The sequence below is a fragment of the Lissotriton vulgaris genome, unplaced genomic scaffold, assembly GCF_964263255.1.
Source record: "Lissotriton vulgaris unplaced genomic scaffold, aLisVul1.2 SCAFFOLD_1467, whole genome shotgun sequence".
Classification (NCBI taxonomy): Eukaryota; Metazoa; Chordata; class Amphibia; order Caudata; family Salamandridae; genus Lissotriton; species Lissotriton vulgaris.
In genome coordinates this window covers 463,316-607,494 of record NW_028242631.1, presented here as the reverse complement: position 1 = coordinate 607,494, position 144,179 = coordinate 463,316, and the positions used below count along the sequence as shown (strand labels likewise).

The 144,179-nt window shown below is 47.6% G+C and overlaps 1 long non-coding RNA gene across 1 annotated transcript; it reads left to right on the top strand.

Moving 5' to 3' along the window:
* The first annotated feature begins 24,610 nt into the window (after positions 1-24,610).
* LOC147668886 (uncharacterized) lies at positions 24,611-100,951 on the top strand. Its single transcript, XR_015303790.1, has 2 exons — positions 24,611-25,006; positions 99,868-100,951. It is a non-coding gene; the product is annotated as an uncharacterized LOC147668886 (long non-coding RNA).
* Positions 100,952-144,179: the final 43,228 nt, after the last annotated feature.

Here is a 144,179-nt window from a genome sequence, read left to right as displayed (position 1 = left end):
TAGCAGGGCCTGATGGGTGGATCAGAGCTCTCTACCCGGCGTATAGGGCTTGATGGCGGAGCAGATGAACTCCGGGGCGGTGCCCATTTTGGCCTGAAAGGTGGTACAGCCAAGCTTGAACAAGGCTCGCTCTTTCACCGGCAGCCAGTGCAGTGCCTGCAGTAAGGGAGTAGCTCGGTGGAATTTGGGCAGGCTGTGAATCAGGCGGGCGGCCTGGTTCTGCACTAGCTGCAGACGGTGAATGGCGTAGGCTGGGGCGCCGTTATAAATGATGTTGCCATAGTCAAGGCGCGAGAGCACCATAGCCATCACTATGATCTTTAGGGCAGGTAGAGAGAAGAAGCGAGAGATCTTCCTGATAGTTCTGAGGGAAAAAAAGCAGGAGGAAACAACCGAGTTGACCTGTGAATGAACGGAAAGTGAAGAGTGAAAGTGAAGTGAAAGAGTTGAGGAAAATACCAAGGGTTTTGACCTTGGGGACAGGGAGTGGGGGGACACCAAGTGAAGGAGGCCAGTGGGAAGGGGACCAGGGACTGCAACCACCTCCGGTCAAGACTAACTCCGTCTTGTCCGGGTTGAGTTTGTGTGAGCTTTGTGTGCATGGATGAAGAGCTTGAAGGATATCCTCTTATTGACGGGGAGCCAGTGCAGGTTTCTTAAGTGGGGGTTGGTGAAGCCGTGTTGTGGTACATCGAGGATCAGTCGTGCTGAGGCGTTTTGGATGCGTTGTAGTCATTTAATACGCTTGGTCAGGGCTCCCACGTAGAGGGCATTTCTGTAGTCGAGTCTGCTGCTGACGAGGGCCTGGGTGACTGTCTTTCTTGTATCTGCCGGGATCCAACTGTAGATCTTGCGGAGCATGCGGAGGGTGTTGAAGCGGGAGGAGGAGATGGGGTTGACTTGCTTGGTCCTTGAGAGTGTTGAGTCGAGGATGATTCCCAGGTTGTGTGCATAGTCGGTGGGTGTCGGGGCAGCCCCCAGTGCCGTCAGCCACCAGGAGTCGCCCCAAGCTGAAGAGTTTGAGCTGAAGATGAGGACCTCCTTCTTATCCGAGTTCAGCTTCAGGTGGCTGATCTTTATCCAGTCGGCAACGGCCTTCATTCCTTCGTGGAGGTTGGCTTTGGCGGTGATGGGGACCTCGGTGAGGGAGAGGATCAGTTGAGTGTCGTCGGTGTAGGAGATTATGTTGAGTTCGTGCTGTCAGGCGACGTGTACGAGCGGGGCCATGTAAATGTTGAACAGTGACGGGCTGAGGGAGGATCCCTGGGGTACGCCGCAGATGATCTTGGAGGCTTTGGACCCGAATAGGGGGAGGCGGACGCTCTGGGTTCTACCTGAGAGGAAGGAGGTGGTCCATTCCAGAGCCTTGTCTTGGATCCCTGTGGCGTGGAGGCGTGACCGTTGAGTGTGGTGGCAGACGGTGTTGAAGGCGGCAGAGAGGTCTAGGAGGATGAGTGCTGCAGTCTCACCATTGTCCAGTAGGGTCCTGATGTCAACGGTGGCAGCAATGAGGGCAGTCTCGGTGCTGTGGTTGCTGCGGAACTCTGACTGGAAAGGGTCCAGGATTCTGTTTTCTTTGAGGTATTGGGTTAGCTGTCTGTTGACGATTTTCTTGATGACCTTGCCCGGGAAGGGGAGCAGAGAGATTGGCCGGAAGTTCTTGAGGTCTCTTGGGTCTGCCTTAGGTATTTTGAGTAGGGCATTGATCTCGACGTGTTTGCAGCTCTCTGGGAAGGTTGCGGTCTTGAGGGAGAGATTGATGACATTGTGCAGGTGGGGTGCAATGGATTTACTTGCTTTTTTGAAGACGTGGTGCAGGAATGGGTCTGGTGGAGAGCCGGAGTGGATTGTGCTCATGTTCTTGATGGTGTCATCAACGCTCATGCTGGCCCAGGCTAGCAGGGGGTCGTGGTCGATGGTGTGCAGAGGGTCTGTTGTGTACTTGTCTGTTGGGGCTGTCTGGGTGATGAAGCTGTTGTGGATGTCTGCTATCTTGCGGTGGAAGAAGGTGGCGAGGGAGTCGCACAGGGCTTGTGACGGCGGGATGCCGTTGGTGTTGGAGCTGGGGTTGGAGAGTTCCTTCACGATGTTGAAGATCTCCTTGCTATTGTGTGTGTTGTTGTCGAGGCGGTCTTTGAAGGAAGTCTTCTTGGGCGCCCTGATGAGGTGGTGGTGGTTGTGGATGGCGTCCTTGTGTGCTGCGTGGCTGTCTGGAATTTGTTCACTGTGCCACTCCTTTTCTAGTTTCCAGCAGGCTTGCTTGGAGGCAAGGAGTTCTGGGGTGAACTAGCTGGCCCTCTTGCTGGTGTCTCTGTTGGGGGGTTTCTTCAGCAGGGCGAGGGCATTGGTGCAGTCCTCAATCCAGCGTTTGAAGCTGTGGGCAGCGTCGTCAGGGTTGGAGGATTCGGTGGGTGCTTTGAGGGCTAGGTTTACATGTTGTTGGTCTTCGGTGATTTTGCTCAAGCAGCGGCGGGGGATATGTTGGGTGCGGTGGTGTGTGGTGGGTTTCTGGAAGGCAAAGTGGATGCAGCGGTGGTCAGTCAGAGGAGTTCGGTGGTGTGGCTGATGGAGACTTGCGGGCTTGAGGAGAAGATGGGGTCGAACGTGTGGCCAGCGGAGTGGGTGGGCGTTGTGACGAGTTGCTTCAGTCCGAGGTTGGCGAGGGTATATATCAGGGTTGTAGAGTTGTTGTCGTTGTTGTTCTCAAGGTGAAAGTTCAGGTCTCCGAGGAGGATGTAGTCGGTGGAGGTCAGGGCATGCATGCTGATGAAGTCGGCGATGGAGTCGCTGAACTGAGGACGGGGTCCGGGGGGTCGATAGACGAGGGTGCCTCTGAGGGTGGAGTTAGGGTCCCTGTGGCTCTGGAAGTGCATGTGTTTGGCAGTGCTGAGCACGTTGTCGGTGCTAGTCGAGACCCTGATGCTGTTCTTGTGGATGTTGTGGATGGTGGTGATTCCTCCTCCGACTCTATTGGTGCGGTCTCTGTGGGTGATCTTGTAGCCATCTGGGATGGCTATGGCGATGTCGGGTGCAGAGGAGTCATTCAACCAGGTCTCTGTCAGGAAGGCGACGTCCGGGGATGTTGTGTTGAGCAGGTCCCAGAGCTCGACGGCGTGTTTGCGAACCGAGCGGGTGTTCAGTAGTATGTATCAGAGGTGGTTGAGGTCTTTCTTGGCAGGTGGTTCATTGGCTCTGAGGCTGGTGTAGCTGCAGTTCCGGCAGGTGAAGGGACCGTGTGTGCATTTCGGGGCGGCCTTGAAGCAGGTGTGGGTCTGTCCGGAGGTGAGAGCGTGCAGAGTGCTGGCGTCGTAGTGGCGGTGGTCGTCATGGCGGGTCCGGGGTCTTGAGGTTCTGGCACTGGGCGCAGTCCGGGCACGGACGGGCGCAGATGGGCACAGACGGGCTAGCCTTAGACATGCCTTTGGCAAGCCAACTGCGCGGTCACATAGTGGCCGGCTTATATGTGGAGGTGGGAGGGAGGAGCCGCTGGAAGGCGGGAGGCGGGAGCTGGGGGCAGTGAGTGGGCAGTTAGGGGGGCGGGGTGCAGGGGATGCAGCGGTCGGCATATATGGGGAGGTGGGAGGGAGGAGCAGCTGGGAGGCAGAAGGCGTGTGTAGCTAGTAGGCAGTTAGGGGGTGGGGGCACAGGAGACGCAGCGGCTGGGGCAGCGAGGGACAATGAAGGGAACAGAAGGCAAAAGGGCACAAAAAATGAGGGGAAATGAGTGTCACAGAAGGCAAGAGAGCACAGAAATACAGGGAAAAAATGAGTGGCACAGAAGGCAAAAAAAGGGCACAGAAATACAGGAAAAATGAGCGTCACAAAAGGCAAGAGGGCACAGAAATACAGGGAAAAACGCGTGGCAGAGAAGGCAAAAAGGGCACAAGTATACAGGAGCAGCTGAGAAACAGAAGGCAAAAACGGGCAGAGAGGCACGGGGGCAGCGAGGGGAACAGAAGGGAAAACCGGGCTGAGAGACACGGGGGCAGCGAGGGGTACAGAAAGAAAAACTGGATAGAGACATGGGGCCAGCGAGGGGTAGAGAAGGAAAACTGGGCAGAGACACAGGGGCAGCGGGGGGTACAGAAGGAAAAACCGGGCTGAGAGACACGGGGACAGGGAGGGGAACAGAGGGAGGAAAACGGTCACGGACCACGAACAGGCAGCGGGGGGAGACAGAAAAACAGCAGTCACAGACACAACAATGAAATACAGGCAATACAGTAAAACAATAAAGCGGAAGATTAACAAACCTATGACCTACCACTGGCCACCAGGGATGATGCACAGGTGGTAGCCTGCGGGTGGTGGAGGGCCTCGAACTTCCTCAGCAGCCGCAGCTGGGGCAGGGAGACACAGGCGGTGCTGTGCGGAGGGGGAGCGGCCTACCTTTTGGGGTCAAGGGTCGCTGGGGGGATTGAGACCCCCAAACATTTATTTTACAGCCTCGGGGAGGGGGCGGTCCCAGGGGCTGTGGGGGGCTTCAGTGCCCCCCGCATACAATAAAATAAGCCCCAGGGAGTTGGTGGTCCCGGGGCTGCTGGGGCCTCCGCTAATTAATTTGTCAGTGCCACTGGGTCCTGGCCCACCCTGGGGCATTTTCAAAATAAAGCGCGGGAGACAGCACTTTGTTTTTTTTTATTTCAGTGGGATTCGCGACCCCCAACGTGATATCTGCTGAAATTCATTTTTAAAAGCTTTTTGGGGCCCTGGGGGACCTTGTGTGACCCCCTGAGCAGGCCTAGGTGATCAGGGTGTTTCTACCCTGACCCCTTTTCTTGTGTTTTAACCTTTTTCTCACTGTTTTCTTGTGACTCGGTTTTGTGTGTGTGTGTGTGTGTATATTACCTACTGGCAGTCGCCAGTAGGTAGTTAAAATTAGGACCTTGTTTCTATTCAAAAAGCGTTTTTTCTTTTGCCCACATCTTTGTTGACATTTGATGAATCTTTGAGAAATTTTCGAAATTAATGGCCCACTCGCTTCAGCTGGTGTGTTCGAAATTTTGGGGTGATTCATCAAGCAGGGGCGGAGAAAAAAAGGGGGTCCCAAAACATGTTTTATCCATGTTAATTTACATAGGAAACGTTACACAGGGCTACAGCCCAAACTGCTGAATGGAATTACATCAAATTTGGCAAAAAGGTCATTCAGAAAGCACTCTTTTTGTTAAAAGGTGTAAATCCATTTAGTATTTCCTGAGAAATTTTAACATTTCTCAGATATACAACTGGTGCTGAGGTGGATTCGCCAACCCTCCCGATCTCGTGCCTGCAATCTGATTGGCTGCCAACACTTCAAACCAGGAAGTGTTGGCAGCCATCTTGTGATTCGGTTGAACTGAGTCACAAGAAAAAAGGTCAAAAAACATTTTAAAAAACATGAAAAAGGAGCAAGGTAGAAACACTCTGACCCCCTAGGCCTTCTCAGGGGGTCCTACAAGGACCACAGGACCCTGTTACTTGCAGCACAGAAAATCAGCTCATGGAGACGTTTTTCGGCTCTGCTAGCCTTTCTCAATTCAATTAGCAGCCATTTTTGTTTACTCCACTTATATACAATTGTGTTGAATGTAGAAGAAATACTTTCTCCAATGTTTTTATTGCAACTCAGCTCAAGCCTGTAATAGGTAATTATAAAACAGGTATTGTAAAATTACAACACGCTAAATATTTGTGTTAATCACAACAATTGAAGTAAGTTCATTGCTATAATAGTTTACAGTTCATTTCAAAACCTTTTAATTGTTAGCAAACGAAACGGCTTGATATTAAAACCAGTCTGTGCGGCTCACATACTGAATAGTTTAAAATCACCTTCAAATTGTTGCGGTCCAATCTGCAAAAATAGAAGTGTCCAGCCCCCACTGCTTGGCTGATGCCAGGCGTATCGCCCTGCTCCTGGCATTGGCAAATTTCAAGGGTGAATATATATGTGTAATTTATATATATGTGGAGTTATATACAGTAAAGCTTTACTTACCCATAGAAAATTACCTACACAATATTCTTCTCCCCGATATTTTTGACAAGATATTCTGTCCCACGATATTTTGTTCAAATACCGTGAGTTGAGTGGACACCAACTTGACAAGAAACAAGCAGAGATCTGAAATCCAGATGCAGGGAGAGCTCAGGATCAGCATCACTTTCAAGTATTTAGGGGTAAAAGAAAAAAGAGATCAGGTGGAAAGGAGAGCGGATAGAGGAGCTCGGATTAGACTTTTGAAGAATTGAAAGCACATTGGCTTGCTTCCCAGAAGGATCCGCAGGTAAACTGAAATACGTAGTCTGTAATGTGGAAGGCATGAATAATAATAATATTAAGAAAAAGAAGAAAAAGAAGAAGAAGTAAGAGAAGGAGAGGAACAACAACAACAACAACAAGGAGAAGGAGGAGAAGAAGGAGAAGAAGGAGAAGAAGAAGGAAGAGAAGGAGAAGAAGAAGAAGAAGAAGAAGAAGAAGAAGAAGAAGAAGAAGAAGAAGAAGAAGAAGAAGAAGAAGAAGAAGAAGAAGAAGAAGAAGAAGAAGAAGAAGAAGAAGAAGAAGAAGAAGAAGAAGAAGAAGAAGAAGAAGAAGAAGAAGAAGAAGAAGAAGAAGAAGAAGAAGAAGAAGAAGAAGAAGAAGTAAGAGAAGGAGAGGAACAACAACAACAACAACAAGGAGAAGGAGGAGAAGAAGGAGAAGAAGAAGAAGAAGAAGGAAGAGAAGGAGAAGAAGAAGAAGAAGAAGAAGGAAGAGAAGGAGAAGAAGAAGAAGAAGAAGAAGGAAGAGAAGGAGAGGAACAACAACAACAACAACAAGGAGAAGGAGGAGAAGAAGGAGAAGAAGAAGAAGAAGAAGGAAGAGAAGGAGAAGAAGAAGAAGAAGAAGAAGGAAGAGAAGGAGAAGAAGAAGAAGAAGAAGAAGGAAGAGAAGGAGAAGAACAAGAACAACAATAACAACAACAACAACAAGGAGAAGGAGGAGAAGAAGGAGAAGAAGAAGAAGGAGAAGAAGAAGGAGGAGGAGGAGGAGAAGGAGAAGAAGAACTATTAATGAAGCAATAAAGGAATGGGTCACCAACAGGGGAAAGGGATGGAAGAAAATAGGCAGAGGGGTTAACTGAGGCCTTAAAAATTCCAGTGAGTAGGGATCCTATTGAATCAATTTAGTCATAAAAATGTTTAGATAATTAATTGCTGGAGGCTGTGAAGTGGTCACGGATGACTGTGCAGGCATGCATGGAAAGGCCTCTAATTATGCTGAGTGAGACGTCGGCGTGGCAGCCGCAGATATCTGTGGTTGATAGTACTAAGTGCCGACTAGTCTAATTGCAGCCTTATATAATTAAGAAGAGACAATTACTTTGAACTTGGCAGCCTCAGCATCAGCGTTATGCTACAGGCATCTGGCCTTCTGCAAGACAAAAAATGAGTCGATTACCAAGTAGGCCAGTGAGAAATGTTTGTCGCACGGCGTCATCTTGGGTACTTCCTGAATCTCACCTTACTTAAATGTGGAGTCATCTATTTTAGCATGACTATCAAAATACCTGCACTGCAGTTGTGCATTGCTGGGATCCCACCATGAGGTAGATCTCCCCACAACCGAGGACCCTCTGCACTCATGCAGAGACTCTTTGTGAATCGGGGCCTAAGAATCTTGCACTCTACAGGATTGTGGTGCTAATAAGGACTTTTCTCCATTTGAAGCACCAGCAACTCTTTGATCCTGTGAAATGTGTTAAACCCACAAGCTCCGCATTCTGCAGGAGAGAAGTTGGCCTATTGGCTAGGGCGGTCGACCTTGAAATCTGGGGAACTGAGTTTGAGTATCGGCAATGGCGCTGAACACCCTGTGATTCTGGGCAAATCACTTCATCTCCCAGTGCCTAAAAGAAATGCATGTGTCCTCATGTAATGCAACTGGTGCTATGTAAGGCACTCTGATATTCGGTTCGGGTCAATTTTTTGCTATATAAAACTCTGTAAAAAAAAAAACATTTTGATGTTTACGAGGAATACATCAAAGGAATTACATGAATCCTCTGGGAGTTTATTGAAACCATACATCAGTCTTACTGTGCACATAATTCAAGACACTATAAAGCAAGCTAATATTGTAATAGCACCCTCACCCCAACGGCTCCATACTCAAATTAGAGAAGTCTCTTCCTGACAGCCTACTGTTGGGTGCTCTAACGCCGTTGGACGATAAGCACACTATATAAAATGTTGTAAACAAACTCAACGTGCCCTGTAGAGGAAGCCAACTAGATTATGAAAATTTTTTATCTTTACATCTCTCCAAACAATAGAAAATCAGCTATGAATGGTCTAATATTTCTCACCACAATCCCAGAAATAAAAAAGTTGGTTTATGAATTTACATCCTCAAGGGAAGAGGGTCATGGTGTTGTGACAGATTGCATTTTTCAGCAAAATATAGATGAATAGGGTGTCATTATGTCTGTAGTCTAAGGTTATAACAGGTATGAAAAACCGGATTAACCCACTTACTGGGTCTCGGCGGCGGGGGAACCTCCCAAGCCTTCCATACCCTTCATACATAGTAAAAGGAGACACAGGAGCCTTCGTCTGCAGGAGGAACACAGATTTATTCATATAGCCCGGGCTATGGAACAGAGGGGCATATTATCAAGGGATTTATCTCTGCTTTTTTGGCTTTAAAAGCCCAGAAAGCGGAGATAAAATTATTTCCCTATCAGCAACAGGGTGCTAACACGCAAATTCGTATGTTAGCACTCTTTTTCTCTACGCTTCCCAAAGGGGGCGTTCCAGAGAAAAATAATAGGAGAAATGTTGTTAAGCGACATTTCTCCTATTATCAAGGATATCGCTAACCCTGTTAGTGATAACAAAAAAAGCAGCGCTAACCGCGGTTAGCGCTGCTTTTTTTACACCTGGTATTTTCCTGACTTAGCCATGATATCCTATGGAAGGTGGATATCCTGGCTAAGTTTGTGAGCCCCTATCATCAAGCTAACGCCAAACTTCGAGAGATTATCGTTGGTTTTCCAGCGATAATTACTCATTTGGCAGTTAGCGTGAAGATTTGTATCACTTCTGAGATAAGCGTTGCTAATAGTACGCTATCTCAGTGATAACAATCCACGCTACCCAGCGATAATTATCCTAGGGCTAAGTGCACTTAGCGATAATTATCGCTGGGGTTTGATAATATGTCCCAGAGTCCCAAGCTCATCAGAAACAAGATAGAGGAGGCTGATGCTTCACTCTGCGGCTTACAAGCCTTTTATACTTTTTCATCTCAGTCTTTTGGCTGTTAGTTCATTGTTCAATAAGGGAAGTGTTTGCAGTTGATAACCAGATCCAGACGACGTTTATAGATGGTGACCTGGTCAAGGCTTGGTACACAAATCATTGTTCACTCGGCTTGATCAAGGCTCAGTCTTTCAGGTCATTGTTTAATCACCTTGATCAAAGCCTGGTCTTTCAGGTCATTGTTTAATCACCCTGATCAAGGCCCAGCAGTCAGACCATTGTCCAGATAACCTGATCACTGTGTCATATATGTTTACCAGGCTGGGAGCAGAAGATGGAAAACAAATCATTTACACAGGGTGTGAGTGTCTCGTGGCTTTCTGTGGAACTGCAAGAACAGGGGGGTTGGGTATGCGACAGTTCCTGGGCAGAAATGCAGGCAGCAAGATGGCTGTTGTTGTGTTAGTTTGATTTTCCTCAGGCATCAGCAGAAACGACCAGGTGGGTCGTGTGGAAGTGTTTGACATGAGATGGCAATGAAAAAGCAATCGAGTCTTGGTACAAATGATGCCGATCAGAAGAACACTTTGAGGTTCCGTGACAATTGTAAGAGGTGTTTTCGACTCGCACAAATATGGTCGAGTCTGGTATCTATGAACCGCAAATGACGAATTTAGTAAGTGTGCGCAGTTTCGCTGTGCTAACTTAAACCGTTCGTTTGTTATGTGGGTTTCTCATCTGTACCCACGGGTTCCATCTTAGATACGGCATCCATTTTGTCTCTTGCCCTCAAGTAGCCAGCGAACGGACGTTGTCCGCTTCGCGACCCTGGGACTCCCAAGGTATTTGCGGAAGACACATGTTCTTTGTGAGTGTCTTTATGACGAGGGGGATGCTACTGTAAGGCAGATGGCGCCGCTTGAGGCTCATCTTGCCGCACGGACTTATTGTCTCAGCCGTGCATCTCATTAGGCACGTCCCTTTGATGCCTGTATCTCGTGTTTCCTGATACCTCCCCTTTTACACCCTTTCCGATCTCCCCACTGTCTCCGTCTTCCTCTACACCTGTCCTTGTTCCTATTTCGATCTGTTTTACTGCTGATTGGAATTTGCTAATGGTGGGAAGATGGGTTTTTACAGTTGGGAACCGCCAAATGTTTCCGCACTTATGTTCCGGACCTCATGTGTTTCAAAGTGACCAAAGCGACCCCTCTGGGGGATGATGGTGGGAACCGGGTTGTAAACTTTTGTGTTCAATGTTATCCTATGGGTAAAAACTGTATAAAAGGAGCGATCCACAGAACCAATTTGAAGCAGTCTCCCCAAGTGGCACGCTGTGTACTTGTCGTGATCTCTGTGTTCCCTGCAGCAAAATAAACCTTGAATCTTTGACGTCGAAGGAAGTGTCCCGTGTCTCTGTGATTCGTACGCCGGAGCAGGTTACCCACGAAGGTTTCAGGTGTTGTGCCCTGGCACCGCTGGGTCTTAAAGAACCCAGTCCTTCAGTTGGCGCCCAACATGGGGCTGCATCAGTGGTACCGGTCCAAGCCCGACGATCGTGAGGAACTTCGTGTGAAATCTCCGAGGGAAGGTGCACTCCGCTTCATCGATCCTGTTGTCGAAATAAGTGGCCCGAAGACTTTTCCCGCGAAGATTCCCGCCTCCGGACGGCTGCGACGGACTGCTGCCCTGACTGTAGACCTGTTTTGGCGCCTGGCGTAGACCTTGGTATAGCGAGACGATTGACGGGCCTTCCTGGTGACGCCATCGATCTTTGAGTTAAGTATTTGTGGGTCGCTCCCAGAGTTCTTGGTTGTTGACACTTTAGCGAGTGTTTTTGTGGTTAGCGCTGTGTGAGTGTTTTTGTCGGTGACACTTTGCTAGCGTACTTTGTTGTGTTGTTTGACGACTGCAGCCGCCAAAAACCGAGGGTTTTGTTCTTTGCTGGGACTTGGTAAATCCCGTAACCCTTGAAGTTTGTGAAACTCGGCTAGTGTGCAAGATGCCTGGTCGCAGTACTTTGTTTAGTTGTTTCAGACCTTGTGGTATGGATTCCCGACTGGAGGACTCGTGTCCGATACCTCCGGTTGGAACTCCCACGTATGAGCTCTACAGTAAACACGGGCTAGGCCCAATTACCTTTAACGATTACTGGATTAAATACACAAAGAAGGACGGCGACCTTCGTTGGCCACCTCATGGTAGCTTCGAGGCCCCGATTTTAGATAATCTAGAGACTAAATTGTTCGAAAGAAAGTCAAGGCCGGCCATGTTTGATGCCTTTCGGTTGTGGCATAAAGAAGCCCGACAGAAAGAAATCAGACAGACTAAACGTACTCAGCGAGATAATGTTGCTACCATAGTGAAGAAAGCAGAGCAATTTCAGCGAGATAAGGAGGTTAAGGATAAGGAAGTGTTTGATAGACTACAGCGTATGACCGTAGATAAATGTTATCCTGCTTTGCCTACGGAGTCGGAAAAGAAGGAAGAGCCAGTTGAGGATCCCTTAATGTCTTATCTTATGAAGTCGCCACCTCCGTACGTACAGGGTACCGCAGTTCCTGTGGTCCCTGCCGTACCTATTCTTCCGCCTATTCCTCCGCCTGTTCCTCAACCTGCACCCGTTCTTCCAACTGTTCCTGCTCCTTTGTCTGTTTCTATTCCTACTGCTCCTCCGCTTCCACATACTCCTGTTCCCGCTACTGCTCCTGCTGCTGCTCCTGTTTTGTTAACTCCTGCTGTTGCTACTGTTTCTACTCCTTCTCTTGTTAGCCCTGTGTCTTATTCTTCTCCCTCTACTCGTAGTCGCAATTCTCCTCTTGCGACTAGCTTCTTTCATTCGCTCGGACCTGTTCATGGGTCCGCTGGTTCTGATGGTCCTCAGCGACGTAGTCAGCTCCCTGGAAACAGAGAACGCGTTGCGCTATATAATATGGCGATGGGTTGGATGGTAAATCCTGTTAGATGCCCACCTCGTGTTGTCCTCGAAACATTTTGTCAATTCAATATACCAACCCAGAGATATGTGTTTAACGAAATGTGTAAGTTCCTTTATGATCAAATAGCGGCTGATGCGCCTGACGAGGTGCTCACCGCTCTGTCTGATCTCCAGCTTCAGTTCGCAAATGGACTGATAGTGGATACTAATGTTCGACGTGCTGTTGAACGATTGCTATCTCTTCGTCCCGCTCCGATACCTCATGCATTGTTTGTTGAGGATATTGAAAAACAACCAGACGAGTCTGGCCAATACCCTATGCGGGAAGTTCCACCAGTGTGGATGCCAGGCGATGCTACTGCTATTCCTATTATTCCGCCGCATTTCCAGAGAGTATGGATACATCTCCCATGGAAAAGATCGGAAGTGTTACAGGTGAAGCAATCTTTGCCTGACCCTCGCAAAAATCCTGCAGGGTATTACAAGGAATTATCGCAGCTCGTAGACGCTACGATAATGAATCTTGCCGATATCGATATGTTGTTTGGCAATGTCGTACCGCAACCGGTATGGGCTAAGATTCGTCAGGAAAATCACGCAAATGAATTAGGTGGTGATTGGGCGGCCATTGTAGCGGCAGATGGGTTGCAAGTCGGTGGTGCTAAGCCTGAACAGTTGATTGCTGCTCTCCCTCAAAGAATAATAACATTAATGAAAACTCTTATGCCAGCTATGAGAGTGAATTGGGACAAATTGTCAGCCTGTAAGCAGAAAAAAGATGAGAGTGTTTCCGACTTCTTTACGAGGTTCGAGGAAGCATTCATTGACCATAGTGGACAGGATATGGGTACCGAGGGTGGTCAGAGATTGTTTGTGGATAAATTTGTTTCGAATTTATTGCCCGACTTGAGCAATAAATTGAGAAATTCGGAAAGTGCATGGTCCGTTTCTACTTCGGCTCAGATATTGGCTACGGCACAATATTATGAGAATAGAGAGAAAGAAGAGAACGACCGCGCTGACAAAAAGACGAAGGAATTGAAAACTAAAGTGTTGCTTCAGCAAGCGTATCCTCCACGTTCGAATCAGAATAATTCACAACAGAATAGATCGCAGCCGCAATCGAACAGATCCCAAACTCGTAATGATTCCTCCTCCCAAAGATCCTCGTTAGGGTACAATCAATGTGCTTATTGTAGACAGGAGGGACACATTAAATTCAATTGCCCTGTTTTGAATGAACGTAATAGTGGTAACTCATCTAGAGGAGGTCGTGGTGGTTCGCAGCAAACGTCACGTGGTAGAGGTCGTGGTGCCCAGAATGATCGCTCAGATAACTCATCCAATTCTAATAATTGTTTCGATCAACGTGGATCGTCGCAAGGACGATCTGCGCAGTACAATGTAGACGATTATTACGTCGATCAGGGAACTGACGACAGTAATTACTAGGACAGCCAAAGACAAGGAGAGGGAGTGGTATCAGTTCCGGTTGATCAGAGAGGGCCTTACGTCGCAGTTGCTACATCGGGCGTCGTTGAGCCTTTTCTGTTGGACACTGGTGCAGCGAAAAGTTCTATCATGCATTCGAAACTCCCTGGCGCACCTTTGTCTGGCTTAACAAATGTTTCCATTGGATTCTCTGGCGCCCCTGTTAGCAATCCAGTTTCACGCCCTTTGCCCCTTAAAATTGGGCCACGTGAGCTAGAAGCTCCGTTGATTTTAACTACGGGTTGTGGTGAAAATCTTTTGGGCCTGGATTTGCTTAAACGTTTGTACGCGACTTTGTATTGTTCTCCTGCGGGTGTAAAGCTTACGTTAGGAGAAAGGGTTGTCTCTCCTATGTATTTATCCCTCGATAAGCTCCCACCGGAATTGAGTTCTCTTCCTGCGTCTTTGTGGGCAACGGGTCCAAATGACGTGGGCCTACTTGATATCTCCCCTTATGTTGTTCAGTTGAAATCTAATGTGCGGCTGCCACGTATTCCCCAATATCGTATCTCCCTTGATGGTGAACGAGCATTGTTGGCGATCATCTATGATTTGATCGAGAAAGATGTTATTGAAGAGACTCGGGGAAACGTGTGCAACAGCCCTGTGCTGCCCATTCTTAAACGTACTGATCCTTCAAAACCGCCTGTTTATCGCTTTGTTATCGATTTACGGGAGGTAAATAAAATTGTAGTTCCTCAATTCCCTGTTGTGCCTGACATCACGGCGCTACTGACTCTGATTCCAGCTTCTGCATCATGGTTTTCGGTGATTGACTTGAAAAATGCGTTTTTCAGCATCCCGATTGCCGAGGAGAGCAGGGACCTTTTCGGTTTCTCTCTCGGTGGACGCAGCTTCCGGTTCAAACGCGCTCCTCAGGGCTACTGTGAAAGTCCATCTATTTACAGCCAAGCCTTGAAGGGTCAACTGGATGCATTTAGGTTGCCGGTTGGTGCGGCCTTGATCCAATACGTCGACGACTTATTGGTGGCTGCTGATACTCAGGACATTTGCAAAATTGCTACGGTGTCGTTGCTGCAACATCTCTGTGAGTTAAATCATAAGGTGTCACCTTCTAAACTCCAATATTGTTGTCAAGAAGTAACCTATCTAGGTCACTTATTGTCAAAGGAGGGAAGGAGATTGACCCCAGAGAGAATTGCAGCGATTGCGCGAATGGCTGTGCCAAAAACCTAAAGAGATGTTCGTGCCTTTCTAGGTATCACGTCGTACTGCAGGCAATGGATTCCTAATTTCTCGTTGCTAGCGAAACCATTGGTGGCTCTTACGTGCAAGGATGTTTCAACTCCTTTACCATGGACGGAAGAATGTCAGAAAAGTTTTTCTGAACTGCGTGATTCATTGTGTTCGGCTCCTGTGTTAGGTACTCCTGACTACAGTAAGCCGTTTACGTTATATGTTCACGAGAGGGAAGGTTGTGCGTTGAGTGTCTTAACGCAACCTTTTGGTGGTAAGCAACGTCCATGTGCATATTTTTCCTCGACTTTGGACCCAGTAGCTAGAGCATTGCCGAGTTGTTTACGAGCAACAGCGGCAGCTGCGGTCTCCATCCGACAATCAGCAGGATTGGTCATGGATAATATGCTTACGGTGATGGTTCCGCATGCAGTCGATACTCTTTTGAACCGAACGAAAACTCAGCACTTGACGAGTGCGAGGTTGTCTGGGTACGAGTTGACGCTCTTGGCAAGCCACATTCAGATAAAACGTTGTAACGTTCTAAATCCGGCAACTTTGTTACCAATTAGCGCAGAGTCAGATGAGGTAGCAGAACATGACTGCTACTTGAGGACTGAAGAGGAAACAAAAGGTCGAGTGGACCTTAAAAACACCCCATTGGAAGATCCGGATGGTACTTTGTATGTGGATGGGTCATGTTTTAAATTGCCGAATGGCGATGTGACTACTGCTTATGCTGTTGTAACATTGAATACTGTTGTTGAGACTGCAAGGTTGAACCAGAATTCTGCCCAAGCTGCAGAATTGATTGCTCTTACTAGAGCGTGTGTGTTAGCGAAAGGGAAACGTGTGAATGTGTTTACTGATAGTCAATATGCGTTTGGTGTTGCACATAGCTTCGGACGATTGTGGAGAGAGAGAGGTTTCTTGACGTCGCACGGTACGAAGATACAGCATGGCCAGCTTGTGAATGATCTTTTGGATGCATTGACTTTGCCTACGCAAGTTGCGATTGTTAAATGTAGTGCGCATCGTAAGGTGACGGATGATGTTGGTCGTGGTAATGCGTTTGCGGATGAGATTGCTAAGGAGACTGCCCGGAACCTTAGCACTCGAATGTATGTGACGAGTTCGGTTAGGTGGCCTACAGAATCGAGTATGTGTGAAGACACTATTGAGAGTGTGAAAGCAATTCAGAATGAGGCCACCGAGACTGAAAAGACGAAGTGGAAAGAAAGTACGGGAAAGGTGGATGCGAATGGTTGTTGGATTGATTTGTCTGATCAGAAAAGATGGTTGTTGCCTGATGCGTATGTGCTGGCCGTTGTGACAATGGCGCATGGGTTAGCACATATTAGCGCGAAAGGTATTTGTAAGTTGCTTTCTCCTGTGTGGAAGAATGATGGCATTACGAAGTGTGCTAAACGTCTGGTGAAGAATTGTATGGTGTGTATAATGTACAATCCTGGCAAAGGAACCCCAACTCCTCCTGGCAGTTTTGCTCCCCCTTCGTATCCCTTTGAGGTGATTCAATTGGACTTCATCCATATGGAGCGATGCAATAACCTAAAATACGTTTTAGTTGTGGTTTGCGCATTCTCTCGATGGATTGAGCCCTACCCCCTCAAAGACAATACTGCTTTGTCAACTGCGAAAATCCTACTGAAGGAATACTTTCCTCGGTATGGAATGCCTAGAGTCGTGTGGTCAGATAACGGAAGTGAGTTTGTTGGAAGTGTGATGAAGAGTGTGTGTAAGGGCCTTGGAATTAATCAGAAATTCCATAGCGCCAATCATCCCCAGTCAGCTGGATTGGTTGAAGGGTACAACGGCACCCTTAAACTAAAGTTAGCGAAGATTCAGGCTACGACTGGTCTTTCGTGGCCTGACGCTTTACCTTTAGCATTACTGTCAACTAGGGCGACTGTACACTCCCGAGTAGGGCTTAGTCCCTATGAAATAGTGTTCGGCCGTCCTGCGAATGTGTGGGGGGTTCCTAGGCCAGGAATGTTTTCTGATCTTGAGTACCCAATGTTGATCGATTATCTACATGACTTGACTGCTAAACTGAGGTTAATTCACCAACAGGTTTACGACGCATTGCCGACGCAGACAGAGGGTCCAGGCCACCAGCTCCAGCCCGGAGACTGGGTGGTGACAAGGAACTTTTCACGCAAAAATAACCTGGACCCGAGGTTCACCGGACCCTATCAAGTGCTCCTGGCCACGAGGACTGCCGTTCGTCTTGAGGGACGTAAGAATTGGGTGCATGCCACGCACACCAAACGAGTCCCCATCCCTTTGCCGGCAGACCCGTGGGTAAGGAGAGGCATTGCGTCATCTGAAACAGAAACATTGCCGGCGTTTGTGCCTTTTAGCGACGCACAGCTTGTTGAATAATCCTCAGCGCAGCAGAAAGACACTGTTGAACAATTAGCATCAAAAGACTCAAGACCAGAACACTCAACTGATCAGCAGGACGCTGTCCCTTCAACGGATCCTTTGTTCGACGAGCAGACACGTCCTGGGAAAACCCGATACTTTTTCCGATCACGCACTAAGGACAAATAAAAAAATCTTGCTTTGCTGAATTGATAACTGCATTATCCCGTTTTCCGTGATCAGTTTTGAACTTTCATATTACGGCAATTATTCCTGTATATATTTTGAGCTTCATTCCTTGTGCTTTTTGCTTCCACAGCTGAGAGACTATTGTTTTTGCATACATACATATTGTGCATTAAAGGCCGTAGGGCCGCGCGCGTACTTCCTTCTGGATAGTAGGTCTTGACGCTAGGTTAAAGGCCGTCGGTTCCTGGGAACTCCTAGGGATTGACTATTGCTACACAGAACGAAGTGCGTCAAGAAACGTTGCGGACGGTCGTAGGGAATGGCATTCTCGAAGCTGAATGATTTGGAGGGAGCTCAAGTCCATAGATTCAAGCTGCAGCAACTCAGTCGTACCAAATGTTTTATATTCCAACTGTTTGTATTGTTTTTGACTGCTTCTGCATTATTGGCGGGTGGGGTGTATTACACGATGTCTTACTTCTTACCTGCTACACCTACTCCTACTCCTTACCCTAATTTTACCTCTACTGCTTCTCCCCATTCCTTTCATATGTTACCGGAACACGAGCAGGCTAGACGTGTAGAATTCCGCAACAATTCCTTTATTCAGCTCCTTCATCAGCATCAGTTAGTGGTTAACACTACTAATTGTTGGGTGTGTGGGTTGATGCCACATACTACGGATAAGGGAATTCCATATCTGGTGTTACCGTATAGTTCCCAAGGGTCAGCTCGAGCATTTCAAACAATGTTTCGAAGCGCACTGGGTTTCCACCCCATTCGAGAACCACGTTCCCCCTACTCTGGTCCTACCTCGTATCAAAAACCTTTGTCGATAGCAATAGAGGATTTAGATAGTGATATCTATGATCCCTCGCTTATTCCCGAAGAAGAGATACAAGCCTATAGAGTCCTAAGTAGAGGTGAATATAGTGCGTTCACTAGCGAAAAGCAGCTTAAAAGCTCGCCTCCGATATGGGTCGTACCCCACACTGGTAATTTTTGTCTCATGGGTCGTGGTCGAAGATCACAAGCCCGACTTGGAGCAAGTGCTTGCACTGAAAATTACATTCTGCCGATGGTCTCGTCCCCTGTGTTTCTGGCTGCCAAGGGTACGTACTTTATCTGTTATGATCGTGCATACACATGGTTGCCCGCTGACTTCATGGGCTCATGTTTCATTGCAAATCTGTTGCCTCCGACGTTCACTGTAGATGCCGATTATCATAAGACTAGAGTTGTACGAGGCGTAATTAGCGAAGAGGATACTGCCGGTCAAGAGGCAGGAGACTTTTTCAAGGGTTTCCTCCCGTTTTGGGGACCTATGGTCAACAGTAGGAACCTGAGACAGTTGACTCGAGTGGTAGAATCGACAGCTAATATTACTGCCAGTGCCCTTGGTAATATCACCACAGAACTTCAGGCGGAGAGACTTATGACGTTACAAAACCGTATGGTTTTAGATGTCATCTTAGCAGATCGAGGTGGGGTATGTAAGGTGATCCATTCGAGCTGCTGCATTTTCATTCCAGATAATGCTCCTACTGTCTATCAAGCCATCTCGAGGTTGCATAAGATCTCCGAATCCATACACGTGGATGTAGGGGATTGGACGCTGCTTGGATGGTTTTGGGGCCTGATGTCGACTTGGGGTTGGAAGATTCTGATGATCATCGGAGTCGTTGTAGTGTTCCTGTTCACGTGTTGCCTTTGTGTGCAGTGTGGTCCTGCCTTATGTGGCCTCTGTGCTACAACGTGTATAAGACAACCATCTGTTACCAAGGGGACCCGGTTGGACAGAGCTATGCTACAGCAACACCTCGATGGTCTGATGAATATCGAATATGATTCCGACTAGTGCTTGCCTACATGAGGGCAAAAGGAGCGTCTGAGGTTCCGTGACGATTGCAAGAGATGTTTTCGACTCGCACGAATATGGTCGAGTCTGGTATCTATGAACCGCAAATGACGAGTTTAGTAAGTGTGCGCAGTTTCGCTGTGCTAACTTAAACCGTTCGTTTGTTATGTGGGTTTCTCATCTGTACCCACGGGTTCCATCTTAGATACGGCATCCATTTTGTCTCTTGCCCTCAAGTAGCCAGCGAACGGACGTTGTCCGCTTCGCGACCCTGGGACTCCCAAGGTATTTGCGGAAGACACATGTTCTTTGTGAGTGTCTTTATGACGAGGGGGATGCTACTGTAAGGCAGATGGCGCCGCTTGAGGCTCATCTTGCCGCACGGACTTATTGTCTCAGCCGTGCATCTCATTAGGCACGTCCCTTTGATGCCTGTATCTCGTGTTTCCTGATACCTCCCCTTTTACACCCTTTCCGATCTCCCCACTGTCTCCGTCTTCCTCTACACCTGTCCTTGTTCCTATTTCGATCTGTTTTACTGCTGATTGGAATTTGCTAATGGTGGGAAGATGGGTTTTTACAGTTGGGAACCGCCAAATGTTTCCGCACTTATGTTCCGGACCTTATGTGTTTCAAAGTGACCAAAGCGACCCCTCTGGGGGATGATGGTGGGAACCGGGTTGTAAACTTTTGTGTTCAATGTTATCCTATGGGTAAAAACTGTATAAAAGGAGCGATCCACAGAACCAATTTGAAGCAGTCTCCCCAAGTGGCACGCTGTGTACTTGTCGTGATCTCTGTGTTCCCTGCAGCAAAATAAACCTTGAATCTTTGACGTCGAAGGAAGTGTCCCGTGTCTCTGTGATTCGTACGCCGGAGCAGGTTACCCACGAAGGTTTCAGGTGTTGTGCCCTGGCACCGCTGGGTCTTAAAGAACCCAGTCCTTCAACTTTTCCTCAGGTACTTGGGGCCACACATATTATTTACAGCTAGCATAATACTGGTCACAATATGCATCCAGTATGTGCTATTTTGGGGTCAGTAAGTAATTTTCTAAACTGGCCTAAGGCCAAATCGGTCAGTTCACCAGATTCTGATTCTGAGTGGGTTGCAATCGGCCGACCTCATTAATATTCATGCTGTAGGTTACAAATCGTGACTCACTCTGATTGAAGGCCATCACAAGGGTGGTGACCTACTGGGGGTAAGCAGACCATCATGTCTGTGATTGCCTTTCAATAAAGAAAGCTTTTTTTTACTGCAGTCTACTCTTAAAGGAAACAGGACTGTGTTTAGAAAAATAAAATTTCAATTTAAAAAAAAGTTTATTTGACAGTAGCCAGTGCTCCCTTGGACCACTGGCTACTGCAAACAAACTTTTGTTTAAATTCACAAAATCGAAAGTGGTCCCAAGCAGACCCCTTCCATTTTGCAAGGGGTTACCACCCCGACTTAAGGGTCAGTAACTTTTCAATGGATTAACACTGCTACTTCTGTCCTAAATCATGAATACATGCTTTACACAACGCTGCTTCCAAATAAGAATTCCACATCTATTTGTAAACTCATTTTAGTAGTCAGAAAAAAAGATACGTACTCCAAAATGAGTTTAGTTTACTGCAAGCATCATTTGTGTGGTTTCAAACCTGACTGCAAAAATGTTTGGGACATTCGGCCCTAAAATTTTGATTTCACTAACTGCATTTAAAAGGAGTTTTCACCTCATGCCATAAAACTACTATAGCCCCAACTGGGTGCAGTTGGTTAAAATATGTCCATGTATCTGCTTAAACTTTACAGATTTTATATCTGCAGCAGAAAGAATTCCTTAAGCCCAATCTGATATTACATTATTGTTGTATAATGTGGTGATCCTGCGTTCATTAAGCTCTAAATGCACATCTGAACAAGGGTAATATTTATATGTTTTTAAAGGATGTTAGCACTACGTTTATTCTAGTGGTCTGAGTTCTACGCTTGAAAAAATAGTAGGAATGTGGACTATCATCTTTGATATTAAATCCAGTAGTCAGACTCCATGTGGAGAGGGGTATCTGTATTGGCAAGGGGTGGAATTATAAATACCCAAAACAAACATTGGCAAAGCTGCGTACTCACCTCTGTACTCTTTCCTCCATATGTACAAGATATTCCAAAACATATACTTCATCACCAAAACTTGCGGGAGTTGATTCACCAAAATACCAGGGATAGCGTATTGTCGGGGAGCGAGCCGCGATCTCCATGTGATTTAGCTTAATGAATTCAGATACTTTCTGCTCTGAATCCCTACTGAGCCGGGTTGAAATACTGTACCTGTCCTTAGAATAGGCACATAAATTATGACCTGTGCCGTCTTCTTTCTTCTTCTTTTCTTTTTCGATCCTTTGGATGCGTTCTGGATGAGGTTGCCATGATATATTCCTATTTAGAAAAATACCACAGCAATATACAAATTCAGGAAAGAAATATACCTGTCCTGATGAAGACCTTAGAATAACATAGGTCGAAACACCGTTGAAGCCTACTCTTGGCTTACAGCTATAAGGAAGCATTGACTGCCATTTTCTGCTCCTGTTATTTGTTGAACTGTTTGTTTAAAATGTGGGTTTCCTTTCTGCCATTGTTTTTCTCTTACACAGTACATTTTTTTTAGGAATTATGTTTTTTGTGTTATTATGTGAACACCATGGTTTTGTAATTGTATTTTTATATCTTGTTATTGCAGTAAAGAATATATTTTTGTGATCATTTTTTTGTGTTGGGTACCCCTTTTAAAGTCTTTGTTTGTCCTTATATGTTTGCTTTGATGTTCTTCGTTTAACTAATTTACTTGTATTGTTGAGTGTAAACGTATTTTTCTTGTCAAATATTTTTCTCAAACCACTGTAGCTTTATTTTTAGGGATAGCGGAAGTGACATCACATATCCACCCTTCGATCCAATGGCATCATAGGAAGCAACGTTATATGATGTTTGACAGTAAGTGATGTCATGTGACCTCCATCCATATGACACAATATATTCGACATTACTGAAGTTAAAAGCATCTTTAACGCACAATTATATCGTTACACACCAGTCCTTAACAACGATAAATATCAATTTTATATACTAACTACATTTAAATAGTGTGCTGACATGATAGAAACATTGGACACTTCTCTTTTTTATTGAAAATTATCCTGAGCACCACTGTCCAAATTATAAATGTTCACAAAAGTTGATGTAGTTGTATCCTCCACTTTATTTTCCATCTTCATATGTGTCCAATAAATCCAACATAAACATGTAGCCAACACGTGTTTCTCCTATGGTGGACACAGCACGGACTTCATCAGGGCCATTGTGACTATCAAAGTCAACCTCAAGTGCAGCGTCCAGTATTCATTGCTGGTGCCACCTTGTATTCCTGTCTTTCCCTGTGGCTGCCACCCGTACATCCGGCAACTCTTCAGATTAAAAATGTGTTTATTCTTCGGTAATATGTTAGAGCTGCTGGCCTTCAGAAAACTTCTCAAGACCTGGCTTTTTGAGCAGTAGCAGCATTCCCCACCCCAGCGCCTTGAGACCCTCACGGGTGAGTAGTGCGCTCTACAAATGATATGATTGTTTGATTGATAGCGCTTTGAGAATGACACACTGGTAATGAATATTGGACGCTGTACCAGTGGTGGCTGCCTCTGTACGGGGATGGAGGGGTGGGTGGGAAGAGGGGAGGAATTAAAAAAATTAAAAATATTCTTATCTTCTTTGCCGCCACCGCACGTCTGTCCTCCATCCTCGCTGTCTACCGCCGGAAGCACCCAGGCTCCCGGACTCTCCCAGCCAATCACAACACTGCAGGAGGACTCTCCCAGCCAATCACAACACTGCAGGAGCAGCGTCGTGATAGATCTGAGCGGCCTGTTTGGCCACTCAGGCAGTACCTTGGAGGCTGTACATGTTCTTCGCCGGGCTGGAGAACATGCCAAGTGTGCATGACTGTTTGTCCGGCCACAGAGGGCCCGCCAAGCCTTAACCCTTTCGCTGCGGCGGCTATTCCGCCGCAGCGCTAAGTGGGCGGGGCGGCCGCATGCTGGTGACAGAACCGCTCCGTCACCAGCCGCGGTTGAGCTGTGCTGGTGACGGAGCGGTTCCGTCATGACCCGCCCCGCTCATTAAAATTGCCGCGCAGGCGCGAAATTAGCGCCGTTCAGGCGCGGCGGCCTGGCCATGACGGAACCGCTCCGTCATCAGCACAGTCCAACCGTAGCTGATGACGGAGCGGTTCCGTCATCAGCAGGGGAGGGGTTAATGCGCCCATAGGGAGGGACTGCAAACCACTTCTGCTCCCTCTGACGGCGGCGAGCCCAGCCCCGCCCCGCCCGACCTGGCTGGAGTCCTGCAAACATTTGTTTTACTTATAATAACTTCTGGGTATTCTCTTTTAATCTGATTTTGACCTGCTCAACCAGCAGTGGGGCGACGCTCCTCTGCCTGAGCGGTACTCGAGATTGAAAATGAAGCGGAGTTTACAACTACAGCAACTTTTGTGGTCACTTGCAGTTCGGACATTGGGGCTCGGAATCACTTTGGATGTGATTAGAGGGCGGGTGGTCTTCTGCTGGAAGCGGGGAGTGGCGGCTTTGTATCCTTTGAGACCCATTTGAATCTCAATGTTGTGTCATATTTGATACCAACCTGCGCAGAATGTACCCGGCCATGTCTGTGTTGTAATCTCTTTTTTGTATTGCATTAAAATGTATGGTATATTTAAATTAAAGCACGGATGGAAGCCATGTTTGTGAACAGACATTGCAGGACCAGTCAGTACAAATACATAATCCTGGCACTGCCAACATATGTTGTATACTCTTTTAAAGCATTCTAAATGTTTAACATTTTGTTTTCTGCTGTGCTCGATGCCAACCTATAAGTTGATTAAAAAGCATGTTTTGTCATTTTTCAATGGTGTACATGCAAGTCTGACTTTTGAGTCACTTCCTGAGAAGAGATTACATCAAGGTGCGACATTAAACCTGATTTGTCTGATGTTAAATTGACAAAAGAAAGCTGCGCTTGTGTTTCAAACGAGCTGTTTTGAATGGCTGAGGTCCTGCCTGTGGGGAGGTAAGGAGCTCTTTCTGGCTGAGAGGCCAAACAAACCCCTTCATCGCCCCACTGGCCTGTCATCTTTCAGACTTCGAAGCAACCCTCCAATCCGGCTGCAGTATACTCCGAGCGTTAGGAATCAGCAGCCAATCCCAGCATCGGGGGCGGGGCCTCCGTGTCTGCTTGGGTCAAGTTCACCTGCTGTCAAAGCAACAGGTGAGCAAGATGGACCCAGAAATGGGACCGTCCCAGGGAGGGGGGAGCTCGGGCTGAAGACGCACCCAAGAGTGAGGCGCTGGGGGGGGGGGAGGGGGAGGGGGGGCCAGCACATGTATGTTTGACTGGGTGCCCTGGTCTGACTCAGCCCTGTATGGGAGCGGGAATGGAAATGGATGACTGTCAAGGGTGCCAGTCTGACCTCCCCCTAGAGATCCGGAATGGAACGCGCCAGTAAGGCGAGGCGGCTGACTCCGCCCCGGGGCGTGGCCGCCTGGAGGCCCCACCCCTCGGGCCGGTGCACCTGTCGCAGGTGTCTCGGTGTCTAATACTCACTGCGCACCCACCCCGACAGCAGCGGCGACGGCAGGGGCGGCCCGGGACTGGAGGCCCCGGAGGGGCGAGTGGCACAGGTGAGGGGGGCACAGGGCGAGGGATGGGAGAATGGATCACAGGTGAGGGGGGCACAGGGCGAGGGATGGGAGAATAGATCACAGGTGAGGGGGGCACGGGGCGAGGGATGGGAGAATAGATCACAGGTGAGGGGGCACAGGGGAAGGGCCAAAGATGGGAGAATGGATCACAGGTGAGGGGGGCACAGGGCGAGGGATGGGAGAATGGATCACAGGTGAGGGGGGCACAGGGCGAGGGATGGGAGAATGGATCACAGGTGAGGTGGGCACAGGGGAAGGACCAAGGATGGGAGAATGGATCACAGGTGAGGGGGCACAGGGCGAGGGATGGGAGAATAGATCACAGGTGAGGGGGGCACTGGGCGAGGGATGGGAGAATAGATCACAGGTGAGGGGGGCACAGGGCGAGGGATTGGAGAATGGATCACAGGTGAGGGGGGCACAGGGCGAGGGATGGGAGAATAGATCACAGGTGAGGGGGGCACAGGGCGAGGGATGGGAGAATAGATCACAGGTGAGGGGGGCACAGGGCGAGGGATTGGAGAATGGATCACAGGTGAGGGGGGGCACAGGGGAAGGAGGAGGGAAACCACGGGAGAAGAAACACAGGTGAAAGAGGAGTGGAGCCAGCCAAGGGGCAAGCTGGCACAGGTGAGAGGGTACAAGGAGGAGGAAAGGGGCATGCTATGGGAGAGTGAAGCACAGGTGAAAGAGGAGTGCAGTCAGCCGAGGGCCAGGTTGGCACAGGTGAGGAGGGCACAGGGGGAAGGGCCTCCCAGGGGAGAATGAAGTACAGGTGAGGAGGGCAAGTGGAAGGAGGAGGGACAGGGCGAGGGACGGGAGAGTGAAACACAGGTGAGCGAGGAGTGGAGGCAGCCGGAGGGGCAAGCTGGCACAGGTGAGAGGGGCACGGGGAAGGAGGAGGGATCAGGCAGAGAGGGTAAAAGTGAGGGGGCGAAGAGATGGAGAAGGGTAAACAGGTGCAGCAGGTGACCTGAGAGGGATCAGGGGTGGTGGGCCAGGTGAGGGGTGGGCATGGTAAACAGATGCAGCAGGTGAACCAGGACTGATCGGGGGGGGGGGGGCAGATGGGAGGGGGGCAGAGTAAAGAGAAGGAGCAGGTGAACCAGGGGTGATGTGGGGGTAGTGGGCACAGGTGAGGGGGGCAAAGAGATGGAGCAGGTGAGGCAGGAGTGATGGATGGGGACTGAAGTGGGCACTGGTGAGGGGGGGCAGGGTAAAGAGCTGGAGCAGCTGAACCAGGAGTGATGGGTGGGGGGCTAGGGTGACCATCCGTCCGTGAATTTACCATAATGTCCGTTGTCCGTGACGGAAGCTTCGACAGGCTGCATTTGTCCGTAATTTTATCCTTGGTGCTAAAGGACAGGTATTCAGAAGTTGGGATGGCTCAGCAGAAGGGAGGGGGGTCTCCTGCGAGGTGATTCCGAGGGAGGGGCAGCCGGGGGCGGGGCAACTTCAAAGACATCGAAATGCGGGCAAGTAGGTAATCTGCGCGTGCAAAGGCTGCTTGGAATGCGAAATGGGTGTCAATTTCTGGAGTTTATGTTTCGCTGCCTGAAGTGAGAGATTTCTTCTTTCTGCTGCTGTAGCTGCACATGTGGGAGTTTATCTCCAAATGTTTGCTGTCTTGGCTCACTGCCCCTGCCCCCCCCCCCCCCCCACCCCTTTATTGATCTCTCTGACATGCTTCTCGTGGCTATCTCGAGTTTCTCGGTTTGGCTGTCCTACTTTAAAGGAGGCGATGCACTCACATGTTGTGAATGTAAGAAGGCATGCCAGCTCACATGTTTCATGCTGTGAATGTAAGAAGGCATGCCAGCTCACATGTTTTATACTAAAACAAGCAAAATAAAATCTCCACTGTTTGGAAAGCAAGTCACACGCATAACAGATTAGGACACATACACAATGTTGAAACCTCTGAGTTGCTGTCGGTTTGCAGAAGGGCGGCTTTCTTTACATATTTAGTTCTGCATCTAAAAGGTCCTGCAAAAAATGTTTCACCATCAAGTGCCATTACTCTACCTGATGATCCAATACATGTGTCTGCCCTGTCAGCTGCATATGCATGTTATAGTGTCCGCGCCATTTCACAGTTACATGTAAAACTGACAACTTTCGCTTCTTGCATAAATCTTTGCCAAGTTGTCCTATCACTGAAAGTTTCAGCAAACCCCACTGGCCAAAATAGCTTCACGGTCAAGGTCGTGTAGCAACGCGGTTATCGGCGCAAGTAGGATGAAAGAGGCAAACAAACGGTCTAGATTTGCTGGAGCACTCTAGGTGGAATTCCTTGGGGAAATAATGCAAGTTCGGTTGTAAGAAGATGTTTGTAAAAGTTTAATTGCAAAATATTGAGGAGCCTGCTTTTAACAATGGTTTTATTTGTTATAACCGCTGTTGCCTAATAGTGCTAGCTTTGCTGTTACCTAGAGCTTCAACATTCTTATATCCTATGAAATGCCACAAAAAGAGGAGTACAGTTGCTTAAAGCTGCGCGCAGAGCGAAAAACGTGAAGTGCGCAGTGTCTCAGCCGAATATAGACTTATTGTGACTTGTACTTATGTCGGCTGCCTATGTACCTGTATACTATTGCGCGACCTCCTCGGATGTGTCTTTAAAACGTACCTTTTATTGCCAATTTTTGTCCTGAATTTTGACCCTTCGTCCTGAATTTTTAAACCCACCATCCTGAATTTGCACCCATGCCACTTGGTCACCCTGTGGGGGGCACGGGTGAGGGGGGCAGGGTAAAGAGATGGTGAAGGGTAAACGGCTGGAGCAGGTGTGGGATTGAGGCCAGAATGAGGGTGCAGAGGTGAAGTGGGCACGGCGCGGGCACCAGTGGCACAGGTTATATGATGCAGGGCACGAGCTTGGGTTAAAGTGGGACAAGAAAGTGCGCCCAGGTAAGGGGTGAGTGGCGATCCAGAATATGAGGGGGCAACCGAAGAGAAAAGTAGGTGAGAAAAGGGGCAGGTGAGGGCAAGTTGGACCGGCAAGGGGCATAGATAAGCGAGGGGGCATGGTTTAGGTGACAAGGGCTGGGGGGCACACACTTAAGGTAGAAATGAGGTGCACTGAAGGGGGCATGGATTGTGCGATCAGGGGTTTGGGGTGAAGTGGGCTCAGGGGCACACAAGGGAGGGGTGAGGCCCACAGAGGGGCTAGCTGGGGTTTTGGGACCAGGGATTCGGGCAACTCACACATAGGTGAGGGGCGAGACACATAGAGGGGCAGCTGGGTTGGGTGGCCTGGGGTAGGGGTAGGGGTCAAAGACATAAGGAAGTAATAAGGTACGCGGAGAAGTAGGTGAGAGGAAAAGATGGCAGCCAGGGCTCTAAGTGGGATGAAAAAACTGTGGGTTTGGGCTCTCAAAGGGGCGTGGCCGATGTAATTAAGGGCGGGGCTTAAAACTAAACTAAAATCTGTGCTTAGCATAGTGTGCTGCTCGACTGGTATTGTGCTCCCCCCCCCCCCCCCCCTCCTCCCTCCACACTGGTCGCCCTGCACTCTAGGTCTCCCTTAGCTGCTGTATGCATCCACGGTCGACCTGCAGCCTGATTGGCCGTGAGCTGCTGGGCACCCCCATTGGGTGGTCTGCGGGGTTAGGATGCTCAAGAGATGGAGAGTTGAAGGTTAATATCCCCTTGGGTGGCTGGCAGCCTGGGGTGACAACGAGACTGCACGCGTGCCCTCTGTGCTTAACTTGTACTCACTGGTTGGTACTGAGTTGCCACACACGTCTCTCTCGGGTGCCCTGGATTCTGGCTGTTCACGGGTTGGTGTTTGCAGGCCCTGGGGGTGATCTGTGAGCTCAGTGCTGGCATGCATTGGGGTCAATATGCCCTTGGGTGGTTCGCAGGCCTGGGGTTGCACGCTGTCCTCTATGCTTGACCCATGCCCGCAGGCCGCTGTCTCTTTCATGCGTGACATTGCAGTTTAGTCATTAATCTGCTGACACCCCTCTCGTCCAATCAGAGGCTTCCATCCTAGGTGGGGAAGTAGGTGAACCCCAGAATTCGTGCTTTTCTAGAGCGGTTCCCTCATGACATGCGTTGCTTGCTGAAATGCTTGGTGTCCACAGATACTCTTGGTGCAGACGTCACTTCCGGGATCAACACGTTGCCATGCTCGCCTCCACACTTCTCTCGACTCGCAGGCACTGTGCGCAGCAGTGATTGGTTATTGGGGTGATTCTACTGAGCGTCATCACATGCATTCGGGGGCCATTGGGGCAGGTACATTCCTGTCCATGGTTTAGAGGTCAGCGTTGAGCTGTTGTGTAGCTGACCTTCGACCCTGGCACCATTATCAGTTGGCATACGTAAGTCCCGGGTGGGTCCACCTCTGAACTGGTTGAGCGTGCTCATTTCACTCCCTGGCCTGCTGGCATGCGTCGTCGTCAGCAGATATCTGGGCCTGGCATTCGCCCGCTGCCAGAGAGCCCCGGGTGGCATGTCTTCTGGGTGGGTGCCACGGTTCAAAGGGGCAGAGATCTCCGCCTGTCATTCGCACTTCACCCCTTGGCACGCATCTCTGAATTGGTTTGACTTCGCCCTCTCCTCGTTAATCAGTAGGTGCCCTCTATGACTGGCACGCATGTCGTCAGTGGGTGATAAGCTTCCATTTACATCGTCCGTGATTAACCGGTTCAAGTTCTCAGGAAGATACCTCGGTGGGTTGAGCCGCCGCTGCCAAGATCTGTGTATAAAGTGCCGATTCGAATTCTGCCAGATTGGCATGGGCCATGGGTGGTGATGACCCTCGTCTTTAAGCTGCACGCCGTCGTGCGGTCCACGTGCAAGGGGCGTGTGTTGGACACACCCCCTCTCTCGTTCGCCTACGTCACCCTCGTGCCTCAGCAGGGCGCCGCTCCTCTAGTGCTTCTGTTTGATGCTTCCTCTCAGTCCGTATCCGACCTGCAGTCCGTTTATTGCTCGTCATGTCCATAACGCGGCCCCCAGTGTGCAGGATCCTCCCGTGTATGGTCACTCAGTGTGCAGGAACCTCCCGGGCATGGTCACTCAGTGTGCAGGAACCTCCCGGGCATGGTCACCCAGTGTGCAGGAACCTCCCGGGCATGGTCACTCAGTGTGCAGGAACCTCCCGGGCATGGTCACTCAGTGTGCAGGAACCTCCCGTGCACGGTCACTCAGTGTGCAGGAACCTCCCGGGCACGGTCACTCAGTGTGCAGGAACCTCCCGTGCATGGTCACTCAGTGTGCAGGAACCTCCCGCGCATGGTCACCCAGTGTGCAGGAACCTCCCGCGCATGGTCACCCAGTGTGCAGGAACCTCCCGTGCACGGTCACCCAGTGTGCAGGAACCTCCCGTGCATGGTCACTCAGTGTGCAGGAACCTCCCGTGCACGGTCAACCAGTGTGCACGGTCACCCAGTGTGCAGGAACCTCCCGTGCACGGTCACTCAGTGTGCAGGAACCTCCCGTGCATGGTCACCCAGTGTGCAGGAACCTCCCGCGCATGGTCACCCAGTGTGCAGGAACCTCCCGTGCACGGTCACCCAGTGTGCAGGAACCTCCCGTGCATGGTCACTCAGTGTGCAGGAACCTCCCGTGCACGGTCACCCAGTGTGCACGGTCACCCAGTGTGCAGAAACCTCCCGTGCACGGTCACTCAGTGTGCAGGAACCTCCCGTGCATGGTCACCCAGTGTGCAGGAACCTCCCGCGCATGGTCACCCAGTGTGCAGGAACCTCCCGTGCACGGTCACCCAGTGTGCAGGAACCTCCTGTGCATGGTCACTCAGTGTGCAGGAACCTCCCGGGCACGGTCACCCAGTGTGCAGGAACCTCCCGTGCACGGTCACCCAGTGTGCAGGAACCTCCCGTGCATGGTCACCCAGTGTGCAGGAACCTCCCGTGCATGGTCACCCAGTGTGCAGGAACCGCATGGTCACCCAGTGTGCAGGAACCTCCCGGGCATGGTCACTCAGTGTGCAGGAACCTCCCGGGCATGGTCACTCAGTGTGCAGGAACCTCCCGGGCATGGTCACTCAGTGACCAGGAACCTCCCGGGCATGGTCACTCAGTGTGCAGGATCCTCCCGTGCACGGTCACTCAGTGTGCAGGAACCTCCCGTGCATGGTCACTCAGTGTGCAGGAACCTCCCGGGCATGGTCACTCAGTGACCAGGAACCTCCCGTGCATGGTCACTCAGTGTGCAGGAACCTCCTGGGCATGGTCACTCAGTGTGCAGGAACCTCCCGGGCATGGTCACTCAGTGTGCAGGAACCTCCCGTGCACGGTCACTCAGTGTGCAGGAACCTCCCGTGCACGGTCACTCAGTGTGCAGGAACCTCCCGGGCATGGTCACTCAGTGTGCAGGAACCTCCCGTGCATGGTCACTCAGTGTGCAGGAACCTCCCGCGCATGGTCACCCAGTGTGCAGGAACCTCCCGTGCACGGTCACCCAGTGTGCAGGAACCTCCCGGGCACGGTCACTCAGTGTGCAGGAACCTCCCGGGCATGGTCACTCAGTGTGCAGGAACCTCCCGTGCACGGTCACTCAGTGTGCAGGAACCTCCCGGGCACGGTCACTCAGTGTGCAGGAACCTCCCGTGCATGGTCACTCAGTGTGCAGGAACCTCCCGTGCATGGTCACCCAGTGTGCAGGAACCTCCCGCGCATGGTCACCCAGTGTGCAGGAACCTCCCGTGCACGGTCACTCAGTGTGCAGGAACCTCCCGTGCACGGTCACCCAGCGTGCACGGTCACTCAGTGTGCAGGAACCTCCCGTGCACGGTCACCCAGTGTGCAGGAACCTCCCGTGCACGGTCACTCAGTGTGCAGGAACCTCCCGTGCACGGTCACCCAGCGTGCACGGTCACTCAGTGTGCAGGAACCTCCCGTGTATGGTCACTCAGTGTGCAGGAACCTCCCGTGCATGGTCACCCAGTGTGCAGGAACCCCCCGTGCATGGTGACCCAGTGTGCAGGAACCTCCCGTGCATGGTCACCCAGTGTGCAGGAACCCCCCGTGCATGGTCACCCAGTGTGCAGGAACCTCCTGTGCATGGTCACTCAGTGTGCAGGAACCTCCCGTGCATGGTCACTCAGTGTGCAGGAACCTCCCGTGCATGGTCACTCAGTGTGCAGGAACCTCCCGTGCATGGACCTCCCGTGCATGGTCACTCAGTGTGCAGGAACCTCCCGTGCATGGTCACCCAGTGTGCAGGAACCCCCCGTGCATGGTCACCCAGTGTGCAGGAACCCCCCGTGCATGGTCACCCAGTGTGCAGGAACCTCCTGTGCATGGTCACCCAGTGCCCCATCCAGGTGAGGTGTCATTGGTGCAGCCCCCCCCCCCCCTCTTTCTTTATTGGTGGGCCCTCGTGCGTTGGGGTGTCTCCTCGTGAAAACACGACTGAAGGAGAGGAGAAGGGTATGACACACACGTCCCTTCACTTACTGGAAATAAACACAAACAACTAGGCGGTGGCAGTTATTTAGACAAATTAAGCAGTGCACTTAGTGCTTCAAGATGTTTGGCTCAGTACACGTCACAGATTGAGGGAAGACGAGCCCCAGTCTCCCATCCGTGGAAGGTCATTCTTCGTGGGAGAGGAAGCCTCACACACCTCTTGGTGCCCTGCTTCATCACCGGAGTCTTCTCTCCACCCCGGGTGGGCAATGCCAGCAGGCGGCCTCGACCTCCTCGAAGACTGGACGGGTACGAGCGAGTCCGTACAGGAATCCTACAGGACAACACCGGCGGAAGCGGGGACCAGGAGGGAAGCGTAAACATACCCCCGTGCTCCTAGGTTAAAACCTTTATTGTGTAGGACACGAGGTATGACTACAAATCAAAGCTGAAAGTGTAGCGTAAATATTCCGGTCGAGGGGTGAATTAACCAAGCGCGGAGGTCATTTTTTCACTTATTTCCTTGTAGATGTTGTTAAAGACCCGCAGAGCTGCAGGCGTCCCCCATTGCTCCATTCCATGGAAGCAGCTGTCATGCCGGAGTGTCTGGCCTATATCTGATGTGTTAGACTCTCATAAATGTTTAGTTTCTCAGACACCAACTGTGGGAAATCCGCCATCTCTGCATGGTACCCACAGATTTTTCACCTTTTGATGGGCCATATTTTATTGCTCGTTTTTGGACCCTGCCTGCTGGGGGACTTCTGTTGAGTGCTGAGAGTATGAGATCTGACTCTTAAAACATGGAGACATTGTCTTATTCCTGATTTGTGTATTTAACTTTCCTATAAGGCCGTAGTATACGGTTTGGAAATGCACCTGTGGCATGAGAAGTTAACTGAGACCTTTGGACGGTAGCACTTATTGTCTAATCCACTTGTGTGGCAAGGAAAGCATGGCTTCAGGCCTACCTTTAAAGCCGGGCATCTGCAGTTTAAACCGGGACTGTATCCTGTTTTAAATAACCCTGTTTGATGGGTAAAAACCTACCTTGTAAAAATGTGTAAGTCACCCCTTTGTAGACCTTGTAGCCCACAAGGCAGGGGGCATGGTATTTAAAAGTGGCACATGTAGAAAGATAATGTAATGATGCCCTTACAGTCACTATTTGCATAAGTCTCCACCTGTACTCAGGTCTGGAGTAAGTCTGACTTGAGTATAGCGGACTACTGTGAGCTCAACAGAGTATGCAAGGTGAATGTTGCGGACTTCCTTCAGACAGCACAGCCTCAAGTCCTGCTAGACAGGCCTGTTGAGCCACATGTAACATCTAGAGTATACTTGAAGGAGAGAGAACAACATGCCAAGAAAAGTCTTGTGTACCACTCTCTGGTTGTTGATGGGGCCTGCCTTTGTCCTACCAGACTTCTGTCTTTGGGTTGTTTGTGGGTACCATGCCTGCTTCAAACTAGATTATAGTTTTAGATGTGGGAGCACATCTGGTTGGAGTATCCGACCCGTGCTCCACATCGGTCTGTTTCAAAATGCACCTAAGTTCCTGCCTACTGCAACAATGGCGATCTTTGGCGGTTTGTGCTTTTTGTCTCCATTTTTACTTATAACTTTAACAGTTCATGGCTCTATTATCTTTATTGGATTGTTGTCATTTTGTCTATTAAAATCTACCTTTTCTAATTCAGTTTGGGATTTTTATTGTTTTGCATCTTCACTTTAATACTGTTTTTGTACTGCAATAATACATTACACATTGCCTTAAGTTAAGCCTGTCTGCTCAGTGTCATAGGTATCAGGAGGTTGACCTCAGGTTAACTTAGTGACTTTAAGGGTTCTGTGTTCGGCTGGCATCATCCGTCTTGTGTTGTCATATTTCACTGGTTCATGTGTGAAATGACTGATGTGTTAGCATGCTCCTCCCTGCTGATCATGTATCTGTGACCGGTCATACTCTGGTATGTACCCCTGACATGTCTTATACGTTGACATGTATGTGAGAATTGGTGTCGCGGTTTCTACTACTGAGCATATTCTGCATGATGCAAGCATGAGCATGCTTCATATGATGCTGGCATCTCTGCGTGGTTCATGTTTGTGTTTGATGGGACCCCGGTTATGATTGACACTTGTGTTGCCTGACATCACCGGCACATCTCATGATCTGCACCAGTGGTACCAGCCGGTGCATGGTTACTGTGTTGGCTGACATCACCGGTGCATGGTTCCTGTGTTGGCTGACATCACCGGTGCATGGTTCCTGTGTTGGCTGACATCACCGGCACATCTCATGATCTGCACCAGTGGTGCCAGCCGGTGCATGGTTCCTGTGTTGGCTGACATCACCGGTGCATGGTTCCTGTGTTGGCTGACATCACCGGTGCATGGTTCCTGTGTTGGCTGACATCACCGGCACGTCTCATGATCTGCACCAGCGGTGCCAGCCGGTGCATGGTTCCTGTGTTGGCTGACATCACTGGTGCATGGTTCCTGTGATGGCTGACATCACCAGCACGTCTCATGATCTGCACCAGTGGTGCCAGCCGGTGCATGGTTCCTGTGTTGGCTGACATCACCGGCACATCTCATGATCTGCACCAGTTGTGCCAGCCGGTGCATGGTTCCTGTGTTGGCTGACATTGCCGGTGCATGGTTCCTGTGTTGGCTGACATCACCGGTGCATGGTTCCTGTGTTGGCTGACATCACCGGTGCATGGTTCCTGTGTTGGCTGACATCACCGGTGCATGGTTCCTGTGTTGGCTGACATCACCGGTGCATGGTTCCTGTGTTGGCTGACATCACCGGCACGTCTCATGATCTGCACCAGTGGTGCCAGCCGGTGCATGGTTCCTTTGTTGGCTGACATCACCGGTGCATGGTTCCTGTGTTGGCTGACATCACCGGTGCATGGTTCCTGTGTTGGCTGACATCACCGGTGCATGGTTCCTGTGTTGGCTGACATCACCGGCACGTCTCATGATCTGCACCAGTGGTGCCAGCCGGTGCATGGTTCCTGTGTTGGCTGACATCACCGGTGCATGGTTCCTGTGTTGGCTGACATCACCGGCACGTCTCATGATCTGCACCAGTGGTGCCAGTCGGTGCACAGATCCTGTGTTTGCTGACATCACCGGCACATCTCATGATCTACACCAGTGGGGCCAGCCGGTGCATGGTTCCTGTGTTGGCTGACATCACCGGCATATCTCATGATCTGCACCAGTGGTGCCAGCTGGTGCATGGTTCCTGTGTTGGCTGACATCACCGGTGCATGGTTCCTGTGTTGGCTGACATCACCGGTGCATGGTTCCTGTGTTGGCTGACATCACCCGCATGTCTCATGATCTGCACTAGTGGTGCCAGCTGGTGCATGGTTCCTGTGTTGGCTGACATCACCGGTGCATGGTTCCTGTGTTGGCTGACATCACCGGTGCATGGTTCCTGTGTTGGCTGACATCACTGGTGCATGGTTCCTGTGTTGGCTGACATCACTGGTGCATGGTTCCTGTGATGGCTGACATCACTGGCACGTCTCATGATCTGCACCAGTGGTACCTGCCGGTGCATGGTTCCTGTGTTGGCTGACATCACTGGCACGTCTCATGATCTGCACCAGTGGTACCTGCTGGTGCATGGTTCCTGTGTTGGCTGACATCACCGGTGCATGGTTCCTGTGTTGGCTGACATCACAGAACATCTCATGATCTGCACCAGTGGTGCCAGCTGGTGCATGGTTCCTGTGATGGCTGACATCACTGAACATCTCATGATCTGCACCAGTGGTGCCAGCCGGTGCATGGTTCCTGTGTTGGCTGACATCACCGGCACATCTCATGATCTGCACCAGTGGTGCCAGCCGGTGCATGGTTCCTGTGTTGGCTGACATCACTGGCACGTCTCATGATCTGCACCAGTGGTACCTGCCGGTGCATGGTTCCTGTGTTGGCTGACATCACTGGCACGTCTCATGATCTGCACCAGTGGTACCTGCTGGTGCATGGTTCCTGTGTTGGCTGACATCACAGAACATCTCATGATCTGCACCAGTGGTGCCAGCCGGTGCATGGTTCCTGTGTTGGCTGACATCACCGGCACATCTCATGATCTGCACCAGTGGTGCCAGCCGGTGCATGGGTCCTGTGTTGGCTGACATCACCGGCACGTCTCATGATCTGCACCAGTGGTGCCAGCCGGTGCATGGTTCCTGTGTTGGCTGACATCACCGGCACATCTCATGATCTGCACCAGTGGTGCCAGCCGGTGCATGGTTCCTGTGTTGGCTGACATCACCGGCACATCTCATGATCTGCACCAGTGGTGCCAGCCGGTGCATGGTTCCTGTGTTGGCTGACATCACCGGCACATCTCATGATCTGCACCAGTGGTGCCAGCCGGTGCATGGTTCCTGTGTTGGCTGACATCACCGGCACATCTCATGATCTGTACCAGTGGTGCCAGCCGGCGCACAGTTCCAGGGATGGCCTGCACCCACCACGACTGATAGGTTGGCCGGGCACCTGGTACGGTTGGTTTCTCAGCTGGCTACTGTCCATTGACTGCTGACGGAAGCTGAGAGTGCAAACAATACGTGGTAGGCCCTGTCTAAGCCAACCATGCTGCACTGAGCACCGCATGCGATGTGAAAGAGGGGGACCTACGTCAGGAGACACCACGGCCCCTCTGCTGAGAGTGCCCCTGAGCGAGCCCGTGTTGAAAGGCATGACTGCTTCCAGCAGACTCACATGCCACCCGCCCATCGAGGCTGCCCGCTCACCTCTCACTGTCACCATGTGTGAGAGAAGCTTGCGCCCTGTGTAGGGCATGGAGCAGCCCTCTGCCGAGACAAGGGCCATTGACTTCTCAAGAGGTCCCATTCCTGCCTGACCCTTACGGGCACAGCAGAAACACATGAGAAACACGTGGACTTGATTATGACAAGCATTTGCAATGCAATAGGTCTCGCATTTGTGAGTTTAAGCTATTGGCATTGTAAATGACAATGCATTTGATCTGTTTTGATAATTAACACATAAATAAAAGGCATTGCCATTTACAATGCCAATAGCTCAAAGTCTTGTAAATGCGAGACCTATTTTATTTCAGAGAAGCAGCTGCCATTGTCCCGTGCTGCTTGGAAAGTGAAAGCGGGCATAGTGCACTGAATGTTGCATGTCGTGCCTGCAGTAGGAGAAAATCATTAAATACAATAGTGCTTACAGACTAAATAAGACATACCGTGGAGCAATAGATGTAAAAGGGCCAGTAATCATGGGAGGCTACAAATTAAGACAAGGCGGTACTAAGGAGGGATTAACAAGCCTATTAACAAATCAGAAGCCAGCTTTTTCAAAGGACAATGACACAAGCCAATGAAAAATATAGGCGGAGAATGGGCGGAGCTTTAAGTCCATACTCCAATACAGAATGCCTCGCAGAGCAGCGCATGTGCTGCTGTGGGGTCGACCTAAATGTATATGTATCCGCAGGTGTTTTAAGAGCATAAAAAGTGTTTTGTGCACTCCAGTGAGCGCAAAAAGAGCCGTGTTCATTCTCTTTAGATAGAGCGAAGCTCAGACCAGCGTTTGGTATTTTGACAGATTAAGTGCCTCGGAGTCGCGGCGCTACCCAGAGTGTTAAAAAACTCATCTTTAGCTTCCTGTTGTTACAAGTCTGCTCCAGACACAGCCGGAACAAGTTGTCTTTCTCTAAATGTGTATGTTGAGCTCTCTAAATGTGTATGTTGAGCGGTATGAAAGGTTTGCCCTTTGGTTTGTTGCGATCTCTCAGGTTGTTCGTCTGAGACGTTTGTTGCAGCATTACCACGGAGGCTGACAAAAAAAAAAGGTATCCCAAAGTGACCCTCCACAGCCGTGAGTGATTCTGCCTTTTGGTAATTTCTGCAGCTCTGTCTGCTGTCTTTTTTTAATTTATTTAATGCAGTTTTATACAGCGCAAACGTTACCCAATGGTGTCAGAGCACTTTACAAAAGAACCAGGGAACTAACAAAAGGTACACAAGATAGACTATGCAAAAGAAACAATTGATGGACCGAATGCTGGACAATGCAAACATTCACCCCCAGTCACAAGGATCTGGGTTTATTTCATCATTCTTTTGCTCACCACACAACTGACCTGGCAGTTCGGGCTGGACTGTTCCCATTGGGCACTGGGTCAAGACTAATTTGCATATGGCTGGGTTCAAACTGGAATGGCATGAGGAGCAAAAAAAACAATGGATTTAGGCCCAGATCTCTGTACTGGGGTGAAATTATGACATTGTTCTGCATTCTGTCCAACGGCTGTTATTTTTGCATTTGTCACCCCGAGTGGGACGGGTATGCCCAGACTGGGGTCCGGTGCTCTCCACTCCACTGGATTCAAGCTATACTGGCTGGTGAGGGGTGAAAACCCAAAACCGTTCCTTGGATGCTTGTTTCCAGTCCAGGGATGACCTGGCCTGGCAGTTCGGGCTGGACTGTTCCCATTGGGCGCAGGCTCAAGACTGATTTGCATATGGCTGGGTCCAAACTGGAATAGCATGGTGAGCAAAAAAACATTGGATTTAGGCCCAGAGCTCTGTACTGGGGTGAATGTATGATATTGTTCCGCATTCTGTCCATCAACTGTTATTTTTGCACAAGATAGACTAAACACGCAAACAAGTTACATGTATACAGGTACACAAGATAGGCTGATCAGCTAAAAAGTTACATATATACAGTTACAATGTTAACAAGTTGCATATTTATATTGTAAAAAATATAAAAGGTGTCAGCGTTGGGTTAGAACCGCAGTAAAATGTTGTTTTTGTCCTGGCGATCCAGAGTCATTTGTTGTATGACACCCCTGCTCAGACGGGGTTTCACTTCCAGCCAGAGGGTGGGGCATAATGGGCGGTGGTCCCGAGTGGTAAAGTGTATCCCTGGCACTTTGACACCAGGGTTCATGGCCTCACTGACTCAGGCGCCCCTTCTGCCATGGAGGTTGATGCACCGGCTGCCTGGGGAGCGGAAGTGACATCACGCAACCCTTGACACTTGTGTGGCATTCCAGCCTCTGCTGCTAACAGCCTTCTATTTGCTGCTCAGAGTCTGGGACACAGAGGTAACAACAACAGGAAAAGGGCTCCTAAACCCCTGGTGCAGCCCCTAGTGCCAGGCACGGCAAAGTTGGGGGGCTGCCAAAGAGACTGGGCCCGCGCCTGGTACAACGTAATCACCCAGGCTAAGAACAATGAATGAAGTTCATCCAGGCTCTTTCGTGATCTATTAAAAATCTTCTTTTTTCCCCTGGAGACGCGTCTCCTGCAGCTGCGGGAGCTTGAGAGGGGACCAGAGAGCACATCTGGGGCGCCGCTGAGATTTAGGTCAGAGTGAGCCAGGGGGGTGGGGGGCAGCTCGGCTCTGAGACGCTCCAAAAGGCATGTCCAATCCACACACACACACAAGGCGAGGTACCCTGCGCAGTGCCGGCTTAAGGGCCTGCGACAGGTGACGTCAGACCAGGCGCCAAGGTGAAGGGGCGCCCTCTGCATGACAGGCTGAGCTGAGATAAGAGCGGCCTGCAGAGGTGTCTGTGTGTGTGTCTGTCTGTCTGTCATTCTTCCAGGGATATTACAACAGCATGATCACTCCGGTGGCTGGTGCGATGTGTCTAGTCACAGTTCTGACTTGTGATATAGTAGCGCAGAGGGTTAATGCTCCTGCTGCCTAGCACAAGGCGTGGCGTGCAGATCACAGACTAGTGTGTTATGTTGATAGCTCAGTGGGTATTGCTTTGTCACACAGATCCTTTTGTTACTTGATGTTCGTCAGTAACAATCCTAATATAGCGCTTTGAGCAACACGCTGGCGTCAAAGCGCTGCATGCTACATGAAAGGTTTAGACCTGCATTGTTTCCAAGGTTGCTAAAAGGGTTCCTTTGGGTAGTAATACATTTGTATAAATATGGGACCCCCAATCGTGTTAGTTTCATGAAGTGGATTTACTATCCCCACCTGTTTTGGATCATAAAAATGATGCTATCCTGGTGCAAAGTGTTATTTTGAGGGATACCTTCCATTTCACTTCCTTCTTTGATATTCTGGAGCCGCTCCCCAGTGCGAAGACTGGTGCTCGGGGTTCATAGGACTGGGCTTGGATATTGGAAAGAAACCCCCTTCTGTAAGTTGTAAATCTTGGACTTTTGGGGCAATAACTGCAAGCACCTGCCCCTTGGATCCCAGTGAGTCCGGATATGGTTCACCGCTGGTATCGGGTGAAATTAAGCCCAAGGTGCCGCCGCTGTGGAGGCTGCTAACAGACCCATATGCTCAACCGTCCTGTGGTTGTAGCGAGGAGTGTGTCAATATCGTCCACTTGAGTATTGATCCGGGTCCGATGAAGTTCTTGATCTGAGAGGGAACCAGCGGTGACTCCTGGAGATCTAACAGCAAGCCCAGTTTCTGAAGAACATACGTCACAGTGGCCACATCCTCCTGACCCTTTAAAATAGAAGGTGCCGATAGCACCCAGCTATTAATATATGGAACAAATCTACAATGTCTTTTCACAGTAACACAGCCACAAGCAGAGCCAATGCTCGAGCAAATGCTCGAGGAGAAGTTACGAGGCCAAATGGAAGAGCTTAAATTGAAAATGTTTATCTGTTTCCGTAAATCTCAGAAACAGCCAACTCTCGACATGTAATGAGACATGAACATAAGCTTTCTGGAGATTCAATGCGACCCAAAAAATGGTTCCCGATTAATGGGATGATGGTTTGTAGGGAAATTCTTCTGAACGGTTCAACCAACAGAAACCAGTTTAATGACTTAAGTCCAGAACTGGACGACATCTTCCATCTGACTTCGGAACTAGGAAGCAAATTGAATAACAAACGGTACCCTTATGTCCCTATGGAGACGGCACCATTGCTTTCTTCATGAGCGGGGCTTGAAATCCTGAACTCAGTGGCTGACTTTTATACTCGTCTTTTGGTGATGGCATACGCTTGAAGTACATGAGCAGAGGAGGACTCGTGAACTTTCTTATTACCGTGGTCCACTATAGAAAAGACCCAAGAGACTTATCATTTGAATCCACTGCAAAAAAACAAGTGTTTCAGTCTTCCTCCAGTGGCCAATGTGGTTGTTGATGGTCTTGATTGGTCGGGTCTGTTTATAGAATCCCCCCTCCCCTGACCTCGGCCCGTCCTTGAAAGGGGCGTTTGTCTTGAGTATTGAAAACAGGACGCTTAGAAATAAATTACTTTTTATTCATGAACAGCTTAAACGGCTTCAGGATACTTTTCTCTTCAACTGCCTTCTGAACTATTCCATCAAAGTTCTGCAGGAAATCAAATTTTTCCCCAGAAAAGGTAATTTATGAATGAGAGATCTTTGAATTGGTTCCAATTTTCAAGATTTCAATTACAATGTCCTACGGCCATCCACTGATGCCGTTAAGAAGGAGCTGTGTTGTGTGGGCCCTGTAGGTGTTGGCTCTACTGGATTCAACCTTGTTGTCCACAGAATATGGCAACCTCGAGTCCTCGGATGCTTATGGAGATGAGAAAACCTTAGAAGCCGAAACTGTTCACTTTTGAAGTCTGGGGGAAGCTTTCCTCACGGTTTCCAATGATATACCTCTAGTTCAAAAACTTGGAATGCAGCCTTATCTACCTCCTTCCACTCCTCTAGTACAGGCTTCTCCAAAGTCGGTCCTGGAGGGCCGGCTCCATGCCAGATTTTTAAGATAACTACATTTATCTAAAATGAGGTCTGCTAAAAATCTGGTATGGATCCGGCCCTCCAGGACTGACTTTGGAGAACCCCGCTCTAGTGTCAAAGACTATATGACATCCCGAAGGGGTCAATTATCAGTATCTGTAGTATAAACTCCCTCTTCATCATAATGTGTTTCCTCCGAACCAAGCACCTCTCTCATATGTTTTCAACACTTCTGAAACCGAGGTGCTTGGATGCATGTGCCTCGAGGAGCTCCATCTTGATCCTCCTCGTCATCTGCCCTCTTCTCTTGGCTCGGGGCTCTGCCGTAGCGTCACATACGGCCCCCTTTGTCAAGGCTTGGAGGTCCGCTCTAGTGACGTTGCTCCTCTTGTTCAGGGGTCTGCACATTTTTTTCTGCTTTTAGGACCCTTTCCTTACTTCCATGGTTATCAGGAGACTGGAACGCGTAACGTTGTAGCAGTATTCGATTTCCTGTTTTATGGAGTTACCTGGCCACCAAATCTTATCACGTGAGATATGAGTAACAAACAAATCACCAGTGCTTAATTTGTAAAATAAAAAGTGCCAGGGCCCTCGTCAGGAGCTCAGCATAGGTTTCAGCACCCATTGCCACGGCCAGGACTGCCAATGACAGTACCTACACACCTACCACCACCACACGGCTACAAGGGTGACATTTCAGACTGTTTGAGGCCCCCAAAGCTATAAGAATGGCTGAGGCAGCTGGTATTAGTTGTTTTTAATGTATATTGAATTAATAAACAGCTGTTGTTCTGCTCACATTTTAATTGCACAAACCCCGCCCCCATGTGGCAGCTATTAAAAGTTCCGATGTTGACAATTAAGTTCCGGTGCCGAACACCAGAAACCACTGGCTCAAATTAAGCACTGCTGCTGCCTCCTCTGTTTGACGTGCACCTGTAGCAAGCGCCCCGGACCCCGGGGATTAACTTGCTCCAGAATGACCCAACATCAAACATGATGCAACTGTCCCCGCCCAGCTCATCATATGGGCGAGGAACATGTTCATGGTCAGTGTGTTTAACAAAACACCGGCTGAACAAAGCAGCAAGCCTCAATCCATTACAGCTATATGAAGCATGTGTTTACTTATTACATTCTTCAAAAAACCATGGTAAAGCCAGTTAGTAAGTGAAGAGTGGACTTACTGCATCGCGACTCACTTTAAGACAGGAAGAACAGGAGGGGAAGTGGGGGGAGGACTGCATATGCAGTGTATTGACCAGACATAAGGAAAGTACATGTATGGCCAATTTTCTAAAAATGGGACCATCTTAGCCTGGGGCAGCTGTCTGGGAGACGAGCCACTTCGTAACCTTTAGACTGGGATCAGGAGGACTCCATGAGGGGGTAATGGAAGTCTTTTAACCCGGTCTTTCCTACCCCACTGCTCCCACCCCACAATGAACTGGTCCTGAATAAATCAGAATTTATACTCTGTGGGTGGCCATCCTCTTCGGCTGCACCTAGGGGAGGGGTGTTTGTAAGATGATGGTGCGAGCACTCATGGCCGGGATACAAAGTTGGCAGGACACTCAGCTTGCTTTTGGCTCTTGAGTACTAAGGAACCTCTGGCCAGCCTCGAGCCGGACATCTAGTGGCATCCCAGGTCTCACAAAAGATAGCATCGCACAACCGTGGCATGGGTAGATCCAAGATGGCGCTGGCCAGGATGGATAAACACTTCCGCTTGCCGCGGTACCAGGGTACAGCACTGTGCTGGGCAGGTACTTAGGGCTGGGGCGATGTCACCCGTGAAACCCGTGGCCACCTGATGCCAACCCCACGGAATATTCCTCTCTAAGAGAGGTCCTTCCATTGGGCAGATCCTCTGCGATCTGCTTGGATCCTGCAATTTCACAGATCGAGTTGATTTTGCCATTTGTAAACCACTGATGGAAAAGACATAATCTCAAGGTTTTACACTAAAAATAGTGCAGAGGTCGAAGTGGGCGGGGTCACAGGGGCACGACAAGCCCGCACTTTTTTAATTTGTGAAAAGACATCCATCCAGGATGGTTAATTCTGATAGTTTAAATGCTTCAGCTGAAGTGTCATTCAAGGAGACTCCGGTGCTGTGAACCTGAAGGCGGGCAGACAGGCAACAACGAACAGGCCTTCTTGCCAGGGTGCATGATTACCTGAAAGAAATGCAAGTGTGCACAACTGGTTAATCTGCAAATGTAAAGGATGTTTGGGAGCCGATCCTGGCTTTAATTGATGGAATCACTTAGGCCCACATGCATCAAGCACTTTTTCATTCGCAAACGGTGCGATTCCTTAAAATCGGCCGTTTGCGAATGCAAAAGTGCTTTTTGGGATGCATGAAGCAATTTTAGAATTCGCAACATTGTTGCGAGTTCTAAAATTGCGGGTGCTTTTAAGAAGTCGCAGATGTGCGACTTCTTAAAAGCAATGCATCATTACTTTTAGAAGTGGAAATTCGCAATTAGGGTTCCAAATTTACCGAGTGGTTGAACCACTCGGTAAATTTGGAAAAAGTGTTTAAAATGTTGAAAATGCTTTTTTTTCAACATTCATGTTACGGACACACATGTCCTTAGGACATGTGTGTGTGCAACATGATGCGAAAAATACATTTCAGGGGTGCATGGGGGGGTCCTTTGGACCCCCCCCCCTGCACCCATGAAATTTTCTAAGTGCCACTCGCAATTTGCATTGACTCCTATGGGCCTTTTGGCCCATAGGAATCAATGGGAATTGCGAAAATTAACTTAAGAATTCGGTATTTCTTTGGGATTCGGTAAAAATTGCGATTTTTACCGAATCACAAAGAAATACCGAAAAAAATGATGCATAGCATTTTGCACTTCTTAATTTGCGATTCCTTATTTTTCGCAAATTAAGAAATGCAAAATGACACAATGATGCATGTGGGCCTTAAAGCTTTGTGATGACAAAGATTTATTCTTTTTGAGCGGTAGTGCACAGGAGTTAAAAGCTGAGCTGTGCGCTTTTAAGGGACAGTTTATCAGAGAAATTGCATTACGTACAGTCTGGACATTACTAAAATATATAATTCGGAAGCACCATTTTATCTTCAACATTTTTGCATATTTTGTAGCAGTCTGTCTTATACTATGTGTAATGCAAGTTTAAAATAATGACTTACATATTCACAGTGCTTTCTGTCACAGTTGGGGACTTTTTTGCGCTAATAATACCAAAGTCACATTCTCCGCTTCACCAACCATGGATTAGGTGTGTGGCAGTCTGGACACACACAGACCTCTGCGGAGGTTTCATAAGGCACTATAGTGCGTTTCCTACTGCTTAACGTAACTTTTAAATTTCATTTCCATTGAAGATGCATGTTATTTTGAATATAGCTATTTGAAGGTGAAAGGCCCAAAAAAGTACAGAACATTTTGGGTTTTTTAGCTACTCATGTGACTCCGCCCCCATTGCATGCAGCATCACAGTTCCCATAATTTATTTTATGCACTTCCACCGCTGCGCATAGCACTTTACATTGGAAATGAGACCTTAATTATGCCTTTAGGAAGCGAGAACACTGGTTCTGGAACTTCTGGGCCTACTCTGACAATATTTAATGTAGAAATCGAACTTTAAGACAATCTGGTGAATGTTTTCGTTCAGCCGTGTTTGTCACACCGAGCTCTGCATCGCCTGAGGGGCCAGTGAAGGGCGGGGCATGGCTCGGCTGCTCGCCCAGTACGGTAGCCGTCTCTCAAGGCCCTGACAGGGGTTTGGACTCGTTCCTGACAATTAATTCTCTTTACTGTAAACGCCCGCGGGCGCTTCATTTCCTGGGAGTACTCCGTGAACCCGACAGACGTGTGTCCTTGCTGTCTGTCTGTCCTCGTCACGGCTCCTTGGTGCGACAACAGACACGTCAGGTGACACACGACAATGAGCTTGAATGTGCCTGCGTAATCCCGGCGCTCGGCCTCTCGGAGGCGTCAATGTGTGCTCTTCGACTTATGTCGACTCTGCTGACGTCAGACGCTCGTGTTACTGCCCCCGCACCTCGTGGTGCCAAGTCAAGTGACCCCCGTCTCCTGTGACGCGCCTGTTGTATAAGAGGCAACAACAAGGCGCCTTCTGTGGCAGCGGGGCCTGCAGGCGAGCAGTCTCTCTTTTATTTTCAAGTGGGGGGATATTACGTAGGCAGGCGAAGGGGGCAGTTTTAATATAGCATGTGTAGGTCAGCCTCGGGCCTGTGTTGGTTTTCAAGACGTCCCATATTACTTTGCGGATTTTTGTAGCGCAGTAAAGGCTCCGAAAAGAGTCAAGGCGCTGTACGAGGAGGCGCAGCAAGCGTGGAGCCAGACCGCGTCATTTCTATGCGGCGCTATTGCTTCTGTCCTATGATCCACTAACAACAAAAAGGCAAATGTGCTCGCGGACAATCCGGATGAAAGGGTTCGTCCCGTTCAGCAAAGCGTGCGAAGTCTCTCTCAAACGTTGCACAAGGAGCTAGCCATTACATGTCCCGACTCCTGCGCCCCGAAACTGCGGACGCCGACGGCAGCCTCGCAGCAAAGAGGCCCCTTGTGGCTGAGTATTCAAGAAGTGTCATTCCTCTGGCACCAGACGCTTCCGGTGTACCCCAAAACTAGAGTGACCAGATCTTTCAAGCCAAAAACCGGGACATCTCACCAAAGTAGAGTACTACAATGTTACTTTAACTGAGCGCACGGACTGACAGCGCCCGTCAGCATAGAATTACAGAAGAGGCAAAAAGACATATTAAAATACAATTTTTAAAGCCAGTGTCATGTCTGTTAATTTTTTTTTTTCAGTTTAATAAAGTTTTATTTTGTTCAAGAAAGAGTACAGCATAATATAACAGTATACAAAAAATCAGAACCAATGTGAAAAGACAAGGAGAAGGAGATGAAGAGAAGAAGAGGTTCAGATACTGTGAGAAAAAGAAGAGAGGGGAAGAAGAAAGTAGGAGGAGAAAAGAAAAGAAAAAGAAAGGGAGAGAGAGAGAGAAAAGAAGGAAAGGTTAGGAAGGGGAGGGGCAGATAAGAAGTTAGAAAAAGGAAGCCAGGTAAGATCGGATTTGATTTTTAAGGTGACAGAGGAAGAAGAAGCAATTGCAATTCTATGCTCATCACATATGAAATTCCACCATGTATGCACAGACAATTTAGTATTATCCTTCCAACAGGACAAAATTACTTTAAAAGCAATTGCAATGAAAAGATCAAATAGTTTAGCATTATATGAATGTAAGTCTAAAATATCAGATTGGGAGCCTAAAAAAACGTGTAGCGATGAGAATGGGACAGAAAAATGAAAAATACGCATGCAAAAATCCCAAACTGAGTTCCAAAAAGCAAGAACAGAGGGGCAATCAAACAGTAGGTGTTTGAGCGTGCCGGGGTGAGAGGAACAGGACCAACAGAGGGGGGAGGACGAGGAGGAGAATTTTGTTATGCTAACAGGGGTAATAAGAGCTCTATGGTATATAAAAAAAAGTGACTGAGTAAGACGAGCTGAAATCGATGTCTTAAACATTTTGCACCATAAATGATCCCAAACATCGACAGATAATGAGATAGAAAGATCAGTTTACCAAGCAGATTCAGTAATTGTTTTAGGTCTAAGCACAAAATTATCTAACAAAAGCTTATAAACTAGAGCAGTTTTGGGGATCTGTTAATTTAACCGCTTTCTTCTAACAGCTGGCAACTAACCCTGCTTTGTGAAACCTAAAGAGGCACCTGCCACCGTTTTCAGTCGATTGTCTCTAGAAACTGGGATATTACCTAAATTTACCGATTTCTGCCTGGACAGCGGGTGAAAACCAGGGCCTGTCCCGGAAAATCCGGGACACGTGGTCAAACCTCCCGAAACACACAAAAACACAAAAAGGTGACCTTGGTGCCTTTGCCCCCTTTCTAGCGCAGTGTTTGGTTCCACATGACACCAGTTCTGACGTCAGTGCTTGACTGCACTTGTGCCAATGATGTTGGAATAACTTAAGGAAGGACTTGTGGGGGATGCCATGCCCCGGATTTGTAAACACATCGGGCGGCAAATGTAAGTACCCCCCCACTACAGACACTGATTTTAGATGAATCCCCCGCCCCAGTGACTCCCCTGGCACTAGAGCCAAGCGCTGCTTCACTAGTGACAAGGAGACGACCTTGGCAAATACACCGACTGTGTGTCGCTGAGGCGCTCGTAGACGGGGTGACACCCTAGTGATAACACGTGGTGGATTATGGAGGTTTATAAGGAGTCCCGGATTTACTCAGATGTTACATACTCCATATATTGTAAATGTCTCTGGCGTTTAAAGATCTGCTGTGTCTACGCGATCGACTCTTAGCTTCAATTTTTTAAAAAAATTTGTGTGACCCTCATTAGTAAAAAGTACAAAGTTCCAGCCTCCTTTAGCGGGTACAGTCTACCAGTAACTCTTGTGTTTCGTTGACATGCGTCAGTATAAGGGTACTAACTGGAGCCTCCTTCAGCGGGTACAGTCTACCAGTAACTCTTGTGTTTCGTTGACATACGTCAGTATAAGGGTACTAACTCGAGCCTCTTTCAGCGGGTAAAGTCTACCAGTAACTCTTGTGTTTCGTTGACATGCGTCAGTATAAGGGTACTAACTCGAGCCTCCTTCAGCGGGTACAGTCTACCAGTAACTCTTGTGTTTCGTTGACATGCGTCAGTATAAGGGTACTAACTCGAGCCTCTTTCAGCGGGTACAGTCTACCAGTAACTCTTGTGTTTCGTTGACATGCGTCAGTATAAGGGTACAAACTCGAGCCTCTTTCAGCGGGTACAGTCTACCAGTAACTCTTGTGTTTCGTTGACATGCGTCAGTATAAGGGTACTAACTCGAGCCTCTTTCAGCGGGTAAAGTCTACCAGTAACTCTTGTGTTTCGTTGACATGCGTCAGTATAAGGGTACTAACTCGAGCCTCCTTCAGCGGGTACAGTCTACCAGTAACTCTTGTGTTTCGTTGACATGCGTCAGTATAAGGGTACTAACTCGAGCCTCTTTCAGCGGGTACAGTCTACCAGTAACTCTTGTGTTTCGTTGACATGCGTCAGTATAAGGGTACAAACTCGAGCCTCCTTCAGCGGGTACAGTCTACCAGTAACTCTTGTGTTTCGTTGACATACGTCAGTATAAGGGTACTAACTCGAGCCTCTTTCAGCGGGTAAAGTCTACCAGTAACTCTTGTGTTTCGTTGACATGCGTCAGTATAAGGGTACTAACTGGAGCCTCCTTCAGCGGGTACAGTCTACCAGTAACTCTTGTGTTTCGTTGACATGCGTCAGTATAAGGGTACTAACTCGAGCCTCTTTCAGCGGGTACAGTCTACCAGTAACTCTTGTGTTTCGTTGACATGCGTCAGTATAAGGGTACAAACTCGAGCCTCTTTCAGCGGGTACAGTCTACCAGTAACTCTTGTGTTTCGTTGACATGCGTCAGTATAAGGGTACTAACTCGAGCCTCCTTCAGCGGGTACAGTCTACCAGTAACTCTTGTGTTTCGTTGACATGCGTCAGTATAAGGGTACTAACTCGAGCCTCTTTCAGCGGGTACAGTCTACCAGTAACTCTTGTGTTTCGTTGACATGCGTCAGTATAAGGGTACTAACTCGAGCCTCTTTCAGCGGGTACAGTCTACCAGTAACTCTTGTGTTTCGTTGAAATGCGTCAGTATAAGGGTACTAACTCGAGCCTCTTTCAGCGGGTACAGTCTACCAGTAACTCTTGTGTTTCGTTGACCAGTTGACAAGCATTAGTAAAAGGTACCTAGTTCCAGCCTCCTTCAGCGGGTACAGTCTACCAGTAACTCTTGTTTCGTTGACCAGTTGACAAGCGTTAGTAAAAGGTATCTAGCTCCAGCCTCCTTTAGCGGGTACAGTCTACCAGTAACTGTTGTGTTTCGTTGACATGCGTCAGTATAAGGGTACTAACTCGAGCCTCTTTCAGCGGGTACAGTCTACCAGTAACTCTTGTGTTTCGTTGACATGCGTCAGTATAAGGGTACTAACTCGAGCCTCTTTCAGCGGGTACAGTCTACCAGTAACTCTTGTGTTTCGTTGACATGCGTCAGTATAAGGGTACTAACTCGAGCCTCTTTCAGCGGGTACAGTCTACCAGTAACTCTTGTGTTTCGTTGACATGCGTCAGTATAAGGGTACTAACTCGAGCCTCTTTCAGCGGGTACAGTCTACCAGTAACTCTTGTGTTTCGTTGACATGCGTCAGTATAAGGGTACTAACTCGAGCCTCTTTCAGCGGGTACAGTCTACCAGTAACTCTTGTGTTTCGTTGACATGCGTCAGTATAAGGGTACTAACTCGAGCCTCTTTCAGCGGGTACAGTCTACCAGTAACTCTTGTGTTTCGTTGACATGCGTCAGTATAAGGGTACTAACTCGAGCCTCTTTCAGCGGGTACAGTCTACCAGTAACTCTTGTGTTTCGTTGACATGCGTCAGTATAAGGGTACTAACTCGAGCCTCTTTCAGCGGGTACAGTCTACCAGTAACTCTTGTGTTTCTTTGACATGCGTCAGTATAAGGGTACTAACTCGAGCCTCTTTCAGCGGGTACAGTCTACCAGTAACTCCTGTGTTTCGTTGACATGCGTCAGTATAAGGGTACTAACTCGAGCCTCCTTCAGCGGGTACAGTCTACCAGTAACTCATGTGTTTCGTTGACATGCATCAGTATAAGGGTACTAACTCGAGCCTCTTTCAGCGGGTACAGTCTACCAGTAACTCTTGTGTTTCGTTGACATGCGTCAGTATAAGGGTACTAACTCGAGCCTCTTTCAGCGGGTACAGTCTACCAGTAACTCTTGTGTTTCGTTGAAATGCGTCAGTATAAGGGTACTAACTCAAGCCTCTTTCAGCGGGTACAGTCTACCAGTAACTCTTGTGTTTCGTTGACCAGTTGACAAGCATTAGTAAAAGGTACCTAGTTCCAGCCTCCTTCAGCGGGTACAGTCTACCAGTAACACTTGTGTTTCGTTGACCAGTTGACAAGCGTTAGTAAAAGGTATCTAGCTCCAGCCTCCTTTAGCGGGTACAGTCTACCAGTAACTCTTGTGTTTCGTTGACTAGTTGACATGCGTTAGTAAAAGGTACCTAGCTCCAGCCTCCTTCACCGGGTACAGTCTACCAGTAACTCTTGTGTTTCGTTGACATGCGTCAGTATAAGGGTACTAACTGGAGCCTCTTTCAGCGGGTACAGTTTACCAGTAACTCTTGTGTTTCGTTGACATGCGTCAGCATAAGAGTACTAACTCGAGCCTCCTTCAGCGGGTACAGTCTACCAGTAACTCTTGTGTTTCGTTGACATGCGTCAGTATAAGGGTACTAACTCGAGCCTCTTTCAGCGGGTACAGTCTACCAGTAACTCTTGTGTTTCGTTGACATGCGTCAGTATAAGGGTACTAACTCGAACCTCTTTCAGCGGGTACAGTCTACCAGTAACTCTTGTGTTTCGTTGAAATGCGTCAGTATAAGGGTACTAACTCGAGCCTCTTTCAGCGGGTACAGTCTACCAGTAACTCTTGTGTTTCGTTGACCAGTTGACAAGCATTAGTAAAAGGTACCTAGTTCCAGCCTCCTTCAGCGGGTACAGTCTACCAGTAACTCTTGTTTCGTTGACCAGTTGACAAGCGTTAGTAAAAGGTATCTAGCTCCAGCCTCCTTTAGCGGGTACAGTCTACCAGTAACTCTTGTGTTTCGTTGACATGCGTCAGTATAAGGGTACTAACTCGAGCCTCTTTCAGCGGGTACAGTCTACCAGTAACTCTTGTGTTTCGTTGACATGCGTCAGTATAAGGGTACTAACTCGAGCCTCTTTCAGCGGGTACAGTCTACCAGTAACTCTTGTGTTTCGTTGACATGCGTCAGTATAAGGGTACTAACTCGAGCCTCTTTCAGCGGGTACAGTCTACCAGTAACTCTTGTGTTTCGTTGACATGCGTCAGTATAAGGGTACTAACTCGAGCCTCTTTCAGCGGGTACAGTCTACCAGTAACTCTTGTGTTTCGTTGACATGCGTCAGTATAAGGGTACTAACTCGAGCCTCTTTCAGCGGGTACAGTCTACCAGTAACTCTTGTGTTTCGTTGACATGCGTCAGTATAAGGGTACTAACTCGAGCCTCTTTCAGTGGGTACAGTCTACCAGTAACTCTTGTGTTTCGTTGACATGCGTCAGTATAAGGGTACTAACTCGAGCCTCTTTCAGCGGGTACAGTCTACCAGTAACTCTTGTGTTTCTTTGACATGCGTCAGTATAAGGGTACTAACTCGAGCCTCTTTCAGCGGGTACAGTCTACCAGTAACTCTTGTGTTTCGTTTTACATGCGTCAGTATAAGGGTACTAACTCGAGCCTCCTTCAGCGGGTACAGTCTACCAGTAACTCATGTGTTTCGTTGACATGCATCAGTATAAGGGTACTAACTCGAGCCTCTTTCAGCGGGTACAGTCTACCAGTAACTCTTGTGTTTCGTTGACATGCGTCAGTATAAGGGTACTAACTCGAGCCTCTTTCAGCGGGTACAGTCTACCAGTAACTCTTGTGTTTCGTTGAAATGCGTCAGTATAAGGGTACTAACTCGAGCCTCTTTCAGCGGGTACAGTCTACCAGTAACTCTTGTGTTTCGTTGACCAGTTGACAAGCATTAGTAAAAGGTACCTAGTTCCAGCCTCCTTCAGCGGGTACAGTCTACCAGTAACACTTGTGTTTCGTTGACCAGTTGACAAGCGTTAGTAAAAGGTATCTAGCTCCAGCCTCCTTTAGCGGGTACAGTCTACCAGTAACTCTTGTGTTTCGTTGACTAGTTGACATGCGTTAGTAAAAGGTACCTAGCTCCAGCCTCCTTCACCGGGTACAGTCTACCAGTAACTCTTGTGTTTCGTTGACATGCGTCAGTATAAGGGTACTAACTGGAGCCTCCTTCAGCGGGTACAGTCTACCAGTAACTCTTGTGTTTCGTTGACATGCGTCAGTATAAGGGTACTAACTCGAGCCTCTTTCAGCGGGTACAGTCTACCAGTAACTCTTGTGTTTCGTTGACATGCGTCAGTATAAGGGTACTAACTCGAGCCTCCTTCAGCGGGTACAGTCTACCAGTAACTCTTGTGTTTCGTTGACATGCGTCAGTATAAGGGTACTAACTCGAGCCTCTTTCAGCGGGTACAGTCTACCAGTAACTCTTGTGTTTCGTTGACATGCGTCAGTATAAGGGTACTAACTCAAGCCTCTTTCAGCGGGTACAGTCTACCAGTAACTCTTGTGTTTCGTTGGCATGCGTCAGTATAAGGGTACTAACTCGAGCCTCTTTTAGCGGGTACAGTCTACCAGTAACTCTTGTGTTTCGTTGACATGCGTCAGTATAAGGGTACTAACTCGAGCCTCTTTCAGCGGGTACAGTCTACCAGTAACTCTTGTGTTTCGTTGAAATGCGTCAATATAAGGGTACTAACTCGAGCCTCTTTCAGCGGGTACAGTCTACCAGTAACTCTTGTGTTTCGTTGACCAGTTGACAAGCATTAGTAAAAGGTACCTAGTTCCAGCCTCCTTCAGCGGGTACAGTCTACCAGTAACTCTTGTGTTTCGTTGACCAGTTGACAAGCGTTAGTAAAAGGTACCTAGTTCCAGCCTCCTTCAGCGGGTACAGTCTACCAGTAACTCTTTTGTTTCGTTGACTAGTTGACATGCGTTGGTAAAAGGTACCTAGCTCCAGCCTCCTTCACCGGGTACAGTCTACCAGTAACTCTTGTGTTTCGTTGACATGCGTCAGTATAAGGGTACTAACTGGAGCCTCCTTCAGCGGGTACAGTCTACCAGTAACTCTTGTGTTTCGTTGACATGCATCAGTATAAGGGTACTAACTCGAGCCTCTTTCAGCGGGTACAGTCTACCAGTAACTCTTGTGTTTCGTTGACATGCGTCAGTATAAGGGTACTAACTCGAGCCTCTTTCAGCGGGTACAGTCTACCAGTAACTCTTGTGTTTCGTTGACATGCGTCAGTATAAGGGTACTAACTCGAGCCTCTTTCAGCGGGTACAGTCTACCAGTAACTCTTGTGTTTCGTTGACATGCGTCAGTATAAGGGTACTAACTCGAGCCTCTTTCAGCGGGTACAGTCTACCAGTAACTCTTGTGTTTCGTTGACATGCGTCAGTATAAGGGTACTAACTCGAGCCTCTTTCAGCGGGTACAGTCTACCAGTAACTCTTGTGTTTCGTTGACATGCGTCAGTATAAGGGTACTAACTCGAGCCTCTTTCAGCGGGTACAGTCTACCAGTAACTCTTGTGTTTCGTTGACATGCGTCAGTATAAGGGTACTAACTCGAGCCTCTTTCAGTGGGTACAGTCTACCAGTAACTCTTGTGTTTCGTTGACATGCGTCAGTATAAGGGTACTAACTCGAGCCTCTTTCAGCGGGTACAGTCTACCAGTAACTCTTGTGTTTCTTTGACATGCGTCAGTATAAGGGTACTAACTCGAGCCTCTTTCAGCGGGTACAGTCTACCAGTAACTCTTGTGTTTCGTTTTACATGCGTCAGTATAAGGGTACTAACTCGAGCCTCCTTCAGCGGGTACAGTCTACCAGTAACTCATGTGTTTCGTTGACATGCATCAGTATAAGGGTACTAACTCGAGCCTCTTTCAGCGGGTACAGTCTACCAGTAACTCTTGTGTTTCGTTGACATGCGTCAGTATAAGGGTACTAACTCGAGCCTCTTTCAGCGGGTACAGTCTACCAGTAACTCTTGTGTTTCGTTGAAATGCGTCAGTATAAGGGTACTAACTCGAGCCTCTTTCAGCGGGTACAGTCTACCAGTAACTCTTGTGTTTCGTTGACCAGTTGACAAGCATTAGTAAAAGGTACCTAGTTCCAGCCTCTTTCAGCGGGTACAGTCTACCAGTAACACTTGTGTTTCGTTGACCAGTTGACAAGCGTTAGTAAAAGGTATCTAGCTCCAGCCTCCTTTAGCGGGTACAGTCTACCAGTAACTCTTGTGTTTCGTTGACTAGTTGACATGCGTTAGTAAAAGGTACCTAGCTCCAGCCTCCTTCACCGGGTACAGTCTACCAGTAACTCTTGTGTTTCGTTGACATGCGTCAGTATAAGGGTACTAACTGGAGCCTCCTTCAGCGGGTACAGTCTACCAGTAACTCTTGTGTTTCGTTGACATGCGTCAGTATAAGGGTACTAACTCGAGCCTCTTTCAGCGGGTACAGTCTACCAGTAACTCTTGTGTTTCGTTGACATGCGTCAGTATAAGGGTACTAACTCGAGCCTCCTTCAGCGGGTACAGTCTACCAGTAACTCTTGTGTTTCGTTGACATGCGTCAGTATAAGGGTACTAACTCGAGCCTCTTTCAGCGGGTACAGTCTACCAGTAACTCTTGTGTTTCGTTGACATGCGTCAGTATAAGGGTACTAACTCAAGCCTCTTTCAGCGGGTACAGTCTACCAGTAACTCTTGTGTTTCGTTGGCATGCGTCAGTATAAGGGTACTAACTCGAGCCTCTTTTAGCGGGTACAGTCTACCAGTAACTCTTGTGTTTCGTTGACATGCGTCAGTATAAGGGTACTAACTCGAGCCTCTTTCAGCGGGTACAGTCTACCAGTAACTCTTGTGTTTCGTTGAAATGCGTCAATATAAGGGTACTAACTCGAGCCTCTTTCAGCGGGTACAGTCTACCAGTAACTCTTGTGTTTCGTTGACCAGTTGACAAGCATTAGTAAAAGGTACCTAGTTCCAGCCTCCTTCAGCGGGTACAGTCTACCAGTAACTCTTGTGTTTCGTTGACCAGTTGACAAGCGTTAGTAAAAGGTACCTAGTTCCAGCCTCCTTCAGCGGGTACAGTCTACCAGTAACTCTTTTGTTTCGTTGACTAGTTGACATGCGTTGGTAAAAGGTACCTAGCTCCAGCCTCCTTCACCGGGTACAGTCTACCAGTAACTCTTGTGTTTCGTTGACATGCGTCAGTATAAGGGTACTAACTGGAGCCTCCTTCAGCGGGTACAGTCTACCAGTAACTCTTGTGTTTCGTTGACATGCATCAGTATAAGGGTACTAACTCGAGCCTCTTTCAGCGGGTACAGTCTACCAGTAACTCTTGTGTTTCGTTGACATGCGTCAGTATAAGGGTACTAACTCGAGCCTCTTTCAGCGGGTACAGTCTACCAGTAACTCTTGTGTTTCGTTGACATGCGTCAGTATAAGGGTACTAACTGGAGCCTCCTTCAGCGGGTACAGTCTACCAGTAACTCTTGTGTTTCGTTGACATGCGTCAGTATAAGGGTACTAACTCGAGCCTCTTTCAGCGGGTACAGTCTACCAGTAACTCTTGTGTTTCGTTGACATGCGTCAGTATAAGGGTACTAACTCGAGCCTCTTTCAGCGGGTACAGTCTACCAGTAACTCTTGTGTTTCGTTGACATGCGTCAGTATAAGGGTACTAACTCGAGACTCTTTCAGCGGGTACAGTCTACCAGTAACTCTTGTGTTTGGTTGACATGCGTCAGTATAAGGGTACTAACTCGAGCCTCTTTCAGCGGGTACAGTCTACCAGTAACTCTTGTGTTTCGTTGACATGCGTCAGTATAAGGGTACTAACTCGAGCCTCTTTCAGCGGGTACAGTCTACCAGTAACTCTTGTGTTTCGTTGACATGCGTCAGTATAAGGGTACTAACTCGAGCCTCTTTCAGCGGGTACAGTCTACCAGTAACTCTTGTGTTTCTTTGACATGCGTCAGTATAAGGGTACTAACTCGAGCCTCTTTTAGCGGGTACAGTCTACCAGTAACTCTTGTGTTTCGTTGACATGCGTCAGTATAAGGGTACTAACTCGAGCCTCCTTCAGCAGGTACAGTCTACCAGTAACTCTTGTGTTTCGTTGACATGCATCAGTATAAGGGTACTAACTCGAGCCTCTTTCAGCGGGTACAGTCTACCAGTAACTCTTGTGTTTCGTTGACATGCGTCAGTATAAGGGTACTAACTCGAGCCTCCTTCAGCGGGTACAGTCTACCAGTAACTCTTGTGTTTCGTTGACATGCGTCAGTATAAGGGTACTAACTCGAGCCTCTTTCAGCGGGTACAGTCTACCAGTAACTCTTGTGTTTCGTTGACCAGTTGACAAGCATTAGTAAAAGGTACCTAGTTCCAGCCTCCTTCAGCGGGTACAGTCTACCAGTAACTCTTGTGTTTCGTTGACCAGTTCACAAGCGTTAGTAAAAGGTACCTAGCTCCAGCCTCCTTTAGCGGGTACAGTCTACCAGTAACTCTTGTGTTTCGTTGACTAGTTGACATGCGTTAGTAAAAGGTACCTAGCTCCAGCCTCCTTCACCGGGTACAGTCTACCAGTAACTCTTGTGTTTCGTTGACATGCGTCAGTATAAGGGTACTAACTGGAGCCTCCTTCAGCGGGTACAGTCTACCAGTGACTCTTGTGTTTCGTTGACATGCGTCAGTATAAGGGTACTAACTCGAGCCTCTTTCAGCGGGTACAGTCTACCAGTAACTCTTGTGTTTCGTTGACATGCGTCAGTATAAGGGTACTAACTGGAGCCTCCTTCAGCGGGTACAGTCTACCAGTAACTCTTGTGTTTCGTTGACATGCGTCAGTATAAGGGTACTAACTCGAGCCTCCTTCAGCGGGTACAGTCTACCAGTAACTCTTGTGTTTCGTTGACATGCGTCAGTATAAGGGTACTAACTCAAGCCTCCTTCAGCGGGTACAGTCTACCAGTAACTCTTGTGTTTCGTTGACATGCGTCAGTATAAGGGTACTAACTGGAGCCTCCTTCAGCGGGTACAGTCTACCAGTAACTCTTGTGTTTCGTTGACATGCGTCAGTATAAGGGTACTAACTCGAGCCTCTTTCAGCGGGTACAGTCTACCAGTAACTCTTGTGTTTCGTTGACATGCGTCAGTATAAGGGTACTAACTCGAGCCTCCTTCAGCGGGTACAGTCTACCAGTAACTCTTGTGTTTCGTTGACATGCGTCAGTATAAGGGTACTAACTCGAGCCTCTTTCAGCGGGTACAGTCTACCAGTAACTCTTGTGTTTCGTTGACATGCGTCAGTATAAGGGTACTAACTCGAGCCTCTTTCAGCGGGTACAGTCTACCAGTAACTCTTGTGTTTCGTTGACATGCGTCAGTATAAGGGTACTAACTGGAGCCTCCTTCAGCGGGTACAGTCTACCAGTAACTCTTGTGTTTCGTTGACATGCGTCAGTATAAGTGTACTAACTCGAGCCTCTTTCAGCGGGTACAGTCTACCAGTAACTCTTGTGTTTCGTTGACATGCGTCAGTATAAGGGTACTAACTCGAGCCTCTTTCAGCGGGTACAGTCTACCAGTAACTCTTGTGTTTCGTTGACATGCGTCAGTATAAGGGTGCTAACTCGAGCCTCTTTCAGCGGGTACAGTCTACCAGTAACTCTTGTGTTTCGTTGACATGCGTCAGTATAAGGGTACTAACTCAAGCCTCTTTCAGCGGGTACAGTCTACCAGTAACTCTTGTGTTTCGTTGGCATGCGTCAGTATAAGGGTACTAACTCGAGCCTCTTTTAGCGGGTACAGTCTACCAGTAACTCTTGTGTTTCGTTGACATGCGTCAGTATAAGGGTACTAACTCGAGCCTCTTTCAGCGGGTACAGTCTACCAGTAACTCTTGTGTTTCGTTGAAATGCGTCAATATAAGGGTACTAACTCGAGCCTCTTTCAGCGGGTACAGTCTACCAGTAACTCTTGTGTTTCGTTGACCAGTTGACAAGCATTAGTAAAAGGTACCTAGTTCCAGCCTCCTTCAGCGGGTACAGTCTACCAGTAACTCTTGTGTTTCGTTGACCAGTTGACAAGCGTTAGTAAAAGGTACCTAGTTCCAGCCTCCTTCAGCGGGTACAGTCTACCAGTAACTCTTTTGTTTCGTTGACTAGTTGACATGCGTTGGTAAAAGGTACCTAGCTCCAGCCTCCTTCACCGGGTACAGTCTACCAGTAACTCTTGTGTTTCGTTGACATGCGTCAGTATAAGGGTACTAACTGGAGCCTCCTTCAGCGGGTACAGTCTACCAGTAACTCTTGTGTTTCGTTGACATGCATCAGTATAAGGGTACTAACTCGAGCCTCTTTCAGCGGGTACAGTCTACCAGTAACTCTTGTGTTTCGTTGACATGCGTCAGTATAAGGGTACTAACTCGAGCCTCTTTCAGCGGGTACAGTCTACCAGTAACTCTTGTGTTTCGTTGACATGCGTCAGTATAAGGGTACTAACTGGAGCCTCCTTCAGCGGGTACAGTCTACCAGTAACTCTTGTGTTTCGTTGACATGCGTCAGTATAAGGGTACTAACTCGAGCCTCTTTCAGCGGGTACAGTCTACCAGTAACTCTTGTGTTTCGTTGACATGCGTCAGTATAAGGGTACTAACTCGAGCCTCTTTCAGCGGGTACAGTCTACCAGTAACTCTTGTGTTTCGTTGACATGCGTCAGTATAAGGGTACTAACTCGAGACTCTTTCAGCGGGTACAGTCTATCAGTAACTCTTGTGTTTGGTTGACATGCGTCAGTATAAGGGTACTAACTCGAGCCTCTTTCAGCGGGTACAGTCTACCAGTAACTCTTGTGTTTCGTTGACATGCGTCAGTATAAGGGTACTAACTCGAGCCTCTTTCAGCGGGTACAGTCTACCAGTAACTCTTGTGTTTCGTTGACATGCGTCAGTATAAGGGTACTAACTCGAGCCTCTTTCAGCGGGTACAGTCTACCAGTAACTCTTGTGTTTCTTTGACATGCGTCAGTATAAGGGTACTAACTCGAGCCTCTTTTAGCGGGTACAGTCTACCAGTAACTCTTGTGTTTCGTTGACATGCGTCAGTATAAGGGTACTAACTCGAGCCTCCTTCAGCAGGTACAGTCTACCAGTAACTCTTGTGTTTCGTTGACATGCATCAGTATAAGGGTACTAACTCGAGCCTCTTTCAGCGGGTACAGTCTACCAGTAACTCTTGTGTTTCGTTGACATGCGTCAGTATAAGGGTACTAACTCGAGCCTCCTTCAGCGGGTACAGTCTACCAGTAACTCTTGTGTTTCGTTGACATGCGTCAGTATAAGGGTACTAACTCGAGCCTCTTTCAGCGGGTACAGTCTACCAGTAACTCTTGTGTTTCGTTGACCAGTTGACAAGCATTAGTAAAAGGTACCTAGTTCCAGCCTCCTTCAGCGGGTACAGTCTACCAGTAACTCTTGTGTTTCGTTGACCAGTTCACAAGCGTTAGTAAAAGGTACCTAGCTCCAGCCTCCTTTAGCGGGTACAGTCTACCAGTAACTCTTGTGTTTCGTTGACTAGTTGACATGCGTTAGTAAAAGGTACCTAGCTCCAGCCTCCTTCACCGGGTACAGTCTACCAGTAACTCTTGTGTTTCGTTGACATGCGTCAGTATAAGGGTACTAACTGGAGCCTCCTTCAGCGGGTACAGTCTACCAGTGACTCTTGTGTTTCGTTGACATGCGTCAGTATAAGGGTACTAACTCGAGCCTCTTTCAGCGGGTACAGTCTACCAGTAACTCTTGTGTTTCGTTGACATGCGTCAGTATAAGGGTACTAACTCGAGCCTCCTTCAGCGGGTACAGTCTACCAGTAACTCTTGTGTTTCGTTGACATGCGTCAGTATAAGGGTACTAACTCAAGCCTCCTTCAGCGGGTACAGTCTACCAGTAACTCTTGTGTTTCGTTGACATGCGTCAGTATAAGGGTACAAACTCGAGCCTCTTTCAGCGGGTACAGTCTACCAGTAACTCTTGTGTTTCGTTGACATGCGTCAGTATAAGGGTACTAACTCGAGCCTCTTTCAGCGGGTACAGTCTACCAGTAACTCTTGTGTTTCGTTGACATGCGTCAGTATAAGGGTACTAACTCGAGCCTCTTTCAGCGGGTACAGTCTACCAGTAACTCTTGTGTTTCGTTGACATGCGTCAGTATAAGGGTGCTAACTCGAGCCTCTTTCAGCGGGTACAGTCTACCAGTAACTCTTGTGTTTCGTTGACATGCGTCAGTATAAGGGTACTAACTCAAGCCTCTTTCAGCGGGTACAGTCTACCAGTAACTCTTGTGTTTCGTTGGCATGCGTCAGTATAAGGGTACTAACTCGAGCCTCTTTTAGCGGGTACAGTCTACCAGTAACTCTTGTGTTTCGTTGACATGCGTCAGTATAAGGGTACTAACTCGAGCCTCTTTCAGCGGGTACAGTCTACCAGTAACTCTTGTGTTTCGTTGAAATGCGTCAATATAAGGGTACTAACTCGAGCCTCTTTCAGCGGGTACAGTCTACCAGTAACTCTTGTGTTTCGTTGACCAGTTGACAAGCATTAGTAAAAGGTACCTAGTTCCAGCCTCCTTCAGCGGGTACAGTCTACCAGTAACTCTTGTGTTTCGTTGACCAGTTGACAAGCGTTAGTAAAAGGTACCTAGTTCCAGCCTCCTTCAGCGGGTACAGTCTACCAGTAACTCTTTTGTTTCGTTGACTAGTTGACATGCGTTGGTAAAAGGTACCTAGCTCCAGCCTCCTTCACCGGGTACAGTCTACCAGTAACTCTTGTGTTTCGTTGACATGCGTCAGTATAAGGGTACTAACTGGAGCCTCCTTCAGCGGGTACAGTCTACCAGTAACTCTTGTGTTTCGTTGACATGCATCAGTATAAGGGTACTAACTCGAGCCTCTTTCAGCGGGTACAGTCTACCAGTAACTCTTGTGTTTCGTTGACATGCGTCAGTATAAGGGTACTAACTCGAGCCTCTTTCAGCGGGTACAGTCTACCAGTAACTCTTGTGTTTCGTTGACATGCGTCAGTATAAGGGTACTAACTGGAGCCTCCTTCAGCGGGTACAGTCTACCAGTAACTCTTGTGTTTCGTTGACATGCGTCAGTATAAGGGTACTAACTCGAGCCTCTTTCAGCGGGTACAGTCTACCAGTAACTCTTGTGTTTCGTTGACATGCGTCAGTATAAGGGTACTAACTCGAGCCTCTTTCAGCGGGTACAGTCTACCAGTAACTCTTGTGTTTCGTTGACATGCGTCAGTATAAGGGTACTAACTCGAGACTCTTTCAGCGGGTACAGTCTACCAGTAACTCTTGTGTTTGGTTGACATGCGTCAGTATAAGGGTACTAACTCGAGCCTCTTTCAGCGGGTACAGTCTACCAGTAACTCTTGTGTTTCGTTGACATGCGTCAGTATAAGGGTACTAACTCGAGCCTCTTTCAGCGGGTACAGTCTACCAGTAACTCTTGTGTTTCGTTGACATGCGTCAGTATAAGGGTACTAACTCGAGCCTCTTTCAGCGGGTACAGTCTACCAGTAACTCTTGTGTTTCTTTGACATGCGTCAGTATAAGGGTACTAACTCGAGCCTCTTTTAGCGGGTACAGTCTACCAGTAACTCTTGTGTTTCGTTGACATGCGTCAGTATAAGGGTACTAACTCGAGCCTCCTTCAGCAGGTACAGTCTACCAGTAACTCTTGTGTTTCGTTGACATGCATCAGTATAAGGGTACTAACTCGAGCCTCTTTCAGCGGGTACAGTCTACCAGTAACTCTTGTGTTTCGTTGACATGCGTCAGTATAAGGGTACTAACTCGAGCCTCCTTCAGCGGGTACAGTCTACCAGTAACTCTTGTGTTTCGTTGACATGCGTCAGTATAAGGGTACTAACTCGAGCCTCTTTCAGCGGGTACAGTCTACCAGTAACTCTTGTGTTTCGTTGACCAGTTGACAAGCATTAGTAAAAGGTACCTAGTTCCAGCCTCCTTCAGCGGGTACAGTCTACCAGTAACTCTTGTGTTTCGTTGACCAGTTCACAAGCGTTAGTAAAAGGTACCTAGCTCCAGCCTCCTTTAGCGGGTACAGTCTACCAGTAACTCTTGTGTTTCGTTGACTAGTTGACATGCGTTAGTAAAAGGTACCTAGCTCCAGCCTCCTTCACCGGGTACAGTCTACCAGTAACTCTTGTGTTTCGTTGACATGCGTCAGTATAAGGGTACTAACTGGAGCCTCCTTCAGCGGGTACAGTCTACCAGTGACTCTTGTGTTTCGTTGACATGCGTCAGTATAAGGGTACTAACTCGAGCCTCTTTCAGCGGGTACAGTCTACCAGTAACTCTTGTGTTTCGTTGACATGCGTCAGTATAAGGGTACTAACTCGAGCCTCCTTCAGCGGGTACAGTCTACCAGTAACTCTTGTGTTTCGTTGACATGCGTCAGTATAAGGGTACTAACTCAAGCCTCCTTCAGCGGGTACAGTCTACCAGTAACTCTTGTGTTTCGTTGACATGCGTCAGTATAAGGGTACAAACTCGAGCCTCTTTCAGCGGGTACAGTCTACCAGTAACTCTTGTGTTTCGTTGACATGCGTCAGTATAAGGGTACTAACTCGAGCCTCTTTCAGCGGGTACAGTCTACCAGTAACTCTTGTGTTTCGTTGACATGCGTCAGTATAAGGGTACTAACTCGAGCCTCTTTCAGCGGGTACAGTCTACCAGTAACTCTTGTGTTTCGTTGACATGCGTCAGTATAAGGGTACTAACTCGAGCCTCTTTCAGCAGGTACAGTCTACCAGTAACTTTTGTGTTTCGTTGACATGCGTCAGTATAAGGGTACTAACTCGAGCCTCTTTCAGCGGGTACAGTCTACCAGTAACTCTTGTGTTTCGTTGACATGCGTCAATATAAGGGTACTAACTCGAGCCTCTTTCAGCGGGTACAGTCTACCAGTAACTCTTGTGTTTTGTTGACATGCGTCAGTATAAGGGTACTAACTCGAGCCTCTTTCAGCGGGTCTTGCATTAATTCTTGGGTTCCATTGACTAGTTGATATGTGCTAGTAAAAGTTACCTAGCTCCAGCCTCCTTCAGCACGTACAGTCTACCAGTAACTATTGTGTTCTTTTAACTAGTTGACATGCGTTAGTAAAAGATACCTAGATCCAGCCCCCTTCGATCGTGTACAATCTACCAGTAACTCTTGTGTTTCGTTGACTAGTTGACATGCGCCAGTAAAAGGTTACTAACTCGAGCCTCTTTCAGCTGGTCTTGTATTAACTTGAGTTTTATTGACTAGTTGACATGCATTGGTAAAGGTACCTTGCTCAGGCCTCCTTCAGCAGGTTTAATCTAGCAGTAACTTTTGGGTTCTATTGACTAGTTGAGCTGCATTAGTAAAAGGTACCAATCTCCAGCCCTCTCCACAGGGTTCAATTTAGCAGTGTCTTCAGGGTTTTACTATCTAGTTGACTTGCTGTTGGTATAGGTTCCAAGCTCTAGTTGACCTGCTGGTTAAAGGTTTCAAGCTCCTACCTCCTTTAGTGCCTACAATCAGGCATTCTTAGGTTGTGCAAAGTCAAAGGGTAAATAGAGCTCGTTCTAGTAAAAGATCCAAAGATCCATCCATCTTCAGTGCACACATTATAGCTTTCCAGCCCGATGTTTAGGGCTATACTTGTTGCTAAAGGCCCTGACCGCGAGTTATTGGGGGAAGAGGGCCTTTAACAACTGGTGTAGCCTGAGGCAGAACGGCTATAAGGCTTTAAGAACATTCCGCCCATTGAGGGTAAAATGTTCTAAACTAAAAAGGGAGAAACATGAGGACAAAAATGAGAATGTTGGAGCTCCGGGCTTCTACCTGCTATTATAAGCCCAGAGCACTCCATTGTTCTCAATGGAGCACTTAACATTCCAAAGTTCTAATATAGCCTTATAGCGGGCTATACCAGCTATTAAAGGCCCGCTGAATCGTTAAAGGCCCGAGCCGAAGGGCTATAAGGCTATTAGAACATTCTGCCACTAGAGGGCAGAATGTTCTAACAAATTAAACAAAGGGTTCTCGAAGCTCGAGGGGATATAAATCCCCTCGAACTTCGAGAAGCCTTTGTAGAACATTCAAATGTTGCTCTGCGGGCCTTTACCGGCCCATAGAAGCAGGGAGCACTCCATTGTCTGCAATGGAGCTCCTAACATTCCAATGTTCTAATATGGCCTTATAGCCACTTCTGAGGGCTATGCCGCTTGTTAAAGGCCCTGAACCTGCGTCTCCGGCCTATATAGGGGGGAGTGTCCCTTTAATAACCGATATAGAACATTCCACCCTCTGAGGGTAGAGTGTTCTAAACTAAAAAGGTGGAAACTTGAGGACAAACATTGGAATGTTGGAGCTCTGGGCTTCTACCTGCCATTATGAGCCCGGAGACGCTTCATTGTTTCAGTGGAGCCTTCGACATTCCCATGTTTAATCTAGAGTGGTTCCGCTTCTTTCATTCCTTCCATTGTTTTGTGGCTCATCCTTTAGAGTCCACTGCTGTTTTGTGCCAGCTCTCAACATCTCTGCTGCTGCCCTCCTCCAAGAGTAACTTTTTAGGTCTGGCTTGCTGCATCCATATTCCACACCATTTTGGAGATGCCGTAAGAGTAAGTGTGAGTAACAGTAAGAGTGTCTGCAGCGGTTGGTGTTTGTGAGTGTCTGAAGATGAGGATGCTGCTCCTCTGTTCAGGGGTGGAGGTCCGCCTCTACACATTGTCAGCTTGCGTCAGCAGTTTCTCCCGGTGGTGCCGGTAGTAAGAGTGTCTGCAGCACATGGTGTGTGTGAGTGTCTGAAGACGAGGATGCATGCTCCTCTGTTCAGGGGTGGAGGTCCGCCTATACACGTTGTCAGCTTGCGTCAGCAGTTTCTCTCGGTGGTGCCGGTAGTAAGAGTGTCTGCAGCGGTTGGTGTGTGTGAGTGTCTGAAGACGAGGATGCATTCTCCTCTGTTCAGGGGTGGAGGTCCGCCTCTACACATTGTCAGCTTGCGTCAGCAGTTTCTCTCGGTGGTGCCGGTAGTAAGAGTGTCTGCAGCACATGGTGTGTGTGAGTGTCTGAAGACGAGGATGCATGCTCCTCTGTTCAGGGGTGGAGGTCCGCCTCTACACGTTGTCAGCTTGCATCAGCAGTTTCTCTCGGTGGTGCCGGTAGGAAGAGTGTCTGTAGCGGTTGGTGTGTGTGAGTGTCTGAAGACGAGGATGCATGCTCCTCTGTTCAGGGGTGGAGGTCTGCCTCTACACGTTGTCAGCTTGCGTCAGCAGTTTCTCTCGGTGGTGCCGGTTGTAAGAATGCCTGTAGCGCATGGTGTGTGTGAGTGTCTGAAGACGAGGATGCATGCTCCTCTGTTCAGGGGTGGAGGTCCGCCTCTACACGTTGTCAGCTTGCGTCAGCAGTTTCTCTCGGTGGTGCCGGTAGTAAGAGTGTCTGCAGCGGTTGGTGTGTGTGAGTGTCTGAAGACGAGGATGCATGCTCCTCTGTTCAGGGGTGGAGGTCCGCCTCTACACATTGTCAGCTTGCGTCAGCAGCTTCTCTCGGTGGTGCCGGTAGTAAGAGTGTCTGCAGCACATGGTGTGTGTGAGTGTCTGAAGACGAGGATGCATGCTCCTCTGTTCAGGGGTGGAGGTCCGCCTCTACACATTGTCATCTTGCGTCAGCAGTTTCTCTCGGTGGTGCCGGTAGTAAGAGTGTCTACAGCACATGGTGTGTGTGAGTGTCTGAAGACGAGGATGCATGCTCCTCTGTTCAAGGGTGGAGGTCTGCCTCTAGACGTTGTCAGCTTGCATCAGCAGTTTCTCTCGGTGGTGCCGGTAGTAAGAGTGTCTGCAGCACATGGTGTGTGTGAGTGTCTGAAGACCAGTATGCATGCTCCTCTGTTCAGGGGTGGAGGTCCGCCTCTACACGTTGTCAGCTTGCGTCAGCAGTTTCTCTCGGTGGTGCCGGTAGTAAGAGTGTCTGCAGCGCATGGTGTGTGTGAGTGTCTGAAGACGAGGATGCATGCTCCTCTGTTCAGGGGTGGAGGTCAGCTTGTACATGTTGTCAGTTTGCATCTGCAGTTTTTCCTGGTGGGGCAGGTAGTAAGAGATCCCGTTTGGCTAAGAAAGCATTGAAGCAAGCAGACTCTAACGCAGCCAGGTGTACCTGGGTTTCATTTCAAGTGCCTCGAGGCATCTTACAAGTCTACCTTTGGAATGTTCATCAGCTCTTAAGAGCCTTTAGACACGTTCATAGCAACGGAGCCTTCAAGTGCGGCTGAAGTGTGAACACCTAGTTTCAAAGGACTAAAAGAACACGAAAACATTCACATGGTATCAAGCAAAGCTGCAAAATGCTAAGCTTAAAGGGAACCTGTTTCAAAGAAGAGAAAACAGATCACATGTTTCTTTAGTGTACAAAATGCATTTTAAATTTGATACAATTACTGCATGAAAACTATACAATGCAATTCTCTACATGTGCTGTAAATTCCCCTGGTCTGGAATTAGAGTTTTCATTTAACAAATGGTGAATTCTATTTATTGGAATCTGCATCGTCTTCTCTTGAACTAACAAGACAACCCTACTTGATAAACATGATTTGCAAACAGAAAGCCTTGGGCTGGATAAATGCTCTACAGATATAGATGGATTAATCTGATAGCCCTGAATGTGCCAGTGTGTCTACTGACGTAAGTTGACTACCATATCCCGACCAGGCATTATGCCCACGATTTAAGATTCAGATTGACCCTATCTTTGCAAACGACGCTGATTGACCTACATTAGCTAATACCCGCCCTGAGGAAACCCCAGGCCGGATGGCCATGTAAGGGGGCGAAACACTTGTTAGCTGTTCTGTTTCACTCACTCTTATGGATAGAGTGCCAATAATTCTATAAATATCTCATAACAAACCAGTGCGTGATTGGAATTATTTCCAGAAGCAAAGAGATGAAACAAATCTTGCCCAGACAAACCTGTTGAACAAACGGCTAGCATGTCTTTTATGGTCTAATATTGTCATATCAGGGTTCTGGGGACACTTTCCGACCACTTAGCCTTTGTTCTTGGGGTTTATGGTTAACACCGGGCGGAGAACTCCGCTTCCCCAGTGGAGTTTTTCATACTCCACGCTCCATTGAGAATACAGAGTTCAGGCAAAACTCAGACTCCAGAGTGGAGTTAGATGGCCCCTCAACCCTCCCTAATTTAATTATGATCCAAAAAAGGCACTTACCTGCTCTGGCGTCTGCGTGCTGTGTCCTCCTCGCAGTGGTCTCTCTCTCTTCCTTTCCGGCCTCATCCACACAAACCTCTACGTTGTACGTCTTACCTAAGCTAATTATAACTGCGCAATTTATCTGGTTCTGTACAAGGGAAATTCGAGCCTATCTATAACATACTTGTTACGGTATTCACTCAAAATATTGAGTGAAAAATATCGATTTGCATTAATATCGAATTAAAAATAAAGAATGGACACAATATCGAATGGACAGTATATAGATAACAAAAATATCGAATAGAATAGCAGTAATATCGAATTCAAAATATGGAATGGACAAAATATCGAATGGACAGAATATAGACAACAAAAATATAGAATGGACAGAATATAGACAACAAAAATATTGAATGGACAGAATATAGACAACAAAAATTTTGAATGGACAGAATATAGACAACAAAAATATCGAATTAGAGGTAAGTAAGTTAATATCTATTTTTTAATAATATCCACTTTTCTAAAGTGTTTTTTATGTTAGTATATGTGTGAAAAGTGTATATTAATTTTATAATTTATTTTAATTAATTAATTTTATGGTATTTAATTTTTGCGTAATATAATTCTGTAGCGGGTTGTGGGTTTATAGGGAAATAGGGTGGGAAGTAATTTAATTATGAATAATTAAATATGTTAATTTATTGGTATTGATTTTAAATTAATTATTAATACATTTTCAATTGGTAATTAAAATATAATTGGTAATTAATTTTAATTAATTGCTTAATTGATAACTATGTTAATTTTATTAATTTATTTTCTGTAGCGAGTTGTGAGTTTATAGGGGAATAGGGTGGGAAGTAATTTAATTATAATTAATTACATATTTTAATAAATGTATTGGTATTTATCTTGAATTAATTATTAATTTGTAATTGGTAATTAATTAACTTATATTTGTATTTAATTTGTATTAATTGATTAATTGATAATTATGTTAATTTTACTAATTTATTTTGTGTTGTGGGTTTATAGGGGAATAGGGTGGGAAGTAATTTAATTGTAATGAATTACATTTTTTTATTTAGTTTTTTTTGTTTTAATGTTTAGTTATTTTTAATTGTTAATTAATTGTTAATTGGTAACTAATTTGTATTAATAGGTAATTATTTTTAATAATTAATTTTTATTTGTATTTTTAATTGATTAAATATTACATTATATTAAATTGTTAATTACTTTTAATTAATTTGTAATTGGCATTTAATATTAAATTTATTTTAATTCATATATGAAGTATTTACTTTCCCTACTGTTGCACTCACTGGTGGGGGAATAGTAATTTTTACCCGTACACTATCCAACGCTTTCCCTACTGTTGCACTCACTGGAGTGGGAATAGTAATTTTTACACTCCCGCTATCCAATGCTTTCCCTACTGTTGCACTCTCTGGAGTGGGAATAGTAATGTTTACCCCTACGCTATCCAACGCTTTCGCTATTGTTGCACTCACTGGAGTGGGAATAGTAATTTTTACCCCTACGCTATACAACACTTTCCCTACTGTAGCACTCACTGGAGTGGGAATAGTAATTTTTCCCCCCCGCTATCCAATGCTTTCCCTACTGTTGCACTATCTGGAGTGGGAATAGTAATTTTTACCCTCCCGCTATCCAACGCTTTCCCTACTGTTGCACTCTCTGGAGTGGGAATAGTAATTTTCACCCCTACGCTATCCAATGCTTTCACTACTGTTGCACTCACTGGAGTGGGAATAGTCATTTTTACCCCTACGCTTACCAACGCTTTCCCTACTGTTGCACTCACTGGAGTGGGAATAGTAATTTTTACTTCTATGCTATCCAACGTTTTCTCTAATGTTGCACTCACTGGAGTGGTAATAGTAAATGTAACCCTCCCGCTATCCTATGGTAAAAATATTGCATATTTTTTATTAATATTATGTATATATATATATATATATATATATATATATATATATGTTTATATATATATATATATATATATATATATGTTTATATATATATATATATATATATATATATATATATATATATATATATATGTTTATATATATGTAATAAAAAATTAAATCGTATTTTTTTAACTTTCATTAATTATTTATTAATTTTAAGGTTATTTAAGTATTTTAAGTATGTTTAAGTTAATTATATTTATTATTTCATTAATTTTCAATTACTTTTAAGACATTTAAAAAATGTTATATTTTGACTAACTATATTTTTTACAACGATATTTTTGATTCAATATTTTTGTAATTACCTGTTTGGAGATAGGGATTCGATATTTTTACATTCTATATTTTTTCCTCGATATTTTGGTAAGTCTATATTTGTGTCATCGATATTCTTTCAGTGATCCACTTGTTACCTTTGTTTTTTTCAGTGAATTTCTAAGATTTTTTTATGTTTCCTAACAATAACGTCCTTGTAACCTTTGTTTTTTACGTGAATTTCTAAGGTTTTTGAAATATTATTTCCTGTTACCTGTAAACTTTGATAGTGAGTGTGTGAGTGAGTGCATGCGTGTCTCTGTGTGTCTGTCTCAATGGATGTGTGAGTGGGTGCATGATTGTCTGAATGGGTCTGTGAGTGGATGTGTGAGTCGGTAGGTGAATGGCTGAATCAGTGTCTGAGCGAGTCTGTCAGTGGGTGTGTGAGTGGGTAGGTGAGTGGCTGAATCAGTGTCTGTGTGGGTGTGTCAGTAGCTGTGTGAGTGATCCAGCCTGAAAGGACCACACCTGCCCTTTTATCCAAAAAGAGTCCACAATTTTGCAAATAATATCTACCTAAATGGAGTATTTTCTACTGGTTAATTACTAGGTGCTACCTCCTTGGGTAAATGTCCAGTGCGTATTCTGCACTACAGCTGCGTAATGGGGAACACGGAAATGTCACCAGTAATCTTGTGTGCATCTTGGCAATGTGATTGTTCCCGGTGCATCTCAATCCCGAAATCTGTAATAACATGAATCCTCCTATAAAGAACACAATGAGCCTACAAAGAGGTACTTTTCCCCCAAAGAAGGGTCTTCCTCTTACCTATATGAAGTAACTGCTTCTTTGTTCGGTGGAGATGTCTTCATATTCCTGGGCATCACAAACTCCTCACCAAAATCGTCAGGAAATGCAATGGGGGGGAGGGGTGGCGCTTGTTAAGCTGTCCATCATTCTGGTAAAAGGCAGGAAGACCGTTGATTACTACTAAGGTGAGCGAGGCCAAATGGGCCAAGCTTCCAAGTGATTTGCACATGTCCGTACTCATTGTCATTTAAAGTGAGAAACATGGACCTTGGAGCGCACCCAGTCAGCACCGCTGGGAGCCGCTGTCCCTTCAGGCACCCACCACCACACCTGGGAAGGGAAGGGGATCAGGGTATTCCTACCTTGCCCTTTTTTCTTTATTTTGAAAGTTTTTGGTGGGATTCGGCTGAAGCTGAGTCCCAAGATAGCTGCCAACTCTTCCTGTTTAAAGTGTGGGCAGCCAATCCGATTTTAGCACAGGGACTGTTGCATCCACAGAGGATCCAAGCCCCTACATATACAAATTTGGTTTTCATTTAATATCTCTAAAACTACTGAATGGATTTACACCAAATCACAAAAAGTTCTCTATCTGGACCTAGAGAATTCCATCCAGCAGTTTGCGCTGTAGTCGTGTTCAAAATCCCTTATGGGAATTAACATGGGGAAAAGGCGTTTTGGGACCCCCGTTATCTCGACCCCTCCCACTTGACAGATCACTCCAAAACTTTCCAGACAGTTAAGAAGACAAACAGGGGAGATGTTTTCAATGCTTTCTACAAATATTCCACCGAGCTCCTTCCCCCGCAGTGTGGGGTAAATAAAATGGGAAACAATGGGATACCAGAAACCTTTGGGGTCGCCTACTTTATAACGCTCTATGCAGGCTGTCCATAGTCTTCTCCTAAATATGGTAAATCCGCTTGGAAACCTTTTTGTCTGTAGGTGCTTACTTTGTGTAGATTATCACACAAGAGTACAATAAGGCGCGTTGCTTGCTGGGCGGCCTCTGCCTGGTATTTGGCAGGTGCAAGGGTGTATGACGAGAGCAAACACCAGCTTTTCAGCATACAAACACAGCTAATCGCCCACAGTGATCTGTACAATGGCTGGGCCTGCGGGCTGTTTATGGGTACGCACCGGCAGGAGATGGGGCAGTACCGGGCGCCCCTGGTACCGAGCCGCGCCTGCCTCTAGTGCAGCATGCACAGCTTCCCAGGTCGGCTGCACCCTGCTCTTACAGGTGGAGTGAGTCCAGGCCTGTGGGGACGAATGATGCAAGGCCACGCCCTCTTAATCCCCTGCGGCTTCACAATAAGAAAGTCTTGCACTTCCGTGTGTGAGCACCACCTGTTCCCAGGCTTCCTCTGCGGGGCAGGTGAGTGTGGCATGGCCCCAAGTGCTGCACCGTGCCAAGGAGACGAGGCAGGCTTTTCAAATGTAAACAAGAAAGGAAACCATTGTTCTGTGCATTTAATGTGTCCTTTTAGGAAGCCAAAAAGATTTGTTTGTGGATTGAATTCTCGCTCCAGAGGCCTGGCTGTACCCTGGAGTCTTGGGTTCAAATCTCAACTGGGCCTTTCATCCGGTCAGACCGATTACATTCAGTTTGGGAACAAGAGATACTACTGTTGAGCTAAGACATAGGTTTGTGGAGGTGCGCTACGTCAGTGGTCACTGTTAATTGTATGTGGAATATAGCATAGCCTACCCATATATTATAAATAAGGCTCCCTGTTTTCCATTTTTATTGATTTTTTAAAGATAATTACAGACAGAAAAAAAATAATTTTCATGTCTGTATTTATATTTAAATGTGGATAAAAATGGAAATTGGGTTCCTTTTGGAGTAATTCTAAATACTGTTTGCCATGACTGCCAGGCCAATAGCTGTGTGGATTGATATGTAAGGGGCTAAAAAAGAAAGGACTTTCAGTAAAGAGGCTTTAACCCCTTGCATGCTGTGCACATTTTCGCGTTGTGTGGGCGTTTTGAATAGTGGGCGGGATTCGTTACCCCCCCCCCCCCCCCGCCGTCCTCCTCTCACCCCTACTGTGATGTATGACGGCGAGGGCCGTCCCGAGAACCAAAGGGGTTAAAAGCAGTAGATATGCACAAAGTTGATACAGAAATTTGCATATTTTCGTATAAGTACATTAATTTGGTGTTTACAGCATTGAAACCTAGTAGGCATTCAAGCAGATGAGTGCTTATTTCCCGGTTAAACAAATGTGGAAATAATACTAATTTCAGCTTTATTTTTCCAAAAAACCCAAAATAAATATGGGTAAATGCAGATAAAACTAACAAAAATAATTATGGATAAATACAGACGGAAATGTCAACAAAATAGATACCATAAATCTGGGAGCTCTAATTATAAAGCTATTGCAAGTCACGGAGGAGTTCCATGGACAACTGAGTGGCGGCTCGCCCACTGGGGCATTTGAACATTAGTCCATTTCCTCCACTGTTTCTCTCTTGAGTCCGAGAGTATAATGATGTGAACCACAGCTCTAGGCAGCTTCAGGCTCTCCGATTGACTGTAGAAAAAATCTACACACACAGTGCAGGCCTTGGCCACAGAGGCGAGTTCGGTCTGGATGTCATGCGCAGTTTGGGTGTCTGAGTGCTGACAGGCAGCGCTCTATTCATGCAGAGGTGGGCGTTAAACAGTCTTCGTAGTTTAGCAAAGCGCTGCCTCTCTGCGCTCCTACCAATGGCAAGGCCTCAGTCAGCATGTCCTATGACCTGTATGCCAAGAATGAGGCGATGACGGGGCAGAATGTCCTAGGCACTTTAGGCACAGAGTGAGGAGGGTGTCGTGATGCTGCAGTCTTCCGGTCCTTGATCGTGGTCTTCCCTGGGACCCCTCCATTCATTCATCAGCCGCGGCTCATCCTGGAAACGACCACAACAAGAATCAGGGCGACCCTTTGAGGTCAGCAGAACAGAGGCAGGATTCCTCAGGGATGGAAAGCGGATGGAAGGTGCTTGAATCCAAGGTGACCTTGGCCCGGGGGTCAGTGATAGGTTTGCTTCCTTGGCAACTCCTAGTGCCAAAATACTTGCAAAGGAGACTGTTGGGAGGACGAGGAGATGGGGCTGAGACAGCTAACTAGAAGACTGGTGGCATCCCCAGCATCCATTAGCGGTACCTGGGTCTTGGTGGGACCTGTGCTCAGACCGTTCTCTCCCTCTGGTTTTGGACTAGTGTTGAGCAGCCTGTCATTAAGTTGATTCCAGGGTTGTTACACACTTTGTGAAGATGGGTTTCTTTTACTTACCTAGGCCCTGTTGAAACTGTTGAGATTTGGAGCCCGGCTATCAGGTGAGCATTGAAGAAGGTGGAGATGACGCTGAGCCGCGGACCCCGCTGCTGATGCTGGTAGAGGAGGTTTTGCAGGGCACCTGTTTAATCTGATGAGACCAGTGGGTTATCAAAGAGGCTCTTCCTTTGAGGCTGCAGGGTTTGTAGATCTGGTGCAGGAGTAGTGTCCGGCTACCTTCACATGCTGCTGCCTGGTTGTGCTGCATCAATGCACCTTCTCAGCCCCTGGTCCATTGCATTGTGCAGTTCTCCTCCGCTGGTGTTCATCAGAGCGCTGCCCCTTCCTCACCGCAGACAGAGCCTTGTCTGGTGGTCAGTGTGGGTGGACACTTCGGTGTTTACCACCATCTCAAGACCTGCGGCTCGGCACGAAAGGCCGGAGAATTGTCCAAGGTCCTCTAAGGACTGAGGCCAAGTGTTGGTCATACAAAGCACAGGAGAGATCAGTGCATGTTTGAGCTTCGTGGATGCAAATGCTGGAGGTAGTTGTGGAAGACTTTGTGATGAGCAGTTAGAGGCTGGATTGATGCAGTTTAGTGACCATTGTTTGGTGAGGGTCTCTGATTCAGTCTCCAGAGAAATACAAAAAGTGATGCATGAAATTCCTGAATTATTCTAGACACTGCTGATAAGTCTTGGCTTTCTCTTATTTTGTTATTTTGTTATTTTTTTCTTTGCTTCGCTATAGCCAGGGACCAACTGTATGCAAATCACTTTGAGCCCACCAAAAGTTAACCAGCTCAGCCTGAACTGGTAGGCCACGTCCTCTCTGAACGGGAAGGCCGCCACCTCAGATGTACCCTCAATAGCACTGATGCTCAAAGTACGGCCCGTGGGGCGCATGCGGCCCTTCTGACCTTTAGATGCAGCCCCCGGGTCAACAGCAGCTCTGGACTGCTGTTTACTTGTCTCAGCACTAACAATAAAAAGATGCTAAATAAATAGGTAGGCAATCATTTACATGTTAATTTGTGTTAAAGCATGTACCTAGGGAGTCCTGCACTGCTCAGCTATAAGAACATCTTCATGTTTAAAGACCTCTTGCAGCAAAAGAGTACAAATATGATAGTCTTTTCAACATTTAAAAAGTGTATTTAATTAACATGAAGAACCTTTTCACCTTAGTTTATCAGATGATATCAGTGCATTAAGAAGAATCATTTTAAAAGTGAGAGTTTCCACATTTGAATTTATAAACATGAATCCTTCCCTCCACCCTGGCGATAATGCCAATGGGGAACTAAAAAGGCAAATCAGTTGTTACGCGCACTCTTTCTGTGACCTGGGTTCCTATTATAAATGAACAATATTGTATTTTATTAAATCAAATACAGGAGAAGGTTTTGTACAATGCACATTCTTAAGTCATTTATTTTGAGGTCCTCTTATTTGTGATAATGAAGAAATAGGAGGGACAGTGGAATAAAACAATTGCCGAGGATCACACAATTCGATAAAGTGGGGAAGCCGGGATTCATTCCAGGTTTTCAGGTTTCACTTTCTGCAATTATGCCTTGCTTACCCTATACCCAACTTACCGCCAATTCTCCACGCCCAACCACCACCCGCTACCATCAACGCAGCCTTCAGTGACATCACAGATCAAACTTATTGGCCCCTTGGAAAATGTTTGTGAGCACCCGTGCTCAATAGTGATGGATTCGCATGCTATGATGGGGCAGACGGCGCTCCAGTGGAAGTTGGTTAGGTGTGTGCAGAAGATGACAGCGCTGTGAGCCTGGAGACTCTGAAGTGTGATGGGACGCGTCTTAAGAGTTGGAATGGGGGCACACTCAACAGGGCCAGTGGAGTGGCTGACAGATGCTGACAGATGCTGAGTTTGGAAGGTGGCTTCTAGTTGGTAGAGAACAAATGGAGGCCTCTGGCAGTGGATGAGACAAATCATAGAGTCATCAGGAAGCTTAGATCTCCACGGTCACTTTTGCAAATCTCATCCCTGCTGTGTTATGGGCGAGCTCATTCACGCAACACATTCCAACTCTTTATGCAACAAATTGAAGCTGTTTCTCCCAGAAGGTGGCTTCACGTTTACCATGCAAGCATTAGTTGTGTCCAAGCTGGACAGTGGCAGCGCCATGCTCGGTGATCTCTGCTGTAAAACCCGTGAAAGGTACCTACACGCACCAGCTCTACTCGTCAAGGCATCGAAGAAATGAAGCCACATCATCTCAAAGGCCTACAGCGGCTTCCCTTCCAGTTCAGATCACCTTCAAGGTGATCTGCATCACTCATAAAACCCTGAACAACAAGACCTCCGCTTATCTGGAAAGCAAACTTGCCATATCCAGGGGGAAATGCCTGACCAGGAGCCTGGACATCACCAGACTGGAGAAAAACATTGCAAGAAGGAAAAAAAGGGACAGCAAACCGTCTTTGTTTATACTCCCAAGATTAAGAGCAGTGTCTCTGTCAACATCAGACCAGCACCAACTCTCCTACAATTCAGAAAAAAAGTGAGGATACACTTTGCAAGAAGCACCGACTCTCACCCGTCAGCATACCCTAGATACACTTTGCAAGAAGCACCGACTCTCACCCGTCAGCATACCCTAGATACACTTTGCAAGAAGCACTGACTCTCACCCATCAGCATACCCTAGATACACTTTGCAAGAAGCACCGACTCTCACCCGTCAGCATACCCTAGATACACTTTGCAAGAAGCACCGACTCTCACCCGTCAGCGTACCCTAGATACACTTTGCAAGAAGCACCGACTCTCACCCGTCAGCGTACCCTAGATGCACTTTGCAAGAAGCACCGACTCTCACCCGTCAGCATACCCTAGATACACTTTGTAAGAAGCACCAGCTCTCACCCATCAGCATACCCTAGATACACTTTGCAAGAAGCACCGACTCTCACCCGTCAGCGTACCCTAGATGCACTTTGCAAGAAGCACCGACTCTCACCCGTCAGCATACGCTAGATACACTTTGCAAGAAGCACCGACTCTCACCCGTCAGCGTACCCTAGATGCACTTTGCAAGAAGCACCGACTCTCACCCGTCAGCTTACCCTAGATACACTTTGCAAGAAGCACCGACTCTCACCCGTCAGCATACCCTAGATACACTTTGCAAGAAGCACCAGCTCTCTCCCGTCAGCATATCCTAGATACACTTTGCAAGAAGCACCGACTCTCACCTGTCAGCATACCCTAGATACACTTTGCAAGAAGCACTGACTCTCACCCGTTAGCATACCCTAGATACACTTTGCAAGAAGCACCAGCTCTCACCCGTCAGCATACCCTAGATACACTTTGCAAGAAGCACCGACTCTCACCCGTCAGCATACCCTAGATACACTTTGCATGAAGCACCAACTTCCACCCGTCAGCATACCCTAGAAACACTTTGCAAGAAGCACCAGCTCTCACCCGTCAGCATACCCTAGATACACTTTGCAAGAAGCACCGACTCTCACACGTCAGCATACCCTACTCTTTGCAAGAAGCACTGACTTTCACCCGTCAGCATACCCCAGATACACTTTGCAAGAAGCACCGACTCTCACCCGTCAGCATACCCTAGATACACTTTGCAAGAAGCACCAGCTCTCACCCGTCAGCATACCCTAGATACACTTTGCAAGAAGCACCGACTCTCACCCGTCAGCATACCCTAGATACACTTTGCATGAAGCACCAACTTTCACCCGTCAGCATACCCTAGATACACTTTGCAAGAAGCACCGACTCTCACCCGTCAGCGTACCCTAGATACACTTTGCAAGAAGCACCGACTCTCACCCGTCAGCATACGCTAGATACACTTTGCAAGAAGCACCGACTCTCACCCGTCAGCGTACCCTAGATGCACTTTGCAAGAAGCACCGACTCTCACCCGTCAGCTTACCCTAGATACACTTTGCAAGAAGCACCGACTCTCACCCGTCAGCATACCCTAGATACACTTTGCAAGAAGCACCAGCTCTCTCCCGTCAGCATATCCTAGATACACTTTGCAAGAAGCACCGACTCTCACCTGTCAGCATACCCTAGATACACTTTGCAAGAAGCACTGACTCTCACCCGTCAGCATACCCTAGATACACTTTGCAAGAAGCACCAGCTCTCACCCGTCAGCATACCCTAGATACACTTTGCAAGAAGCACCGACTCTCACCCGTCAGCATACCCTAGATACACTTTGCATGAAGCACCAACTTTCACCCGTCAGCATACCCTAGATACACTTTGCAAGAAGCACCAGCTCTCACCCGTCAGCATACCCTAGATACACTTTGCAAGAAGCACCGACTCTCACACGTCAGCATACCCTACTCTTTGCAAGAAGCACTGACCTTAACCCGTCAGCATACCCCAGATACACTTTGCAAGAAGCACCGACTCTCACCCGTCAGCATACCCTAGATACACTTTGCAAGAAGCACTAACTCTCACCCGTCAGCATACCCTTCCCATTTACTTGCAACACATACAAACATGCAAGCAGTCTAAATCGGGACATGTAAGTGTCCATATATAAAGTAGACTGTTGACTTGTCTTTAACTTCTGTGATGGCCCCACCACTTATTAGGGAGCAAGAATGACTTTGGGGCTAACTGCATGTTTCTTCCATATACCCCAGTGGCATCACTATCATTAGTGAAGCAACATGCAGGAGTTTTTTGCCATGCCCATTGAACCGGATTGTATAATTGAGGCAATCGACTCATTGCGGAGCTCCTCTGCTCCCGGCCTTGATGGTTACTCAGCTGGCTTTTACAAGGAGTACAATGAGGAACTTGTCCCTAGGCTTATCGAGGTATACGCGGAGGCACTTAAAGAGGGTGTCCTTCCACCTACGCTCCGGGAAGCGGTTATTGTTTTATTACCCAAGCAAGGCTGTGACCCCTCTTTGTGCAGTTCCTACAGACCCCTATCTCTCTTGAATTTGGATTACAAAATTTTGGCCAAGGTCCTTGCAATTCGTTTAGCGCTGCTCGTGGAAACTATCATTTCACCGGCTCAGTCCGGATTTGTCCCACATAGATCCACTTCCCTCAATCTCCGGACACTGTTTTCTGTTTTACACAGAATAGAGCCCTCCACACCGGCTGCAGCAGTGTTCCTGGACGCGGAGAAAGCGTTCGACACCCTGGAGTGGCCCTTTTTTTTGTCAATTATGAGAAGAATGGCAATGCCTGCTATGTTCGTGGCGACGGTGGAGTTACAGTACTCGGCTCCCACCGCCCGGATACGGTTGAACGGCACCATTACTGAAAGCTTTACACGTTCACGAGGCACCCGCCAGGGGTGTCCACTGTCCCCGCTCCTGTTCATTATTGCGATGGATCCCCTGGTGCGACATTTTCAAGAGAAACATCTCCACTGGGGACTCCAGTTTCGCACCGGGCCACTATTGGTCTCGCTGTATGCCGATGACACGGTTTTGTATGTTCGGACTCCTCAGTCCAACTTGGAGCCACTGTTGATGGAGATCTCCTGCTTTGGCGAATATTCAGGCCTTAAGATAAATTGGCACAAGTCAGTCATTTTCCCGCTCACCCCCTCCACCGAGCAGTGGACCTGCTCGTTCCCTCTGGAATGGAGCACTGACTTCGTGAAATATTTGGGTATCCACATCCACCTTGACACGGTGTCCATTGTCCGATTGAATTACAGCCACACCCTTGACTTTTTGGAAGACCACACGGATCGCTGGATCCGCCTCCCACTGTCTATGGCTGGTCGGATTGCCATCATCAAGATGATTGTCCTCCCCCGGTTCTTGTATTTATTTAACAACATTCCGATCCCCCTCACAAAATTTTTGTTACACAGCTTCGCTCCTCACTTCTGCGTTTGATATGGGGCGGTAAAATCCCACGAGTGGCCTGGGGCACGTTGACACTCCCTTACGAACGTGGTGGATTCGGAGTACCAGACTTTTTTCTTTATTACCTTGTGGCACAGAGCTCGTACGCATACCCTTGGTTTCACCCGGATGCCAGAATTCCTCATCTGAGACCTGAGGCTGACTTGGTACTCCCAGAGGTCCCCTCTTCCATCCTCCCTAGGGGACTCCCCTGAGACCCGCAGGACATTCAGCCTTTGTCCACTACATGTTGGGCTTGGGGTAAACTACGACGCCTCTTACACCTTGAGAAACTGTACTCGCCTGCACTGCCGTTGCCCAATCCTCACTGGCTCCCCATTACAGGCGAATCGGTGGTACAGCGCACGCTGTCCAAATATCAAATACACACGGTCGGGGACCTATTCCCGGACGGCCATGCCTTTTCCCTTACGGAAGATCACCGCTTCACGGACAGGACGTTCATGGACTCATTCACGCTCACTAGATTTCGCTCAATGCTCAGGGCTGTGAATTCCCCACATTTCCGCTCCCTCCTGATGACACCCCAGCGCTCACTTTCATAATACAGAACCAGGCGGGGGCACATATCGTATATAAGTTATATAAGCTATGCCTTGCCTCAGTTCCTTCCTCCGACACAAAGGTACGCGCAGATTGGGAGGGCGACCTGGGTATCCAGATCACGGATGATCAATGGGCTGCGTGTTGTGCTACCACGAGAGAGGTGTCCATTAACACCAGACATAAACTTAAAAATTTTAAGTTCCTGAGGAGGACGTACCACACTCCTGCACTTGCTCACAGAATTGACCCTAGCAGGCCGCACAATTGCCCTAAATGCAAAGCCCCACAGGCGGATTTTGCCCATCTTTTCTGGACTTGCCCGTTACTACATACCTACTGGCTGCAGATACACCGGGTTCTGGGGGACATACTAGGCATGGACCTGCAACCCACCCCTGAAATTGCGCTGCTTGGTTATGTTGCCAACTGTCCACGCCCTCTTCGTAAACTGGCATCTATTGGCTTCCTTTTAGCTAAACAAGAAGTGGCGCTTCTCTGGTGTGCTAGGCGCGCTCCTACATTCCGCGCTTGTCTCCGTAGTATGGCCTACTGTAATGTTAACAGCTCTGAATACTCAGATATGATGCCAATTACTTCCAGACCGATTGACATATGGGGGCCATACCGTTAATACACAGAGAAGCTCGCTCAGGAGGCTCAATCCCAATCGATTAACTCCTTTGTTCCTGCGGGGGTGGGATAGGAAAGGCCACATTGCCACATAGGGACTATCTCCACCGCTATCTTTCATTCGGTTCATACATGACTAACATTGCTAAGTTTCAGAGCTAGCCGCTCTGGAGACTTGCGCCTTCAGGGGCTGCCTGGGTGTTGACTTTTTCGTTGTGGGACTCCGATGTCACCGGTGTGGTGTTTGACAGGGGAATGGTCTGTACCTGAACGTCTTGATGTTCCATTTCTAATGTGCCATACTGAGAGAGGAACTGCTTCTTGTGCTGACTGATCTGCTTAGCTGTGCTCGCACTATCGCCGACTTGAATTATTCTTTGTACATTGTTGACCACTTTTTCTTCAGTTATTGTATGATTTTCCTTTTTCTTTCTTGTTTCGTAAAAAAGCAAAAATGTATCATTGCACTGTGTCATTCTGTAAGTTTGCAATCCCACTGTGATGCATCTCATTATTGGTCGTTGACTCGACTTATACCTCTCAGTATTTACCATGTTGCATATGTATGTAATAAATGGATTGCTTTCTTGTGCAATAAACAGATTTACAAAAAAAATAATTAGTGAAGCAGGTAAAGTGGCACCAGGGCCAGGCACACCATTTATGGCTAACAACCCATCTGTTACAGCAGTGGTTCCTAAATGTTTTTGGCCCGCAGCTCCCTTGCCCAGTGGCTATTGCCCCTGGCTCCCCACTTGCACCTTTTTTGGAGGGAGGGGATATGTAAGCCCGGCCTCGGGCGTACTTGCATTTTTCTCCCTGAAAATAATTGGGATAAAGCTGATGAAGGTATTCTAATCAATTCAATTCAATTCAATTCAATATTTTATTTCGGTCTACTTTGGACCATAAAAGTGCAGAATATAAAATACAACACATTGAATTTAAAAATCATCATTACAGGAATTTACAAGGAATTGGGCAATCCTAGTTAATATACCATATAACAGGGATAAGGGGGTTATTTCCATAGTTCATCAGAAATTTACATTTAAAATCAATTAGGTTTAAAAAATACAATCGTTTTATAAATAAGTATAAAAATTAACAGGGCTGTTAAAGACTTACATTCCTTTTAAAATATTATGTATTAATATACAGTCAATCATACACTGTTAAAATACTCCGGCATAGTATTATAAAAGAAGACGAACAACATTTTAAGATGAAAAAAGAGGATGAAAGAATTAGTTAATTTTCCTCCTTATAACAGTATATTTAAAGTGCTGGTGCAATAACAATTTTAAACCACTTTTGGCACTAAGAAACATTACATTCATAAGAAACCTAGACACACAGAATACTATCAAACGAGTTGTGTCAGATCGTAAGATCCGTTCAGCCTGTCTACAGTGTCTTAAATTATGGGTGTTACACAGCAGTTTAATCCATCTTTCTCTCGGGTACCGATAAGCCGGACAAAAAAAATAGGATATGTATATCATTTTCTATAGTCGATGTGACATTTTTACAAAAACCACATTTGTCTGAATCTTTATCTTGTGCATTGCTGCCCCATTTGGATTTCTTATCATTGATCTGCAAGACCCCGTATCTAAATTTAGAATATAAGGATTTTGCTACCGGGGGATTGATCTCATCCAAAAAGGTTTCAAATTTAGGAATGTCTTTGAATTGAAGAAACCTTATAGTCAGCGAGCCTAAATTGGTATCCTGTAACAGTCTGTTACTTAAGTAATTCCAAAATAGTCGTTTAACATTTTTGTTACAAGATTTTGTTAGCTCTTGAGGATATTGCCAGTAGTTTGATAGTCCTAGACTTTCAAACCAAGAGGCAATATGCTTAAACCATTAAATATTTTTCAGGATACCAAAGGGCATTATTTCTTGTAGACTTGTTCTGTAATGGATAAGCTCTTCTGTTGTCCAAATTCTTATCCAGTACGCAAGGGGGCGCAACGCAGCAAGACTATCAGTAGGCTCTAGATTAATGTCCATAAAAACCGGTGTCATCGGTGTTCTGTTAGGTAAAGATAATAATCTTCGTACAAAGTTGTTTTCGTCCACTTCAAAATTATGCTTGCAATGTAGGCCCCAAAGTTCTGCTCCATAAAGGGCTGCTGATTGGGCCTTGAATTTAAAGACCTCAATAGCAGGTGATGTCGCCTTGGAGGAACTTTCTCTATGTTTCTTTATAATAGGCATAGAATTTTGGAGCAGTATTAGTTTTGTTTTGCCAGTTGAGGTTTCCATGACATTTTGGAGTCCAACGTAATACCTAAATAGTTTTGTTTTGATAGGGTTAATTTCAAGTCCTTTTTTAATACAATATAACTGAAAGGTATTGATCAGCTTTTGAAGGCCACCAGGAGTCTGGGAGATTAAAATGGTGTCGTCAGCGAAGAGTAGTGCCGGGATCACATCCCCTCCTAACCTTGGTGAATCACAGTTGCTTCCTTCAAGGAACGAGGGGATGTCATTTACATATAAGGAAAACAAGGTTGGTGCCAGCACGCAACCTTGCCGTACTCCACGCTTCACTGGAATTTCTCTCGTAAGTTCTCCCCTTGGTCCCCATCTTACTTTTGCAAAGTTGTTTTCATGCATCCTAATGATGTAAACTAGTAATTCATTAGGTACCCCAACATTTTTCATATGGGACCAAAGCCTAGTTATGGGGACCAGGTCGAAAGCGGTTCTAAGGTCCACAAATGCTACATGCAAAGTTCCCTGTCTGATCTTGATGTACTTCCAGCATAGACATTGAAATCTAAAGACTTGGTCAGTGGTGCTGATCTTTTTCCTAAACCCTGCTTGGAATTTTGTTAATAAATCAACTTCTTCCATCCAAGATGTAAGACGCAACAATAGATGTCTAGCGAATATTTTCTGTGGAATGTCTATCAGACTGATCGGGCGATAATTTGCCGGATCGAGTCTGTTCCCCTTTTTAAAAATCGTAACAATTTCAGCCCCCCCCCCCTCCATGTATTTGGAATTGGGTCAAAGTTTACTATAGTGTTGCAAAGAGCATTCATATAGGGACCCCAAACTGTCAAATCATGCTTTAGTGAATCGACTGGGATTCTATCGGGCCCGGAGATTTTCCTGATTTTATCATTTGTAGAACATAATTAGTTTCCTTTATAGAGAAATGTAGATTGGCTGCTTTTGCTAGCTCAATCATTTCATCTGTTAAGACAGAGTTATTGGTGATTGGTTCGGTGTTGGGATCGGAAAAAAGCCCAGAAAAATGATTGACCCAGGTGTCTTCATCCAGTTAAAGGTCTCTCTGTTTATTACCTGTCCCATTGCCCTTTGAGTATAAATTTCAAAATCCTGCTTGATCCTTTATCTTGGCAGCATTTATAAGACCTGCCCATATCTCCTCATCCCAAACTTTCTTGGCAGCAGCTAATGTTAAACTGTAGACATGTCTTTTTTCCCTAGTTTTACCTATATTTTTACTTTTTATTGCTTTTATTAACTCAGATTTTGCTGTACGGCAATCCTTATTAAACCATGGTTGACCCTTTCTGTTGATTCTCCCATCTTTCTTTGTATTGTTTTACTTAGTATAGGGCCTAAAGCTTCTACCAGTCTACCATGGATCTCAGTTAATGTAAATGGCTGGACATTACTCATAGTATATGGAGATAAAATATCTGTAAAGGTTAAATAGATATTAGTCATTGCCTTACTGTCCTCCAGAATATATGGCCATTTCACTACTCGATCATTCCTTTTTAACATGATCCGGTCATCTATGGGGTCGAGATTCACTTTCGTAAGTTCTACTGTGGAAAGAAATTCTGTTGATGCCCTCAAAGACAAAGGTAAATGATCACTCTCCATTCTGGGGATTATTTTAAAGTCACACAAATAACACCAATAGCTTAAAGACACCATCATATAATCTATGTGGCTTTGTGAAGTGTTTCTCCGAAACATATGGGCTTTGGGTCTATCAGATGGAAGGCGCCCATTGCACGATCTAAGAATGTGATTCAAAGTTAAACCTAAAAGCTGAGTCACAGCAGTTGTGCACTTCACTTCCTTTTCGCTAACTAAGGTTGGTATATTGTATGCTTGGTCCTGAGGCTCCATCAGATCACCGAAGCCTAATACTGGCTCATAGTTACAATTAAAATCGCCAGCTATGAATACACCTGTACTATGGTCTAATGCTTTAAGGACACTGTCCAGCAATTCAATAACTACTGATGGACCATTAGTAGGGGATGGTCTATTATATACATTAAAAAGATACGTGACTTTGGCATCTTTTGCTTTTAATTTTAAGCCCTGTATATCCAGAGAGGGAATATCTAATGGGGTGATCGAGACTTGTAGAGAGACATGAACCCATCTAATCAGTCCTCCCGATGGTCTTCCTTTTACTGATGGGGATGCCCCCACCCAGTATGCTTTGTAGCCTACCCTATGAGCACATTCTAACATCCAGGTCTCTTGAAGAATTATAATATCGTACAAGCCAGTAAATGTATGCCAAATGGGATCGAGGAGGTTTCTTTTTAATCCTGCTATGTTCCAGGAGATAATGTTTAAATCTTGGCAGTTATTAAACTGACAGACAGGGAGAGGCAATTCTTGGTGTTTCCTTTCTTGGATAGTGATTTAGTCTTATATCTGGAACTAACGAAGAGATGGTCAAGGATGTCGGTAGTTTGTTTCATCTCAGAGCTATCATCCCCTCCTGTGTTAATTTTATCTATATTGTTACTTTCTTTACTCGCTTCCCTCTGTTCTTAGAGTGAGTGAGGTTTATAATCTCTTTTATAATCATTATTATCTTTCCTGGGTGGCAGTCAATCAACTCCCTCAGCCCCATAAGAGAAGAAAAGCGATTAGAAGTAAGGATATTAAACATGGGGGGCGGATACGGACGAGATCTTAAGTTCCCGGGTATAAAAATAACTTAGAACTCTAGGGTTAATACCTCCCTCATAGCCATCAGAGAACCAGTCTTGTATATGATTTATCATCCTTCGATCTCTAAAATTTATAACAATTATATCTCCTGGGATATCCTTAGGTCTGTTCCCGATCCAGTCTAACCTTCTAACATTTAGAATTACTCCGTCTAGATGTGCAGGTAATGGTCTATTTGTTCTAAACCAGTACATGGCTTTATTCTTAAGAGTATGGTAGTTTTCGAATTTGCCTGGTTGCAGCTCAGGCACCCCTGTTAATATTATAACAAGGGGTTCTGCTTCTGGGGGAAGGTCAATATGTTTTGCGGGACCTGTAACCAGTTTATCTTTATTAGGGGTTTTATGTGAATTAGTCTTTTTCCCCAGAGCCATCTTGGTTGGTTGCCTGATTTCTGGTAAATTTCTTGGGATAGTAGACTCGAGAACTGTATTCTGAGACTGTGTACCTGGTGTGTTATCATAGATTGTTGGAGTCAACTTGCTACTAGATTCGTTATTAGTTGGTATGGGCACTATCTTTATCTCGGAGTTAGTTACAAGAGGCTTCTTAAGTAGCGCTTCTTTTAGTAAATTGGCATTAGCAGTTCCAATGTCTATGATGGACCCTAATTGTTCATTTATTCGCCTGACCCTCTCAACTATAGGTAATAGCATGGAAGTAATCAAGTGCTCAATGTTGTTCATTAGAGTTTTTTCAAGAAATGTGGTTGAAAGGCCATGGTTAACCCGACTAGTTTGGGGACCTTCGGATTTTTTCGGACTCATTGCAGCCCTATGGCTTTTTGCAAGACAACCCTTCTGCTTCATACCACCCCTCTTTCTTTTTCCAGGAATACCTGCACCCGGTAGTGTAGTGTTGGTGATCTTGGTGATGGTGGAATTAAGAGAAGCGGTGATTAATGATATATACAACAACAGTTCTAATTGAAAATCAGAACTGGTGTCGGAGATGATCGAATTCACCTGGGTCGTTGGTCGGGCTGGGAGGTCTTGGAGCTGTGGAGGTATACCTATGTCATTTGACTGTTCATAACCATTATTATCAAGTGTGGGCGATCTTGCTGTTTGGATAGCCCCCAAAGAAGAGCGTTTACTCTGCCATTCTGAGGAAATACGTCTCTCTGTTAGCGCTATTTCTTTTTCTAAGACAGAAGTAGCCTGTGTAATAAAAGCATCTAGAGTCCCTCTTACAGAACCTCCCACTGATGATTTCCGTCCTAGGCTCTGAATGTTGTTCATACTTTAGTAAACAGTATTCTTTAGCCCTATGTGCAATAATAACAGTGTTAAGACTTACGGTTGCTACTAAATGTCTTACTTCGTAGATCGTAAGGGCGAAAGGGGGGTGGCCCAGACCAGCCTTGGCCAGCCCCGGACGGCCACAGATGGCCCGCCCTTTGCCCGGGCTTAGCTCGGCGCTGCCCACGTGCTCCCGCGACGCGGGGGCTGTCCTCTCTTTTTCAAGCGCCTCCGGGCGCAGAAACGTCGGTGGCGGCTTCCGCCGCTAAGGCCTCTGGGGGTTGTAGTCCCCCCTCCGCACAGCGGTCGTGGAATGTAATGGCGCCGTGGCGGGAGGGAGGTCAAAGGAACCTGCAGCCGTGAAAATCAGGTAGGTCTGGTCACATTTAGATCGCCCACACAAGTGTGCTGATAGCGGCCTCTAATCATATACACAGGGTGTTTTGTATTACTAAGTCAGCACCTCTAATAAAATATTCCTAGTTGGACTTCTTTGCCAATGCCTTTTTTAGAGTCCCCTCTCAAACTTTTCTGTCCCGTTTACAGTGCTAGATAACACCTGTATGCATGTAGGCCCCATTGCCAAAGTGTTTCTGCGCTTGAAGAATATTTGCATGCACTTCCATTTCTACCCATGTCATACGTGCCAACACACATGTCTTAGCAGGGGGACTCATGATTTTAAAACCACATACAGCTTTATTTTTGCTGTCGCCTTCCTAAAATTACCTCCCAATCAATGCAAGCCAAATAAATTCCTCTGATTTTTTTTTTTTAAAGTCCCTCTTTCTTGCTTTCAAATGTTGGCATTATGCTGCATATAGTGTTTCACTTCCCTGTGCTCAAAAAGAGAGCAGACCTGTCTTGGAATGTGTGTGCACTGAAAGAAATATGTACTGGAAGTACCTATGGTTCAAGTGTCAAAACGTAATGTGTTTAATAGACTGGACAACTGCACTTTCCTGATAACTTGCATTGGTGTAAAATTAATTTGGATAAAAACTTAACTATGAGCGAGTCTAATAATATTAATCTGGCATCTTCCGCTTACTTTGGGAGTGTTGGAACGTGGGGATCCAGTGAAATATGGAGGTCATCTCCCTCAACATACCATCAATTAAGCACTACGTTTACAGCTTTAGGCATGTCACTTACAAATCATCAACATCATGCGGTTCAGTCTAATTAGTTTAACTGAAGCCAAGAGACCCTTCAACATTAAATACATTAAAAGGCTTGGTGCACGACTCCCCAGGGAGCCACGGTGCACAGTTTGGGAACCACTGTGTTACAGGCCCATTTTACTTGCATTGTTGACCGAGGCACCTTTGCTACTCCGTTGAGTTGGCCCTGCGTCGTGTTGTGTGCACTTTGCAAGTGAGGAGCTCATAGCTACTCTTGCTGGCTGGTACCAGGCAGCTCTTATCCTTTATGCCCTTTCAGCAGCTGTGATAAGTTTCCATATCTACCTGGTTAAATTGCTAAGTGAATGGGCTAGAATTGCAGTCCATGCCTTCCACCTGGGCCAATCATTCCAGAAAACCACACACAGAAGATCCGAATAGAGCTGCTAGAAAGCTCCAATCTCCTTGTCCTTCCGGGGCCAAGCAGGGTTTATTCTTGCCCCCACTACACTTCAGCATTTACACGTGTCCTCTAGCCTACTTGATTCCAGCTGTGCAAAGAAGGCACATAAAATCACCTCCAGAATAAATAAGACAAGCTCATTAAATGCAGAGATCTCGTCTTTTGCTAGATAAGAGAAAGCAACGTTGACCTAAATGGATCCAAAGGACAGACACTTATGTGGGGAAGGGTAACTGGTGGACCAATGCCATACTCTAGTGTCCCTTCAGATTGACCTCCAGGGTGACCCCAGAGGGCCAGAACTGGGCAAGTCGATAAGAAATACATTTTGACCTTCTTACTTTTGCTGTTGTGTACAGTTGAATGCAGGACCAGACTGAGAACGCAAAGCAGCCCTGCAAATGTCAGGCCAGCACCGTATGGTGTGTCGCGAGCACAGTGAGTGAACCTGGTCACTACTAAAGGGGACACTGCAGGGGTTCTCCCACCAAGAAAATGTGGGGGAAATGGTGCATTCTACAACACATTTGTCAATATGTTCAATTGTTTTAATTTTTAAAGCATAGTAATGATGGCCTTACTATGCACCAGGATATGACCGTCTTTGTTGGGGCTCTTCAGTGATTCCCTCACGATCACCAACAGTGCATCTCATCTCTCCATAGCCCCTCTCTCACGGGTATTTCATTTGTGTTATAGCACCTCGCACACCAATGTAGGGTGTTGGAGCACTTTACATCACATACAGGGACAATTAATCATATGTGGTAAATCAGTGTATAAAACATCTTACATAAGGCAAAGGGGACTACAAGGTGTAGGGTTAACATGTCACTCATACTGGTAGGCATTTTTTTAAGAGTTCTTGGTCTGGTCAAACTTAAGATTCAGAACATAACACTGTGGCTAGTGTTGTCTTTACTAATAAGAATGTATTTCTACCCAAACAAACCCTTTTCAGCAACACCAGGAAAATGAAAGACTGAGAAAAATCTCTCTACATTTACCTTGCAGTTTGCAGGCAGCTATTTCATGGCAGTTCATAGCCCACTGCGCTTTATTAGGATTGTGACTTATGAACTGCTGTAACAAAAGAATCTCTGCGACAAAAGCAGTAACCCACTGAGCTACGTGCAAAAAATACTGTTCTGTTATCAGCATGGTACACATTCTTTTCAGCAGGCATAGTAACCCTCAGCTCTACCTTACATGAGTCAAAACTGTCACTAGACAAAACTCCAATCTCTCTCCAGCATTAATTAATCACCAGAGTTATCTTGACACTTTTATTGTTGCCCGAAAACTGCTGATATACAAGGAATCTTGCAGTGCTTTTAGCCCCTTTGCTGCAGGGCTAATTCCTCCACGGTGCAGGGGGGAGTGGGGCGGCGCACGGCGCTGCGGTGCTCGTGACGAGTTCAGCTCATCATGCAGCACAGTGGCGCTGTGCTCATGACGAGCTGGGTTCGTCATGACTCAGCCCACTCAATGGAACGCCCCGCACAGGAGGGGAATTATTCCCGCGTGGGCGTTTCGCGGCAGTTATGACGAGCTGAGCTCGTCATGAGTGCCGAATGAGTTAAAACTGCTACAGTGCTACAAAACTGGACCCCCAACCCTTCCAGCATCCTGGGGAAATGCCTGATGCCCAGTACGGCCAGTCTGACCTTGGTTGAATGAATCATTCATTTTTTTTTTTTTTTAACATCATTTTTATTGCATCACCAATATAAAAATACAGACAATATATTCAGCAAAATGATTATGACATGGACCAGTTCAGTCGAATACATTCGTTTTTCGTCCGGGGAGCTCTCCCCGCATGCGATGTGGGCAGCTTCTTCTCCGTCTTGGTCACATACTTCTTACATTGTCTGACCGCTTCATTGTGCACATAACCCTGGAATGCTTTTGTGATTTACGCCCCTCCCCCTCCCCAATTTTCGGTACCCCAACATCCCTCCAAACCAGCTTCCTACCCGCCCTCCCCCGTGGTCGCGCTGCGCTTGAGTAACCATGTATCAGTGCCTGGTGTGTTGCAGGAGGAAGCAAACAATCGCTAAGGTGTGTTCCCCTGTATAGTGTTAGGGTCTGCTCCGGCTAGTTCGCTCTCGCCATCCTGCCCCTCATCGTCCACATCCCTGAGCGCCTGCACCATCACCTCCCATGCAGTCGCCCTTTCCAGTGCTTTCTCATCATTTGACCGCCAGGCCATCTGGTATCGTAGGGTACTATCACACGCGGCCCATCTCAGACATTCCCCATACCATCTTTTATACGTGGGCCCCACTCTGGACTTCCAATTTCGTGTGATCTCCCGCTTGGCCAGGATAAGCCCTAAATCTATAAATTTACTTGACATCGTATTTCTAGGTGTGTGTGGGAACCAGTGAAGGATGCCAACTGCCTTAGTGTATTGGATATCCCTGTCCGTCGCCCCGTTAAGGGCCCGTCCGACGTCCTGCCAGTAATCTCCTAAAGAGGGGCAATCCCACAGCATATGACAGAAATCCGCCCCCGCTGTATTGCATCTGGGGCAAGCAGCGTCGGTCGCCCCAAAGTACTGTTGGATTTTCCCGGGCGTAAGGTATGCCCTGTGGATAACATAGAAGTGGATTAATTGGAACCTGGCATTCCTCGAGCTCTTCCGCGCCCTCCTCAGCAGTTGGCCCCAGGTCGTGTCTGGTATCTCCACCTGGAGGTCCAGCTCCCACTTGGCCTTCAGGGCTGCCAGAGGTTGCAAGGCCTCCCGCTGCATCCGCGAGTACAGGCATGTGACGGCCTTAAAGGTTCCCGCCGCCATCATGGCGTACTGGCAGGCCATTGAGGTACCTGGTTCCTGCAGCCCCTCTCCCCAGTGGGCTCGCATGGCGCCTGTGACTGCCGCGTGCAGCAGATAGTCACCCCTCGGTAGGTCAAATCTCTCTCGCAGGTCCTGAAACGGCAGCAACACCCCATCTTCGTAGAGGTCACCCAGCACGTGTACTCCCGCCTCCTCCCACCCGAGCAAGCGTGACCAGTCACCTCCATGTGGGAGGGCAGTGACCATGCCCAACGGTATTTCGGGGGCGTACATAAGGCGGACACCCGCCCGCTTACGGGCCCGGTCCCAACATAGACGGAAAGTCTGCTCCTCGACCGTCAGGTCTCCCACTCGGAGTTTCTGGTGCAACGTGATATAAGCCAGAACGTGTCGCGGGGTGCCTTCTACTCTCGCGTCCTCGGGACCTCTATAAACTCTTGCCACCTCCTGAGTAAAAGTCTGCAGCTGGGCAGCGAGGTAATATCCTTCGAAGTCTGGCACTGCCATACCTCCCTCATCTTTGGGGCGTAGCAGCGTGTCGAGCGCTATGCGTCTCCTACCCGTGCCCCACAGGAACGCTATAATCAGTGACCTCAGGCGTTTGAAAACCGAACTTGGGATCCATACCGGCAGTGTCCTAAAATAGTACAAAAGCCTGGGCAGGGCTATCATTTTAAGCAGGGAAATTCTACCAGCCAGAGAAAGCGGCAGAGTCGCCCAGAAGTCCATAGATCCACGCAGGGCGTTAATACAGCGAGTTACGTTGCCATCCAGCAGGTCGGACGGGGTGTGGTAAACATAAACCCCTAGATAATGTAGGCAGCGCGGCTCCCACCGGAGTTCCTGAGCAGTGAGTGGGCACGGCTCTCCCGGCCTCAGGGGAAACAGACAGGATTTAGGCCAGTTGACCCTCAGGCCCGATAACCTACCGAACTGCTCCAGTAGCCTCCGCGCCCCCTGAAGTTCGGCGCCGGCATTGGCCAAAAACATCAACAAGTCATCCGCGTAAAGGGAGATGAGGTGCGGCCTCCCCCTAAAAGGCAAACCTGCGTAGTGACGGCCCAATCTGGCTACCGCAGCGAAGGGTTCCATTGCTAACGCAAACAGTAGCGGGGACAGGGAACAACCCTGTCTAGTGCCACGCCTGATCGGGTATTGTCTCGAGATCAGCGCACCCACCCGGACCCTCGCCACCGCCTCAGTATAGAGGACCTTGGTCCACTGTATATATCCGTCTCCCAACCCGAAGCGGCGCATCACCTCATACAGGTATCCCCATTCGAGGCTGTCAAATGCCTTCTCAATGTCGATGGACAGGACAAATGGGGAGACGGTGTCTGGCCAGTCCACACCCATCAGTCTCGTGAGTCTGCGGATGTTATGAGTGGTGTTGCGTGTCGGAATGAAACCGCACTGGTCACCATGAACCAGGCTCGTCATGTGCACCAGCAATCTGTTGGCCAGAATTTTACTGAGGATTTTGTAATCCGTCGTCAACATAGATAACGGACGGTACGAGGACAACGCCGCATCCTCTCTGCCCGGCTTCAAGAGTGGGATCATAAGGGCCTCGCACATAGAGCCCGGGAGTCGGCCCTTCTCCTGCGCCTCATTGTATACCTCACGCAGCCGTGGAGCAAGATGCTCTAGGTATTTGCCATAAAATTCGATCGGTAGACCGTCAAGGCCCGGGGTCTTGTTTCTAGCCATCTGTTTTACAGCGCAACCTATTTCTCCGAGGGAGATTGGCCGCCCTAACTCTTCTGCCTCCGAGTCCTCCACTCGCGGCAAATCTAGTCCGTCCAAGAACTCCTCAAGCTCCTCCGTCCCTCCCGTATCACCACTCAGATAGAGCCCCTCATAATAAGCTCGGAACTTGTTCAGGATCCCGGGTTGGGTGTGGCAAGGCTCCTCCCCTGGCTCCTGTATCCTCATGATCGGCCCTCCCCCCCGGATAGGGTTAGCAAGCCAAGCCAACATCGCCCCCGCCTTATCACCTTCCGCATGCGCCCTCGTCACGTACGCCTTGTGGTCGAAGCTACGCAGCCGCTCTAGCTCTACCGCCAGCCCCTCCCGCGCCCCGCTAAGCCCCTCCTGCAAGTCTGGGCGATTCGGGCGCCTCTTCTCAAGATCCCTCAGCTGTGTCTCAGCCTTGTCTAAGTCATCCAACAACGTCTTCCGTGCCCCTGCCGTGTGCCCAATACAGTGTCCCCGCACCACCACCTTGAAAGCATCCCATTCAACCGCCCTCGTGGAAGCCGAACCACTGTTCTCCTCAAAATACCTCTCGATACGGTCACTCAGGGCCTCCCTGAACAACAAGTCGTCCAGGGTGTCAGGTTGCAGGCGCCATGTTGGCACGCAGTTAACAGTCACCATCCATTCCAGAGACATCAACAAGGGGTTGTGGTCCGATATCGTCTTTGCCAAGTATTCCGCCCCTCCCACCGCAGGGAGCACACATTCCGAACAAAGAAACGCATCCAGCCTCACATGTAAATCATGCAGGTGCGAGTGAAAGGAGTAATCCCTAGTGGTGGGGTGCAACGCCCTCCATGCATCCGTGAGGGCCCAGCTCTCCTGCCATTCTAATCTACGCTTGGCGATCCTATGTGCTGGGGACGCGCGTAGCGGGGGATGGGATCTATCTAGTAGCACATCCTCAACCGAGTTGAAGTCCCCCCCCAGGAGGACCGGCCCCGCCAAGTATCCCGCCAATTTGCCCGAGACGCTAGACAAGAAAGCGGGCAGGTCTACATTAGGAGCATACACATTGCAGAGCGATATCATCCTGCCTCTCAGCCTTCCTTCCACCGCCACATATCTGCCCTCTGGGTCTATCGATGACTTCGAGACTTGGAAGGGGACCCCCGCCCGTATCCAAATCAATGTCCCCCTCGCAAATGCTGAAAATGTCGTGTAGAATAACTGCCCCCTCCAGCGCCTTTGTAGAGCCGCCCCTTCCTGCTTATTCAGGTGCGTCTCCTGCAGGAACGCTATGTGAACCCCCCTACGCTTGAGGTACGCCTGAACCTTATGTCTGCGCGTCATGGACTGCATGCCCCGCACATTCCAGGTCACACATTTCAACGCTCCAGTACTAGCCATTCCCCCCTACACAACCGGACCATACAACAAAGAACAGTGTTCGCCTAAGTCCCGCGACCACGAACCCTCCCCCCCACCCTCTCCAAACAGGAAGCCAAACCCCTCCAACAACTACAACCCCTTGAGCAACCCCAACTGCTCGCAACTCCCACCCCCCCAGGACAGGCCCCCCCGCAACTGGAAGTACCCCCATCCAAACCAACACTCCCGATCACCCCTCAAGGAAAGGTGGTAATATTCGCAGTCCCCACTGCGATGACCTTAGGGGCCAGTAAGGCGCGGCTCAATGCTATAAAACCTCCAACAAATCAGCCCCGCGCGCTCCACCCCACAATCCCCACATTACAGATCCCCAAAACCTCAATCAATGTTTTTCCACTGCTGCGGGTCCATCGCCCCGGTGTCCAACCAACGAGTCCATTCCGCCAAACCAGTTCAACACGCCTCCAGTATCTCTCCCGAGGTCTGCGGCGTCACAATAGGGCCCCGGGCTCCACCAAATTCCGATTGTCCTGTCTCTGAGCCCGTTCCCGGGGCCTCCGAATCCGTGCCCTTCCCAGACTGAGTCCTGGCGGCTCTAGATAAGTCCACCACCGCCTGTAGGGCCGCCTGCCTCTCCGCCTCCGTCTGCGACATCGAGGGTTTCCCGGTCCTCTTGCGATTCTTTCTGATCCGTTGGGACTGTCTGATCGGCTTTTCCATCTTGGCCTCTTCCTCCCTGGCCTTAGCACCGTCCGTTCCTGCCTTATAAGTATCCCACCAGTCCCATGCATCCGCGGAAGTCGCAAAGAATAAAGACTTTTCGTCCACCACCACTCTTAGCTTGGCTGGAAACAACAGGGAGTACTTGATGCCTTCCTGGCGGAGCTCGTGCTTGAGGGACAAGAAGTTTGCCCGAAGTCGCTGAGTCTCAAACGTGTAGTCCGGGAACATGGTGACTCTGTTGTTGTCCACTTGAAAGGGCCCTGCCTCTCTCGCCCTCTGTAAAAGCCAGTCTCTGTCCCGGTAATGGAGCAACTTGAACACCACCGGGCGAGGAGGAAGGCCCAAGGCTGGTGGACGCGCCGGAACTCTATGTGCCCGCTCCAGGGAGAAGAAGGGGGACAGGCCTTCAGGTGCCACCTCCGTCCGCAGCCAGTTATCCAAGTAGCCCACCATGTCGTCGCCTTCAATTTTCTCCGGCAGGCCCACTAGGCGTACGTTGTTGCGCCTGTTCCTGTTTTCTGCATCCTCGGCCCTCCTTTCCAGTACCTTCAGACGGTCCATCACGTCGGCCATCTGGGCCTTCACCGTTGCCTGGGCCGGGGCTAAGTCCTTAACCGTGGTCTCCACGGATTTCACCCTGTCCTTAAGTTTGTCGTGGTCGGCCTTCAGGAGGCCCAAGCCCGTTGCCACCTGAGCTATATCTTGCTGTAGGGCATCTTTTGTGGTGGCGATGGCTTCCAGGATGCGATCCTGCATCCGCTGTAACGCCGCCTGGTCTCTCTCTGCTCCTTCCGCCGCCTCAGTGTCGGTCGCGCCATCCCCCTTCCCCTTCGGTTTCCCCATCTGGGCCGGGACGGGCGGTGGTCCTCAAATATGTTCCTGGTCGCCCTCCGAGCGTCGCCGGGCACCGTCCTCCGGCCGGGTGCTCAGGTCCAGAAATGTCACCAAGTGGCAGGAAGCACCGAGCGGTCGTGGCCCGGCCAGCGCCAGTTGCGCCTGAGTTCCGGGGTTCTCGTCTCCGAGTCACTGTCGCACCGTTGTCGCCCCAATCAGGAGACGGTCCTCAACCAAAGTTCTACCGACACCTGGGGAGAGGCGCGACGCGGCCGCCAGCACCTCTAGCGTGTCCGGGAGCGGTCTTCAGTGGGTCTCCGGGCAGATGTCTCCGTCACAAGCGATCTCATGCCATCGCCGCCATTTTGGGGTCCGCGACTTCTCGGCCGAGTTCAGCTTTCGAAGTTAAGTTACTGCTGCGGGAAGGCTCGGTGTCGTCTTCCGCGGGTCCCGGACCCTCCGCAGTACCGTCCAGTGCCGGATAATGTCCTTTATCTCGGGGTTCGAATGAATTTTCAGGATATTTTCCGGGATCGGGCACGGAGCTCCGAGCTCACGCTGCCTACCTCCTCGGCATCCAAGCCACGCCCCCCCTTGAATGAATCATTCATGTACGATAGTAGATATTATTCTGTAAAAGATTACCGATCTTTCAAGAACTGTGTGGTTCAGTTTCCTAACTTCTGAGCCAGGGTGGCATTGGGTTATTGCAATATCCATTACTTCAGGCTAACAATTGCTTTTAATTGAGAATCTTCATGTATTTGTCTTTTGATAATACATTCTTGCATTGGTCCATTTACCTCAAAAGATAATGTTTGCTTAATGTGAAGTTAAGTTATTTGTTTTATTTTATGAATTACCCTATGACCTATTTTATGTTTTGCCATAATTGTTAAGGTTTTAATTAACTAAACAATAAACTTAAACTTGAGAATCTCCAGAAATCCAAAACCAAACAGTAGGGCTGGTCCTCATCTAAAAAATGAAATTGTCTAAAATTCCACTGACTTTCAGTCACATCACAGATGAAGCTCAACGTTCTCTGCATCAGCCATAAGGTTTCTGCCCCATACTGGTGTAAGAACTTAGGTATCTGCAGAAACGACCCCCTCATTGCTTTCCAGCCAGGGCCATTTCTGCTCAGCTACCTCCCAGCTCACTCATCCTAGGGCAAGTGCAAGAACATGGCGGCCCAGACCTGGGAGGTCAGGCCTAAAGCCAGAGTACCCCCCATTCCCAACTCTTGCATGAGATCAGTCCTCTACCTGACCCTCTGGAGGCTGAAGAGCACACATTTCTAGGGGGGGGGGGGTGGACAATAACTTTACATATAGGTGTAGAGTCAAAGACGAGAGCTTAAAATCCACGAAGCACTTATTTAGTTCTAGAAAGCGCGAATACACAAACCCTTGGACCTATGTGTAACTAGGCTTGGGTCTGAAACTGTGGACTTTGGATCCGGGTAATCTTGGGTTCAAATCCCAACTGGCCCTACTTGACCCTTGAAGCTGTATGATCCTGCGCACATCGCCTCACCTCTGGCTCTATGACAATTTTCCTTTGCTGACAAAATTGTGAGTGAAAGCGAGTGTTCGCAGAATGTACTGAACGGTTGTGCGACGAGAACCTAGTGATAATTCTGGTTACTTTATAGTGCATGCAACAAACTTTTCTTCTGGTCCACTCATGCAGCATCAGTGGGGGATTTTTCATTTTTATCTGCAGCATAGAATATACACAATGTATGAAGCCTGCCTCTCTCATCATCTGTGTAACAAGGTCTATTAGGTGGGCTTTAGTAGTGAGCTTGTTGTACATGTGCCCCTAAAAATGAGGTCACCTCACAAATAAGGTACATAGGCTTGGACTCCGTAATGCATAAAGGGGCCCTGATTTAACTGTTCTTGGCTTGTACAATCTACCCTCACAGGGTCGGGGAGCATCTCCAGCATGGCCCGTCCTCTGGTTTTTGGGGCCCTGGGCAGAAGGGAAATGTGTGAGGCCCCTCTAATTTGCATAGACTTGACCCATTCAGGGCTATCTGCATCCCAAGAGATGCCCCGGCTCCTGAAGCTGCAGCCCGCCCCTCTCAGACACCTACAAGCGCCTCTTAACAGCCCATATAGGGCTGTAGGTGTGAGGATTGCTTATCTCCAGAGAGGGTTAACACTGCAAGGGAGCTAAACAGCTGGGCAGTAGCCATGCCACTGTGCCTTTGCGTGGGTGGGGGAGGAGGCCTAACTGCAGGACAAAACTGAGGAATGTGCCTTCTTGCAACTGGGACTGCCCCCACCCCTGGGTTCGCCTCGCTGCATCATAGCAGTGACGCCAGGGGGGGTGGGGGGGCACCTAAGGTGGCGCACTTGCAAGGTGGCCCCTTTCATGCCGTGCCCTGACTGTGTCACATTGGTGTGAGACCCCAAGTTGGAGGGCTGACTGTGGGGCCCTGGGCAGCGGCCCACACTGCCCATGTCCAGCGCCAACCTGATCTCCAGGCGCGATTGGTACTTTCCCTCAGGAGGGAATAGCTGAAGAAACTGTTGACTCAGAAGTAAGGTACTCCAGGTGGGGCTGGTGTGCTATGTTTACATAGAGTAAATGTGCCTGGCTTGATACCCTGCATTGGTAACCGATACTGCCATCCAATACTAAGCCACAGTGGGCACCGCATACGATTGCTGGGCGCATTGATACATTTAATTACAGGTAAAACCAGGGCCAAAACTGTGCGGGTTTGAGGGCCATAGGAATCTCTTCCTGTTTCTGCAATCTGGTTCCATTTCTGATTAGCTTACTTTCTTGATGTGAAAAGCTATGTGAAACTTTATTAAGAACGCATTTCTGTAAGTAAGTAAGTAAGGGACTCTTTCAACTGTTAGATCTGTCTCCTGTTATCTGGTATTAATCTATTGTTTTTTGTTTTGTTTGGTGCTGCAGGTGTGAGGAGAGCCGGCTTCCCTATCCCTACTGTGTGAGGCTGACACCAAACACCTTCAAAGATGGCCGACAGCGCGACCGCAAAGGGCGGGAACCCAGGCTGGTGGAAGGCCTTGACTGTCAGGAAGAAACCCAAGGAGGCGGCGGTGTATCCCAGTGGAGGGTCACTGGACCACGCACCCCCAAGCACAGAGAGGACTTTTCCTGGCACTGGTGGAGGCGTGGCTGTGGGTGGTGGGACAGGCCAAGGCTCAACCCCCAGGTCTCGCGAGAACCAGCCACCAAACCCCCAGCCAGGCCAGGGTGGCGATGCCCAGGCAGACAATCTGTTCAGTGAAAAGACAGGCCGCAGGAACCTCAAAATCTCCCGCTCTGGACGCTTTAAGGAAAAGAGGAAGGTTCGGGCGGGGCTCCCCGAGAGCCCCAAGTTTTTTGAAGGGAACCAAAATGAAGACAGGCAATAACATGTGGACAGCAAAAAAATAAACAAAAAACTATACAGCAAACCAAAAAAAGTCTGCAGGGACCTTTCTGCAGCAACCCAGCAAAAGAATGACTGCACACAAAACAATCCCTCTGCACAAAACTGCGGAACAACCAATGCAAGGTGCAGGGATCCTGACCAACGCTATGCAGTACAGATTCCAGAACTATTTATGCAGACTATGCTGCCAGAGATTTGTTGTTTTTGGTTAGCTGCTTTACGAAAAAATACAAGATTTCACTAATTTAAGGCTTTTTTAAAATGGAAAATTGAAGTGTCAAGTTGTCAATATTTTTGTCTAGATTGAAGAATGCATTTAATATTTATTTGTTGTCATAAGAAGTGACACATTGATTTTATTTTTTGTAATAGTTTTCTTTTTATCCTCATGCCTCTTGAATTGTGCCTTTTTATAGTTTTCTCTTGATTCAAGGGATTCCTCACAGACCGGCTATACTGCCCACAGGAAGATTCTACAGCGCACCAAGAATGTACGGATTCTGATTTGTTTTCAAATTCCAGAATAACTTTTGTTTCCTAAATGTATTGGAAATGCACTTTACCCAGAAGTCTCTTAGTAAAATATATTTTGATTGCAAACCTGAAAGAGCTGCTTTTATTGAAGAAAAAAAATCCTTCCCGATCAAATGCATTTAAATTACGAAGTTGGGAGTGATGTAAGGAACTTTTTCAAATGTAATGTGGGACATTAAAATATTGAAAGACAAACAAGTTGACAGGCTTTTGGAGACATGAGTTACTTTAAAATGTTAAACGATGTTTTTCTTGGGAAAAATGCATATACATTTTAGAATCTTGGGTTGTGGGCGCTGATTTGATTACAAATTATTGAACTGACTCAGAGTCGATAAACGTGATATTGTTATAATGGAGGATGTTATACTTCTGCAAGTTTTCTGAAAGATATTGTGTGAAACATTTATTATATTTTGTAACCTGATATTAACCTTCTTTGAAAGGAGAAATTCTCTACTATTGGATCTTTCATAGATTCACATGCTTGAATCATTCCACGGTGTCGAAGTGGGAGTCACACAGTACCTCTAGAAAAGCAGTGTAATTTTAAACATAGCTTGGAAGGCCATAACGCCTTCTCTTTAGTAACCTATCTCCATCATTTAAAAGAGACTAAACTTCAACGAATCAGGTTGCAGCACCCTCTACCTATGTATTAATTAATGGTTGATCAACCTACTATTGAATCTTCAGTGGGATTCTATCTATTGCCCTCTATCTATCTATCTATCTATCTATCTATCTATCTATCTATCTATCTATCTATCTATCTATCTATCTATCTATCTATCTATCTATCTATCTATCTATCTATCTATCTATCCCAGTTCCCATCTGCTTCAAATCTGACTATACAATGTTAGAACAGGATAAAAGAAATCTTTTCAGACATTGTAGAACCTGTGGGAAGAAGAGTCTGAATTCTGAGGACCAACACAAGTACTGCATACACTGCCTCTACCCATTTCACAAGGTAAAGGATTGTAACAGTGGACGGTCAAATCGTTTTCATCCACAGTGCCGGTCAGACTGCCATCGATGAGGACATTGTAAACAAACGAAAAAACAAAATAAATGGGAAAAACCATATCTTTGATGCCGGAGCATACATCTCCAATCAAGGTATCACCCTAGTCACCCATGGTCATATGTATGAAGGCAATTTTACGATCGCAAACGCCGAAATGTGCTGAATTTCAGCGTTTGGGATCGCAAGTTGCAAAGTGCTATGTATGAGAGCACAACTGTCTCACAAATTAAGGAATCGCAGAATTTGCGATTCCTTATTTTGCAAAAGCATTTAAGGAATCGCAAATTGCGATTCCTTAAACGGAATGTATGTAGCACCCAAGTTGTGTGAATATGGCATAAGGAATCGCAAAATCACCACCAACTACAGGTTGGTGGTAATTTGCGATTTCTTTTAACAATGCACATTCTTGCATTTTTCAAAGTGGCATGTGGCACACACACATGCCCTTAGTGCCACTAGTACCCAGTAGGTCAATGAATAAACACCCTGCAGACTCCTTACCCCCTGCCTCCCTCCACCCTTTAGTTCACGCCGATTATCCTACACCCCCAGATGGAAGATAACCAACCCTGCCTCCCGGACGCTAGGCTGCACATGGACAAAGTCACACTTAGTCTGGGTCCTCTGGAAGCTGGTGGAGATATGTAGCAACCTTTAAGTAGGAGGTAGACTTAAACAAAGGAAGTTTAGCAACCACTCGGGAAGTTCACACATGGGTCTCAAAGCCCAGTGGAGTCACGCAGTCTGTGGACCCGCATGCGATGGTCTAGGAAGCGTTCCTTCAACCCAGTCAATCAGCCTCTCAGTATTACCTGGCACCAAGATGTCTTCGGGAGGGGCCTCGTGTGGAGAGGGCAGTTGGTATGCTACACTGAGAGTCAAAAGGCAACAGCCGATGACTGATGCACAATGATACAGGTTGCACCAGACCAGTCCAGTCACACACACACAAGGGTGCAAGTTCAGCAGATCCACATGATGTAGAATGGGGAACTACTATGAATACACCCCACCTCATAGGGTCGCACCCTGTGAATCGGACACCACACGACATGTGTATGCAGTCGGTGTGTTGCATGAGAGAGATGCGGCACGATCGACGAAATTGGCCACGCGAGGTCTGGCAACCGGTGGATCTGCTCACCTCCAACTATGCGCTTATGAGTGTCAGGGTACCTGCAGTGCAGGAACCACATGTTTTAGAAATGGGCAAGATTTCTGCTGTTCCGCACTAGACAATCCAGTCGCCTGACACAAGTCTTCGTTCCATGCTCACACCGCGCTACCAGTTGGGATTCATTAGCGGATGAAGGCACAGCTCTCCAAATGTCACAGGTAGATGTTGGGGCTCCCTCGTGGGCGGTGTTTGATATCTGTGGGAGAAGAGGAGGCCCACAGTCGGATCCTTGGAGAGCACACTTCAGGGCACTACACTTCAGCAGGCCTTCCCGGACCCGGCAGAGAGGGGTAGGTCTACATGAGGAGACACAGGACTTTCAAACCTGAAAATTAAGAGGTTGAACCCAGAACTCGACCTGCCGGGTGCTGTTGTTGTAGCTCACATCTACTCTGATAGGCAATTACAGCACAACACAGGTACTTTTGACCCTTTACAGACATTGGAATACTGTTCTGTAGCAAAGTAAAGGCTCTCTGTAGACAGTTTGAAATAGCACATACTATTTATTTATACACGGTCCTGAAGAATCGCTTGTCAGTAGGCATCCAGTGCGAAACATGTCGACCTATTAATGTATTCACTAGTCTAGACTCGCACCAGGGAGCATTATTTCCCTCCGAGTCTATTCTACACTCTATTTTAACTTGGAGTAAGGGACCGCTAGAATAAACCTGATCCTGGTACCCTTTACCCCAATTTTAACCCCCATTAACGTCTACATAGCACTGGCCCCTCACCCACACTTCACCCATACGGCAGTTGGCAAAAGATCTCCGCCAAAGAGCCCCTCTTTAAGGTGTTGCCCGTTGGGTATTGCACCGCCGACCCAACGAGGAGCATTGCCGATGATGAAGCATGACACCTGCAATGGTGTGTGAGGCCATTATATCCAACAAATTGGATACCCACGTGTTCCACCACTACGCACGGGTGTCACCAACACCAAACCCCCCCTCCTAATAGGAACAGCCTGATACTTCTTGTCTTTCATACCATTTTGGGCGAACACCTAGCTGGACCTACCACTCTCTCTGTGAGTGGAAAACTCGCCCTCTCACTGTCTCCCTTCTTTGAAAACACAGCTCTCCAAATGTCACAGGTAGATGTTGGGGGTCCCTTGTGGGAGGTGTTTGATATCTCTGGGAGAACAGGAGTCCCACCGTCGGATCCTTGGAGAGCACACTTCAGGGCACTACACTTCAGCAGGCCTGTGGCCAAGGAAAGCCACTTTCAGAGAGAGCACGGTCCCCTTCATGGGCAGACAGAGTCCCCTGGCAGTGTGCACCACACAGCCCGGGTTTTCCGGACCAGGATCCCCACAAGCATATCTCCCCATTTGCTGAAGAATGGCACCATTAGATATACTGTTGTGTGTCTTTGAAGTTCAGGGGTGGTTCAAGGGGTTTCCCTTTGAACCACAGATGTCTCCCCTAAATAAATTGTAGGCCCTCTTCCATGGGGAAGAGGAAAGCAGATCCTAATCATTAGTGGGGCCATGATCCGGCCCCTGGAGGCTAAATGTCAAGACCTCTCTCCAATGTATCCCATTTGGCCCTCAAATAGCAGAGGCCTGAAGTTGTTGTGGGGTGCCTATGGTTTATGACCGCTGCATGGAGAATGAACAGATGTGCTCCCTGACCTCTTGGGTCCACTGGAGCTAGGCACCATGGCGCACGAGACTCTTAGAGCATAGAAATGTCCATAATCTAATAGTGCCATTTCTAAGGGAGTTATGCCCAAAAAAACTTTACCACTGGAAAGGATTTGACAAAGCGAATCCATTGAAAGGAAACATAATGAGGCTACTCCAATGCAATCCACTATTGCATCCCGAAGTTGTGTTAACCACTTCCCCATATTAACCTATGGGAAGAGCAAGCCTCCCAGGTAGTGATAACACGCACAGGTATTCCTCTCTACCTGTTCGCATGTGAGTTATTGCACACACTGACCTGCAATGGCAGGTTGGACAGATAGTCCCCAGCATCAGGGGTGCAACAGCAGACTGGACACATGTTCAATTAGTACATGTGTCCATGCTCACGTATTAACCTGCGATGGCAGAGGTTAATACACTCAATCATGGGCTCCATAGGTGCTGGTGCGCACATACAGTGGCCTGCCTGGCAGGCGGCTCATGAGTTTAATCACAATAGATTTCAGTGTGCACCCACAGGTCTGTGATGGCACAGCACGCTACCTGGGCCAGCAGGACTTGAGTCAACAGCCTTACAGGTGTGATTGTGCACACCTGGCCTGTGATGGTGGGCCAGGCACATTGCCACTAGCACCATGGGTGCGAGCGTGCAGACAAAGGCCTGCTACAGCAGGTATCAGAACACTGAGGATGCATGTATGCACTCACCAGCCTGCTATGGCAGATGGGCCTCCTATCCACAATTCTATAGGTGCCAGGGCACATCCTCCAGTCTGCCACAGCAGGCTGGACATGTATTCAAAACAGCATAAGGGCCAATGTGACCACCCCCGCACTGTAATGGCAGGCTGGACGCATAGTTAACACCAACAAAGTACAAGTGCACACTATCAGGTCTGCTTTGGAAGACCGGCCCATGTTTCTGAACACTGTGTCAGTGCCCCTTCCTAGCCTGTGAAGGAAGACACACATACTTCCAGTTTGTCATAACAATAAAATATGCTCAGGGCACTGAGGCCACTCGAGAATCTGCAACACCCCAGGAATATCCCAAGGGAAGAGCCAAACTCTACGGCTGGAGAAGCCCCAGGTGGGGGGTTCCTCACTATCTGGCCTTCAGCCTACCACCCTTTCCCCGCACCCATCAGGGCTTCCCTGAGAGTGGGAGTCCCTCATGGTATGGGACAACCCAATCAAGTTTGCCTGAGGCGTAAGTGATTCCAACCTAGGCAGGGGCTCAATGGCACCCCACAGGCCTCCACTGGCTGGCCCAATCCAGGGATGACAGACTATCTGGTGGGTGGCACACTCAGTGCTGCATCCCACTACTAGTCAGTGCCATACCTGTCCCAGGTATTTGGTGTGTACCTGTTTACAGGTCACACACTGCCCACTGCAGGCAAGGCAGGCGCATGAACCCTAACTCTTCAGTAAAGTGAGAAGGTGCCCAAATTCCTAAGTTCATAAGGAGATAGTTGTCAAAAACTGGGAGGGACAAGCGAAAGGTTTGGTGGTAAATTCCCCTAAGATAGGCCATATTCAACACTCCTTTTTAGGTCGAGCAGACCTTACTCTCAATGCGTGAGCATTGAGAGTGTCTGCTTCATTAGGTCGAGCAGACCTTACTCTCAATGCGTGAGCATTGAGAGTGTCTGCTTCAGACCTTTTGTAGCCCGTATGGGGAATGAGTTGGGAATGAGGACACCAATCTGTTACGAGCGTTTTTCCTCGCGGGAGCGCGCGTCTGATACCTGCGCATGCGCGGTGCAAGCCCTGGCTCTCACACAGACACAGGCAGCCCCCACCCCTCTGCATGCACGCACACACACACAGGCGTGCGCATGCACACGCAGGCACACTATCCCCTGCCTCGCATTCTCTCAATCACACACAGTCACGCATGCGCACACACATGCACACACACACACGCACGCACACACGCATACACACAGGCCTTCACATTAGCCCTGGACCCCCTCCCCTCCCACTCACCGGGCTCTTTCGGCGTGTTTCGTGTCTCCTCTGCAGCGCTGGTAGGAGTCGGACGGCTTCACTGCTTCCTCGGCGGCGGCGGGCGGAACTTCCTGCTGGATTGCAGGCCCCGCCCCCGTCTCGGCCAAAAGTGCCTGACTTCCGGTTTACACGGAGCAGGGCTGCGGCGGTGATTTCGAATGCTCATTAAGTTATTGAATTTTTTTTTTTACTGCTTTTAACATAAAAATGCGGGCCAAGCCAATAAAATATAGTCTTGTGACTACCCTGCGCTTGTTTCTGTTTGTATTTCAAAACTAATATATGCGAGAAACTGTGATATTCAACAAAGAAGACATGTAAAGTTATAGCAGAAATGAAGTCAGTTGGTTTCGCAGTGTCTATATTTCTTTTACATTTGCTAGATTAAACAGCTCTTTTTCTTGGGCATCACTCAGTGGTAACATCGTGTCTCAGCTCACTTCATAACCCCTGGAAAGATTTATGTCAGATGGGAGCGAAGTCCCCATGTTGCAGCCGGAGACAGATTGTGTAGAACTTCCCAGTGCTTGCCTATAGTGGTGCCCTTAGCCCTTATCAGAAAGCAACAGAAAATGTGTGGAGGAAGCGGAGCCTGGCTGCTTGTTATAGCGGACACAGACATCTGGAAGATACCTGTGATGGCTTCAGATCTCTGATCCCTGCCTCTACCCTGGACACCACCTGTTACTGTATTTGACGGAAGGATACATGTGCTGTACCATCTTCTGTGTGTGTGTGCGCCAGAAGCTTGCACCACACCGTGTTAAAAAAGAGAATCATGCAATTAAATGGAAAATAAAAACTAGCTGCAATTTCATTACAAAGCAAAGTGGATTGCCTGAGTGAGAAGTGGTCAGGCTGTACAAGATCCTACAAGGGGAGAAAAACGGGAGTCCTCTTTATTGCTTTATGATTGATTTTTCTGTGTGACTTGCATGTATAAACCCAGGTTAAGCAGCGTTTCCGAATCCCCGAAGGAGCACAAATGAAAGGGGCGGGCGATAGGAGGGTATCTGAAACCTCCAAAGAGGGCGCGCACAGCTCTTTGCATATAGGTAAGGAGAATTGTTCGAATGTAGGAATAGATAAAAAAGTAATATGTTGAGAGCAAATATGCGGCTACATAAATTTGTATTCAAGTTTGTGTGTCTCTAATGTCAGCCATGCATAGTGATCAATTTGCGACTGTTTACTTCTCATCCTAACATTAATAGTTTTTTAATCATGAACCTTGTATTAAGAGTTGGCCTATGTTCGAATGTGAAGGCAATTTGACAGGGGTTGGGATCGGGCACATGGGTCAGTGGCAACAGGAAACAGAGGAGTGAAAACATAAGCACTCATGAAAGCAGGGCTGATGTCCAGCCTCGTGAATCTCGTGCTTCACTTCCCTCTCAGTAAACTCGGGGAGTACCTCACTAAGGCTACTCCACGGGAAACCTCTGTCTCCCCGTGTTTTAGGGGGGGGTGGGTGAGGACGTGTAACTTGTTTCCTTCAAAGGAAGGGTCTCAGGGCCGACAGATACTTGGATGTAAATCTCTTCAGTTATATCTTTTACTTTCTCTCCATGCCCCTATCTCTTTCCCTCTCTCTCTTTTACGCTTTTTCATTGTCTTATACAATCTTTCTTTTATGACCTAACAAGATGTTCTCTGACTGATCTATTATACTCTCCCTTTGCCTTGTGTTTCTCCCATTCTCTAGTATTTTTCTCTTTCTCTCACTCCTCCTCTTTTCCTTCTAAGTCTCTCTCATTCTTTGCCTTTGTTATCTCCCCCTCTCTCCATTCATCCTTTCTTTTTCACTCATTTTCTTTGCCCCTCATTCTCTATCAATCAATCTTATGTGTTCACCCTCTCTGTCCCTCTTCAGCATTCCCTCTCTCTCTCTCTCTGTTCTCTCTCGCTTTCTTCTGTTTCTAACTCATCTTCTGTTTTTCTGTCCCTCTTTATTACACGTTTTCTCTTCCTCTGTCCTTCCCAAGCTCTCAGTCACTGTATGAACTCTCTCTTACACTGTCCATTCATCCATCCATCATCCATCCAGCCAGCCAGCCACGCCACACAATTTCACTCTACCGAATACAACACACACTCCACACAATACCACTCAGTGCCACATAATTACACACCACATAATTAAACTGCACTCAATGCAACATTCTCTCCAAATACAACTCAGTACCACATAATTACACTCCACATAATTACACTGCACTCAATGAAACATACACTCCAAATCCCACTCAGTGCCACATAATTACACGCCACATAATTACACAGCACTCAATGCAACATACATTCCAAATTCCACTCAGTGCCACATAATTACACACCACATAATTACACTGCACTCAATGCCACATACACTCCAAATACCACTCTGTGCCACATAATTACACGCCATATCATTACACTGCAATCAATGCAACATACATTCCAAATACCACTCAGTGTCACATAAATAAACGCCACATAATTACACTGCATTCAATGCAACATACACTCCAAATACCACTCAGTGCCACATAATTACACGCCACATAATTTCACTGCACTCAATGCAACCTACACTCCAAATACCACTCAGTGCCACATAATTACATGCCACATAATTACATAGCATGCAATTCAACACACACTCCAAATACCACTCAGTGCCACATAATTACACACCACATAATTACACTGCACTCAATGCAACATACACTCCAAATATCACTCAGTGTCACATAGTTACATGCAACATAATGACACTGCACTCTATGCACATACACTCCAAATACCACTCAGTGCCACATAATTACACACTACATAATTACACTCTACTGAATGCAACACACACTCCACACAATATTAGTCAGTGTCTCATAATTATATGCTACATAATTACACTGCACTCAATGCAACATACACTCCGAACAATACCACTCAGTGCCACATAATTACACGCCACACTATTACACTCTACTAAATACAACATGCACTCCTCATAATACCAGTCAAGGCCACATAACTACATGCAACATAATTACACTCTACTCAATGCAACATAAATACACTCCGTATAATACCACACAGTGCCACATAATTATATGCTACATACTAACACTGCACTCAATGCAACATACACTCCAAATACCACTCAGTGCCACATAATTACACTGCACAAAATTACACTCTACTGAATACAACATACACTCCCCAGATTACCACTCAGTGCCACATAATTACACGCCACATAACTACACTCTTCTCAATGCAACGTAAATACACTCCACATAATACCACTCAGTGCCATATAATTTCACACCTCATACTTACACTCTACTCAATGCAACATAAATAACGTTATCTGTCTATCTATCGCCATCACTCTATCTATCTGTCTATCTATCTAATGCCCTCCCTCTATCGATCGCCCTCCCTCTATCTATCACCCTCCCTCTATCTAGCGCATCACCATAGCATCACTCAGCACCACCACAGCATCACTCAGGGGCACCACAACCTCACTATGCGCTACCACAGCATCACTGAACGCCACAGCATCACTCGTCGCCACCACAACATCACTCTGCGCCACCACAGCATCAATCTGTGCAACTATTCAACAACAACTGGTTCAAATATGTCCTCTCAATGTTTCAAGCTTTATTACAAATGTCACAAAAAAATGTTAATATTTCACTTCTGTTCTTGGATTTTCGTCACAATAAAATACAATGAACATAATCTTCAGAAAAGTCATTTACAAAAGCTATTGCCATTATAAATTACAATAACGTTTAGTTAAGTATTACAAAAATAAAAGCCATTTTTATTTGTAATATCAATACATCTAAGTCACGTAAATACAACACATATTGCATTACAAATGCTATAGGTTTCACATTTGCGAAAGTTAAAACTATTGGCATTGTAAATAGCAAAGCTATTAATTTCGCTATTTTCAAAACCAACAAGTAAATAAATAATTTGTCATTTACAATACCAATAGCTCAAACTTTCCTAATGCGAGACCTATTGCATTGCAAATGCTTGTTTTTAAAAAAGGTCTGCAGTGCACATCTGTGAAGACAACACCACGACCATTCACTATTTCAACAAGCAAGGGGATCAGGCCCAGACTGGCCATAGCGAGCACCGGGCAATCCCCCGGTGCGCCGCAAGGGTGGGGGTCGGTTTTGGGCCCCTGGGGGCCGTTTTTGCAAAATCGGCCCTGTACCAAAATCGGCCAAAAACTGGCCCTAGCAAAGAGCTCGGCAGCACCTCCAACCCCCCCCCCCCCTCTGAGTGGGTAGGGGGGCGAGCACTTTGCCAGGGCCGGTTGTGGTTCCCAGTTTGGACCTGAAGGGGGCACAAGATCACAAGCACTGTCCCAAGAGCCAAGAAGCTATGAGGGTGGTCAATCAGTCACCAGATAATGATAATGAAAGTGGAACATGTGCCTGGGAAACAGAATGTCCTAGCAAACACACAAAGCAGATTGAAAAACACCTGCCATGAATCGGAGAACAATTAGGAAGTCCAAGAGGAAATTTTCCATCAATGGGACATTCCAAATCTTGACCCGTGTACTACCTCCCAAAACTGGAAATGCCGATTCTGCGCAAGCTGGCCTCCACAATCAAGTTTGTGAATGAATGTGTTTTATTTTAATAGAATGGTCAGGAATCTTTGACTGCACTTTTCCTCCGACTCGTCTCCTCACAAGGATTCTCAGAAAGATGAAGGAGGAACCCTGTAGGAAAGCACCCATAGCTCCGAGACGGCCAAGCGCCGAGACAACATTATTGGTAGTTGTGCGCTTTATAAATTTCATTATCATTATCACTGGTTCACAGAGGCACTTCTCCTATCAGAGAGACAAACAATGCAACTACAACCACTTCCGTATCTACCGCAGATGAACCAAGGCCAAGCGCTTTAACCGGACCCAGAATCCTTAAACTTGTCAGCCTGGTCCCTGAGCTCAATGAGTTTGCACACTTGAACATCTCAAGAGAATGCAGAGACATTTTGGCCAGAGCTAGAGCAAATAGTACAAACAAGACTTAGTCTTAAATGGAAGTGGTTGTGCATCTGGTGCTTCCGGTCAAGTGCACACCCAGTGTCGTCCACACCAGAAGAGTTTTTCTGTACTTGCTCCATCTGGCACAGACGGGTCTCACTCATGCCTCCGTTGCTTCATAAGATCATCGATATCACCATCATTATGGTCTAGCAGACTCATCAACACTTCCTCAAGGTCTGTAGGGTTTGCCCGCCAGTGAAACGTTCTCCTTCTCTCTGGCAATTAGATACAGGACTCTCACAACTGATGAAGAGCCCATTTGAGCCTATACACGAAGCAGAAATTAGGTTTCTTTCTGGTAAAATAGCACCCCTGCTGGCACTGACATCAGCAAGATGTGTACGTGAAATACAAGCATTTACTATTTAAGAACCCTTTTCACAGTTCAAGAACGATAGAGTGATTCTGTGAACGAACCCAAAATTCATTCCAAAGGTTCCATCAGACTTCCATTTAAATGAACGGATAGTCCTAAAGACAGTCTTTACAGATCCAAAAAATGTAGCAGAAATAACATTACCTTCCTGGGATGTTAAGAGATGTTTGAAGTTTTAACTTGACGAGACAAAGCAATTCCGCAAATCAAGACAGTTGTTAGTGGCAAACAGTGCTCCCAGGAAGGTTATCCACTCTCTAAAAAAGCATAGCAAGATGGATTAATAGCGCCATACAGTTTTGTCATCAAAAAGCTGGCACACCGTTACAAACTAAGGTGCAAGCTCATTCTCCCATAAGTATATCGACTTTGACAGTGTTCTTTGCCGGTATGTCTATCCAAGATACTTGCAGAGCAGCGACCTGGAAGAATGGACACACCTTTACGCAGCACTGCGGCTTGGATTCCACAGTCCACAGCGCGGCGGCAGTGGGCCAGGAAGTGTTGCATCATCTCTTCCAGTGAAGGTGAGTCATCGTAGTTAGTGATATCCAGCCATCTGCTCATCTATTGTGCATATTTCACATTGCATATAGATGTATATTGATATCTTCTTACAAGTACATTCTAGTGTTCATTCATACCTGCTGTTTAATCTGATTCAGGCATGTGCATCTATGAAAGATTCAATACTGGAGAAGAAAATAAGTTGCTTACCTGTAACTGTAGTTCTCTGGTATTGCTGTTTTTTTTTAATAGATTCACATGCGACCCACCTTCCTTCCCTGAGAGGTTCACCTTCTCTTTGGTACTAATACATATTCACACTTGTGCTCTGAAAATCTGAGACAGAAGCCCCTTTGGTTCTAAAGGGTGCTGCAACCTGATTGTTTGAAGTTTTGTCTCTTTTAAATGATGGAGATAGATTACTAAAGTGAAGGCTGTATGGCCGTCCCAAGTTCAGACATGGCCATATGCAAATGAGTCTGACCCTGTGCCTCATGGGAACAGTCCAGCCCGAACTGCCAAGCCATGCCTTCCCTGGACCGGAAACAAGCTTCAGAGGACCGGTTCCTGACATTTCAGCCATCTTCAGCCCGGCTTGCTTGAATCCAGTGGCAACGTGAGCAAGGGACTCACGTCTGAGCATACCCTGCCAACTTATGGCGAACAAAGTGGTACAAAAGGGGGGGTACAAAAGGGGGTGGTGATGGACGGAGCATCTGAACCAATCAAACACTCACACCCAGTCAACAGATCTGGGTTTAATCCATCACCATTCTTTAGCCCACTCTGCCACCCCAGTTCAGACATGGCCATATGCAAATCAGTCTGACCCTGTGCCTCATGGGAACAGTCCAGCCCGAACTGCCAAGCCATGCCTTCCCTGGACCGGAAACAAGCTTCAGAGGACCGGTTTCTGGCATTTCAGCCGTCTTCAGCCCGGCTTGCTTGAATCCAGTGGCAAAGTGAGCAAGGGACTCACGTCTGAGCATACCCTGCCAACTTATGGCAAACAAAGTGGTACAAAAGGGAGTGGTGATGGACGGAGCATCTGAACCAATCAAACTCTCACACCGAGTCAACAGATCTGGGTTTAATCCATCACCGTTCTTTAGCCCATTCTGCCACCCCAGTTCAGACATGGCCATATGCAAATCAGTCTGACCCTGTGCCTCATGGGAACAGTACGATTCAGAAAAGGGGGTGGTGATGAACAGAGTGTCTGAATTAAGCAGATCACTCTTACCCAGTCCAAAGATCAGGGCTTGATCCATCACCGTTTTTTAGCTCACTGCACCATCCCAGCTCAGAACCTGGCTACATGCAAATTAGTCTGTTCCTGTCCCAGTGCATGATGGGAACAGGGCAAACCAAACTACCAAGCCAATTCTTATACTGGGAAGGAAACAAGCTTCCGGGGACCGTTTTCTGGCATTTCAGCCGTCGTCGGCCCGGCTTGCTTGAATCCTGATGGTGCAATGAGCAAGGGACTCACATCTGAGTATACCCTTCCACGCTTATGGTGGACAAAATGATTCAGAAAAGGGGGTGGTGATGAACAGAGTGTCTGAATTAAGCAGACCACTCTTACCCAGTCCAAAGATCAGGGCTTGATCCATCACCGTTTTTTAGCTCACTGCACCATCCCAGCTCAGAACCTGGCTACATGCAAATTAGTCTGTTCCTGTCCCAGTGCATGATGGGAACAGGGCAAACCAAACTACCAAGCCAATTCTTATACTGGGAAGGAAACAAGCTTCCGGGGACCGGTTTCTGGCATTTCAGCCGTCATCAGCCCGGCTTGCTTGAATCCTGATGGTGCAATGAGCAAGGGACTCACATCTGAGTATACCCTTCCACGCTTATGGTAGACAAAATGATTCAGAAATCAATCAAACACTCACACCCAGTCAACAGATCTGGGTTTAATCCATCACCGTTCTTTAGCCCACTCTGCCACCCCAGTTCAGACAGGGCCATATGCAAATCAGTCTGACCCTGTGCCTCATGGGAACAGTACAGCCCGAACTGCCAAGCCATGCCTTCCCTGGACCGGAAACAAGCTTCCCAGGACCAAAAATGATGGATTTAGGCCCATATCTTTCTACTGGGGTGAATGTAAGACATTGTTCTGCATTCTGTCCATCAACTGTGTTTTTTGCAATTTTCACCCTGAGTGGGCTGGGTATGCTCAGACGTGAGTCCCAGGCTCTCCACATCACTGGAGTCAAGCTATCCAGGCAGAAGAAGGCTGATAGCCAGAAACCGGTCCTTGGATGCTTGATTCCGGTCTGGGAAAGACATGGCTTGGTAGTTCGGACTGGACTGTTCCCATGAGGCACAGGGTCAAAGCTGATTTGCATATAGCCATTGTCTGACCTAGGGTGGTGGGGAGTGCAAAAAACATGATGGCTTTAGGCCCAGATCTTTGTACTGGGGTGAATGTAAGACATTGTTCTGCATTCTGTCCATCAACTGTGTCTTTTGCAATTTTTCACCCCGAGTGGGCTGGGTATGCTCAGACGTGAGTCCCAGGCTCTCCAAATCACTGGAGTCAAGCTATCCAGACTGAAGAAGGCTGATGCCCAGAAACCGGTCCTTTGATGCTTGATTCCGGTCTGGGAAAGAAATGGCTTGGTAGTTCGGGCTGGACTGTTCCCATGAGGCACAGGGTCAAGGCTGATTTGCATATAGCCATTGTCTGACCTAGGGTGGTGTGGAGTGCAAAAAAATGATGGATTTAGGCCCAGATCTTTGTACTGGGGTGAATGTAAGACATTGTTCTGCATTCTGTCCATCAACTGTGTTTTTTGCAATTTTCACCCAGAGTGGGCTGGGTATGCTCAGACGTGAGTCCCAGGCTCTCCACATCACTGGAGTCAAGCTATCCAGGCCGAAGAAGGCTGACAGCCAGAAACCGGTCCTTGGAAGCTTTATTCCGGTCTAGGAAAGACTTGGCTTGGTAATTCGGGCTGGACTGTTCCCATGAGGCACAGGGTCAAGGCTGATTTGCATATAGCCATTGTCTGACCTAGGGTGGTTTGGAGTGCAAAAAAAAATGATGGATTTAGGCCCAGATCTTTGTACTGGGGTGAATGTAAGACATTGTTCTGCATTCTGTCCATCAACTGTGTTTTTTGCAATTTTTCACCCCGAGTGGGCTGGGTATGCTCAGACGTGAGTCCCAGGCTCTCCACATCACTGGAGTCAAGCTATCCAGGCTGAAGAAGGCTGATACCCAGAAACCGGTCCTTTGATGCTTGATTCCGGTCTGGGAAAGACATGGCTTGGTCGTTCGGGCTGAACTGTTCCCATGAGGCACAGGGTCAAGGCTGATTTGCATATAGCCATTGTCTGACCTAGGGTGGTGTGGAGTGCAAAAAAATGATGGATTTAGGCCCAGATCTTTGTACTGGGGTGAATGTAAGACATTGTTCTGCATTCTGTCCATCAACTGTGTTTTTTGCAATTTTCACCCCGAGTGGGCTGGGTATGCTCAGACGTGAGTCCCAGGCTCTCCACATCACTGGAGTCAAGCTATCCAGGCTGAAGAAGGCTGATAGCCAGAAACCGGTCCTTGGATGCTTGATTCCGGTCTAGGAAAGACATGCCTTGGTAGTTCGGGCTGGACTGTTCCCATGAGGCACAGGGTCAAGGCTGATTTGCATATAGCCATTGTCTGACCTAGGGTGGTTTGGAGTGCAAAACAAATGATGGATTTAGGCCCAGATCTTTGTACTGGGGTGAATGTAAGACATTGTTCTGCATTCTGTCCATCAACTGTGTTTTTTGCAATTTTTCACCCCGAGTGGGCTGGGTATGCTCAGACGTGAGTCCCAGGCTCTCCACATCACTGGAGTCAAGCTATCCAGGCTGAAGAAGGCTGATACCCAGAAACCGGTCCTTTGATGCTTGATTCCGGTCTGGGAAAGACATGGCTTGGTAGTTCGGGCTGAACTGTTCCCATGAGGCACAGGGTCAAGGCTGATTTGCATATAGCCATTGTCTGACCTAGGGTAATGTGGAGTGCAAAAAAATGATGGATTTAGGCCCAGATCTTTGTACTTGGGTGAATGTAAGACATTGTTCTGCATTCTGTCCATCAACTGTATTTTTTGCAATTTTCACCCCGAGTGGGCTGGGTATGCTCAGACGTGAGTCCCAGGCTCTCCACATCACTGGAGTCAAGCTATCCAGGCTGAAGAAAGCTGACAGCCAGAAACCGGTCCTTGGAAGCTTTATTCCGGTCTAGGAAAGACTTGGCTTGGTAATTCGGGCTGGACTGTTCCCATGAGGCACAGGGTCAAGGCTGATTTGCATATAGCCATTGTCTGACCTAGGGTGGTGTGGAGAGCAAAAAACAAATGATGGATTTAGGCCCAGATCCTTGTGCTGGGGTGAATGTAAGGCATTGTTCTGCATTCTGTCCATCAACTGTGTTTTTTGCAAAGAACAGTGTACTAGGCATAATTTTCCCAAAAACAAAACAGAAAAAATAAAAAGAGATATGAAGGTACAGACATATCAAGCCTGAATCCTAAACAGAATTAAATTAAGTTATATCCGCTGTTTCATATATTATATATTGAACTACATATTACAGTATTTCATAACAATCCTGCGAGAAATCAATTATAGGTTTTACAAGTGGTACATAGTCAGTCAGGATTAATCAATCTTCTGCATCCATATATGCTCTAACCGGGCCCCATATTTGCTGCCCCAATGCCTTTTTCCTCCTTCCCTTCGTGGCGTACAAATTATATTCCATATTAGAAGTGAATAGAAACCGAGTTTGCCATGCTTCAAATGAAGGAGGTTCACGTTGTAACCAACATGAGGCAATACAGAGTCTTAGGACCGCTGTGGCAACAAAAATCAGATAGCCGGCATTATCGCTAGCCTCTACTTGATCAGGCTCTATATCTATACCCAACAAAATCAGCATTATTGAGAGCTGAAAAGGGGGGCTCAAAATCTCAGATATAAACTTATTTACATGCCTAAACAGTTCCCCTAATTTTACACAACTGGCAAAAATATGCTTTACATCCGCCTGTTGGGCGCTACATCTGAAGCATTTTCTTTCTGGGTCCCCGCCCCACTTTGAAATTTTATCTGGAGTACGGTACATCTAAAAGAGGGTTTTATAATGTTGGGTTATAAGGTTAGCAGACATAACTATTCTTCCAGCGAGTTCAATTGACTTTTCAAGCGGTACTCCTTGACATCCTAACCTATTCTCCCATTTGGTCACTTGTGCTTCTAAATCATTGGGAATTGCCTCTAGCATTAAATTATAAAGTACCCCGATCCGAGCACCTTTCTTGCTGGCCTCTATAAGAGGGTTAGATACCATGCTTATAGTAGTTTTCATTAAATACTCACAAATTTGTAAGTATTTAAAACAAGCAGGAGGAGCAAAGTTATATCAGTTGAGACCATCTGGACATTTTTATCCTAAGTGTGAACATGTCAACCCAGCAGATAAACTTTATTCAGCATTAACCCCTCTGCTGTCCGATGAGTTGTATAAAGTCAGGTCTACAGATTTATAGTATCTAGTGGAGAATAATGAGTTTGACGGAGAGGAGAAGTGTTTGGATACCGGGAAAAATCAATACTAGTCATGTTAGCAGCTCATCCTTTTGGGTGCAAAGTGAACACTTATTGTCAGCACTGCCCGTGGTAGGGAGTCTGTAACAAGCCAAGAGTCGCTTGCTGTTTGTTGTCGCAAATCTCACGAGCTTTTTCCAAGTAATTCTATTAAAGACTTGAAGGTCAATTAGGGTTATGTCCATTCTGCTGCAGTACGATAATAATCAGCCACTCTGTTCTCAAACCATGTGCACCATACGTGCACTCTTGTACTCACAATATATGCAACAGCTAAGCCTCTACTGCCGATTTCAGGGCCCTGCATACAGACAAAGGCATCCAACGGGCGCAAACCTCCATAACCGGACCTGCCAGGGCGAATCTCGTTCCTGCACCTATCTGTTGTTGATCGTCAGTATTTCGTAACAGTGTCATATTCACAGCAAATTTGGAATATTGCGCGGCTAGTCACAGTACACCATTTAAAATAAGCTATTTCAGAATACAACACGCTAGCAATCTCTAGGATCAAATCAGGTTTATATCATGCCGCCACTGCTCGCTACTATAAGATCAGCTGATCCTAAAATAAGGGGGTTCAATGAATACTAGCTCTGCTCACTTATTGTCATGCACTGCTGGATTGCACGTGAAGATGTGGCCTAACTTCCAGAGTGTGGAACTGGGGAACCAGGGCGACTCAACATCCTGTGATCCTGGGCAAATACGTCAAATATCTTCTGTGCCTTAAAAAAAAAATTAAAAGCTTACCTTGTTTATTGTAACCAGGCGCTAAATAAAGCTGCATAAAAAATAAATAATTTTTTTTTAAAAAGGAAGGGCACTGAGAACACGCGCTTGCTGATTTTGAGATGTAGAATATCAGCACTTGTCAGCAGGGCTGCGGTACTTTTAATTTTGGAGTACCTGCACTTTTGACAAGCAAACAGGTACCCTGGCAGGAACATATACTTCCGTTTTTACATTTCAAGCACTGTTACTGCTCATGAGGCCATTAACACACAAAACGGTGCAACACACAAGGGCAGAGTTCACAATTAAGTCATCGACCCGTTGTGCAAAAAGGATCCCAAATGTGCTAATGTGGTTTGGACCCCTCTATCAACAGAGTCTCAATTATGTGTGCGGGTGTGGTCAAGGGGCAGGAAGGCGCCCGCAAAACCCTTCATGGCTGAGACTATCAGCCCGAGTAAAACGCTGAACAGAGTTCTAGTGGTGGAACGGGACCCGCACTGTGATGAGGCTAGGCCCGTTTATAGGGAGGAAGCCGAGCTGGGAGAAGGGTGCAGGAAGGTGGAGGCAGAAGCAGCACGACAGATGGAGAACCAAGGACGGAGGACCGGGATCACAAGCTGCCGTTAAGAGAAGACAGACGGAGCAGCTTCGTCGGGCAAAAAACGTGAGAACACCAGGAAGTCTGAAGGGGCGGCGAGAGTAGGAGACACAACCCCCATCGAGACTGGAAGAGGTGCCAGAGAATGAGGCATGCCGGGGAGCCAAAACAATTAAGAAAACAATAATTAAAACATTAGCGAAAAGAAATAAACCGGAATACAGGGAAAGGTATACAGAAACGAGCAGTGGCTGCAAAATCAAATAATAAAAAAAAACGGGAGTTGTGAGAGAGAGGAATTAACCAAACAATAATTAAAACATTAGTAAAAAGAAATAAACCGGGATACAGGGGAGAGGTATAAAGAAAGAAGCAGTGGCTGCGAATTGAAATAATAAAAAATACAAGCAATGTCCTGTGCAAATGGTGGGGGCCTGAAGCAGTGGAGTGGAAGAGGTGTGGGGGGAGTCACGGGGAGATTAAGGGACAGAAGGCAAGCAGATGAAGCAACAGGGGCACGGCCTGGCGGCCGTGAAGTGCAGGCGGGGGGCGGGGAGCAGAGCCTTTGCAGAGCCAGAGTCACGGCCTGCGGCTGTGAATAAGTGAAGTGAATCATTCGGGGAGGAGAACTGGCAGGCTGATAGGCAGAAGGCTCAGGCAAGCTCGTGCACGAGGCGTGCACTTCCAAAAATCCGCTTTTGGGGAGAGCCCTTGGCCTTAAGTAGTGGTTTAGCTGCATTAGGGCTCTTTTTCCTATTCCTACGGAATAGGAAAGGCGAGCCCTAAAAATGTGCAGTTGGGAGTTGATATTGTTGTTTCAACTGACTGAATGACTTTAAACCATCCCCTGTGTATAGATCCCCTACTGTAATTAACCCTCTTATACGCCAACTCGCCACTATGCTGTCCCAGCAAATACTGGGATGTAAACTCGGGGCAGTCAGTGGAGTATATATAGAAATCTTTTCGATTTTATAGTAGTTTTTTATTGCATTCCAGACTTTATAGGCAGCCACTACCACCTTGAATCTGGTGCGTTTGTAGTAGTTCCAATCCGTACTGAGAAAAAGACGATTCCTGACTTCAGCCCCCAATAACAGACCATATATCGATGGTTGTAATGCTGGCTCCAAAGGTCCTATCCCTGTGAGCAAGATATTCATACGCAAAAGCATACAAGCATAATAGTATAAAAGGAAGTCGGGTACCGCCCAACCCCCGACAGTCCTTGGAAATACCATATACTTTTTAGCGTGCCGCTCCTTTCCTCGAGCCCCTACAAATTTCATACAAATCGCTTGCAACTGTGCAATGTATACAAGGGGGATCTCTAATGGTACGCAACGATAAAAATATAAAATCTTGGGTAATACGATCATTTTTAATGTATTGCACCTGCCTACAAGCGTCAAATGTAGACATTCAAATTGATCCAGTTGCTTACGAATCTCGCTAAGCAGCTTCTGCCAGTTAGATTTTACCGTAGTTAAAGCCGATGCATTGATCTGTTCCCTAAATATGTGACTTTTGCTGGGACCCGGATATCATGAAAGGTCTTGATATTAACACATACCATCTGGGTCTTAGCAGTGTTTAATTTATATCCGGATACCGAGCCATATACCGCTAATAAATGTTCAATCTCAGGCATTGCCAGGGCAGGCCTTGAAGAAATCACGGCAATATCAGCAGCATACGCTAGGACCCGATATTGTTGATGTTGAATCCTGACTGGTGGATCCGAGGGCTGTTCTCTATCATTTTTAAGAGCGGATCTATGTAGAGGGCGAATAACAACGGGGAACACGGGCATCCTTGCCTTGTACCCCTTTGTATTGAAACCAATTCTGATTGTAGCCCCATTACATAGATTGGTGCACTGGGTTGTTGGTACAGTGTCTGTATTGATTTTATAAATTTTGGCCCAAACCCTCGATGCTTCATCAGATCCCATAAGAAGGCCCATGACACTTGGTCGAAGGCCTTCTCAGCATCCAACAATATATGGCTCAAAGGAATTCCCAGACCGTTTGCATAGTCTATTAAAGCAATCACCCGGTTGACGTGATCAGTTGTGCCCCGCTTGGGAATAAACCCATGCTGATATGCAGAGACCAGTGGGGATATCGCATCTGAGAGTCTTGTCGCCAATATTTTCGAATACATTTTCCCATCAGTGTTCAGCAATGAGATAGGCCGGTATGAAGCTGATTGATCTTCAGGTTTCCCCTTTTTTCTAAAAACCACAATATTGGCCTCATCCCACGTTTTAGGGTACCTCCCAGTCTGTGCCATCCTGAATGTGGCTAACATATCGTGTTTCAAAACTTGAAAGAAAGATTTATAAACCTCCAACGGAAGCTTGTCGGGGCCAGCTGCCTTACCTGCTGGCAGTGCCTTAATTGCTGCTTCAAGTTCAAACATCTCTGTTGGAGCCGCTAAATTAGCTGCAGTTTTGCTATCTAAGTTTTGCCCACAGAATTGTCCTAATAGAGCATTAGCTTTACTACTGTCATAGTCTTCTCTAGCATATAAACGAGTGGAGAATTGCCTGAAGACTTCCACAATTTCCATCTTAGTGTCTACCGTTTGCCCGTCTACATCTTTAATACATTTGATTCGCTGTGCGACTTCCCTAGTTCTCATTCTCTGGGCCAGGCACCTGCCACTTGCCTCCCCATACTCATATAAAAACTGACGCTTAGTGGCATAAGTTTTTGCCGCCTCCTTATTCCGATGATAGTTCACCTTTGCCTTACATCGGGCTACCTCTGCTGTAGTATCTTGGATATCTCTACTTAAGCTTATATCCTGGACCAAGCGCTCCTCGACCTTTCCTAGATCATTGTAAAGCTCCTGGAGTTTGGCACGTAGTTGTTTTTGCGCATACAGCCCGAAACTAAGGACCTCCCCTCTAAAAGCCGCTTTGAACGAATCCCACACTATCCCCCTCTCAGTACTCCCTCTATTATAATTGAAGAACTCTGCAACCCATTCGCTCATATGCTCTTGAAATGTTATATCTAACAGCAACTTGCGGTCAAAGGTAAATTCCCCGGGCTTATTAAGAGGGCAGCTTATCTGAATGGAAAGGACTACAGGGCCATAATCAGATGTAACTCGAGGGTATACTTGCATTTGTGCGCCATGGAGTAAGCTTTGTGGTAGTAAAAAATAATCCAAGCGCACCAGTTTCTGGTGAGGTGCCGAGAAGAAAGTATAGCCATGGTTACCCCCCCTAAGATAAGACCAGGCATCAGTCAATCCATGTGAGGTAAGAAGTGCTTGTAATGCTAAATATACTTTAGGTTTCCTACCTACATATATATATATATTTCTCATTACCTAATGAGTCTAATTGGAGATTGATATTTAAATCCCCACACACTATTACTGGGGTAGGCCAGGTTGCTAATTCAGCATTAAGATATTCTAGAACAGCTGGCTCATCAAAATTGGATCCATGAATGGAGCACACCATACATTTAAAAATGCCAATGATACATTCTGTAATAGCCCATCCATCACCGGTATCCTCTAGGACCCGCCCAGAGCAAGAAACATGTTTTCTAGCGAACATGGCGACCCCTCGGATCGTAGAAGTTTGCTTAGTGCATACTAAAACATTATACCCAAACTCGGTCAGAAATTTCATGTTAGACCATGCTACATGCGTCTCTTGGAGACAGATGATATTGCAGCTAAACCACTGTAGTTCCCTAGCCACCCGTTGCCTTTTATTAATAGCATTAAGACCCCTGACGATCAGTGTACCTAATCTCAACATTCTAGCTGCCATTCCATAATCTCAAAATAACCAAACTGCCATTCCACCACTGCCCTGCATACCACACATACAAAATAAAGGAAAAAATGCACTTGTGATCTCTTTTTATATTTAACCCCCCCCCCCAGGTTGCCCCCAACCGCCCCCCTCCTCCCTTCCACCCTTCCCTCCCCTACCACCCACTATAGGGCAAAAGGACATAGTCCTTGGTGATGCGGGTGTGCGGGTTCCACCTCCACAGGAAGCCAGCCAGGCTGCCACCCTTTTAATACTTTTTCCCCGCTATTTTTACTACAGATATAAGACACTAAGAAGAAAAAAAGGCAGTTTATCTCTAACCAACCGAGACTATCAGTTAATCAAAATTGCCTATAATTGTTAGGTAGAGAAAAAACAACTCTATACCATTCAAAACTTTTAATCAAAAACCCAAACCTACATATTTCTAGCTATAAGTGTCCCAAAAAACCATACTAAAGTCAAGTAGCAGTCTTATTTAATGCTACTAATGCGAGTTGAAGTCGACAGATTTCTTTGTGATACCAAACTGCCACCCTGTGAGTTGAATTGCCAAATTCTTCGTTATCAAACTCAGGTTAACCCTTTCGATGCTGATGACGAGCTCAGCTCGTCATCACCCACGGGTGTCGTGTGCTGATGACGAGCTGAGCTCGTCATAGTGCCACTAAAATGGCATTTTCCAGCACTGGGGGGAAAACGCCCAGCAGCCATGTGGTTAAGGTGCTCCAGTGCTTGTGTCTAAAGTCTTCAGATACGCTTGTGCCTGGGGCTCCGATGTAAAAAATTTAGATTGCCCCCTGTAGATCACCTTGAGCTTTGCTGGATTTAGGAGGAATACTTGTGCTCCCTTGGCTTGGAATGGCGAGAACAGCTGTCGAAATTGCCATCTTAGTGTCACAGTTGTAGGACAAAAATCCGGGAGGAAAAAAAAGAATTCGAACCCACTGCCTGTGCGGCGCTTATCCGATCAAGCTAGATCATACAGCACTTCTCTCAAAATAAAATTATTTAAGTATATCAGTACCGCACATGGCTGTGCCTTAGGTCCCGCTGCTGAGTTAAGGGCTCCATGAGATTTGCGCTGAGTAAACGGGAATCAGTATGCCCTGACAACCTCATTCTCCCATTGTCAGTCGCTTAACTCGGGGAAGGCTTCTGTGAAAGTCTCAATAATGAATTTACGAGCATCTTTCCCTTCTTTCATTTCGGGTATGCCTAAAACTCGCATATTATTGCGTCTTGCGCGATTTTCTAAGTCCGTCAATTTCCATTCCACATCTGTTCGTGTCGCCTGTAAAGTTTCTATAGCCGCTTGTTGTTTTGTCAGTGAATCTTCGGCATTAAAGATTTCGCTCCTCCGTTTCTGTAACTCGCGAAGTAAGCACGTTGAAAGATTTGGCCATTCAGCGCATGGTATTTTGAAGTTTCCGGACTGCTCCCTGAGTACAGTTACTTTCAGCTTTGGTCTCTGCCCTATGTGCCATAATACTTTTATAAATTACTAGCAGCCCGTCCCGACGTTGTCTGGGAGCAATCAGGCTCTCAAACTTCCCCAGCCCGTCCCGACGTTGTCCGGGAGCAATCAGGCTCTCAAACTTGCCTGCTCCTCCCCGCGCTCCTGCCCACTCCACTCTACAACCCCACAGTCACCTACGTCAGCCCACCGCGGGCACCACCGCTCCTCAGCCTCAAACTTCACCGCTCCTGTCCGCTTCACGCTGCAAGCCCACCGCGGGCACCGCCGCTCCTCAGCCTCTGCAAACTTCACCACTTATCTGCGCTCCTGTCTGCCGCTCCTCCCCGCGCTCCTGCCTGCCGCTCCTCCTCGCGCTCCTGTCCGCAGCTCCTCTCGGCACTTCTGATGATGTCAGCACGCACTTCGTTAGCGCACACGGCCGGCGCTACTTCCAAGGGCCTACTTTTTTTTTAACTTATATTTTTTAAAGAACGTATATTTTTGGGTGGTGTATAGCCTATGTCACTCTGCAAACACTGACAATTACAATAATGTATTGGGTGTTTGGATTGGCGCTGTGGTTCCCGAGTTTACCCGCTTCAAAGGTTCCCAGTTCTCTCTTTATAATAGTAGTATAGATTACTATGGTTTTAATTAACTAACAAATAAACGTACTTACTGCATCCCGTTTACATTTCAGAAAAACTGGCTGTATTTACAAAAAAATATAGCTTTATTTAAAAGCTGACTCCAGCAGGCCACCATGCCTGTGACTAACCATTCGCAGTGGGTCTCAATTTGCGACCTACCTCACACACTATTTGGCTAGCAAAAACTGCGACCCACTACGAATAAGTATTTTGTGAACTTAATTTGCAGAACAACACATCTGGTAACTGGTTCTTCAAGCTTCTTTGGCAAATGCGTCGGTGAGCACTTGTCTGCAGTACATGAAGTCAGTTTCATTTTTGATGATGAGATATGAGGAAGGCGGTGGTGACTAATTTTCATGAGACACTACTGTTGTGCTAAAGTAGTTTCATCAGTCAGTACCGCCTTCTGGAAGGTTGCAAAAGATTTTTAATTGCACCTAAATATAAACAAATCAATGCATATTTGACAACTCTTCGTGACATTGTTAAATTATGACGCAAAGGGCAGTGTTTTCACAGTATTTACAACATGGATTGTTGGGCCCTGTTTGGATACATTATTCTAGGAGCCACTATCTGTAGTTAACATGTAAGTAACCACAAGACCTGTGCGGGGAAAGACATCTAATATGGCACTGTTATCAGGGATTTATCACTGCCTCGAATTTCATTGCTAAATCCTAATTCTGACAAAATGCCAAAATTCCATATTCTCCCCTGGTTTTTTTCTACTTAAGGGGTAACAGAGCCCAATTGTTCTGGTGTCGAGCTAGAGGCTCAGGGAACAGTCAGTGTACTGGTGGCAGTCTCAAGGTCAAGTATTCGTGTGTCCTTGCCAGAGAATTTGCCTGATCAGTTCATCGCCCTCTATAAGATTTCTTTTTATCGGATGTACGACAGCAGTTCTTCCTATAAGTAAAGTTCAGCAGGTTGTAGGCATGAGCTGGGATACAATAAAGCCAACTCAGCCTCGCATTCTTTCGATTTCGGTCAAGATGAAGGTCACTTCACTGGAAGAAGAGTAGAGTGAACACACCATGAAAACACTTTAATTATTCGCAAATGTGTGTTTACCGCATTGTATCAAGTAGGTATTGCCTCCAACTGTTTGTATGTAGAATGGATAGATCCTCTTGTGGGAGCTGGAATGTGCCTTCCTCTAATGTTCTCGTTTGTTGCTTTGTGCTTCTTTAAATCCATCTGTAAACTGCATTTCAAGACCTAGTACTTTTGCCCCTCTTCTTGGTTATCCTAAATTGTTTTAAATGCTTCAGACCGAGTGTCGACCTTTTATTGTTCGAATGCAGCAATGTTTGGTCCTTGGAGTGAGCACCCTTCGTTACACTGGAGACAGGGCAGAGTGAAGCGTCACAGGCTCAGGCGGGTGGACGCTAGCCAAAGGCCTTTGTGCAGTGCACGTGGTGTTTTCTTATTCCATATATTGGGGTGGGAATATATTCCTTCCCGATACCGATTCTCATATCAGTTAACAAAAAAAATGCTAATTTTTTTTGTTCTGCGTTGTACAATTACAGATTTCTGTTCCTACTCATTATATATTGTGCCTGGGATGTAATCAAAACCTGGAAACAAACTGTGTCGGCATGATCCCCCACGAGCCCTTATTTTAAGAGTTGGGGGTCACTTGATTAACCTACTTACTTGGTAAATATTTTTATTATCAAACCTCCTGAGCCCAGTCACCTCATCCTCACACCATCACTCGAGTACACTCACCTCAGACGTCCCTCATCTAGTCTACAAACTTCCCGCTATTGCCGCCCGTTTGTGTACGTTAAGGCATGCAATGAGGTCGCGTCTGCATTTGTAATCCGTCTTCGTTTGTAATTGTGGGCACTGTGTTTAACGTGCGGCGCTTGGAATTGTAATCCTTTTTCGCGCACATTGACACGTACGGCCACCTTCATTAGGCATCCAATGGGGCCCCCTGTGAATGTGAAAGGATTGATACGATTGGCAACACTCTGTTTAACGTGCGGCGCTTCCAACCACTGCAGTAGTGTAGTTTGACGTCGATGACAGCACACGCCATGCCCCCCAGTGATGGCCACGCCACGCCCACTTGTTGATGAAAGTTGTGGGCGAACTTGCGTTTGTACTTCGAATTTGGTTCATGATGCGATGGTGTGTTTAGTTTGTAATTGCCAGCACTCTGTTTAACGTGCGGCGCTTCCACCCCCTGTAGTGTAGTTTGAGGTCAATAAGAGTGCACACTCCAGGCCCCCCAATGACGCCCACACCACGCCCACCAACACAGCCACTGTCGTTTAGAACGCCCAGAAGGGACTACTTTACCCCCTATGTTGTTTTACGTTTCTAATGTATATGGTGCCCAGATGTGTAGCCTATGTCCATCTGCATTCACTCCCCTTTCCAATGGTGTATTGGGTGTTATGATTGGTGCTGTACTTCCAGAGTTTACCCGCCTCAAAGGTTCACAGTTCTCTCTTTATAATAGTAGTATAGATATCCAGGGTGACCCCATTAGCTTCTTCCTCAGTTAAACCTTCTTCCTCAGTTAAACCTTGATTCTGGCCTTGCTCTTGCTCTTGCTGTTCAATTTCCTCGCCTTACCAGGCGGGTTGTACAAGGGGAGTCATCGCTTGTGTTAGGCTCTCTGCGTCAAATTCCGTCTGACAGTATCTTGGTAATCAACCAAGCCCTTAACCTGAATAGGTGACTGCTATGTGTCCATTTCTTCATCTTCATCTTCCACTGTAAGTGCCTCCTCACCTCCCCAATCACCTGACAAACAGCGCCTTGAGACCCTACGGGTAGGTAGCGCGCTATATAAGTGTCACTGATTGATTAGAGTCTTCCTCTGAAACAACTGAGAGATCTGGCATAGAATAAAACTTGCCCTCTGAAATTGCAGACTCCGAATCAGCCAAATCAGCCCAATCCTCATTTACTACTCGATGATTCACTTCAGCCTCTGCATTAATGGTGCGCTCAGGGGGAGCCAGGCCGTCCTTAAACCCACTATTACCAGCGTTGCCATTTGATGTTATCACAGTAGCGGATTTTGCGCTAGCAGCTGCACCTTTCTTCAAAAAAATTGAAGGTACACCAGGAGTTTTAGAGCCTTTTCCACTCCCATTTGCATTTAAAATTGTGCTTGGCTCACCTTGACTAGCCTTAGTAGGCGCTGCAGTTCCAGTTACGAATCCAGTGCTATCCCCAGATATACCAGTTGTGAGGTCAGGGGGATTCAAAGCTTGAGCCGTACTTGATAGATTCGATATAAGGTTCACAGCATTGGCGGCGTTAACGTTAGTGCCGGTTTTTTTCGTGCCTCTACCCTTTGGGGCCATAATTATACCGATGCTCTGCGCTAGCAATGCACTGTCAAAATATCCACCAAATGTCCCGCAACAAAGTATCACTGCAGAGTTCTTTTTCCTTCCCGAAAAAAAACAGCCGGCAACCGTCTCCTACGTCTCAAGACGCTCTCTCAGCGGTTTTCAATCTCCCGCCCCTCGAGGCCGTCAGGCTCCACAGCCGCCGCCGAGCTGAAAGGGCTGGAGTGCCTGCCCCACGTTCCCTGCTTCCACGGAGGAATCAAACAGAGAAAGCTGTCAAAGGCTAATCCTCCATCGAGTCGCGCCACGCTGGGATTCTCCGTAGCCAGATGATTTGGAACAGCACCGATTCCGTCGACATTCAGCCCGCAGTTAAGATAAACGGGTAAGCGGGTTTCCCTGGCGTCCTCTGCGGAGGTGAGGAGCGCACACTCACACGGCCTTCCACGCGGCCGCCATCTTGCCCTCTTCCAAAGTAACGTATTTTCTTATGTTTCTTAAGGAAGGGACACTGAATTCAAAACTGCTTATATACACTACTAATCCTAGAAAGATTGAGCGGGTTTATGAATTCCTCTTAAAAGAACCTTTTAAACATATTTGGTACTTAGGATTGTTTTGCAAAATATGGTTTAAAATGTTTTCCTTTCGTTGAAATATAATTAATTAAACTTTTGTAGGAAAACCCATGACAATCAGCAATTTGTTAGAAAAAAAATATCAGCAGTTCTAAATGTTAGAATTGTTTTCAACATCATGAAATTGCAGAGTTTTTATTATGCAGAATCTTGCCTTTGGAAAATACACTTCTATTGAACTAGACTATGTGGTCTCGGGCAGGTTTTTGGAATTTGGACCTAGTTTTAGCAGACACTTTTACAAGTTGGTGCCCACTTCCTCCACTTGGCGACCCCATCCCATATATAAGGACCGGGTTTCTAATTCCAAAAAGCCAAAAAGCGAGTAGGCACGGGACTCGCACGCTACTTCGTGCGACTTCGGAAGCAAGCACTAGCTGGTATTCCCCGAGGATCTGTATAAACAAAGACAGACCTATTGAATATCCGATGTTTCCAATGTACTGTTGACGAAGGAACTCTATCACTCCGCCGTGCATCCTTGCATGCCTACACGCAATAAAGGTCATAAGTGCAAGGAATTTATGGGTGAAACCATTGCCTAATTGAATAAAAAATAACAAAAAGTTACTGATAGGTCAAGACCACGGCTAATTGACGTTACTCTCATCATTGGTCCGAGATTCACTGGACATCGAACTCAAATATACATGATTTATCATCAACTTTTGAGAATCTTATAAACTTACATGCCCTGAGGAAGCTCCCCTTGAGGGAGAGAAACGTGTTGGCTGATTTGTTTGATAATGAGAAGCTGTTCTATGAAAAGAATATATGAATAAAGAAGAAACTTTTTGCACACAAATATCACTCTCTTTGGACTTTTTTTAATAAGTGCACCCCCAACCAAAATTGCAAATAAGAGTACATTTTTATTCCCCACACACTGGGGTAGTGAGCAGTGCACAAGGGAATTAAGGTGTTTGAAGCCAACTCAGCAATGCCTCATAGAAACTTTATGCTGTCTTAGTGAAAACCTTCTTGTGTGTTCTAAGCACAGTCTGTTCCAAGCTGCAGCCATGAATCTGTGTTAACTTCAGATTACTAACCAGCCACGATTCTTAACTTTATTACAACTCACAGAAACAATTCCTGACTTAGGGCTGTTTTACACCTGTAAATAGGTGTAACTTACTCTTGCAGAAAAAACACCATATTCAAGAACTAGCGAATTTACTTAAGAGTGCTTAATTTGAGTGTAGGTAAATTCATCCTTCTTAAGCTGGCTCTTAAATTGTACCTTTGGGCGTTCTCAGGGGTGTGACAGGAGTGGTTTGTAAAAATTCCCTACAAACTCGGTTCACAACATTTTTAAGTGCTTTTGCTGCACTTATCTGCACACTTATGTTCAGTGCTTAATTTGTAAAACAAGAAGTGCTGGGGGCAAAGTTTTGCTCAAAAGCCCAAGCAGGTGCTTTTGAAGGTCAAGGCGCTGAACACCAAGGCGGCTAGTCTTTCTTCCATCTCTTGCTTCTTTCATCCCTCACCAGACACCCGCTGCCTCTTTGTCTCACTCCTGCAGCCTCTTTTTTCATTTTTGCTTTGTCCCTGTATGTTCTCTATCATTCTCTTTCTATCTACTTTCGTATTTTTCTCTCTCATGCTCTGGATCAAAGTCAAAAAATGTGAAATAAGCGGAGGTCCCCAAAAAAGAGGGCCAGGATGGGCCCCATCGGCTCAAATGAAGCACTACTTATGTTACACCTTATTGATCCTGGTGTACTTGCTGCTGAAAGTGTGGAAGGAGCTCTAATTAGCACAGTTTCCACAGGTGATAGAGGAAGAAAGGACGTTTTAGGAAAACACATTTTAACTCTTTCGCTGCGGCGGCTATTCCGCCCCAGCGCTAACTGTCGCGGGGGGCGCGCGGGTGACAGAACCGTTCTGTCACGGCTCGCGGGTGAGCTGTGCTCATGACGGAATGGTTCCGTCTCGGCCCCTCCCACTCAATTAAACGCGCCAGGCAGGCGCGGCGGCCGGGCCGTGACTGAACCGTTCTGTCATGAGCACAGCTCATCCGCGAGCCGTGACGGAACGGTTCCGTCAATAGCCTCGAAGAGGTTAGGAGAAGAAATTAAAAAAGGGATTTCTGAAATTAATTTGAAAACGTGTACAATCCCTAATCCTAAACCAGTGTTGATGGCGTTTTACAAAATAGCATGTTTAGAGATATGAAAACAGCCGAAGTGTCTTTTTAGTGAAATCCACACATTTATGACTTCTTTAAGACAGACATAAGTGACGTCTGTTTAGGAAGGTAATTTTAGGGAATATCACCAGCATACGTTCATTTAAAACAGACTTGAGGTCTTATTTATGAAATGATGGGGTAGGGCAGAGCAGAGCAGCAAGGCTCTTGTGAATGTGAATGTGAATGCAGATTTGTAAAGCGCATAGCTACCCTGGGGCGTCCCAGTGCTGTCAATCGACCTGTAGTTCCGGAGGGGGGAAGAAGAGGTGAGACTCGTTGCTGTGTTGCCCTACGCCGGAAGTGAAAGGGCAGGAATTTACGATATACATTGCATTCCTGTCCTTTCCCACTGCACTGGTGCCGTTTGGGCAGCCGAGCACCAACGTAGGCACCCGTGCAAGCGTGCCTACATTACATGCAGATTTGTGTTTGTGCAGGAAGGGGCACAAAATCCATGCTACGAGGCATTCCTCTTTCTATGTGTGCTGCACGGAGGAAAACCGAGGAGAAATACAGATATTTGTTATTACCCCTCCTCTTCGGAGGGCATACGACTTTGGCACTTCTCCAGGTTTACATCACTTTGTAAATCTGAGGCCGCCTCAAATTTCATGAGTGTTGCGTCAGAACCCCCACCCCAGTGCCCATGGACCGCCTCCCAGGCGCAGAGTGATGCCCATGGAGCGCCTCCCAGGCGCAGAGTGATGCCCATGGACCGCCTCCCAGGTGCAGAATGATGCCCATGGACCGCCTCCAGGCGCAGAATGATGCCCATGGACCGCCTCCAGGAGCAGAGTGACGCCTATGGACCGCTTCCAGGTGCAGAGTGATGCCAATGGACCGCCTCCAGGCGCAGAGTGATGCCCATGGACCGCCTCCCAAGGGCAGAGTGATGCCCATGGACCGCCTCCCAAGCGCAGAGTGATGCCCATGGACCGCCTCCCAGGCGTAGAGTGATGCCCATGGACCACCTCCTAGGGGCAGAGTGATGCCTGTGGACCGCCTCCCAGGGGCAGAGTGATGCCCATGGACCGCCTCCCAGGAGCAGAGTGATGCCCATGGACCGCCTCCCAAGCGCAGAGTGATGCCCATGGACCACCTCCCAGGGGCAGAGTGATGCCCATGGACGTCCTCCAGGCGCAGAGTGATGCCCATGGACCACCTCCCAGGCGCAGAGTGATGCCCATGGACCACCCCCCAGGGGCAGAGTGATGCCCATGGACCGCCTCCCAGTCGCAGAGGGATGCCCATGGACCGCCTCCCAGGTGCAGAGTGATGCCCATGGACCGCCTCCCAGGCGCAGAGTGATGCCCATGGACCGCCTTCCAGGTGCAGAGTGATGCCCATGGACCACCTCCCAGGGGCAGAGTGATGCCCATGGACCGACTCCCAAGCGCAGAGTGATGCCCATGGACCACCTCCCAGGGGCAGAGTGATGCCCATGGACCGCCTCCCAGGTGCAGAGTGATGCCCATGGACCGCCTCCCAGGGGCAAAGTGATGCCCATGGACCGCCTCCCAGATGCAGAGTGATGCCCATGGACCGCCTCCCAGATGCAGAGTGACGCCCATGGACCGCCTCCCAGATGCAGAGTGACGCCCATGGACCGCCTCCCAGGCGCAGAGTGATGCCCATGGACCGCCTCCAGGCGCAGAGTGATGCCCATGGACCGCCTCCCAGGGGCAGAGTGATGCCCATGGACCGCCTCCCAGGGGCAGAGTGATGCCCATGGACCGCCTCCCAGGGGCAGAGTGATGCCCATGGACCGCCTCCCAGGCGCAGAGTGATGCCCATGGACCACCTCTCAGGCGCAGAGTGACAACCATGGACCGCCTCCAGCTGCAAAGTAATGCCCATGGAACGGCTCCAGGTGCAGACTGATGCCCATGGACCGCCTCCCAGATGCAGAGTGACACCCATGGACCGCATCCAGGCACAGAGTGATGCCCATGGACCGCCTCCAGGTGCAGAGTGATGCCCATGGACCGCCTCCCAGGTGCAGAGTGATGCCCATGGACCGCCTCCCAGGCGCAGAGTGATGCCCATGGACCGCCTCCCAGGGGCAGAGTGATGCCCATGGACCGCCTCCAGGTGCAGAGTGATGCCCATGGACCGCCTCCCAGGCGCAGAGTGATGCCCATGGACCGCCTCCCAGGCGCAGAGTGATGCCCATGGACCGCCTCCCAGGCGCAGAGTGATGCCCATGGACTGCCTCCCAGGGGCAGAGTGATGCCCATGGACCACCTCCCAGGCGCAGAGTGATGCCCATGGACCACCCCCCAGGGGCAGAGTGATGCCCATGGACCGCCTCCCAGGCGCAGAGTGATGTCCATGGACCGCCTCCCAGGGGCAGAGTGATGCCCATGGACCGCCTACCAGGCGCAGAGTGATGCCCATGGACCGCCTCCAGGTGCAGAGTGATGCCCATGGATCGCCTCCAGGCGCAGAGTGATGCCCATAGACCGCCTCCAGGCGCAGAGTGATTCCCATGGACCGCCTCCCAGGGGCAGAGTGATGCCCATGGACCGCCTCCCAGGCGCAGAGTGATGCCCATGGACCGCCTCCCAGGGGCAGAGTGATGCCCATGGACCGCCTCCCAGGGGCAGAGTGATGCCCATGGACCACCTCCCAGGCGCAGAGTGCTGCCCATGGACCGCCTCCCAGGGGCTGAGTGATGCATATGGACCGCCTCCCAGGGGCAGAGTGATGCCCATGGACCGCCTCCAGGTGCAGAGTGATGCCCATGGACCGCCTCCCAGGGGCAGAGGGATGCCCAAGGACCGCCTCCCAGGTGCAGAGTGATGCCCATGGACTGCCTCCCAGACGCAGAGTGATGCCCATGGACCGCCTCCCAGGGGCAGAGTGATGCCCATGGACCGCCTCCCAGGGGCAGAGTGATGCCTATGGCCCGCCTCCCAGGGGCAGAGTGATGCCCATGGACCGCCTCCCAGGCGCAGAGTGATGCCCATAGACCACCTCCCAGGCGCAGAGTGACGACCATGGACCGCCTCCAGCTGCAAAGTAATGCCCATGGAACGGCTCCAGGTGCAAACTGATGCCCATGGACCGCCTCCCAGGTGCAGAGTGATGCCCATGGACTGCCTCCCAGATGCAGAGTGATGCCCATGGACCGCCTCCCAGACGCAGAGTGATGCCCATGGACCACCTCCCAGGGGCAGAGTGATGCCCATGGACCGCCTCCCAGGGGCGGAGTGATGCCCATGGACCGCCTCCAGGTGCAGAGTGATGCCCATGGACCGCCTCCCAGGGGCAGAGTGATGCCCATGGACCGCCTCCCAGGCGCAGAGTGATGCCCATGGACCGTCTCCCAGGGGCAGAGTGATGCCCATGGACCGCCTCCCAGGTGCAGAGTGATGCCCATGGAACGGCTCCAGGTGCAGAGTGATGCCCATGGACCGCCTCCCAGGGGCAGAGTGATGCCCATGGACCGCCTCCCAGGGGCAGAGTGATACCCATGGACCGCCTCCAGGCGCAGAGTATGGCGACATCGATTTTACTCTTGATTTCTGAGGCCACTGAAAGCCACGCAGGGGGCCTCCGTGGCTTCATAGGAAGGGACTACGCAGAACTCTGAGGAATAAGCCCCTTAGTTGCTGTAACATAAGAAAGTCGTAAATGTCACTCTTTTTTCCCTCATATTGGGGCTCAATGTCGTGAAGGGGTCTTTGAAGAGCAGGAGAGGGTGGATTGTTCTCAGCCCTGTGACCCCGCTGCTCAAAGAAAGGGCCTTTTCACCAGATACAGCAAAAAAGAATGGACGGTGCACTCATTGCGAAGTCAGTACACAAACATTAGGGGGCAGATTTATGAGGCCGTTGCGCCTCTTTGCGCCGCAATTGCGTCACTTTATTTGACGCAACTGCGGCGCAAACAATGCGCCCTATTTACAACGTGACGCATCTAGGAGATGCGTCACGTAGTAAAGCCCTGCGCCATAAGGAGGCGTTCTGCGCAGGGGGGGGGGCGTTCCTGCACAGGAACGCCTCCTGAAAGTGGCTGAGTGAAATCTATGAGATTTCACTCAGTCACTTTCAGGGCCATGCTGCGTCAAAACCCTGCGCCTGTTTGAAGCAGGCGTAGGTCTTGACGCAGCATTGTGCGGATGGTGTACCCCAGAGCATTGCTGGAGCTGCGTCGCTCTTGCGACGCAACTCCAGCAATGTGCTACATTTCCGGCACAGATGCGTCACGCATCTGTGCCGTTTTTGCACCATGGGTGGCGGAGCTGTGGCGCACTGTGGCGCACTGTGGTGCACGTTAACTGGCGCATCCCTGGGGATGCGCCAGTTAACATAAATCTGCCCCTAAGAGTTGTTCCAGAATTGCTTCTTTTATTCAATAAATCTTTAAAAGTGGCAGACAGTACTGCTGGTTATTAAGCCACGCTATGAAAAGACTCTCTTGTATCAGCCTATACAGCGTTACTCCATAAGTTCACAGCTCGTTGATGGAAAAAATACTTTTTTGAACCCTCTTACAGGTCTATCTTACTGCATAGGAAGCTTTCACGCATATTACTTGCAGTTGTGAGAACCTTCGCCCACCGTACCAGAATTGCGGTTACCTATTGCCCCATTGGGTTTGAATATTATTTGGAGTTGCGAGAAACTTCGCCAAATATACCGCAATTGAGGCTAACCTTTTGCCCCATTGGGTCCAATCTCCCAGATATATGCACCTTTACTGGTTTTCAACCAGCAGAATACATAGGAACCCTGACGAAGGTCCCTCTGGCAAGAATCGGGAACGAAACGCGTTGGCTGTGTGCCAGTTTTAAAGATTTATTGAATAGAAAGAAGCAATTCTGGAACAACTCTTAATGTTTGTGTACTGACTTCACAACGAGTGCACCGTCCATTCTTTTTGGGTGAATCTGGCTGCTATGACACCCCTGGACGGCGGTGTGGGAAGTGATTGCACCACCTTTTGAATTTATAGCACATCCGGACTGGATGTGCTTGACCTCGGTCTGACGTGTGTTCTTTCTTTGATACCTTTTAACCATATAATCAACCTGCTCAAATATCTTGCATAAACAGTGATTAGTGTACCCTGCTTGCTTCCTCTAATCATCTTTACCGTTTTGTTAAACCCTTCAGTACTGGTTCCCCTTGTCTTTAAGGAACCAGCCACGATTGTCAGCTTTATTACATTTGTCACGATCTGAAATGGAGAAAACCCTTCAATTACCGCATGGCCTTTTGCAGACCTGTTGAGTTTGGGGTCTTTTAACTCGATTATTTCTTGGTGTGCAGCTGTCCTGCTGGGCCCCTGCCCCTCAACCTATTCATTTGCTGTATTTGTTTTTTTTAAATTTATTTTGCACACTTCCTTTTTCTCAGCAGTTCATGGCTCGGGCCGGCCGCGCCCCGTGACTTCAAACAGTAGGTGATTGTGTGCGCTAATAAATCAAGGCCGCTTGTCTTTGAGCCAGGGGCAGGCGCTGCTTTATTTGCTCAGGGGCCGGTGCGTTCCAGGGACAGCTGGTGAGTCTACAGAGCGGGCCTGTTTGCCGCCAGCGCGCACCTGAGCAGGACGTGGCTCCGCCCACGTGAGTCATGGAGAGAGGGCCCACCTGAGCAGGACGGGGCTCTGCCCCGTTTGAGTCATGGGACCAGAGGCCATGCTTTCTAACCGCCAGAGTCCCAGGACTCTGTGTACCTGGTCCACTCAGTGGCTTCCAGTGTATGGCCAGGTCCAGACAGGGTCCTTGTTGCCGCCAGCGCGCACCCGAGCAGGACGTGGCCACGCCCACATTAGTCATGGAGCCCGAGGGCCCACCTGAGCAGGCCATGGCCCTGCCCCGTGTGAGTCATGGGACCAGAGGCCATGCTTTCTACCCGCCAGAGTCCCAGGACTCCGTGTACCTGGTCCACTCACCTGCAAAAAGTTGCGGGACACTGCAAACGGTTCCTGATTTCCAACCCTCCAGAGTTATCTTAACAGTATCATTATTCCCTTTGATTTACAGGCCAAACAAAGATCTCTGCAGCAGATGCCTTAACTACATAAGATATTTTAAAATGCAGACTTTGCAACCAATTCAGCAGAACGGATTTACTGACATGTTTTTCCTTGTTGCCAATTTCTTTGTGGCAGAGTTAAAAAAGAAGCATTGGCATAGACAATAGGTCTCGCCTTTGAGACCTTATAAGTATTTAGTTATGCAGCACAATTTCCTAGGTGCAACAACATTAACTGTTGCATGGCTAAACACTTATAAGGTCCCAAAGGAGAGACCTATTGGCTATGCCAATGCTTGTTACTGTTTGAGGGGGTTATGTATGTGCAGATGAGTCGGAAGTCCCCATCTGTGACTTGGAGTAATGCAATGGTGCTAGTGGTGTGCGAGAGAACCCCATGCAGCTTCAGGGATTCTGTCGCCACTCAGCAACAACTAATGTCAGTGGTTGAAAAACGCACATCCTACTCATGCAAGCATAGGATTATGGGAAATTGGATTTGTTACAGCACAGATGGCGGTGAACCTGTTAAATAACCTGCTAACTCCTAACTATAACTTACATTTAAAGCCACTTCAATGAATGGTTAGTTGGATTAATAATAATGATCCACATTTGTAAAGCGCGAACCATCACCCCTTAGGGTCTCTAGGCCCTGGTGGCCGTCGGGAAGATTAACCCCTCCCCTGCTGGTGACGGAACCACTCGTCATCAGCCGCGGTCACGCTGTGCTGATGACGGAGCAGTTCCGTCACGGCCCGCTCGGCACGCCTGCGCGGCGCAGATTCCGCGCCTGCGCTGAGCGTTCTATTGAGCGGGCGGGGCCGTGACGGAACCGCTCCGTCATGAGCACAGCGCAACCGCGGCTGGTGACGGAGCAGTTCTGTCACCAGCATGGGCGCGCTGCGCGGCCCCCCCCCCCCCCCACCCCCTTAGCACTGCGGCGGAATAGCCGCCGCAGTGAAGGGGTTAAGCAAGCTATTGCCCAGAGTCACATGGTGCTGGGCTAACCTGCCGCCGGTGCTGGGGATCGAACCGTGATCCCCAGATTCCGGAGTAGATTCCGTAGTCAGTCACCCTGGCCGTGGCGCCACACCTCTCCCTCTGATTGAGGGGTGAGTCCCTAATTTTACCAATTCTACACCTCCACTAGATGGCTTGTGCTGGGGGCTTGTTGGTAGTTTGAGTTTATGCCATCATGTTACTTTATATGAAGCAATAGCTTCCCCTGCCAAGAATCAGTCAGCCTAAAGTCTAGTTTTGTTCCATCATTGAAGTTTGTCTAGGGCTCAAGACTGCAAGAACCAGAGGTGAGTGCGCGCCAGGTTCGATTGAGCATGAATCACATGGGGGCCTGAGGAAGCATTTATTCCCTCACCCCAGCCCCATTACATTTACTCATTACTATGTGTGGTGATAAATGAGTTGATGACTACACTATAATGCCAGTTGTAGTTTACCTTTATGGGGGTAACTATCCTGATTCGCTGACTGGTGGGGCTTGATAACCACACAATACTTACTGAGGGGAGGCTTAGAGAACTGTGCTGCCTCTTGCTGCTGCAAATGCCTGTAATTCTTGCACAGCACTATAAGTTGAGGAGACGAGTGTCCGTCTGCTTTGGAAAGGAAGTGATTATCAGAAGAATTGTGTGACATGAGCCTTGAAAATCCTTCATTTTACTTTGTTTATACAGATTCTTTGAAGGTCCTTCACCCCCACTTCATCACTCCAAACTAAACTTCTAAGGACCTCATTTATGAAAAGTGACGCATTGCTGCGTGAAAACAGCGATGCGTCACTTTTCACTGCGCTCTCTCTGCGACACTAATTATGTGTCATATTTACAGTATGACGCATCATGTCGCAAGGAGTTACAGATACGTCAGAATTTCTGACGTATCTGTAGGCGCAAAAGTAACGCATTGCTGGAGTGTGTCACAAAAGTGACGCAACTCCAGCAATGTGTACTTTCACATGGGCAGGTGCTATGTTATTCGTACCTGCGTCAGTCTTACGCCTGCTGTGAAGCAGGCGTAAGATTTTGACTCATTAGTGGCCAAGAAATGGCGCAATCAAATCTTATAGATTTCACTGCGTCACTTCTATGACTCTTTCTTGCGTCAAAACGCCCCCTTGCATACATTATACCTGGCGCAGGTATAATGTGGCGCAGGGGTTTACAAAGTGACTCATCTACCTAGATGCGTCACTTTATAAATATGGCGCAGCAAGGTGCATTTTTTACGCCACTGGTGCGTCACAAAAAGTGACGCACCAGTGGCGTAAAAGTGACGCACAGCCTCATAAATAAGGCCCTAAATGTTTTTTTAAAATGTGTTCCTCAAAACCCCTGTGCCCAATCCCAAGTAACTGAATTTTTGACCAGAAAACCATACGTTTCTTGTATGCCAGAGAATGTAGAGCGAAAGAAGGGAATCTTTTTGAACTACAGCTTAAGAGTGATTACATTTGATTAGAGGTAAGACGAGGTCACGCGCATGGAAAGATTTAAAAAACTGGATTTGTTTAGCAAACATTTGCTTAACTAATGTGTCACTTGTCTGCTGTTGCTTGCTTCGGACCAACAAAGGCAAGAATATGAGCGTGAATTTGATGCTGATCTTCAGGAGCACAAGAAGATGCAGGTCGATTTGGAGGAATCAATAAAGCCATAACTCAGCTGGACCGAGAACTTGATGAGCATCCAGAAAATACCCAGGAATATAGGGTAAGAAACACATTTAGGATGTAAACAAATCAGAGTTTGCTTGGAAATGCCACATTGGTCCAGCAGTTTGCCTCAAGTGCAGCAAGTATGAGTTTGCAGTAATATGTTAAATAACTCGACAACAATTAAAAAATGTGCAAAGGGACAGCAATGTTGTAATGAGATCATATGCAGAAGTTCCAGAACTTTAGAACAGCAAAGGGTTCTCTTCTATACATTTTGAATGCAATCAAGCCTGGCTATGTTAGGTTTGTTGGTCCACATTTCTCCCATAACTTTGTTTTGATTTCATCCGGTGAAATGCATGAACACATGCTGTACAAAGAGCAGTGCAGTTTGAATGCAATATTTTTCTAGAAGTGCAATGAGATCGATCTTACACAGACATTAATTTCGAGAATTATAAAAGTTTTACCAGGATGAAAATATGCCCTGTGCGTGGAAGAAACAGCATCGCATTGGTATTCTGAGCACGGTGCTGCTCACAAATTCTGTCACCAGGAGCTCGGATCCTGCGAGGAAGGCTCACGCTATGGGCCGTCCGAAGCTCTCAGCTGAGTAAACGAGGCGGCACGCAGAGCCTAAGGAAGGCAAGGGAAGAGAGGCGAGGGAAAGAGAACTAGATGAAGGCAAGAAATACGAGAGAAGACGCAGGAGGCAAAGGATGGAAAACATAACATAACAGGTGTATTTGTAAAGCGCACGATTCCCCGTAGGTGTCTTGGTGCTGAATACCAGATGCTTATTGTTACCCAACTCAATGGTACTCATTTTATCGACCTGAGATGGATGAAAGGCTGAGTGGACCCGCTTGGATTTGAACCTGTGACCATGAGGTCAAACCCAGGCCCCTACAATGGACGCATTAGTCCACTGAGCCACCAGACCCAAAAGGAATTGAAAGTATGGAAAGGAGATGTGGGAAAGAAGAAGAAGTGAAGGGAGGGAATAGAAATGAAGTAAAGGGAAAAGAGCGGAAAGGGTCGTGCGGTAAGCCAAAACAAGCAATAAAAAGACGCGCGGCCCAGAGACGTGCTCTGTGGTGGGGTAGGTGGAGGAGCGTTAAAGCGCAAGACAGGGAGGCGGAGCTAGGCACGGGTGCTTGTGCGCGTAACCGCAAGCTCTAGGCCACCACAAGCAAAAGCGTATGGTAGCATTTTCAAAAGGCCACTCACTAAATGTCTCGTCAGGGCAGCGCATGGGCTGGCTCAGGCGAGACCTAAAAAAGTAAATGTATAAATTGAGTCCCAGATTTTGCATCAGGGTTGAGTCACTTTTTTGACTTAACTCTGACGCAAAATCTAATTTCTTAAATATTGTATTGCGCTCAAAGGTACTCATGACATACCTGCTAAACATATATGTGAGAAGTTGGCCTGGTGTATGCTGACCACTAATTATAGTGGGCATCTTGTACCAGTCCAAACAACTTTTATTGATGATTAGGTTAGAGACAACCTTTATTGAAAGCTATCCTAGTGGTAGCAATGGAGAGCAGCCGTCAGGCTAAGTCTCGAAGGAATGTAAAGCAGCTTGTTTTACCAGTTTATAACCTTCTAAAGGATCAAATGAAAGGGGAGCCACACAAGTGTTATTATAAAAATATGTATTTTTTACTAAACACTCTCTACCAATCTCTTTATGAGATTAGTGCACAAAGTACAAAATATTAAATCACTAGAACGACAGTAAATAGCACAATACACAGTGGGCTCTAGGGGGAGACCAAACCATATACTAAGAAAGTGGTATAACAACCAGAACTTGAGTAGACACAGTGCCTAGAGCACGTAGAACCACTGAGACCCTAACGAACCACCCAAGGTAGTGACACAGGGGACCCACGGAAGACGGGTGCAGTGTGAGATAGACGCGCGCTCCGTACAACTCTATGGGAAAGTCACGGTTGGAATTTTAAAGATTAAGGACACTTAGGAGAGGACTTTGAGCAAACCCTTTCAAAAATAGAAGGTTCTAAGTCCAGCACCCTTGTGAGCACCAGAGTACTCGTGTTACCTAACCCAGGGAAGCAGGGTGCATAGGTGTCAAGTGGTGTCGGGAATCTTCATAGTTTTCAATGACATGATGCTGAAAAGTGCTGCTGCCGTGAAGAGGAAAAGTGTCCGGTGTGATCCAAGCCTGGATCAAAGCTGAGAAGAACCTGAAAGCAGAGGGGACGGAGTCTGGGTCACTTCACAGTGACCAGGGGCACCTTAGACGAATGCCCACCGATGTGGGGTGTTTCAGGTGAGAAGAGGTGAAGCTTGACTCTGCAGCCAAGGGGACTCCGAGACATCGAGGATGACCAAAGTCTGGAGGTGAGCTATCCCACGAAGGATGTTAAGTGCTGGGGGGTCAGTGTCTGGATTGAACACCAACAAGCCTTGGCAACTACAGCCCACGTGGTCAGAGGAAAGAGGCTTCAGTGAGGACCAGCAAAGCCCTGGGGATTCTCCAAGCAATAGAGAGTCAGGGCACGTCTGGAGCAATCAAGAAAGCCCACAAAAAGTCAAGGTTACCTTCACAGGAACCACAGGCCAACGGACCAGGGATCGCGAAGGGACCTCGAGAGGAATCACAAAATACTAGCCCACGGAACACTCATGGAGTGTAGGCCGGGAATCATCAGTGGAAACACTGCTTGGGGTCAGGACTATAAGTAGGCTAAAGCACAGCTTCAGGGGTCAACGGAAAGCAGATGCTGCTGCAAATGTACACTGTGCACAGGGATACGGGTTGCATGGCCCCAACAAGGGCTGCGTGTCTCAGAATTGCTGAGAGCGCTAGTCAACCTCTGGGACACTTGGAAACCCACCTCCTGTGTTGCCAAACTCTTCAGAATCCTCGGGAGCTCGGGAGATGCAAACTGGTCAGATGCGTTTAAGGTGCCTGCCTCGCAGTGGAGTAGCTCCTTTACTCCAAGGTAGATTCTTCAGTTGTCCAGCAAAGCGTAGATCGTAGAAGGATACTTGTTTTCTGTAGCAGAGTTTAGTCCTGGTAAAATCTAAAGTCTTCTCTCCTCCTCGTCCTCGCCGCCCTTGTCCACGCAAACCCCTACTTTGAGCGTGCAACATGTACAACGTAGGGGGTGGTATGGACTAAGACAGTGAAGACGAGGTGGAGAGAGAGACCACAGCGAGGAGAAGGGCAGTCTGGAGATGTAAATGTAAATGTACTGGACTTGTAAAGCGCACAGCTGCCCGTAAGCGTCCCGGCGCTTGCTTAGGGAACCCGTCCTGGTATTCCCCTGTGAGAAACCACAGCAGGGTGTCCACAAGGTGAAAGCCAGGCATCCCGCCGCGAGGGGCCATAGTGGAGATTAAGCAAGCTATTGCCCAGAGTCGCAGAGTGTGACCCCGTGAGTTGAGTAGGCACCAGAGCGAGAATTGTCGAGTCCGTGGAATTTTGAGCCCGAGACCCGCCGAGGCAGGGAATCGAACCCTGGTCCACGGTCGATCTCAGCTTCCGGGTCTGCCGCCTCTAACCACTGAGCCACGCTTCTCCACTATGACATAGCAGGTAAGGCCCTTTTTTAAAACAATTAAATTAGGGAGGGTGGAGGGTAGCGGAGCAGAGTATTTTTCCAACTCCGCATAACTCTGCGTAGTGGCACACTGCCAACTCCGCCCAGGCTTAGTTATCTTTAAGCCTTCGCGGATGGTGCGAAGGCAGAGTTTAGCCAGGTTTCTGTGAGGAAGATGACATTGGGCAGAG